The sequence below is a fragment of the Myotis nattereri genome, assembly GCF_964212035.1.
Source record: "Myotis nattereri genome assembly, chromosome: 3".
Lineage (NCBI taxonomy): Eukaryota > Metazoa > Chordata > Mammalia > Chiroptera > Vespertilionidae > Myotis > Myotis nattereri.
Window position 1 is genome coordinate 70995419 of NC_138077.1, and position 135437 is coordinate 71130855.

The 135437-nt window shown below is 40.2% G+C and overlaps 1 protein-coding gene across 1 annotated transcript; it reads left to right on the forward strand.

The window, feature by feature from the left end:
- Window positions 1-2024: 2024 nt before the first annotated feature.
- IFT57 (intraflagellar transport 57) lies at window positions 2025-71202 on the forward strand. Its single transcript, XM_081085226.1, has 11 exons — window positions 2025-2343; window positions 4994-5156; window positions 6013-6131; window positions 12816-12906; window positions 21173-21241; window positions 39431-39553; window positions 62986-63057; window positions 66185-66316; window positions 67880-67942; window positions 69617-69683; window positions 70765-71202. Exons 1-11 carry the CDS (start codon window positions 2132-2134, stop codon window positions 70941-70943), a joined length of 1290 nt encoding a protein of 429 aa, XP_080941352.1. The 5' UTR covers window positions 2025-2131; the 3' UTR covers window positions 70944-71202.
- Window positions 71203-135437: the final 64235 nt, after the last annotated feature.

Sequence of the window (135437 nt, forward strand, 5' to 3'; positions counted from 1 at the left end):
ATTCCTCTCAGCCAAAAGACAATGCTTGACTATTTCATCCTGAGTGCTTTATATAATTTCTGAAATGTCAGAACGTCTTATGTAGGCAGCATCTCCCTGTGTGTAACCAATTAACCTGTCAAGTCCAACACCTTTTCGAGAGTCATTTTAAAGCATGATTTAGAACTTAAAATCTTTTTCAATCCTAAAACGTACATCATCTTGTACCCTGAAAGTTATACAGGCATGCCACAATGTGGTGGTTGGAGTGGGGATGTATGTGGAAGAAACACCGTTCTAAGGAGGCAAAGAAAAAGACCAATTCGGCAAGGGAGTGCAGTCAAATCCAATTTTCCCACTCATCTTTATTAAAAGCAGCTGGTTAATGACTTGTAGTAAGCAAATAAACAATGTCATTTATTTAAAAAGTAATTCTCAATGGCCTTCCCCTTTGGGTTGTTTTCTACACAAAGTAGTTATTTTATGTATTTCCTTTCATAAATAGAAAGGTATTTGTCTTTCTGATTTTTCACTTTTCTGATACCTTTATTAGTATCAGAAACAAGGTAGGTCTAGGGCAGTGGTTCTCAACCTTGGCTGCACATTAGAATCACCTGGGAATCTTTTTAAAATCCTGATTTCTGGGCCTCATCCTCCGGAAGTTCTGTTTCTTTGGTATGGGGTGGGGCCACAACATTAGTAACAAAGAAACAGAACTTCCGGAGGATGAGGCCCAGAAATCAGGATTTTAAAAAGATTCCCAGGTGATTCTAATGTGCAGCCAAGGTTGAGAACCACTGGTCTAGAGTCTGATACTAAAATGAAAAGTGCTCATCTGCCCATTTTTTCTAACAGAACCCAAGAGATATTACAGATACATTTCAAACTTCGGCTACGTCCAAAACTGTGACTCTTCTATATTCCCTAGTAGCAGATATAGGAGATCAGAGATCCTTCAAAAACCACATTATAAACACAAACACATGCTCAACTTCTTGCCGTAAGTTTTCTTCTCTCAGGAAACCTCCAAGCATCTACTACTTACCTCGTTTTTTATGTAGCTGTTGGGAAAACTTCTTGAGACACAGGATTTCTTGGAGAACTGTAAAGGTGTGGTGAGATTTGTTCCCTATCTTGTATTTTCTAGGTCACTAGCTGCCAAGTACAGTAATAATACTGTCTTTAGCCACATTTAGAGCTATAGCGCAGGGAGATACATTCCTTTCAAGATTATCCCCTCTATTTTAACCAGGAACGCCAAAACGTTATACTGCCTTGTAATGGGCTTGAAACCGGTTAGGAGCAGAAGGATGTGAGTTTAGAATTCTTGTTTCTGAGGTAGAACAAATCCTTCCGAATGGCTCCTTTTTTGCTCATCCTGTGCCATTCTTTCCCCCCACCGCCTCCCAACCAACAACCCCTTTCCTAGCCCTGGAGTAATACTAGTCGGGGGGATGGTAATACGTCTCGTCCTGTAATACACTGTGAAACCAAACACAGCATTCCCTAATGAAAGACTAAGCTTAAGGGGAAAAAAGAAAGACCCTCCTTTGGAAAGTTGCTGTGTGGTAAAGGGGAGCATCAGGGTATCGACTATCTTTACAATTGAAAACTTTCAACGTTGAGAAGAAACATAAAAAAGAGAACAGTGGGCTAGCACAGCCTGCAATACTGCTCGTCTTCCTGGTTCTTTAATCTTTTAAGCTGCTACCAGTGGACTCAGCCGCCCGCTCAGCTGCCCTTGGTAACCACCAGGTCCAACCAGCCCCAAGCCGACCGAGGGCCGGCGGGAAAGCCCAGCAGAAACACCAGACGACCCTCCTCCGCTTTCCAGCAGCAGCACGAGGAGGCGAGGCACAACATGGGTCGCTGGACGCCACGCCCCCACGAGGGGCGGGGCTGCCTCCGAGCCACTTCCTCCGCCGAGGCCGGGGAAGGGGCGGGCCTTGCGTGACGTAATCCAGAAAGGACGCTCTGGTTGGAGAACATTTAGAAGCGATCTGGGCGGGAAGGAGGCGGAGTCTACTTTCCCGGGGGACGGGTTGCTTGGCGGTCGCCTAGTAACCGGTCGCGGCAGTCCTGGCGGCGGCGGCGCAGGCCGCGGAAATCTGTGTGCTGGAGCCCACGCTGGGCTCTTTCTGTCTGTGGTGCGATGGCGGCCGCCGCGGCAGTGGTCACGCCGTCGGGTTTAGAGGATGCGGTGTCTCGGTCCCATGGCGAAGGGGCTGGGGAGGCGGTCGTGGAGCGGGGGCCCGGCGCGGCCTACCACATGTTCGTGGTGATGGAAGACCTGGTGGAGAAGCTGAAGTTGCTCCGCTATGAGGAGGAACTCCTCCGGAAGAATAACCTGAAGCCCCCTTCCAGGTGGGTGCCCTCGTCCCTGGCACCTGGGTGCCTCCTGGGAAGGTGCCTCCCTCCTCCGGCCTTTTGGGGAGCGCCTAGCGCGGGTTAGCAAGCACTTGCCTCCATCTTCCTATCCTGGAAGGGGCACTTCACCCCAAACTTGGCGACGCAGGGCCGCCGTGGAACTCACGGAGTTTTGACTTGCTTTTTAGTAGAAAGAATAAAGTTTCGAAACAGGAGAAAGGATTGGGAGACAGCTTGCCTGGTCTTTAAAGCACAAACGCACCTCCACAAAGTAACAAACTTTTTTTTTTTTCTGGTTATAAAAGTAATAAAATGCATTGTAGAGAACTCAGGAAAACACAAGTAAATTTGTAGAAAAATACCAAGATCACCCGTAATCTCATTCCCAAAGATGAAGGCCGTTATCGGCTTAGATCTATCTCTCGTTTTTGTTTTCCTCTGGAAGAACCTGCCCCTGCAGCCGGTAACCATGGGTACCCAGGACCTTGCTGAGCGCTTTATATGCAGTTTAGTGAACTTGTTGACTAGTTGTTGTGGTCGAAAGGACCGCTGCCTTCGCAATAACAGTACTCCCAGAAACTGAGAACTGGAAAGACAAATGAAATGGCAACGGCTGGAATTGTCTCTTTGTCGTAGAACCTAAAGTTCTGTCGTTCTGGTGGGGCAAAGTTCATCAGATGCTGAAGCCAGGGCCCTTGGTTGCTGAGGATAATGGGCAGCTAGCACTTTGTCCTCCCATCGATGTAGCTTAGCGATTGACGGATAAATAAGTTTTATAGCTTTTCCCTCACATTAACACATGCTTACATTTGTTTATTGTATAATAGACAATGTAGGTTAAAAATCTGCAGTACTTTCTCTTAAGGGCCATAGGTAGGGCTCACGGAGTTTTGACTTGCTTTTTAGTAGAAAGAATAAAGTTTCGAAACAGGAGAAAGGATTGGAAGACAGCTTGCCTGGTCTTTAAAGCACAAACGCACCTCCACAAAGTTTTGATCTCATTACCTGCTCTCTTGCAATAACTTGAATGATAAGATGAGCAGGCTTTAGGTCAACTGTCCATATTGCCAAGTCTGTCCATAATAGAAGAACAGTTAGAGGGAGAGGTAGTGTTGTTTGATCCATGGTGGAAATTGTAGAATTGGGAGTTATTACGTAAATGAATTGATCAGGATAATATAAACAATCAACATTTTATGCTAAAAAATGCATATTTTCTCTAGTATATTTTTTAAACTAAAAGAAGATGGCCTTAAGGTTCTTATTGATAAAACCTCTGCTATTTCCTCAGGAGTGCCCTGTGGAACTTTGAATCATGGATTTGCATGGAGATATCTTGGTTTAATGATTCTCAACATGTGGTCTTCAGGGCAGCAGCAGCATCATCTGGGAATTTATTAGAAATGCAATCCCACAGGCCCCTTTTGGGGTCTCCTATATCAAAATTCTGGGGGTGGCACCTACAAGTCTGTGTTTTGACAAGTCTTCCAAGTGATTCTGAGCGTGCTGAAGTTTAAGAACCACTGCCATAGGTCAACAGAATGTGTCAGAATCCATTCCTCTTTTCTGGAATTATCAGGCAATAAGAAAAAGATGAGTTGTTACCAGTAGGTGCTTCAAAAGGATTGTAAACGTATACCTGCCAGGACTTCATGGGGTTACCTGCACAGATTTTATGACCTTTATTTCTTCACGACTTTCTGCTATCTTCGAGAACATTTATACTTATCCTGCAGGAAAAAAATTGGGAAACATGAAGTAGACTTCTGATTCTTATGAAAGATAGCTATAAATACAATTAGAAACATAATAGTAACAGTTGCACATAAAAAAGCAAAATAAGGTCTTTAATTGAACTGAATTGAATATTTTTGCTAGCAAATTTTATTTCTAAGATGTTTAGATATAAATCATATTGATCCTCATAGTACTGTTTTTAGTTGGCTAGATGATGTGGCAAAAGTCAACAAATGTTTCTTAGATTGGGGATGTGATATTCAGTGGTTCTTAATCCTGGCTATATCTAAATCTATCTAAGGTTTTGAAGTATACCAATATTGGGGCTTCACTCCCAGAAGTCCTGATTTAATTCATGAGAAAAGAACTGTTTGGTCAGGTAGCAACAGTTTCAGGAGTTTCTTGGATGACTCAAATATGCAGCCAAGATGAGAACAACTGTTGAATGGAGCTGATAGAGTAGAAACAGTAAGTAAAGTTACCAGTGACATTGTAAAAAATGTAAAAATGCATAGTGAATAATCATTAAGGTCTTGTTTTAAAATTCTGAGATTCTCTTAATTTCAAATTACCATTTTCAGTAAGTACTCTCATTACTTATTCCTGACATAAATTATTTTGGCAAACGTTCCATATGCTATGTTTTATAACATGCCCTGCATTTTCTGGTGTACGGTTTTTGATCCAGTATTTTTTTGGACAGTAGTTATTGTCCTAATCCTGTTGATTAAAAACTTTAATGTGAGTACTGTGGATTCCTAGAAACTTCAGAGTGTCTTTTGATTTTAAAGCCATTTGAAAAAAAAAAAAAAAAGTCTTTTGGCAATTTTGTACTCCACTATTTAGATGTGTGTGTATAGATAGATTTTGCAACATTTCATATTCCACCCTCCCCTCTTGTTTTGAACAGACATTATTTTGCACTGCCTACCAACCCTGGTGAACAGTTCTACATGTTTTGTACTCTTGCTGCTTGGTTGATTAACAAAGCAGGACGCCACTTTGAACAGCCTCAGGAATATGATGACCCTAATGCAACAATATCTAACATATTATCTGAGCTTCGATCATTTGTAAGTGTAAACAACTCTCTTCTTTCTGAATGTTCTCAAGTTATGAATTTTAATATTGATAATTCAACAACATAAATGCTAGCCTTTTAGATGAACTCTCTGTGAAAAACTGTCTGTCTATACACACACATTTATATGCATACATAAATCCATACATATAACATTACATCTGGATTTATTTTCAGGTAAAACCTAAGAATAGTTGATATTATAACAATGCCACTTCTAAAAATGCTTAGCATATACCCTTTATAGCCCAAAGTAATAATATTTTTCTTAATCTTGATATGTCTCAGAGATAAATTTGTGGATACTTAATTCTCCTTAAAAATGATCTTAAAAACCACAACTAGGAAGCTGAAACACTATGTTGAAAGAGAACTTTGATTTAATAGACCATGATATCAGTTGTACTTTCCATTTCTGACTTTTCTTGGGTACTCTTCACTTCTAATTTTTTCTGGGAATAGGCAATAAGAATTTGTGTCAAACATATTATGTGTTTTTTTCAAGTGAATCACTCTGTCCTGCATATGGTTGTTTGATGATATGATACCAAGCTAGTAGTTGTACTGGTTTTCACCCTAACAATATCAATGGTTTGTTTTGCCATGATGAGGTCTTATTGCCTTTTAACTTGATACTTTGACAATAAAAAGTCTTCATTTTTCTTTAGTGTTTTATGCACGAATGGCTATAGAGATGGATTTTTAAGAAACAATGTAATTACAGTTATTTTTAATCATATGTGTAAAATAGAGAAATGATTAATTTATTCAGTAGTACTTTGCTTAAAATATTTTGACATTTGGGATATAAATAACAAGTAATATCCTGTTTATCTTTTGTATTTCAGGGGAGATCTGCAGATTTTCCTCCTTCAAAATTAAAGTCAGGTTATGGAGAGCATGTATGCTATGTTCTTGACTGTTTAGCTGAAGAAGCATTAAAATACATTGGTTTCACCTGGAAAAGGTAAATATTAACCAACCTGGCAATCATAGTTTTATGTGTATAGCTTTTTCCAATAAGGGTACATAGTTATTTAATAGAACAGGTAAGAAGTATTTCCTTTAAACAATTCTAAACTGAAAATGCCACGGGTGATTAGAAAAATCAGTATAGACAAAAATTGGAATATCTGGTGTCTTCAAAGCCAATTCTGATATTATTGCATCCCTCCCCTGTTCAAATATACAGTATAATTATTAAAGGTTTAACTGTTAACTGTTTATCTTTGTCAATTTAGGGTTTTTTTTTAATCCTCACCCAAGGATATGTTTTTTTATTGATTTGAGAGAGAGAGAGAGGGAGGGAGGGAGAGAGAAAAAAACATCCCTGTGAGAGGGAAACATCCCGTACTAGCCCTGACTGGGGATTGAACCCCCAACCTAGGTATGTGCTTTGGCCAGGAATCAACCTGCAACCTTCTGGTGTATGGGATGGCACTCTAACCAGCTGAACCACCCAGCTAGGACAGTTTAGGAAATTTTTTAGAAGTCATTTGCATATATTTATTTCTATAACCAAACATGGTATATGTTTACAGATAACTGATAGCTGCAGATTTAAGAAAAAAAAACGGAAATCAATATAGTACTTTAAATGGGATTTTTTTTACCTTAGCTTAAAGTGACTAGGCAAGAATAATACTAAAGAAGCCAACTGATACTCTTCTTAGACGTTGTTCATTGCTTCTTTTTCTGACCTGAGAGTGTTTTGTTTATATATCTATCATTGTAGTTATCAGATAGTATTCATGTGTACTCTATGGCTGGTAGCATAGTGCTTGGTATATTATAAATGCTCAATAAATGGATGAAAAAATAAAATATTCTGAAACTCAATTTATATGGTTATAACTAGTATATATAAATTTATTCTGATGAAGATTGAGATTATTCATAGGTAGAAATTGTGGAAGGCATTCAGGTAAAACATGAGCAAACAGTGATTTTGATTAGAATTAACTTCTGCAGAAAGGTGTATATTTTGTTTCCTGTTAACAGTTTAATGTGTATTCAATTACATTCTTTCAGGTAGATAATCTATTCTCATTAATAGATACTTTTAAAAACTTACTCGAATTGGTTTATCATCTGGTTGAAGTATATGAAATTACTGATATTCATTTATTTTTTAACTAAAAATGGCTGTTTCAATTCTCAGCCCAAACATTACCACATAGTACAACATAAAGAATGACTACATGATCCACATTACTTTTTTTGTATTCTCACGCAAGGATATGTTTTCATTGATTTTTAGAGAGAGAGGAAGGGAGGGGGAGAGAGAGAGAGAAACATTGATATGAAAGAGAAACGTCAATTGGTTACCTCTCTTATGTGCCCCAATTGGGGATTGGACCTACAACCTAGGTATATGCCCTGACTGGAAATCAAACCTGCAACCTTTTGGTATACAGGATGATGCTCCAACCAACTGAGCACCTAGCCAGGGCACATTACTTCTTTATTAGAATCCAAGAAGTTGTAAGTTGTCTTGCTGCATTTAACATTTAAAAAAATTATTAAATCTATTGCCCAGTGTATTCTAAATTGAACAGAAGCTATTGATTTCTCATCCACAGTTTAATTTTGTACTTCCTTTGCTTTTGGACATATCTTATTCATGGCCATGTATTGTGATTTGGAATATATATATATATATATATATATATTTATCTATATATATATATATATTTATGTATATTTATATATATTTACATATATTTATGTAAATATATATATATAAATATATATATTTATGGAAATATTGAAAATAGGAAGTAGAGAATATATCAGCTATGTAATATGTAAATTATGTAGAAGTTACATATTTACAGATGATTATTTTATGTATCTAAATATACCAGAATAAATCCTACAAGAATATTGCTTATGAGATTTCTATAAAAAAATAGGAAATTAATTGTTTTAGAAGATTGATTTGGTTTTCAGTAGTTTACTTTCTTAATATTAAATGTTGATTTTTATATTTTGTTAACCTGTTCAGATATGAACTTATTTTAAAATAAGTTTCCAGTATTTTTAATATGGGAATACATATTGTTAATCTTGATGGAGAAATAATTGTCCAATACTTAATGTTAGGACTACTGATTTGATTTTGGAAATAAGAATAAAGCTGGAGCCCTAGCTGGTTTGTCTCAGTGGATAGAGTGTTGGTCTACGGACTGAAGTGTCCCAGGTTCAATTCCAGTCAAGGGCACATCCCAGGTTGTGGGCTCACTCCCCAGTTGGGGGTGAGTGGGAAGCAGCCGATCAACGATTCTCCCGCATCATTGATGTGTCTCTCTCTCCCTCTCCCTCTATATTTAAAAAATAAAAGAATACAGGTGGAGCTCTTCTTATTCTACAGAAATAAATTTCAGATCGATCAAAGATGTAAATATGAAAAATGAAACTATAAATGGTACTACTAAAAGACCAAAGGGTTGTGGCATGTGTTGTGTGATTTTAAAGCTAGAATCCATGCACAAAAAGGTTGTAAAGTCAATGTAATAAGAATTGTAACAGTTGTAAATAGCCATGATTATCCTATACTAGAGGCCCAGTGCACAAAATTTGTGCACTAGGGGAATCCCCTCAGCCCAGCCTGCACCCTCTCCAATTTGGGACCCCTTGGGGGATATCCGACTGCCGGTTTAGGGATCGGGCCTAAACCGGCAATCGGACATCCTTCTCACAATCCTGGACCACTGGCTCCTAATTGCTCACCTGCCTGCTGGCCTGGTCGCCCCTAATTGCCCCCCACTGCCAGCCAGGTTGCCCCCAACTGCCCCCCTGCCACCCTAGTCGCCCCTCACTGGCCCCCTGCCAGCCTAAACATCCCCAACTGCCCCTCCTGCCAGCCTGGTCACCCCCAACTGTACCCCCTCCCCTGCAGGCCTGGTCACCCCTAACTGCCCCTCTCACAGGCCTGGTTGCCTCTTACTGCCCCCCTGCTTGCCTGGTTACCCCCACATCCCCCCCTCTGCCAGCTTGGTTGCCCCCAACTGCCCCTTTCCTGCTGACCTGGTCACCCCCAACTGCTCCCCCTGCCAGCCTGGTCGCCACACATAGCCTGCTGTTCAGTTGTTTGGTCGTCCCTCCCTAATACCCCTGCCAGCCTGGTCGCCCCATGCAGCCTGCTGTTCAGTTGTTTGGTCGTCCCTCCCTAACACCCCTGCCAGCCTGGTCGCCACACACAGCCTGCTGTTCAGTTGTTTGGTCGTCCCTCCCTAACACCCCTGCCAGCCTGGTCGCCCCATGCAGCCTGCTTGTTTAGTCCTCTGGTCGTCCCTCCCTAATCCCCCTGCCGGCCTGGTGCTAGGCAGCCATCTTTTGAGGATGTGAGGGTTAATTTGCATATTACCTCTTTATTATACCTACTAGAGGACCGGAGCACAAAAATCTGTGCACTCGGTGGGGAGAGGGGGTCCCTGAGCCCGGCCTGTGCCCTCTCTCAGTCTGGGACCCCTCGGGAGATAACGACCTGCTGGCTTAGGCCTGCTCCCAGGTGGCAGAGGGCAGGCCCAATCCTTAGGTGCAGCCCCTGGTCGGGTTCAGAGCAAGGCCGATTGGGGAGTTGGGGCGCCTTCCCCTGTCATGCACAGAGCAGGACAGATTGGGAGGTGGCGATGCCACCCTCAGTCACGCTCAGGGTAGGGCCGATTGGGGGGTTGGGGCACCGCCCCCTGTCACACTCAAGGCAGGGTCGATGGGGAGGTTGCGACGCCACCCCCTGTCACGCACAGAGCTGGGCCCATCAGGGGGGTTGGGGCTCCGTACCCTGTCACGCACAGAGCAGGGTCAATCAGGGGGTTGGGGAGCTCTCCCCTGTCACTCACAGAGTAGGGCCGATAGGGGAGTTGGGGCACCGCACCCTGTCGCACTCAGGGCAGGGCGGATCAAGGGGTTGGGGCGCTGCCCTCTATCACCCACAGAGCAGAGCTGATCAGGTGGTTGGGGCACCACCACTCACACTCAGGGCAGGGCTGATGGGGAGGTTATGGCTCTACCCCGTCACACACAGAGCAGGGCCTGTAAGGGGGGGGGGAGGGCGCCGCACCCTGTCACACACAGAGCAGAGCCGATCAGGGGTTTGAGGCGCCGCACCCTGTCACACACAGAGCCGCAGGGCGATCAGGGGGCTGGGGAGCTCCCCTCTATCAGGCACAGAGCAGGGCTGATCAGGGGGTTGGGGCGCCTTCCCCTGTCACGAACTGAGCAGGGTAGATAGGGAGGTTGTGGCCCCGCCCCCTGTCACACACAGAGCCGCAGGGCAATTAGGGGGTTTGGGCGCCTTCCCCTGTCACGAACAGAGCAGGGTGGATAGGGAGGTTGTGGTCCCGCCTCCTGTCACACACAGAGCCACAGGGCGATCAGGGGGTTTGGGCGCTGCTCCCTGTCACGCTGATCCCGGTGCTGGGAGGCATATTACCCTTTTACTATATAGGATAGAGGCCTGGTGCATGGGTGGAGCCGGCTGGTTTGCCCTGAAGGGTGCCCTGGATCAGGGTGGGGGTCCCCACTGGGGTGCCTGGCCAGCCTGGGTGAGGGGATGATGGCTGTTTGCAGCTGGTCACACACCCTTCAGGGTGGGGGTCCCCACTGGGGTGCCTGGCCAGTCTGGGTGAGGGGCTGAGGGCTGTTTTCAGGCCGACTAAAGCTCCCACCTGCTCCTTTTTTTCTTTTTCTTTTTTATTGTGGGCCAGCTTTAGCTCTGGCTCCAGCTCTGAGGCCTGTGCTGCTGAAAGAAGGTATCTAGTTTGTTTGGGTTCTATAATCGAAACAATGTATAACTCCCTCTCTGAGATCCCGGCTCGCTGAAAGCAGGTTTCTAGGGTTTTGTTTAGCTTCTATATTTGTTACAATGTTTCTTAAACTGCAGGCTCAGAGGCTGGCAAGGCAGGCGGGGAACCTTGGAGTCCTCTGTCACTGAAGCAAGAAAGCCTCATGTTAGTTTCAAGCTGCCTGGCTGCCGGCTACCATCTTGGCTGGCAGTTAATTTGCATATTGCCCTGATTAGCCAATGGGAAGGGTAGCGGTCGTACGCTAATTACCATGTTTCTCTTTTATTAGATAGGATACTAATAAAAGGGTAATATGCTAATTAGACCAAAATTCTTCTAGATGTCCTTCCGGACAAAGCCACAATGGCAGGGGCCAAGGCAGAGGCAGTTAGGGGCAATTAGGCAGACAAGCAAGTGGTTAGGAGCCAGCGGCCAGCGGATTTCAAGAGAAATGTCCCAGATTGGAGAGGGTGCAGACCAGGCTGAGGCATCCCCCCCACTTTCTACCTCCCCCCTGTCCCACACGAATTTCATGCACTGGGCCTCTAGTAGGATAATAAAAGGGTAATATGCAAATTGACCCTAACGGAGGAACAAGTGGAAATGGCCAGTCCTTGTGATGTACACTGACCACCAGGGGGCAGATGCTCAACACAGGAGCTGCCACTTAGTGGTAAATGGCTCCCAAAGGGGGAGCTCTGCTCAGCCACAAGCTGGGCTGATGGCTGCGAGCTCAGTGGCGGTGGTAGGAGCCTCGCCCACCTCGTCCACAGTGCTAAGGATGTCTGTGGCTTAGGCCCGCTCCTCTCAGGTCTAAGCTGCAGTTGGATATCCCCTGAGGGCTCCCAAGCTGCCAGAGGGATGTCTGACTGTCAGCTTAGGCTCGATCCCCCAGGGAGTGGGCCTAAGCAGGAAGGTGGACAACCCCCCAAGGGGTCCCGGCCTGCTAGAGGGCGCAGGCTGGGCTGAGGGACTCCTTCCCACCCCGCCCCCCCTCCGAGTGCACGAGTTTTTGTGAACAGGGCCTCTAGTATATAATAAACTAGGAAAATATTTTTAATACAGTTTAGGCTATGCATTAATTTTCTTCATATATAAAAGGTCAAAGGACATAAATAGGCCTTTCCCTGAAAAAGAAAAACAGATAATCAATTAAAACATTAAAAGGTATTCAACCACTTCAATGTAAAAAAATACAATTCAAATAAGAATGAGATATTTTCACTTAAATGATTGGCAGATATTAAAGTTTGTTTACCACATTGGTGAACATATGGAAATGGAGTCACTGTTGTTGGAAATGCAATATTATAGCAATAGATTTTGGCAATATTTATCAAAACAATAAAATGTACAAAGTTGTTGATCCAGCCATTCTACGTGTACAATTTATTCTAATGATGTAGACAATGAAGAATATACAATGATGACCTTAGTAATATTGTCTAGTTAGAAAACTGGAAACAACCCTAATGTTCAGCCATAGGTTGTTAGTTAAGTTAATATTATGGTACTGCTGTTAAGTGGAATACATGCAGATAATAGAGATAGGGGGAGATGTATGTATAGGTACTTAAATGTGGTATATTAGTAAATGAAGAAAGTACATTGGGTAACAATATGCATGGTATTAGCCTATTTGTGTAACTTTATTCTTTAAATTTGGAGATAAGTATTTTGCATCTTTGCATAGAAAGTTTCAGGAAGAATACATGAATCATTTAACAGTGATTTTGTAAGTGGGTGGAAATGGACAAAATCTGTTGTAGAGGAGATCCTTAATATTCACATTGTATATACCTTTTTGTCCTGCTAGAATGTTTGTTTTCAATTCTCAACTCATATTAGCTTTATTATTTTAGACCAACATATCCAGTGGAAGAATTAGAAGAAGAAACTGTTCCAGAAGATGATGCAGAATTAACATTAAATAAAATGGATGAAGAATTTGTGGTATGAGTGTTACTGAACTTATTGTTCATTTTCACCTTTGAATTCTTTTTTCTTCTTTTAATTCTCCCAGGCTTCCATTTTCTGACTTATATTTTATTTCATTTTTCGAGAGACAAGAAGCTTATACAGTACCATGTTCAGTTGTCTAGACCTTTGGTTAAATTAATGCTCATGTTCTCTACTGACTGAGATCTGGATTTTAACAGATTAAATTATAGACAGGAAATAAATAGTAGACCCCTAGTAAACACAAGTATTCATGATCTTAAATAGGTCATAAATTATAAACAATTTAAAACAGAACAATAGAATTTAAGATTAATACATTCTTCATAAGAACACCATTCATTTCTCAGAACCTTCATTATGCTTCTAAAATAAGGATAAATACTAATATTAGAACTTTAAAATTTTAAATGCAGGAAATTTAAAAAATACTCATAAATACCAACATTATTTAAATTGTTGGCAGCATGTGGGCTTTTTCCCAGTCAATATTCTATCCATAGTGTGAAACTAAATGATCAAGTCTTTACAACAGACTAGACTAATAAAATGATAGAAGCAAAGGGCTCTTAAAATCAGAGTTGGATTAACCCTGGTTTTTAGGAAGTATAGATAAGATAAAAAATTAAAATGCCAGTGTATTTTATTCTCATAAACCAGTTGAATTTTCCAGGTGATTGTACAAATCTATATATATGTAAAAGCCTACGTGACTGAACGACTGATCGACTGGTCGCTATGAAGCGCACTGAACACCAGGGGTCAGATGCTCAACACAGGAGCTGCTCCCTGGTGGTCGGTGCACTCCTACAGCCAACCTCCTGTGGCTGGCCAACCTCCCGTGGTCCCCCTCCCCCTGCTAGCCAGCGTGATGACCCCGATGGGGGCCACTGGCCAACCTACTGCAGCCCCTCCTCCTGGCCAGCCTCCTGTGACCCCAATCAGCCCCAATCGCCGGCAAGGCCGAGGGACCCCACCTGTGCACATATTCATGCACCAGACCTCTAGTTAATATATAAGAAGTATATTTTATATTTAAAGTTAAAGTAATTTATTTAACTAGTTTATGATACAAAGATATTAGTCACTGCATTGTTTTATCAAGTGCCAGAAATAAATATTAAAGATGTTAGGTTATATCTAAATAGTAGAATATAATGTCTCCATGAAAAAATTTTTAAATATATATTTTTATGGATTTCAGAGAGGAAGGGAGAGGGAGAGAGAGAAAAAAATGTCAATAATGAGAGAGAATCATTGGTCAGCTGCCTCCTGCATGCCCCACTGGAAATCAAACAATGACCTCCTAGTTCATAGGTTGAAGCTCAACCACTGAGCACACTGGTCAGGCTAAAATTTTAACACTTATGAAGAAGTGTAACTTCCAGTTATAAAATAAGTTATAAGGATGTATTATACAGCATAGGGCAGTGATGGCGCACCTATGACACGCGTCAGAGATGACACGCAAACTCATTTTTTTTGGTTGATTTTTCTTTGTTAAATGGCATTTAAATATCTAAAATAAATATCAAAAATATAAGTCTTTGTTTTATTATGGTTGCAAGTATCAAAAAATGTCTATATGTGACACAGCACCAGAGTTAAGTTAGGGATTTTCAAAATGCTGACACGCCGAGCTCAAAAGGTTTGCCGTCACTGGCATAGGGAATCCTATATAATGAAAGGGTAATATGCAAATTGACCCTAACAGCGGAACGACTGGGAACGACTAGTCTCTATGATGCGCACTGACCACCAGGGGGCAGATACTCAATGCAGGAGCTGTCCCCTGGTGGTCAGTGTGATTCCACAGGGGTAGCACCGAAGCTGGCTCATTCCTGGCCAGAGCAGCAGCGGTGGTGGGATTGTCTTCAGCCTCCATGGCAGTGCTAAGGATGTCTGACTAATGGCTAAAATTTTAGCCATTGGACATCCCCTGAGGGCTCCTGGGCTGCCAGAGGGATGTCTGACTGCCGGCTTAGGCATCCCCCGGGGAGTGGGCCTAAGCTGGTAGGTCACATCTCCCAAGGGTCCCCGGACTGAGACTGAGTGCAGGCTGGGCTGAGAGACCCCTCCCCCGCTGAGTGCATGAATTTTTGTGCACCAGTCTCTAGTATAGTTAATAATATCATAACTATGTATAGTGACAGATGATTCCTAGACTTACTATGGTGATCGCTTCCTAAGGTATATAAATGTTGAATCACTATGTTGTATACCTAAAACTAGTATACAGAGTCCTCAGGTTACATTGGACTTGATGTACATAGTTTCGTGGTTACATCACCATCTCCCATTTATTTATTTATTTACCACAAGTAAAAGTGAGGAATTGTTATCTTTCCTTTAAAATTTTTTTTACTGTTTCACTTCATTACTGCTGTGTATGTGCTCCATGTGAGTGATGTAGGTGCTTATGTAGGTGGGTTCCGACTTATGGTGAAAATCACGTTACGGTAGGAATAGATGTCTGCGGTAACCCGAGGGCCTACTGTATTATTGTATCTATCCTATCTAATAAAAGAGAAACATAGTAATTAGCGTACGACTGCTACCCTTCCCATTGGCTAATCAGGGCAATATGCAAATTAACTGCCAGCCAAGATGGTGGCCGGCAGCCAGGCAGCTTGAAACTAACTTGAGGCTTGCTTGCTTCAGTGTCGAGGACTCCAATGTTCCCCGCCTGCCGTTGCAGGCCTCTGAGCTGCAACTCTAAGCAACTATGTAACAAATATAGAAGCTAAACAAAACCCCAGAAACCTGCTTTAGTCCACCGGGCTTCAGCCAGCCGGATCGCAACATTGTAAGCAAAGGCCAGAAACCTACTTTCAGCAGTGGAGGCCTAAGAGCTGGAGCCAAGCCTCAAAGCTAAAGCTGGCCCAGAATAAAAAAGAAAAAAAGGAGCGGTTGGGAGCTTCAGTCACCCCCAGCCTGAAAACAGCCCTCAGCCCCTCACCCAGACTGGCCAGGCACCCCAGTGGGGACCCCCACCCTGATCCAGGACACCCTTCAGGGCAAACCAGCCGGCCCCCACCCGTGCACCAGGCCTCTATGCTATATAGTAAAAGGGTAATATGCCTCCCAGCACTGGGATCAGCGGAGCCGCGAGGCCTCCCGGCACCCAGATCAGTGTGACGGGGGCAGCGCCCAAACTCCCTGATCACCCTGCGGCTCTGTGTGTGACAGGGGACGGGGCCACAACCTCCCTATCCACCCTGCTCTGTTCGTGACAGGGGAAGGCGCCCCAACCCCCTGATCAGCCCTGCTCTGATAGGGGGGAGCTTCCCAACCCCCTGATCGCCCTGCGGCTCTGTGTGTGACAGGGTGCGGTGCCCCAACCTCCTGATCGGCCCTGCTCTGTATGTGACAGGGTACAGAGCCCCAATCCCCCTGATTGGCCCTGCTCTGTGCATGACAGGGGGTGGCGTCGCAACCTCCCCATCGACCCTGCCTTGAGTGTGACAGGGGGCGGTGCCCCAACCCCCCAATCGGCCCTACCCTGAGCGTGACTAAGGGTGGCATCGCAACCTCCCGATCGCTCTGCTCTGTGCATGACAGGGGGCGGCACCCCAACTCCCCAATCGGCCTTGCTCTGAGCCTGACCAGGGGCTGCACCTAGGGATTGGGCCTGCCCTCTGCCACCTGGGAGCAGACCTAAGCCAGCAGGTCGTTATCTCCCGAGGGGTCCCAGACTGCGAGAGGGCACTGGCCGGGCTGAGGGACCCCCCTCCCCCATGAGTGCACAAATTTTTGTGCACTGGGCCTCTAGTATATATATAAAAGCCCAGCGACAGGCACGGTGGAATGACCAGAATGGCCCTTGGCTATGAAGTGTACTGTGGCAGCCAACCAGCCTGATCCAGGCCCAATCAGCCCTACCCGTGGCTGGCCATGCCCCTTATCAGCCCCCAACACCAACCGCCTGAGGCCCCTCCCCCCGGCCAGCCCTGCCCCTGATCGGCCCTCAACACCTCGATCGGGGGCGGGGCTGGCTGGCCAACCACCAGCCGCCCCTTCCCCCCGCCAGCCTGGCCTGATGGGCCCCCATTGGGGTGGGCCAGCTGGATTTCACCCGTGCATGAATTCATGCACTGGGCCTCTAGTGTCAACTAAAAAACCACTAGGTACATATTGTCAAATTGCTGGGTTTATAAGTCCTGTGAAATTAAATATTTCTTCACTGTGTGGCTATTTCACAAGCTGAATATACATTTTTTAAATAAATAAACACTATTGAGTTGAAAAAAATTGTTTACAAAGAAATGTTACTTATATGGGGATGATATTATAATATATATAAACTCAGCTATGAAAAATGTGCAAATAAAGACAAATAATATCAATATGTTAACATTACTTATTTATGAGTAGCAGGATTATGAGTAATAATTTTATTTTCTCTGTTTTGTATTTTCAGAATATTTAACATGTTTTATAGAAGGAAAAAGACCATTGTAAAACTAACCAATTTAAAATATTATTTTTTCACAAGAATTCTTATATTTTAAAAGTTAAGGTAAAAATGTATTCATTCCTTCTACATGTATTTATTGAGCATCTTTTATGGGCGGGCACTGGGCAAGACTCTAGTGGTACTGCATGTAGAAAAGCTCTGAGGCAGGAAGGAATTTATCCTGATCAAGGAACTAAGAGAAAACTTGTGGCTAGATCTCCTGAATGAGGGGTGGGGGAAGGGTGGCTTAAGATGAACTGGGGAGCTAGGCCAAGTCCTTATCATCTGAGGCATTTTTATGAGTTTAGACTTTATTCTTTCTGTAATAGATCTTTTCATTCAGATTTAGAAAAATTTAAGACTTCACATAGTCCCAGTTGTTCACTTCATTTATTTTACTCATTATATTTCTCATCTTGTTTTCTTTTCTTTTAAATCTTTATTGTTGAAAGTATTACATATGTCCTCCTTTTTCCCCATTGAGCTCTTCTAGCTTATCCTGACCCCCCATCATCTTGTCTTCTTAATAACTCTTTATTAGTTATTAGCTTATTGACAGATACCTGGTCCTAGTGCATCAACATTTAGCTTTAAAGATGTATAACTTGAAACTGCTATAAATGTTCAGAAAAAGTATAAAAACATACTCATCAGCCCTGGCCAGGTGGCTTAGTTGGTTGGACCATCATCCATATACCAAGAGGTCGCAGGTTTGATTCCCGGTCAAGGCACATATTTTGGTTTCTGTTTGATCCCTGGTTGGGATGCATGTAGGAGGAAACTGATCAATGTTGATGTTTCTCTCTCACATTGGTGTTTCTCTCTTTCGCTCTCCCCCTTCCTCTCTCAAAAATCAATAATAATGATAAAAATATATCCTCGAGGGAGGGTTAAAACAAACTAACAAAATGTACTCATCTGAAAAATAACCCCATGAGGGCAGAAATAATTTTGTGCTTTTTTTCTTTTCTTTTTCATTTTTGCATCTCTAATTTATTGTGCAGTACCTGGTGCATGGTAGGTGTTCGTTAAATATTGGACCACAAAATCATCTGTCAACACATTGCTGTGTAACTTTCAAAAATGATAGGTTTTTTCTGAGAACCTGTCAAAGTTCAAAGCAGCATTATTAGGCCTGTAAATTAGAGAAGCAAACTAGAAAGCAGCCCAGCTGTGAGGTAAAGACCTTCTACAGTCATCAGACCATACTCAAGGCTTTCCTCAAAGGGTTGCCTCTGAAGCTATTAGTTCTCTTAGTCATATCTCTTGAAGTTATTTTTCTTTCCTTCCTTACTGTCATATTATTTTAAGGGGTCGTCTTACCTCTCCCAATCCTCTGGCTAGCAGGGGTGGGCAAACTTTTTGACTTGAGGGCCACAATGGGTTCTCAAACTGGACCGGAGGGCCGGAACAAAAGCATGGATGGAGTGTTTGTGTGAACTAATATAAATTCAAAGTAAACATCATTACATAAAAGGGTACGGTCTTTTTTTTTTATTTTAGTTTTATTCATTTCAAATGGGCCGGATCCGGCCTGTGGGCCGTAGTTTGCCCACGGCTGGTAAGGAGAACTGCATCATCACTAAAAAGCCTGTGGGCCCTGGCTGATGTGGTTCATTTGTCCCGTGCACCCAAGGGTCTCGGGTTTGATTCCCGGACAGGACAGGGCACATACCCAGGATGTGGATTCAATCCCAGGTCGGGGTGTGTATGGGAGGCAACCAATCAATGTTTCTCTTTCTCCCTTCCTCTCTCTCTACAATTAATGAAAAATATATTCTCAGGTGAGAATTTAAAAAAAAAAAAAAAGGCCTTTGGGTGGTTAGATATTACTTCATTTTGCCTCCAGAGTTCTTGGGGTGGCTCAAGGATAGATGGTAAAGATCATTTCTGACAAGAATAAAGTTCTGCTATAATCATCTAGAAACTAGAAACCTTTAGTTCTAGCTTTCCAAATCATGATAGGGCACATTGATAACTGTTAAAAAGTAAAGTAAGTATTGGTCACAGTAGAATATTCTTACCTGCTATGTATAATCATATCCTTAGTAACTGGCAGTAAGAGAATTAAGAGGGTTCATATTGGTCAAAGAAATGATAGGAAATGGTGAGTGCCTTCTAAATTACTGAGATTAGAATCCTCATTTTATTTTAAAGCTATGTTTTCTGTTTATATTCGAATTCCTTTTGAATGCTCCCTTAATAATGTTTAGTAATGTGAGTCTTTCCCTAGTACCTACTATTAAAGCTTTTTACCTATTAGTGCTCAATCCGGTAAAATTCAACAAGTATTTATTGATTGCCTATGTAAACTGTACTGATTAGGTTAATGCAAAAACATAAACTTGGTCTCTTCTTCCATGGGCGCTGAGTCATTGGCATTTCAATCATTTACTCTCCTTGTTAAAAAGACCATCAGTGCAAACACAGAATAGACTGAGCTACTTTTCAAAAGTGTGCATCTGCATATATGCTTAGGATTTAAGATGTAAACAGATCAGTTTTATCTACACCTCCATGCCCCACTACCCCCCTCCCTAAAAAAGTAAATGTCACTTGAGTGTATGGAAACTTTATATTGTTTTATATTTTACTAAAAGCTTTCCAGTTCCCCAAAGATTAGCATAGTTCTCACATCTAACTTTAGTGGCCCTGCCCCCAGAGATTCTGAGCAGATCAAGGATGGAGCCTTAGAATTTGCATTCGTACAAGCTCCCATGTCATGCTGACGCTGCTGGTCTCAGAACTACCTTTAGAGAACAACTGTCTTACGTACTTTTCAATTCTTGCAGATAAGGATTATCTTTGAAATCTTCCATGCTGCTTTTGTATAGCTGCATGTGAAAGTGCCCACTGAACAACACCTTTTTTTTTTTTTTTTTTCTTTATAAGACTTGAGGACCAAGCTTCATTGGCTTTATTACCATATCCTTAAGCTTGGATATTCTTGTTAAATTTGTTTCACCTAGTATGTCACTTGTCACTACAAAGACATTTGAAGAGAAAAGGGAGTTAATGTTTTGTCCTTATACATGTTTATAGAACCTGCTCAGATTCTGTATTTACTTTATATTTGGGAAAGGATTACCTCTCAAATGGCCACTTCTGACCTCACCTTTCATAGCAATTGGCCCAGGGATCAGGACCAGCTTGGAATCTACCTGAACTATCCTTTTAGGTCAGAGTGGAGAACCTTTTTTCTACCAAGGGCCATTTGGATATTTATAGCATTCAAGGGCCATACAAAATTATCAACTTAAAAATTAGCCTGCTGCCCTGACCGGTTTGGCTCAGTGGATAGAGCGTCGGCCTGCGGACTGAAGGGTCCCAGGTTCGATTCCAGTCAAGGGCATGGACCTTGGTTGTGGGCACGTCCCCAGTAGGGAGTGTGCAGGAGGCAGCTGGTCGATGTTTCTCCCTAATCGATGTTTCTAACTCTCTATCCCTCTCCCTTCCTCTCTGTAAGAAATCAATAAAATATATTTAAAAAGAAATTTATCTTTATTGTTGAAATTATTACAAATGTTTCCCTCCCTCCCCCCTCCCTCCATTAACCCCTCTCTTCCACACTGCAATCCCTCCCCAGGCCTTTACTACACTATTTTCTGCCCATTTTAAATGGCTCCATCAAAACCTCAAAAAACAGATGAGCTGATAATAACTTTACACACATTACTAGGCTTTTAAATACCTTTTCCTGCATTAGTCTATATATAGGGTTTAATATGTATGTGGAAGTTGGAAATATATTTTTAAATTGTAACTTTATAATTATTAACTTTTAAAACTCTTTGTTTTCCTAAGGAAGAAGAGACAGATAATGAAGAAAACTTTATTGACCTCAATGTTTTAAAAGCTCAGACCTATCGCTTGGTAAGTTGCATGGTCTATACACAGGACGAACAAGCAATATGTACACTTTTTCTGCTGGGAATTGAAACAAGTAGAAACCATTGTTGGCCATTGTTTAATGCAGGAGTCTGAAACCTTTTTTCTGCTAAGGGCCATTTGGATATTTATAACATCATTTGAGGGCCACATAAAATTATCAACTTAAAAATTAGCCTGCTATATTTGAGCAAACATTTAATTAGCTCACCATTCATGACTTGGCAGGGCCAGACCAAATGATTTCTCAGGCCTTATATAACCCTCGAGCCGGCCTTCCTCACCCCTTCCTTAGTGTGTCATTTGAAAAGTAGATCTGAAAATTGTTATTCTCTATATAAGATGCAATAGCAAATACAGTGGGGCCTTGACTTACGAGTGTCCCGACTAATGAGTTTTTTGAGATACCAGCTGTCTTTCCGCCGATTTTTTGCATTGAGTTGACAGAGTAATTTGAGTTAACGAGCTCCTTAATGAGCTCCTTAACGAGCTCGGTCTCAGAACGAATTAAACTCGTAAGTCAAGGCCCCACTGTATAAAAATCCAGTGGTGCAAGTAGGGCCAGAAGCCTGCTGTCTATACTATGGAAAAGCAACACAGCGCTTCTCTGTACACTGAAAATAATTTATTTGCCTTCTGTCATTTTTTTATTATGGAAACATATATTATTTGATTTCAAGTTATTTTTCTTAATAATGGACCAGTGTTGAAGTGTTGAGTGGGCTTGATAATAGGAAAATGACAATTAAATGGTAATTCTTTAAAATGAAATGAATTATATTAAGATTGGTATATAGATACATAGACATTGCTATAAGTCAGTTTTTGCTCTATTTCAATTAGGAAGTAAATCCAATCTATAAAAGAGAACCTATGAATGAGATATTTCACAAGTTAATATGGGATTTTTGTATTTTCCTATATGTATATTATATTTAAACTAGTGCCCCGGTGCATGGATTTGTGCACATTGAAAGGATATTACTAGTAATTAGAAGGTGGCTGGCGGGGCAGGACTGGGTGAGACAGGCCAGACACGCCCTGGAGCCAACCTCCTGCCGTTCTTCCCAGGCCAGCTGCACCTGGCTACACCTGGGGCAGCACCATGGCTGGAATGGCGTCTGTGGAGTGAGCGGGGTTCTTTAGCCTGGCCTGTGGGGATTGGGCCTAAACCAGCTCTCTGACCTCCCCCAAGGGGTCCCAGATTGTGAGAGGGTGGTTGTCGGGTGATGCACCTCCCGGAATCGAGCTCCCTCCTCTCTGGTTCCAGGGTGCATCACCCAAGAACTACAGCTGCCACGTCACGGCAGCTCAGCAGCTCCTGCATTGAGCGTCTGCCCCCTGGTGGTCATTGTGTGTCATAGCTACTGGCCGGACAGTCGCATAGCCATATATATATATATATATATATATATATATATATATATATATATGGTGAAACCTATTGCATGTTCAAAAAATACATACAAAAAATAATATTCTTGTTTGTCCTTTATGTAATTTTAAATCTGAACTTTACAAACAAGGTTAGATCTAGTTTGGAGTTCTCATTGTGATGACTTCCTTGGCCACCTCACCCCAGGATGATGGCTTCCATTTATCATTTACTGCCTTAGTATTGTTAGTCAGCATCAATTATGATTAATGATGTGTGTGTGTGTTCTGCCAACTTGAGATGTAACACAGCATAAGAATATAACTAACTTGCCTGAGCCGGTGAGTTGACTCTAATATTTTTAATACTTACTAGGTGTCTGACCTTGCGCAGGTTTCCAAACTGCCTGTGCCTGTCTTTCTCATCTATAAAGTGAGGACTGAAATATTACCTTTTTTATAGGGGTTTTAAAGATTAAAAGAGATACTTCGTGTAAAGTATTTATTACGATGTCTGGCACATAGATAGTGCTGAATAAGTGTTGGCAAAAACCAAAACATCTTACCTTCCCCCTCTCTGAAAACAGGGATAGCTATCATTTTTATATTCTCTATAGTGTAACACAGAAGATACTGAATAAATAATTCCTAAATTAATATATTTTTATTACTCAATTCAAAATTATCTCAAAGTAATGTTAACATTGAAATCTAAACAAAAAAACTCCAGTTGTACCAATACATTTGCAGATCACTTTTATAGTTTTCAAATTACTTCAAAACATACTTTTACTGACCTTGTGAGGTAATTGGATGTTGTTATCTCCATTTTACAGATACAAAAACTGAAATTTATAATCTTAAGACAATTCATCTTTTAAAAAGCTAATAAATTACAAAAGCTAAGTTTGAACTCATTTTCTTCAGACTCTCAAGTCTATTGTTTCTTTTCCCCTTTGTCTCATAGTAAGACTTCAACAGGGTAGGTATGTTTTGATTTCTGCCTTAAGCAAGGACACAGTGGTGCTTGGTGTTCCTGTGCGTGTTGAAGATAACGGTGACAAAGTTTTCTTAAAATATGAGGAAGAAAACAAAAGTAGAGATGCAAACACAGTTATTCTCAAAAAGGAGCTGTCATTTGTATTATTCATTTACTAGAGGCCCGATGCATGAAGATTCATGCAAGAATAGGCTTTCTTTTCCCTGGCTGCCAGCACCAGCTTCCCTCTGGCACCCGGGACTCGGGCCTTTGCTCTGATGGCCTCCTTCTGCCTTTGCTCTGGGCCAGAGCTCCCTTCCACCTTCGCTCCAGCCCTGCCGCCCTCTGTAGCTCCCTTCACCCACCCCTCCCTCCTTCGTAGCAAGTGCAAGCTGCCCAGAGGCCTGGAGCAGCCAGGGCAGGGTGGAAGCCTGCGTCATTACCGTGGCAATGATGCAAGCATCCCGACTGGTCGCTGCCATCTTTATCGCGTCAATTTGCATATTCCCTCCTTACTGGCTGTGGGTGCCGCCATCTTTGTCTGAAGTGACGGTCAATTTATACATTCTATCTTTATTAGATAGGATATTGATGATGTAATTGGAGGTCTGTAAAGGCTATCCTGGGATTCCCTGTGGACCAAGTGGTTTTCACTATTGGGAGCACAGTAATTTAATTTGCCTCTACCACTACTCAAAGTCACTAGTGGTCCTGATTTCGAATTTTCACCTGAATTAAGCTATATAAGGAAGGGTTTTCCCCCTACCCATATCTTTACAAATTATCAAAGCATTAGGTCCTTTGGATAAAGATTATGTAATAAACATGTATTATTGTGTGTGTTTTTTTTTTTTGTTTTAGAGAGAGAGAGAGAAACATTAGTTGGCTGCCTCCTGCCTGCCCTCTATTATGGATAGAGCCTGCAACCCGGGCATGTTCTCTGACCTGGAATCGAACTAGTGACTCTTGGTTCATGGTTCGACACTCAACCACTGTGCAACACCTGCCAGACTAATGTATACCCTTTTGAATTAAGACTATGTATGGTTGCATTTTCACAAGAGGAAGAAGTTTGACCAGGTGTTTGTGAATGGTCAGCCATGAAGTACTAATGAGGCAGAAAACCCTTCATATTTTAAAAAATCTGGCAAGCTTATGATGTTGCCCATAAAGCCATCTGCCTGAGACAGCTGTGTCTGACCATAGCTTATGATATCTCAGGCTGCTCTTTCTCTGAGACAGATCTGCTGGATAGGTTAGTAACATAGAACTAAGATTTTATGTTTCATGCAGCAGGTGGACTTACAATGCAGAAATGTTATTTTAGTAAAGCTGAGTGTGATGAATTCTTCACTAGAACAGGAATGATGTATACTCTCTAGGAAATTGATGTACTAAGTGTATATGTGACTGTGCCAACCCAGCGATGTGTGGATTACCGCAATCCTCTCCACCTGTGGCTATGAAACAATAGATGCTTCTGCAGTCATTCTCTATCCCCTCACCCTGCTTTATTTTTCTTCCCAGACCCTGGCATTGTATTATTTTCTGATTTGTTTATTGTCTTTTTGAACCACTAGAATGCAAACTCCTCCAGAGTAGCAGCCTTTTTCACCTGTGCCTGGTGTGTAGAACGTGCTCAGTATTGAAAAATGTTGAATGAATACATATATGCACAAATGCTATTTTATATTTAGAATTTTACAGGCAAGGTATATTTTGATCTTTTTGGAGAAAAAAAAAAAACTTCTCCACACTAATTGTTTCTCCTATGCACCATGTAGGATAATGCAGGGAAAATCTATATTCCTTTCTTTCATTAAAATCTAGAACCTGAAAAGTATGTTCTTAAGTATCATGATAATTCCAGAAAATAGATATACACAAGCATTTTTCTGAGATTTGTGGTAAATGGAGCAAGAGAGAATGTAATGAAAAAGATGTATGTTGCACATTGTGGCCTCTGGAATTGGACACTGAGACTGTTTGGGTGCATGACGTTTACTGTACAAGCGGGAAGAAAGCAGGATTGGGCCAAGGGAGAAGTGTAATTGATTTAGGCCTGACATAGCCTTGACCAATGTGGTGAGGAGCACTGGAGAAAGTGTTGCCTGCTTGGCTCAATGGCTAGAGGCAGACTGCCAGGGGAGGACATAGCTCCAGGTAAGGTGGCTCTCTGCAGGTAAAGCAGAGCCTGAGGAGCTGACAGCGGGAAGCTCTTTGCTGGCCACCTTCCCTGCAGCGGAACAGCAAGTTCTTCCTTGAAAGGTGACCTGGTGGTCCATCTTCCTGACTTCGGAAACATATGTGAAGCCTGTAACTGCTAATGTGAGGAATTTGTAAAGAGACAGTGTGTGGCCATTGACTAAACTTTGAAATGTCTTCCTAATTGGATCTGGACACAGCAGTAGTGTTTCATGAACATTGAAAACTGTTCTAAGAAAATAGTTATTCCTATGGAAGTGAATGCTTACAGTTATTAAATTGGTTTGCTTTGAAAGCAAGTGGTTTTCAAAACATTTATTTATTTTAAAAGTTAAAAAAAAAATACAGGGTGAGGCAAAAGTAATTAATTCTACAGTTGTCCTTATGGAAAATCTACACTAATAAAAGAGAAAAATGGTAATTGGCGTATGGCGATACCCTTTTCATTGGCTAATCAGGGCTATATGCAGATTAACTGCCAACTAAGATTGGCAGTTAACTGCCAACTAAGATTGCATATGTAGGCACAATGCAGGGAGGCGAAAGGGAAAGCAGGAAGAAGCCCCCTGCCACTGACAGTGATCGGAAACCCAGGGGGGTGCTAAGTGCTGTGGGGAAGGGCAAAGGCGGCCCTGGGGCCACCTTTGCGCTGCCCCCCAGTCATGATCGGAGAATCAAGTGCCTTTGCCGCCCTGGCCAGTGATAGCAGGAAGTAGGGGTGGAGCCAGCGATGGGAGCTGGGCACGGTCGAAGCTGGCAGTCCCAGGAGCTAGGGGTCCCTTGCCTGGGCCTAAAGTGAAGCCCACGATCGCGGGGCCGCTGCCACTGCGGGTCCCCGCTGCCTGGGCCGGACGCCTAGGCCAGAGGCGTTAGGCCTGGGCAGGGGCGGAGCCTGCAACCGCGGGGAACTGGGGGTCCCCTGCCCAGGCCTGACACCTCTGCCGGAGGCCTCAGGCCTGGTCAAGGGTCCGATCCAATGACTGGTGATCGGAGGGTGATGAGGGTCAACTCCTCTGGCCGAGGCATCAGGCCTAGGTGGGGGGCGGAGCCGGGGATTGGGGGGATATGATGGTCCCCTTGCCCAGGCCTGAAGCCTGGGTCAGAGGCGTCAGGGTTGGGCGGGGGGTGGAGCAAGCGATCAGAGGGAGATGGGGGTCCCCTGCCCAGGCATGATTCCTGGGCCAGAGGCCTCAGGCCTGGGCAGGGGCCAGAGCCAGTGATCCGGGGGAGATGGGGGTCCCCTGTCCAAGCCTGACACCTCTGATGGAGGCGTCAGGCCTGGGCAAGTGGCCGATCAGGCGATCGGAGGGTCATGGGGGTCTACGCCTCTGGCCGAGGCATCAGGCCTGGGCAAGGGGCAGAGCCAGCAATCGGAGGCGTCTGGGGGTCCCCTGCCCAGGCCTGACGCCTCTGTCAGAGGCGTCAGGCCTGGACAAGGGGCCAATCCTGCGATTGGAGGGTGATGGGGGTCAACGCCTGAGGGCTCCCAGTATATGAGAGGGGGCAGGCTGGGCTGAGGGACACTCCCCCCCCACACACACACACACCCAGTGCACGAATTTCGTGCACCGGGCCCCTAGTAGTATAATAATCAATAAATGATACAAGAATAAGCTGTGTTTTGTGTTCTCACAATTGTAAACCTACTTTTGCCCCACCCTATGAATTTAAAACCATTGTTATTGTGTGGTTTCCCCCTCTAATTCTCTTATCCCAATTACGGTTTTCCCAAATGTAATTATCAAGAAGATAACTCCTACAATTAGTGAGGGATGGTTTTATCTTCCAAAATTTCATTTGCAGGTTAGTTATTTGAATTTTGATATAGCTTTTCTTAGAAAAGTGGTTCTCAACCTTCTGGCCCTTTAAAAACAGTTCCTCATGTTGTGACCCAACCATAAAATTATTTTCGTTGCTACTTTATAACTGTCATGTTACTACTGTTATGAATCGTAATGTGAATATCTGATATGCAGGATGGTCTTAGGCGACCCCTGTGAAAGAGTCATTTGACCGCCAAAGGGGTCACACCCCACACGTGGAGAACCACTGTCTTAGAAGGAAAAAATATTATGGATGGATATTGCGCTTTAAGGCTAGCCCAGAAAGTTTTATATTCACTCTTTCCCTCTGATTGCTGCATGTTTTTGAAATCTGCATTTAGCCAAAGCCTCCCTCAGTGATCATGGGGAGAACACTGGCTTGGTATTGAAGCTCTGACAGTTGGGCAGGGCTTGTGATGATTAGGGGTGCGGTAGAATGTTCAGAGACATGAAGGGTGGGGGCAGGGAAGGGAGGCTCTGGTGATAGGGGGTGTACTGATCATTTCTCTTTCTAACTTGAGTATGTCTACTGGAAACGGCCTGCATGTTTGGCAACGATGATGTAATTATGAGTGGTCTTTGTAGCTCCCCTCCATTCTAAAGCTCAATAGAATCACAGCAACAGTGTTCTGGCAGCTTCACACAGATGTGTCATTCTCCTCCCCCAGTGAAGGATGGGAGGAAAGCTGTGCGCTCTCTGAATTCTATTTTTAAATGCCCATCACTTCATTTCAAAACATTTTTTTTAAACATGCCATAGATACCATTCTTCCTTGAGATGCTAAATTTGAGGTTTTAGAAACCAACTTCTGAGTTAGACAGCATAAAACCAACTATCTGCAAAGGTTTAAGCACAATTGGTTTTTAATTACTTAGCAAAAAATGCATTGTACCAAGAATGAGAGAATTTTTAGCTTAAAAAGCAAAGCTGTAAGGAAGTAAAAATCTGGGCTTAGAATAAAAAGTGTCATCGTAGCAAGTCTGCAACATTGTAATAAAAAAGGGGAAGAAGATGGATCTACTTTGCTTAATATCTTAAATACTTTAAATTTTCTTCATTTTACATATTACAATTCTTGACAAAATGTCCTTTCTGAGTAATATAGGGGAAAAATACTGTTCCACAACATAACTTGCTCCATAAGTTAGCTGGTTCGGGTTCCTGCTTAAGGAAAATGTTGTTGTTTTTTTCTTCTTTCCTAAAGCAGCTGAATGTTAGTCCTACTGTGAGAAATCTATTATTTCCCAGGGGAAACAATGAAAACATGATATGTTTAAGTGTGATGGAACACAATATGCCTGAGTAGGTGCTTTTATTTCTCTAGTAACTAACCTGCACCCCATCAGTTGTACATCTGGAGGTGAATAGGAAATGTAGGTTAGAGGGAAAAACCTGTACTCACTGCTCAGAGGAGGCTCAAACAGCAGCTCTTACTGGGTGTAAAAGAGCGTTTTGCTTGATCTTTAGTGTCATTTTTAAACCTACACTTGAAATAAGAAAGATCCTTATTTTCATCCTGATTTTTATTGCGAGTCTATCAAGAAGTAGGGCAAGGACTTTTCAAGGTTCCTTCCAAATAAGTGTCCATAACTTCAAGGTTTGTAGATTCTATGGCTGAAATAGTAGTCACAGATGAAATCCTGACTGCATAACTCTAGTCACATGACTAGAGTAAATTAACCTCTCTATGATTCTGTTTTCTATCTGTAAAATGGGGACACGGTTCTTCCCAGAGTTGTTTAGAGATTACCATAATAACTTGTGGACAGCACCTACTATGGGGCTGGCATAGATTTTATCCTTGATGCATTTCTTATTTTGTGTAACTTTTCACCATTCCTGGAGATTGGAATTACTGACGTTCTTATTGCTATAGAAGAATTAAAAAAGCCCCAGTCTCTTAATACTAATCAGTTTCTAAATTGCCATCAGTATTTTTGTGTTAGAAACTTACATAAGATGTGAGTTACCAAGAAGTTTGATTTTGATTTAAATTAGGAAGCTCTGGTGATGTCATGATTTTATTTTCATAATCTGTGACATGAATTATTATTGAAGGCCTACTAGACTAAATCTGCTATCACATAAGGTCTCCCCTACAGAAATAAATAAGGGGAATTTGAAGAAAAGTGATATAATGATTTTCCCCAGCAGTTATTTGAGAGTTGTCACTTTATGAATAGATAGGTTATATTTCCAAAATGAACACTAATTGCAGATATTTATTATGTAACTCAACATTTTATATGGGCACCCAGAATATGGTTGTTTTTTTTCCAGTCCTTTATAAACCTATAATCTTTAAACCCACACACACCCATCACCACTCACCCCTACCAGTGTTAGTGCTTTGAATGTGTGACTCATGATTCATTTTCATCCAGGAGTTGTAGCCACTAAGACCTATGGATGCTGCCTTTGAAATTTCTCTCATATCCATTCCTTCAGCTGTCTTTCAAAGTCAGGTCCTCTTACTCTCTGAATTGTGTAATAGTAATGTCTCAAATGGTCTTTAGTCTTTATCCTTTAATCCTACCTTCCCACCCCACCCCCTTTATTGAAAATATATTTAACCATACTCCTCTGTCTTACCAAAACATGGCTTTTATCAGGGCATTCTGACTTCAGTAACTTCTGATAGTTTTCAATGCCTGCAGGTTCATTTATCTACACTAATAAAAGAGAAACATGCAAATTGGTGTCACTCTGCTACGCCCACCAGCCAATCAGAGTGACTATGCAAATGAATCCAACAAAGATGGCGGTTAATTTGCATACTCAGGCAGGGAGGGAAGACTGAAGGCTCCGGCTGGAGTGAAGACTGAAGACTGAAGACTGAAGAGGCTTGGCTTCTCTGCTGTGGCCGGACCATAGACCTGGGTCCTGGGTGCCAGAGGAAAACTAGTGCCGGCAGCCAGGGGAAGGAAGGCCTATTGCACAAATCTTCGTGCAATGGGCTTCTAGTATAGATTATAAAACAATAAATTTGGGGTGTGGCTTTCAAGAGCCTTTGCAATTGAATAACTGTCCACATAGCCAATCTTATTTTTTTCCATTGAAATAATTGTATTCCAGGTAAACAGATCCTCTCATAGGTTTCCAAACACCTCATGAACACATCTCTTCCCATTCATCCCATCTTATCCTTCCTTTTTTTATCTCTTATATAAAACTAGTAGCCCGGTGCACGAAATCTGTGCACGAAGGGGGGGTTCCCTCCGCCCAGCCTGCACCCTCTCCAATCGGGGACCCCTTGGGGGATGTCCGACGGCCGGTTTAACATCCGGCGTCGGTCATCCCTCTTGCAATCTGGGACCACTGGTTCCTAACTGCTCACCTGCCTACCTGCCTGATCGCCCCTAACTGCCCTCCACTGCCAGCCTGATCCTGCTCTCCCCTGCTGGCCTGATCTTGCCCCCAACTTCCCTCCCCTGCTGGCCAGGTCTAGCCCCCAACTGCCCTCCTCTGCCGGCCAAATTGGTTCTGATTGGTTGGTTTCTATGCCAGTCAGTATCAAAAGCTCCGCTTCCTAGGCAGCCATTCGCTCCTCACAGTTGACCCAGATTTGGTTCTGATTGGTCAGTTTCTATGCCAGTCAGCATCAAAAGCTCCACCTCCTTGGCAGCCATTGGCTCCTCACAGTTGACCCAGATATGGTTCTGATTGGTCAGTTTCTATGCCAGTCAGTGTCTCTGGGCCTATTAACAGGGCCTGATCAGAAAGACGGGGCTGCTGGTGGCCTGGAGAGAAATGGAGGCATGGCTGCTGGCCCAGCCTGGAGAGAGAGAGGCAAATGCTGATCAACAGCTGCCACACAGGCTACGGATCAGACCCTGCTTCTCTCTTCAGGCCTCTCTCCAGGCCTGATTTGCAGCGCCCTCAGCAGTCAGTGCTGGTCACTGCGCCTGGTTGCCATGGCAACCCAGTGTTGACTGCGGGACTGACTTCCAGTTAGCCAAGCCTCTGGTTGTGACGGACCCAGGGTTTTTATATATTAGGATGCCTTGACATCATCTCTGTACCCAACTCATAAATGTTCAAGGTTTAGCTCAAATTCTTCCTCTTAAGTAACATCTTTCTTTATCACCCCAATCCCATTTAATTCTATGACCCATAAATCTTCATAAGACATCACTAGAATGTTTTTTATGAGAATTTTTGTCGTTTTATTTCCTGTCCTTAGAATAGAACAGTACTTGGGTTATAGCAGGCACTAAATAAAGATCTCTTGCATAAAAAAAGGCATTGCACCTACCTTCCTTATGAGTCTTCTTTGCCTCCCCTCTGGCTTAGAGGACAATGTTCACATTCCTGAGCCTTGCTTCTAAGGTTTTTCACAATGTATTCAACTTTCTTGCTCTGCAATATTTACCTTTCTAAGCCCCTAGTCTCTCTTCTCATTGTGATCTTCACAAGCCATGTTTATACCTATTTTGGCTTATGATGCTTTTCTTGACTATAAACACTTGGCTTGTCTCTTTTCTACCTATCGTTCCATACATCTTTGTGAAGTTACACGGAAACCTCATGTTGCCATTACAATACACTTCTGTCTCTTACTCAAATACTTATAGCATTTACCACCTGTGTCCTCTAATTTTTGGTTGATCAAACTTATAATTTTACCTGCTCTTATTGAAAAAAAAATGTACAAAAAAAATGTGAAAATTTCCACAAATCTCAGCATCCAGATGTGAGCATTATGTCCCTTTATGCATAATTGCTCTGAGATTATGTAAGATGCTACTATTTGGTGAATCTGATGAAGGATATATGGGAATGTTTTTGTTCTATTCGTGTAATTTTTTTTCTAAGTCTCAAAAAACATTATACACAGAAATAGATTAATGAAATAGTGCAGAGTCCATAAAATAATCCAATTGTGCAGTGATATTAATACATGGAACAATGCAAATCATTGTGGAAAACTAAACTATTGCATTAAATGGTTATAGGATAACAAGCTATCAATTTGAGAAAAAAGGTGAACTCTTCCCTCATATCTTACACACAAATAAACCCCCATAGATCAACAAATTAAAAAATGATGAACAAAAACAAAAACATGAGTGACAAGTGTTATATTCATGAGTTGAAATGGGCATGATGAAGCATGGCAAGAAAACCAAAAACCATGAAAGAAAACTACTGGTAAATCTGAATTACATAAAAATTAAAACCTTATATATAGAGGTGTGTGTTGGGGTGGGGAACACCATAAAGTAAATGATAAGAGATAAACCAGGGGAACATAGTTGTAACCTATATGGCAAAGGATTGATAGGCATATAGAAGATGTTTCAGCATCTGTGCTCTATGGTAACATAGCCTACTCCCTGACACTAATGATGTGACATTGGGAAAATTCCCTAACTGCTCTTTACCTCACTTTACTCATTTGCAAAAATGGGTATAAGACTCCTCTGATTCATGGTGTTATTATTGGCCACCTTACCCATATGTGAAAGTAAGTACCATGCTTGGCATATAAATAATAAGAATAACTGCTTTAATATATTGGGGGTATGCTATGTATTAGGTACTATGCAAGCCTTTTACATGCATCATCTACCTTAACACATCAACCCTTCCAGTGAGGAGGTTACTAGTATCATCCCCATTTTACAGACAAGAACCCTGAGATTTAGAAAGGTTAAATAACTTGACTAATAGCTAATAAGTGATGGAGGTGGGATTTGAGCAGAGATGGAACCCATCCTCCTACCATTTACACCATCCTGTGGTGATTCTCAATTCAACTTAATTTCCTCTTCCTTGCGTCTTGGGACTACATATGTAATCTTGACAGTTAGTTGGACTTTTATGTCCCTTTCAGAAGGTATATTACTTGAGCCCAAAGGCATTTGGGCATTGGTATATCCATGAAGTTGCCATTTCAAAGAAAACAAATTTTATAGAAATTAAGGCCATAAATAATTAAACTTATTTTGCATAATCTACAAAACCAAGATAATGTCTATAGTAGTTTCTCCATACATACTTCTTAAGATACTTTATTTTGGTTTTGTTTTGAGAAAAGTAAAAATTCAGAGATGATTTCACCTTACCACTGAGTGTACATTAAAGTAGCTAAAGTAGTAGCAAAGGTTGGTGTTTGATAAATTAAAGAGAAATGATATTGGAAGTTAAATTCTCATTCAAAAATAATTTCAGATTTCTTAATGGAAAATTAAATTGATTTTGTGTGAATTTGGGGAGTTTTATTTTTATTTATAGGAGCATAATTTATTCAAATATTAGTTCACTTTATAAGTCAAGTTTTTTTATAGCCTTAAAATTGAACTTAAAAGACCTTTATGAACTTCATATATTCACAGACAGAAGCTATCATCTATTTCTTTTGATAGGTCATAGCCAGGGTTTAATTTAGTTATTCAGAACAAATGTGAAAATACTTTTTGCATGGTATTAAACATTTTTCTTCATAGTAATGTTATTAAATCATATAAAACCTAATTTGGAAAGATAATAGTGAATCACACTCATGAGTTCTGCTGCTTTAATCATGAAGAATAATTAACTTGGAGGGACGTGAAAGGAGTTCACCCTCTGCCTTAACTATGATTTGTTAAAATCATGGGATTTTGAGGGAACACTCTTATTGATTGAAAGAACTGTGGTTTATCCCTCTATCTGGCTTATCTAGATTTTCTCTTATTGATAGACTAGAGGCCCGATGCACAAAATTCGTTCAAGGGGCCCTTGTAGCCTCAGCTGGCCCTCACTTCGTCTGGAAGGTTGTCCAGATGGTCATTCTGCTGTTAGGTCTAATTAGCATATAAACTCTTTATTTTATAGTATGCTAAAGAAAGAGGGACACTAGATACCCTTAGGAGAAATCCTGTTTAATTTATGGTAATACCATATATATTATATTTACTTCTTAGCTTCTTGGCCACCTATCCTATCTTTAACAAAGCATGAAATTAGGAAGAATGCAAAAATAAAAATAAAAAAAGCCTCTGAGCAACCAAAATAAGTATATATAACCACTTCCATTTTTTAAAATTTCTGTGAAGAGTCCCAACTTGTCAAGCTCTCACTTTCTGCCCTCTCCCCCTGTATTCTTACTTTACCTAAATTCTAACAATCCTGGATATTAGGTTTCCAAACCCACAGCTGTTTAGGAGGAGGAAGAGCTACTCTAGGCAATCAAGGAAATATCCAAAGGTGATCCCTTGGCATCTTGATAACAAGAGAAGCTATTGGAATACTTTAAAAACAGACAAGAATGCAAAACGTTGTGGCTGTCTGTTATCATTTAGTCTGGAATCAATCATATCCAGTATCCAGTCTGACAGTGGTGCCTCATCCTCCTAAGAGATAGGAATGGGCTTGGTAATTGAAGACTCAAGCATCTCCACTTGCTCTTGCTTCACTACTAGTTTAGTGCTGTGATCTTCTGGCCCTCCCTTCATCTCCCATTTTCACCTGGAAGTCTGTGAATTCTATTTCTATCCTGGCCCTTGTGATCTAGATTCTACTGGCCAGGCTCCCACCTGAACTTGTGATTTCTCTGTAACTTCCAACTTGGGATCTTCATTTCCAAGGAAATGTCTTCTCAAGAATGCATGAGTCTTGAGCTTCACTCTTGGGTTCACCCTTGCAGCCATATATATTCCCTTTACTAACACGGTGTTTCTCAGTCAGTGATCTAGGAAAGTGTTATAGGGTATTCATAATTAGACAAGTTTTGGAAATACTTTAATTTATGTATGCATACACACAGAGAGAACATAGTATTTCTTTAGATGCTTAATCATCCCATTAATATTACCTGGGAAAAGAGGAGATTACTTCCTGGAAAGGATTCTGAGCAGGCCACTAACACTGCATGCCTAATTTTTGAACATGCCCCACTATTGCAGTCCAGGGTTGTTATGGGATGGTTTACACTGTGTCTTTAATTCTTCCTTTGGTGGTATTAGAGTCAGTTCTCATCAGTTTCTTTTTCTTAGGACCAATTTTTACCCCCATTAACCAGTCTCAGACTCTTCCTAATAGGCTGTAAACTCTATGCAGGCATGGATTAAATCCTGTTATCTTTCCACACTGAGCACAGTGCCTGGATTCTCACCTTGCATGTTATGGGAGCTTAACAAATGGCTTATTGGTAAATTAATTAATTATAAATGAGACTTCTGGATAGCCTGTGTATTATTGAGCGTCTAATTGTTTCTTCAGCAGCATTAACTGGAAAACGCAATTTCCCCAGAGCTATTCTTTATCTTAGTTAATGTTGTTTCAGAGAGGAACTGTGTCATGATGATATAAAATTTTGATTAAATGGAAACAGCAGTTTGTTTCTCTTTTACTAATAGCTTCACATAAAATACCATTTGTTAAATGGGGAAACAATTGGAAAGGAAAGGTTTTCCCAAAGTATGTATTATAACCAAGGCATGCTATATAGCTTTAAAATGATTTATACTTTGTGTGTAGGACTTGCTCAGTTAATGTATCCACTTATCAGGCACTAGGAAATTTTGAGTGAGGAATGAGGTTATGAAATAGATGTGTAACATGGAAGTAGAAAGAGGCTATATAGTTTGAATCAGTTAATGCTGCTCTATCAAGCTTAATGTTCTCTTTTTGACTTTTCTTCACTTAGTAACTGGGCTATTTCCCTCAGTGTGTTAACTGTGGCCTAGGAGTGAAGAAAACTCCTACATCAAAACATTTTAGAACATTGGGAATAGGAGGTAGCAAATCATTGCTTATGGGACCAGATAATAAGCTAAAAAGGGTAAATGTGACTTACTAAAAGGCCCCATATAGAAACAAAGAACTTATACACAGGGATATCTTAACGGAGTGTTTGATCTCCATGTATCCTACTCTTAGATTATGAGTCAGATTCATACAGGGTCACTGCTAACCCGTTTGCATTTGTGAAAATTAGGGAAATGTGCCCTTCCTTGAGTAAAATTTTTGAGTATGTTATGCCAACTTGAACAATTCTATGTTTAGGCCTGAAGAAAGTGAGAATATGGGTTGGTACCCTCTCTGGCCTAGTTTGGGGATTCTGGACTTCACCTTCCTGTAAGGAATGAAAGAAGGAGAGGTGGGAATGAGGGCATGGGGTTGGAAGTATTGGCTCAGGGATTTAATCAGTAATAACCAACTTCAATTTACCCAAAGAGTGGCTCCATACATCAAACCTATTTTTTCTTTTCTGTTTTTTTAAGACCTGCATTCAATTTTTAGAGAAGAAGGAAGAGGGAGAGAGAGAAACATCAATGTGAGAGCAGAACATACTGTAGATTGGCTGCCCCCTGTACACCCCTTACTGGGGATCAAGCCTAAAACCTGGGCATGTACCCAGTCTGGGAATTGAACCAACATCCTTTCAGTGCATGGGACGATGCCCAACCAACTGAGCCACACCAGCCAGGGCAGATAAAACTTATTTTTAAATCAGTGTCTAGAATATCTACATTCTGTTAAGAATCATACAAACCTGCTGCTCAGAGGATATGCCCCTTTGGCTTAGCCTGGCTCTGTTGGATTGAGATATGGGGGTCCATAATCCTGGCAGGAGCAAACCTATATATATACCACACACCTGCACCAAATGTCAGACTTATATACCACTAGCAGTGCATACATCCTCCCACCCCTATCCCCATAAATCTACCCTGTCTGCTATAGAAAATGAGCCAGTGAAAATTCGGCTTCCTAGAGCCGGGAACAAGTAGTGGGATGTGCCATTAAGTTGCAATTATCTGGCTCCTCAAAATATATGCATGCTCAAGGGTGTCAATGTGGAGTTAACATGACTAAGACCTTTTGCCATGGCTTTACGTTTCAACTGGGAGACACAGCATCTCTTCTTCTGCCATCACTATATTCTCATATAACTTCACACATGTCTACTTAGTGAATACTGCCACCCCTTCCCAGCTGTGGTGCTCTTATGCTACCCTGGATTCAATTTATATAGAGACACACATAGCATTCTAATAAGTACTCAAAATAATACAATGTTTCTGTATTTAAAGGAGCACTGAAATGTGCACAATAGAATATTGAACATTTTTTATTTAGAGTTTCCACATTCTACTTTTCTTAAATCTTTTATTTTTTATTCTTCTGGTTGTTTAAATAGAATAACAATGAATTCAGACAACATAGTGTAAAATGTAAAAGCATATATTAGTTATCCATCTTTTAATTGTGTGGTTAGAACTGTAAGCTCCCTGAATTTTTGAACTAAAAGTAATATATGTCCCTTTGAAGGCTCTGTGTCTATTTATAACCTGCTAATCTGAGCTAGGAGGTAGAAGAGAGAGGCTTTCTTGTCCGCAGTGCCCTGGACACTCAATTGGGAATGAGTTCAAAGCCCCTGAAGACCTCAGGCTCCCACTAAAATACAAATTCCAATATAAGTTTATTCTTGGACTTAGTTTTAGACTAGATTAGAAAGATTTGTCTAATGAGCTTTCATTTGAGAATTGTGTTAGTGACATAAATTAACATTGGGAATGTAATTTCACCATGAGGTTATTGATATAGTATATATAGTCTTTTATTTTTAAATTTTGTATTATGGTATATTTCAAACATATACCAAATTAGAGAGCATATGACAATGAACTCCTATGCAACATTACCCAGTTTCAATGGCTAACATTTTGTCAATTGTGCTTCCTCTAAAGCACCCCCTCCTTTATTTGCCCCATAATTTTAAAGTAAATTTCAGACATCTTGTCAAATCACCTGGAATATTTTAGCATTTATTTCTAGTTTATAAGGCCTTTTTAAAAACAACCACCATGACATTATCATATCTATAAAATTAATAGTTCCTTAATATTGTCTAATATTCTTCCACATTAAAATTTCCCTGATTGTCTCAACAACGTCTTTTTACAGATTGCTTGTTCAAATTAGAATCTATGTAAGTTTTATACACTGTATTTGGCTACTTACATCTCTTGGGTTTCTTTTCTTCTATATTAATAGGTTTTCATATTTTTCCTTACATTTTCTTGTAATTTATCAAGGGAGCTTAAATGGAAAACTTGCTACCAAAACTAATGCATTAGGCTTTATCTTTAAATCATTAATTTATATATTTTTTACTTTTTCAGATTTCTACACACTAGGTGCTGAAATTTGAAGGGCTGAGAAAATGGGGAAGGGGGGAGAATGATTTTCTTTTTTATTCAAAAACAGGCATGAATTTATTTTCTTACTCAGCAGCAGAAACCAAGTGCAGAAATATGGCCCCACCCTATTTGAGTCAAATAGGTCTGTATTAAATCACATTTGTAAGCTGCATTATAGTTTGACCTAACCAGAATATTACTTTAATTCTGAATCTAAAGTCTATAAATGATAAGCCCTTTGCCTGTGGGATCTTATCTTTTTTGTCTTTCAGATTTGGTGTTGTATTGTCAGTAAGACAATGTTTTCTTACCAAAAGTGTTTGTATCTCCTCTACTGTTACCAATTAACATACTTGCACGGCTTGTCCATTTGAAATTATTTCCCATTGAGTTCACTCTGATATCTCAAAAACATTGTCCTTTGTAAAAATAATTGAATCATATATTTGCATCTTTTAAAAAATATTTATTTTGCTATTCTACCAAGTTGGTGCATTATTTTCTTTCAACATAGATTAGGACAGAAAAGAATTTCTTCTGTCACTGTAATTTTAACACTACCCATGCTTGATATAAATTGTGTAGTTCTGCTAAAATGCCTCAAAATTTTACCACTTCTTTTTATAAACTCTCAATCTTGTGATATCTTTCTTTTCTTAGGATTTGAACGAGTCTGCCAAACAAGAAGATATTTTAGAATCTACAACAGATGCTGCAGAATGGAGTCTAGAAGTGGAACGTGTACTACCACAACTGAAAGTCACGATTAGGACCGACAATAAGGTATAGAAGAGAGAACACATTTTGTTCAAATAGAATTTTATAAGGCAATTTCAGGGTCAAGTGTACTCCCATACTAACAGAGATTTAAGAAGGGTGTTAGGGTTCAGTTTCCAGTGTTTTGTCTTATTAAAGATTTAATAAATTGTCATTGAATGAATAAAAAATAGTGTAATAGGTCTTTAAAATGATTTGGAAAACATCATGTTTCCCTGGGATTAAAAGTTATTTTCTCAATATATTTTGATATATGTTTTTTTGCAATCCAATTTTATTTACGTGAATAGTGAATGAAATTGAGATTTCATGACTATATACCAACTGAATAGAGTTAGAAGATCATTAAGAACTCTGTTGAAAGACAAAACAGAAGACATCCTAGAAGCAGCCTTACATTTTCTATTAATTATATGTGATTACAAGTTAAATATTGAAATAATCGAAAAATCATATGCAATACTAGTAAGATATGGGTATTAAGCCAGATGAACTGGCCCATTTAAAGAAGTTTCTGCTTCCTTTTTTACCTACAATTTATAAGTAACAACTTCAGAACAAGCTAATAGCTGACTAGACAATACTATTCTCAGTTGTACTGTAGTACAGTAATCTTTACAAAAGGAGCTAGAGAGACATCTAGGTAATGAAATGAAAGAATTTTCATCCTTGGAGGCTGGAGACGAGTCCCAGCATTATGCAGTAAGATTCTAGGGAAGCGTGTCACTCTGAAAATGAGGTCCTGTGTCTGCCCCCAAAGTAGAAACCTACAAAGATTGCAGTTTTCAGGGTGCCCTGGAAGTTAATTCATTCTTAGACTGACTGGTTTGGGCTTGTGGAACTGTATCCTAGAGAAAGTAAAAAGTAGACTGGAATACTAGAGCAGTCTTAGAACAGGATAGGGATGGATGGCAGAGGGATAACTGGGCTGTGAACAGCTGTGGAACAAAAACTTTATCTAAAATAAGTGGGCAGCCGAAACCGGTTTGGCTCAGTGGATAGAGCGTCGGCCTGCGGACTGAAGGTTCCCAGGTTCGATTCCGGTCAAGGGCATGTACCTGGGTTGCGGGCACATCCCCAGTAGGAGATGTGCAGGAGGCAGCTGATCAATGTTTCTCTCTCATCGATGTTTCTGACTATCTCTTTCTCTTCTTCTCTGTAAAAAAATCAATAAAATATATTTAAAAAAAAATAGAAAAATAAAATAAAATAAGTGGGCAAGTCTCATAGCCTGTTTACCCTATATTTATTCAGTCATTATGGAGGACAGGTATTATTTGACTGCATTGGGGGTGAATTAATTTTTTATATATCTCTTACCTATAATACACATTAATAAGAATTTCTTCACTGATTAGATCTCTGCTGAAAGTTATAATTTGCAAAAATGTATTTTTTACCTAAAAAGCCCATTTCTGATTCTCTCTTTTTGTCATAACAAAGTCTCTTCATAAAATTAAAAACCACTGTTATTGTGGATCTAGTTAGAATGACATGTTAAAATAATTGTGTGGTTGGGAACTCTCAAGTACACCTTAATCCCACAAGGAACAAGTTTAATTTGTTTACTTTCAAGCTAAGTAAACTCTTGAAATCAAACATCTCATTTAGAGTGTAATAGGTTTTTTAAGTAAACACTGTTATTGATTTCTACATAATAGAAGTAACTGAATAAAGAAAGAGTGTAAGTGTAATTGCCAGCACGCACATTTTTACAAAACTAAGTGTAGGTCAGATTCTGTTACAAACCAATATATACTATGGTAATCAAAATCATGGATTATTAAAGAATCAATGTTCTGTTTTGGAGAAGAATTAACCAGTTGAAAGTTGGACTCTTAGTCTCATGCCACATGTTACCAGCCTTAATCTTATGAGGACATATGGTACCAAATTAATTACACAATCAGACTTTATAGGCAACATTCCAAAATGTCAGATAAAGTTTTGGGTATTTTTTAGAATATGTGAATATCATTTTGAATTTTTGTGGTAAAACATACTGATCTAAAGTCATATAGTATTGCTTTTTCAGAATTCTCCAGATCATTTGATCTATGTGTCTGGTATTTCACAAACTTATTTTTGCTAACTATTTCAGATGTAGCAAATGGCAACTATAGTTTTAGGGTCAATTTTTTATTCCGCTTCCTTAAGAAAAATAAAATTTTACATTGAATTGAGAAAATAAGGTACTACTGAATAGAGAAATGTTTTTTATTTCTCAGAAATAAAAATAATCTACTTACATATGAGGTTTCTCACGGAGTCATTACCCTCATTCTTCAGAGGTTGACCTCAGCATCATGGTATATCCCATTCTTCCTCAACTCTTCACTCTACCAAAACCAAACTCTCTCCTTTATTTTGGCCAAAACAATAACCTTTCACTCAAAACAGGCTGTTTTGGGACATACAGAGATTTCAATTTTGTGTTTGAGGGGAAAAAGAAATTATTTTCAGATCAATATGTTTTACTAATCACTGTTAGATTAATTTTGAAGGAGCATAGATATATCAGAGATAAGTAATAAAGGCCCTTCATTATTTAAATCCATTATAAATTTATTTTAAATGACCTCATGTTAGTAGTAAATAAATCCCATATTTATTTGGGACTAAATCAAATGTTTGTTTTGCTTTTTTTCTCTCTCAAGTTCAGTTTATTCCGTATATGTTTCCTAGCAGAGAACTGCAGAAAAGCAAATCTCCTTTTCTGTGGGGTTTTGTGTGTGTGTGTGTGTGTGTGTGGAGGGGGGGGGGTGTTTGTTTTGGTTTTTTGCATATTATACTATGTACAATTTGATGCGATCCTATGATATACCAATATTTTATTTTGTATATTCTCCATGAGGTTGCAGTAAGGTTTTTATTGTAGACCAGATTGTCCCTGTTTCTGGCACCACTTCTTACTGTTGCCAGATCTCAAAGAATATAAACAAATTTTAATATTAGCTTAAACAAATTGCAATTAGGAAAATAAGTATGCTGCCAAAAATACAAATAGTTCCCGAAATGGAGATAAAAGACTTTTGTCATATGCTAGCTTGAATGGACTATATTAGTAGTTCCCTCTTTAGAGTTGCTTATAGGGAATACTCCTGGTGATTACTTATAGAGTAATTATACACTCAGGGACCAACTCAGATCTGCCCCAACTAGAAATAATGTGGCTAAAGATACAGTAAGAAGTTTTTATGAGAGTCAATAAATTTAGCCAAATCCTAGTCACTCCATTCTAGTTAGTGCCTCAGTTATTGCCAAGTGAGTAAGGCTCAGGAATAAATGCCTTAGAAGGGCAGTCTGAGGACAACTAGAGTAGATGTTGGTACCACTTAATAAAATCATCTACCAGAATTGTTGCTACACTGTGATCCTGTATCTTGTACTTTTGTTCTTTCCTTCCTTATTTTTTTACTGTTTATTTCTCTTACCCTTTTCTACTGTGTTTTTTTTTTTTTTTTAATCTTCTGTATTGTTCTTTGCTAGACCGAATAGTGCTCACAAGTGTTACATAACTACTCTGGTGGAATTTGAAACTAAGAGCAAACATCTGTGATTATTATCAGACTAGATTTAAATCTGTAACTAGTCAAGAATTATTTTAATCTCTGAGTCTTTTTAAAATACATTTTTGTGCCTGGAGATCGTGGTTAGGTTCCTAGTCAGGGCACATGCCTGAGTTGCAAGCTCAATTTCCTATGGGGGTGTGCAGGAAGCAGCTGATCAATGATTCTATCTCATCATTGATGTTTCTACTGTTCTCTCCTTCCCCCTTCCCCTCTCTGAAATCAATAAAAACATATTAAAACTTTTTAAAATATACTTTTGTTTTTAATTATAAAAATAATATGAAAGCATTATTTCAAAGGAAGAGGGGCCAGTCAGCATACTGTGAATTAGAAGGTACAATTACACATTTAGTCCAACTATCAATTTCTAATTTATTCAGCCAAAGTTTTAGAAACTTAGCGGAAATGTGGTAGCCATAAAGACCCAGAAAAGATGTAGCCTATCTCACACACTTTCTCTTGGCACCCAGAATTTATATTTACATCACTTACTAGTTGCATGACCCAGGGCAAGCTATGATACCTCTCTGTTCTCCTTTCCCCATGTATAAAATGGGACTAATTATATTACTTACCTCACAGAGTTGTTGTAGATTACCAAGAACAATGTCTGACAAATAGTTAATACCTAATAAATGTTAATTATTGTTATGTTACAATATTGTTACGATAATATTGCTTTCTATCATTGCCCTCTTATATTCAGTGCCTATATCAGTATTCAGGAAGAATTCACAAAATTTCTTCCAGAAATTTTGTTTCCATCCCTTAAGGGAATATTTATAAATATCAGCCTTATATTCTTACATGTAGATATAATCAGATTCATATTATTATCGCTTTGGTCAATCTTCCTAGTTCTTTCTAGGTCTAAATGTACATATAATACGATGATAATAATAGTAATAACTAACATTTACTGAGTGGTCATTGTGTGTCAAGTGTTCTTCTTAGCACTTCATATACCTTAGCTCATTTAATCCTTTCCACTGCCCTTTGAGATGCAGATACCTTCTACTAAAGATAAAGAAGCTGAAACACAGGGAAGTAATTTGCTTTTGGTACTTGAACCTACAACCCAGGCTCTTCCCTATTTGGTTAGTAGCAATATAACATACTGGTTAAAAGCACAAATTCTGAGTCCAGCTTGCTTGAGTACAAATTCTGGCTCTAATTCTTATTAACTCTTGGATTCAACCACTCTGTGCTTCAGTTTCCTAATCTATAAAGTGGAATTCATTATAAAACCTACCTCAAAGAGTTATTAAAAGGATTAAAGGAATTAACATACCTAAAGGACTTAGAATGATGCCAGAAGACTTACTTAAAATATTTTAACCACTATTTCTCTGTGCTTTTATCTATATAGTTGAAATTATACCTCTTTTTGTGACATGATGTGACATCATGGGCATTTCCACACATCCTTAAAAATTATAAACCATAATTTTAGATGCTGTCTATAGTGCTGAAAGGTTACTATTAATCTCCAGCTGAGTACCAGGTGGCAGAGATGGCTTGGCCAACCTCAGCAGGTTGGCATCAGAACAGGAGGTCCAGGGTCTGGGTACAGGAATGACAGGGTAGAGTCATGGTTAGAATATGGGCAAGCATATTCTAACCATAAGATCTGAGAACACATACCAAAGGCAAGAAATGCAATCTGCTGATGTGTCTTTTTAGAGAAAAAAGTGGTTGTTGAAGATAGAAGTCCTTTTGAAAGGTAAAACATGGAGAGCAGGAAGCAGAAATGAAGATTAAAATAAAATTAGATTTAGAAATCTCATGTAATTACTCATCACTGCAAGAGTTTACAGTCAGATTTGCCTGTAGGTTGTAGCTGCTGTTACCTTTTCAACCATGTGAAATACTCTTCTCCAGGGTATTTTATGACAGTTATTGAAGGATAATATTTTCCTACATGATTGAAATATTCTTAACTCTATAATAATATTATTTTTTTAACTTTAAGTGAATCATTGACAGTTGCAAAGTTGAATTATAATACTAGTTGAAACTGAGCTGCCAAAGAATTCTACATGTCCTCTATTTCTGGGGCAATAGAAAATGTGGAGTATATATATATAATTTCACTTTTTGTATTTGATTAACTTTGAATCACTAAATATTAAATGCTGTTTCTTGAGGGAAATTATTCTGTCTCTTTGAGTTTTCTTTTTACTATGAGAAAAGCCTTTATATGACTTTGTGGAAATAGAGACCACCTAAATGAGAACAAGCAAAGGCTGTTTATTCAGAGCTTGCTATAGCAAGGGAGCCAGCCATCTTCACTTGGATTTGGCAGAGACTCAAAGGCAGACAGGAAAATTTAGGTTGGGGGAAGGGGGGTGAGGAGGAAGGAGAGGAAGCTTTTGATATGTTCAGATGGCTGGAAATTTGGAAGCAGGCTAATCTAGAGGCAAGACCTCCAATGTGATTGGTTAGGGGAGGATATGTGGCTTTGTCTGATTGGTTTTACACTGGACATGGGGGCAGGGGAAAGCTGGCAGCTATTAAGTCTTGACCATTTTGGGTTGATTGCTACAGACTTTGGCTTCCAGGATTAGTTGCTGCAGATTGTGGATCAGAATTCTGTTTTGAATAATGGTCTTGCTGTTGTGTGTTGTCCATTTGTATACAGTGAGGTGCCTCATAAAGATGTTTTAGTAAATGATGAACTTCATAGAAGATGGTGGCCCCATACAATTACAATGGAGCTAAAAATTTTCTATTGCCCAGTGACCTCGTAGCTGGCAATAGAGAGGGATGTTCATGATGCATTACTTGCTTATAAGCAAATATATGATGAAAAGAAAAAAACAAAGCAAACCACCATGGACATATTTCTGAAAAGAGTGACACCTTCTTAAGAAGAGCCTCAGGCATGTCCTTCAGGTTTTCCAGAAAAGCACTGTTATCATAAGAGATGATAGCTCCGTGTGTGTTACTGCCCCTGAAGACCTTACACTAGAATAAGATGGAAAGGCGGGAGACATTGATACTGATGATCCTGACCTTGTATGGAGGCCTAGGCTAATATGTGTGTTTTTGTGTTTTAGTTTTTAACAAAAAAAGTTTAAAATGTAAAAATAAAAAATAGAAAAAACTTATAGAATAAGAATTTTTATTTAAAAAAAATTTTGTATAGCTATACTGTGTGTTTCTGTTTTAAGCTGTATTATTTCAAGAGTTGGAAAGTTAAAATTTTTTAAAGTTTATAAAGTAAAAAGTTATAGTAAGCTAAGGTTAATTTATTATAAAGAAAAATACTATTTTCATCTTTATTGTTCAAAATATTACAGATGTCTCCTTTGTTTTTTTCCCCCCATTTCCCCCCTCCAGCCCACACCTGCCCCTCCCAGGCCTTCACCACATTATTGTCTGTGGTGTAGCTTAATTGTACAGTATTTATAAAATTTGCTGTAAAACAGTATGTTATGTTACATCAACACCAGCCTCATACATCTTGCTCTTGATTTAACCTCATGTTATTTTGTAAACTTAGTGTAACCTAAGCTTACAGTATTCATAAATTGTACAGTAGTGTACAGTAATGTTCTAGGCCTTCTCACTCACCACTCACTCCAGTTCTGCAAGCTCCATTTGTAAGTACCCTGTAGAGATATATAATTTTTTATCTTTTTTATCATATTTTTACTGTACCTTTTCAATGTTTAGATACATAAATACCATTGTGTTACAGTTGCCTACAGTATTCAGTACAGTAAAATGCTGTGCAGGCTTATAGCCTAGGAACAATAGGACTCTACTAGACAGGCTTGTGTAAGTGCACTGTATGGTGTTCACACAATGATGAAATCCCCTAACAACACATTTCTCAGAATGTGTCTCTGGCATTAAGCACGTCAAGACTATATATTCAGTCTCTGAACTTCATGCATTGAACCAAGGGAAAGTGGCTTCTTAAAATAATAAACCTTATTAATCTTTATCAGGAGAATGAATTTTTTCAAGGCCAGGGTTTTTACCATTATATAAACCAAGTAAACATTAATATATAGTTATTTCTCTTCCCCAGAAATAAGAGCAGAAAGTGTGAAATCAGTTTTCAACTAAACCTTACATAGGTCTCTTTCTTCAATTATACAGTATTTAGTCCTAAAAGATTGTATAATGATTTAATATTAGGTATTTAATGTAATGAACAAATGTTCTATCATGCTTTAATGCCCTATGGATATTATAATTAAATTTTTGATTAATGACTTAGATTTTTTTCCAAATTATAATTAAATGTTTCCTGCTTTGTTGTTTTAAAAGACAGTTGGCTAGGTACCTCCTTCTTTTCACCAAAAAGTCTAGTCATTATGTAAATCTTTAGCTATATTATAGGGGATTTAAATTGAGATTTTTTTTTAAGGCTTTGGAGGTACCAAAGCATGTGTTTTAATTATTTCAAGCCTTTGATTCACCGAACAGCTTTTTTTTACATCCTTACCTGTTCTTCAATGTCTGACTTTTTCAGGGTGCAGTTGTAAAAAGAACCTTAAACTTTAAATTTCAACTCTAAGCAATTGGATTTTGTTTTAACATAAATAAACTGTACAGGTAGTGCCTTGGGTGATTCACAGCAAGAAACCTTTTGGGAAGAGTCATTGTGCTAAGGAAGAAATCATTGCAATAGTCTTGAGCCTTTGGGCTCTCTAGTCACTTGGAGAGCTAAAACCTAGGAGGGAGGAGCGAGGCCTTCTTTAATCAGCAAATGGAATTCCATTTGAGTGAACCTGGAGGGACCACGGAATTGCTGTATTAGATCTAAGTCTCTTCAAATTAGAAGCCAAATCCTGCAGAAATGTACAATGGTAGGCTTTCTCTTTTTACTATTGTAGACAAATCTATATCTGGAAGAAATAGAAGATATTTTTCTCACTCCAAAACACTGGAGAGTAACTTGCTTTGACCTTCTCCCATCACTACGTTTGGATGCAGTATAAGAAGAGTGATAATAAAATTTAGCTTTCTTAATATTTCTGACCTGTAGTGATTTATAAATTGTTACAGTTTGAGCATAAAGAGTATGTCTTAAGATTTGTGCTCTGGTTGTTGAGTAGGCTCTATTGATAGGATTCTTGTATCCATGAGCAAAAGATATAATATATTGTGTGGGCTAGGATACAGGAATACATTATATATATATATACATATATATACATATATATATATATATATATACATATACACACACACACACATATATATATATTCATATAACAGAATCTGATTACATATATATATATATATGTATATATATATATATATGTCATTGCAATCAGATTCTGTTATATGATAATGAAGAAACTATATTTATCATTCTTAGAGATTTTCTAATAGACCTCTCATTGAAAAATATGACATACTTTTTAAAGTAAGGCACCATATTTAAAAAAAACAACAGCAGCTTTTACAATTACCAGTAACAAATGTAAATACAGGTGGTAATATGTTGGTCTCCATGAGGCTCCATGCAAGAGTAATAGCTCCAATTACTGTCATAAATGTTTGTAATTATATCTATTGCTGCCTGGCAATAAATGCTTTTTAATATAGTAAGGCCATAAATGTACCTGCTGCTGTTGTTTAAACAAAATACAATTTTCAGCAAATTTATCCTTGAAACACCTGCTATAATCAAAAAGAGGTGAATGCTATCAAAATAAACTGCCTAAATTAACTAGACACACATACATTTTTAGAGCAGCCTGCATGATTACTCAACTGCTACATCGTCTCAGAGAATGAGGGGAAATAGTCACTGATAGACTTATGCAAGCAAGCTCCCTTTAAAGGAGACTATACAAAACAAAATACTGTTTTGGATTTTGTATTCTTTTTAAAATATTGTGTCATTTTGTGGACTTCAAGTTGTATTCACAAAGTCAGCTGTTGTTTTTCTTTTTCCTTTGTAGCATGTGGGTCAAGGACAGATTTCAGAGTTGTAGGGAAAAATACTGTGCTTAAAATTATACACATAAAAATACTGCAAATGGGTGCAGAAAAAACCAGCCATCCCTAAGTAATTGGAAAGGATTTTTAGCTGCTGCTGTCACAGTCTTGTTGAACATTCAGGATATTCTGTGTTTAAAGGTAGTTGATGATGCCTTCCTTGTTATCTACCCTTGTGTGATAAATGTTGCAACTGGATCAGGGAAAAGGTTTCATTTATCACAGTGGAAATAGAACAAGTGTTTGTGCTTCAGAGATTACTATTAGCTCTAACTAAAAGAACATCAGAGGTAGCAGATTTTAAGAAAATAACCAGTAAAGACTGCATGCTATATAAATACTGCAGAGGGGAGTTACTAATGCCTCATAGTAGATATACCCCAAATAGACATTTGTGATTAAGAGCAGTGAATTAATACATATTGATTATAATTAAAATTTCTGCACTGCCTAAATATTTCATTATTGCAAAGTATAATTTAATGTTTCCTTTAAATTACTTAATATAAAATATGAATTGAAGCAGAAACCATTTATCATTGGACTGCCTTATAAAATGCACTTTTTAATTGGCTTGATTCATTTTCTTAATCAACAATATAGAGTAGTTCTATCACTGTGTCTTATTACAAATTTCTTATAGGGTTTCCCAAAATAATTATACACACTTTGAATAATTATTAATTCCAGTGGGTTAAATCTGAAAAGAGAAACATCAACTGAACTATCAAAAATGTATGTCTATACATATATATTTGGACACCTTATATTTGGACAAATTTTGCTCCCATAGTTTTTATCCCATTATATTTGTTAACTTATGCCAAGGTAAAACTTATGTTTCTTGGTTCTTCATATACGCAGATAACTTTTATGTTTTAAATCTTTTGTTTGTTTTTTGAGTATCAGTGTGAGATCAAAGTTTTGATTAGTAGATTCTTGAAATTGAGAGGAACTGTCAAGGTTGTTCCTTCTGTAACTGGACAAACAAGGGGTCCAGGCTACCTGTCACTACTTGAGGCATTTAATCAGAGACAGGATTGAATCATATATGAGCAGGCAGTATGGGAGAGCAACAAATCATCCACAAAAATCTGCTCTGACCCCCCCTTATCAGTTGGCTAGTAATATACAAACGAGGGAGAAGGTAGCTATATGCATCTGGGAGCTGCAAGTGTAACATGGAAAGGGAGGGTAGAGTCTGCAGTCTGGCCTTCAGGAGCTCAAAGTCCGATAACAAAGTGGCTAATTTATGATGTTACAGAGAGCTCAGCCCATTCCTGGGATTGGAGAATGGTCAGCATTTTTGAAAAAAACTCCCAGAGGGGGTCAGGGTCTTGGCACAGCAACCAAATCAAAGCGTGTCCTATCCTTGGGCTATTCTCAAAATGTATTTCTTTTCTGAGTAATGGACCCATCAAGGCATCTTATCTTTTTACAGCCTTGTTTCATCCTCCAGTTTCCCAGGGTCTGTAAGAAAACTTCTAATTTATAGTTAGCAAGGTGAATAATTATTAGGCAACTGTGGCTGTATTCTCATTACATGCCCTGCCCTTCCCCACTATCATTTCCAACTGTCCGTCATGGTTACTCACCATCCTGTGAAATAGTTACATTCTGACTTGTGCCTGCATTCTCAGAAGGAAGGCCCCATTCACTCCCTGTCTGCCTGGCCAGACCTCTTCTCTGGCATGTGACTCCTAAAGTCTAGAAAGCCTCACTCAGAAGATTTGTGGTCATATAAAATAGGTGTGTATGGAATAAGCATGAATAATAAGTCTGAGTCTACATATGAAAACGCTTTAGTAACAGGTGGTAAATTAGAAATGTATTTAACTAGCAGGGTACTTTACTTAGAGATTATGGATCTCCAGTTTTAGGTCAATTATAGGCAGGTGTGAGAATACCAGTGATTGTTATGATAGCCTGTGCTTGTAACTTTGTGCACACTGTCTTATTTTCCTCTACAACCAGAGGAATATCTGGAAAGCAGGAACTTTCCTGAGGAAACATGTATTTGCAGCAATCATAATTCCTACCCCCCTCCCCCTCAACAAATACACACATACAACATACACCACACAAACACACTCAACTCTTAAGTCCTATGTTTAGCTCTTTGAACATTTATAAAGAAAAATCACGCTTTCACATCACAAGTGTATGCCACAGAAGTATTTAAGCTTCTGGCAATGAAAGAAAAATGTCTCATTTAAAAATTCAGAAAGCTACAATCTGTAATTATCCCACAACCTGATGGGCATTTTTCATTAAGAAAGTAATTCAATCTCATGAAAAAGTTATTTAATTTAATGGACAATCTCTTTTTCTCTTTCTCTCTCACACACATACATACAAATGTAGAAATGTGAGCAGTGATGAAGCTGAAAATTAATAGAACAAGAAGAGATTGCAAAACTGTACAAAGTGGCAAAAAGGGAATACAGGTAATGTTCTGTTACTAGGAAAGGGAGTGTTCTCCATGGAGGAGGGAAATATATATGCTACTTATATATTTGCAGAAAGCAGGACCTGTCTCAGAAATATTTGCTATGGTGAACTTAGATATGCACTACTTCCTTTATTAAGCTATCTTCTCTGCCTCTTTCACTTAACCTGATTTCCCGCCATCAGATTTCCGAAGAATTTTATCACTGACTGTGTCTGGGGTGTTACACATGTCACAGGAGCAACAATATTCCACATGGAATCTTGAGAGTGATCACTTCTGGACTGCAGCATGCACCTGGCCTTACCTCCCTATTACTGCAGCTACAGTCATAATTTTAATCACTGGTTGAAACATGTGAACTGTCCAGATACCCTTATAAGCAAGTACTTGCTGCCCAGCCATAGAGAGTATAGTTAATAGACAATCTCCAGCTGTCTGTGCCTACAGTGGCAGAGAGTTGCCTAACCCAAGGTCATGCCCTTTCAGAGTAGCCTGCATCTGGACTTACGTGAACTAAAGTTTGGGACTTACTATAAATAATAGTGCTTTGAAAATTCTTGGACATATCTCTTGGTAAACATGTACACTACATTTCTACTAAAATTTCTACCAGAAGTTGAATTGCTAAGTCATAGTGTATGTGTATATTCAGCTTCAGCAGACTCTGCCAAATAGTTTTTGCAAGTGGATATACAAATTTATTCTCCCAGCAGTGTATGAAAGTTCCATTTGTTCCACATCTTTATCAACATTCAGCATTGTCTTGGTCTTTTTTATTTTGTCATCACAGTAGATATGTTGGATGTCTCCTTGTCATTTTAATTTACATTTCCTGATGACCGTATCCCATATGCTTATTTTGCATTTGGATATCCTCTGTGATCTTTTGTTATTGGATTGTCTGTTTTTTCTTTTGACTTATAGAAGTTCTTTTTATATCCAGGGCATGAGTCCTTTGTCTGATATATGTATTGCAAATATCTACTCTTTAGCTTCCCTTTTCACTCTTATTGCTATATTATGATAAACAGTGGCTAAACTTTAATACTATACTCAAATGGGGGGAGAGGGGATTATAGCTTATATTTATGATTTATTTAAGAATCTTTACCCCAGTGCTATGAAGATATCCTCCTATGTTTTCTTCTTTTTTAAAAAATGTATTTTTGTTGATTTCAGAGAGGAAGGGAGACGGGGAGAGAGACAGAAATATCAATGATGAGAGAGAACCATTGATCGGCTGCTTCCTACACACCCCACATTGGGGAAGAAGCTCACAAACTGTGACCTCCTGGTTTATAGGTTGACGCTCAACTACTGAGCCACGCTGGCTGGCCCTGTGTTTTCTTCTTGAATCTTTACTGTTTTACCTTTTGCATTGATTTCTGCTTCTAGCACTGATTCTTGTATATGGTGTGAGGTAGAACTTAAGATTTATTTGATTTTCATATGTATGTGCAATTTACCCAGTTTACAGAAAAGTGAACAGTGTACTACTTTGTCATAAAAAGAAGCATGTATATGGGGATCTATATCTGGACACTGTTTTATTACTTTGGTCTATTTGTTGTTTATTATTTTGTTCTACTTCAGGGGTCCTCAAACTTTTTAAACAGGGGCCCAGTTCACTGTCCCTCAGACCGTTGGAGGGCCGGACTATAGTTTAAAAAAAAAAACTATGAACAAATTCCTATGCACACTGCATATATCTTATTTTGAAGTAAAAAAACAAAACAAAATGGGAACAAATACAATATTTGTATTTGCATGTGGCCCGCGGGCCGTAGTTTGAGGACCCCTGGTACTTGATGCTATTAAATATGGTATCTTTTTAGATTTTATTTTTGTTTATTTGTGGCTGGTATATAAAAATGCAATTATGTGTGCATGTGTGTGTGTGTATAGTATACATACACATCTCCAGCTAAATTCACTTATTCATTCTATAATAGGCTTATAGATTCTTTTGCATTTTCTGTATGTATAATTATATCATCTGCAGATAAATCATGTCAGTTTTATTTATTTCTTCACAAGCTTTTCTCTCTTTCTTATTTATTTTATCTTACCTAATAGATTAGCTAAGAATTCTATCTTGGTAATAAGTGGTATTATCAGGGGGGAAGACTTTCAGTATTACAATTTTATCATTATAATGATGTTAGCTTTATGACTTTTATAAATATCGTTTAATAGACTATAGAACTTCTGTTTTGTTTCTAATTTGCTAAGAGTTATTATGAATGGATATTAAGTTTTTAAATGACTTTTTCTTAACCTATTGAGATGATCATATGATTTATCTCCTTTTTTCTCTCTCTTGTTATGGTGGATTATATTGATTGATTTTTGAGTAACTAATCTTGCATTTTGAATAAATGCACCTTAATCATGATATAGTATCCTTTTGATATATTACTGGATTTGATTTGCTGGTATTTTGTAGAGGATTTTTATACTTATCTTTATAAAAAATATTGATCTGTAATTTTTCTTGTGTGTTTTTTTAAGGTATCTTTGTCAGGTTTCAGTGTAATGCTATGCAAGCCCCATAAAACAAGTTGGCAATTGCTTCCCCTCTCCCCTTTTTTCTGTTTTCTGATAGAGTTTGTATAGGTTGTTATTTCTTTCTTAAATATTTGGGAAAATGCACTGATGAAGTCATCTGAGTCTAGATATTTCTTTGTGAGAAAATTTTTAATTACATGTTTATCCTAAAAATGCTTTAAATTCATTGTTTCATTATACGATTTATACTTAAATATATTTTTGTAAAAATTCAAATGCTACAGGTAAAACTAATGTCTCCTTTAACCATCACCCCTTCCAAATTTTAGTTATACTTTACTACATCCATCAGGGAAATTATACGTTATGATATAGCAGACTTGGGCTCTACCACACATTTGCCTATGTGAGCCTGGGTAGTCTACTGACAAGTAGCTATGCATCAATTTCCTCATTTAGTAGAGTTTTTAAGTGAATTATATGTGATGGTGTATGGATAGTGCTTCTTAGCATAGTGCCTAACACTAAGCATTCCTTGAATATTAACATTGAAGTTATTATTATTAGACTTTAAAAGATCTTAGAGTAGATGTGTCTATTGGGGGACTACTTTGTACCTAAGCCGGTGGAACCAGACAACCAAGGGTTCTGGGCTGCCTGTCACTACTTGAACCAATTAAGCAGAGACAGGGTTGAATCATACATGAGTGTTTATCCCAATAATGTGGCAGAATGGGGAGAGCAGTTGGTCACCCACAAAAATCTGCACTCACCCCCCTCACCAGTTGGAGAAGATAGCTACATGTAGCTGGGAGCTGCAAGTGTAACATGGGAAGGGGAAGGTAGAATCTGCAGTCTGGCCTTCAGGAGCTCAAAGTCCGATAACAAGGTGGCTAATCTTCTATGATGGTACAACCTGCTGAGCCCATTCCTGGGACTGGAGCATGATCAGTGTTCTTGAGAAAAACTCCTGGAGGGGGTCAGGGTCTTGGCACAGCAACCAAATCAAAGCGTGTCCTGTCGTTGGTCTGTTCGCAAAATGTATTTCTTTTCTGAGTAATGAACCCATCAAGGCATCTTATCTTTTTACAGCCTTGTTTCATCCTCCAGTTTCCCAGGATCTGTAAGAAAATTTCTTATCTATAGTTAGTAAGGTGAGTAATTATTAGGCAACTGTGGCTCTATTCTCATTACATGCCCTGCCCTTCCCCACTATTACTAGGAGCTAAAAAAGGTTTCTGGTAGTCAAAATAGGTATTACAAAAAACAGTGTGGTAAAGCTCATGCATTTCATTTATAGGAGAGCATTCCCCCTGTAAATCCTTCTCTGGAGCTTACATGTACTTTTTTTAGAGATTACTCTAACAACGTAGCTACTGGGATTCTTCGTCCACAGAAGACTAGAAGCAACAAATCTCTATAGCATCTAGGCTTTAGCAAAACAGCCAACCTAAGAAACATTTATTTAATGTGCAAACTTGAATTGGGAGTTGTCAGAGTTTCTTGTGTCTCTCACTGAAATTGGGTGACAAAGTAAGGAAAGAAAAGTGGCAGTTGTGTAATGGAAAATCTGTAAGTGAGAGAAAGGATGTTTGGTTTCCTATTTATTTTGTGATTGACACTGTAAAAATCACACAATCTCAGTTTGCTCCCCAATCTGTGAAATGGAGGTGCAGGGTTTTCTCCCCAGAGTGATCTTGCGAATCCCTAGAGAAAGTGAATTCAGAGTTGAAACAAGGGCCTTATGACAAAAATGGGGTTAAGTATTTTAAATGGAGGAAGCCCATAAAAGCCTTTGTATATATTTTATATTCACTAAAATAAAACTGTAGGAACATTGAATTAAGATTTTATTAGTAATTATTCATAACAAAATAGAGAAAGAAACAGTAAGAATAGAGGAGAAAGGTAGAGTAGATGGCGAAGTAACATTTCTGTGATGTAAGCAATCAGAGCCATGGGCCTTGCTCTTGGGAGCTGGAGCAGAAGGGGCCAGTAGCCGGGAACTGCTAGAGTCAGTGTGTTCTGGCGTGGACTGCTCCTAGGCCAGGAAGAAGCATCCCAGTGCACACAAAGGTGCCTGTTTTCTACCAAGAGTCCTTTCACACTCTGCCTCTCCACCCATGAAGAGGCTCAAACTGGGTGAAAAATATTGACAGCTTGACATTTTAAAAGTTGTAAATTAGTGAAACTTATACAGAGAATAAGTTCCACTTGCCATCCCTAGCTCATGTTTCAGTCTCTCCCTGCAGATTCAGAGGAGCTTTGAGTCTTGAGTTGGTGCTTTAAACAAAGAAGCAAAATGTCTGCATATGCAAAGGAAATCACTCAGGTGTTATTCTGTTAAAGTAAAACCCAGAGACCATATAGTCCTGCCAGTCACCTTAACAGCTGCAAGTAGATTTCATACATATTGATTTTATGGTATGCTGTGAATCACCATCTGCAGATATATCATCACATTTCTCCTGTTTCTGAAAAAGAGATTTATAATTTGGTGCTAAAGAATTTGGAGTGGGGAGGAGCTTATGGTTATGTTGTCTTTGCTACCTACCTCCCAAGTGACAGAGAGAATTATACATGAGATTTTGCATGAAAGGATTTTGAAAAATAGAAAGTCTGAAGAAAGGATATTCTGTGTTATTATTAGTCTTCTCATTTCCATAGAGAGGTGAAAAACTCAATTTCAATAGAAAGGAGAAATGATGCTTAATAAACACACTTAGAGCACTTTGGAATAGGTGACCAGTAAGCTCCAGTGACCAGTGGGGTCTCACTTGATATATAACAAAAAACAATTTTTGGTTTACCTTAGATACTGTTTGATAATTCATTTTCATACAAAGAACAACAGCATGTAATATGTGGAAAATGCACTGGTTTGGGAGTGCTTTCCATTTCCCAGACATGAAACTTTGGAAAGGTCATTAACCTGATTCTTGGTTTTCCTATTGTAAAATTTGTATGCATGTTCAGTTTTTTTGTATCACAAACAACCTCAAAATTGTAGTGGTTTATTTATTTTTATTTTTTTAAATATATTTTTATTGATTTCAGAGCAGAAGAGAGAAGGATAGAGTGAGAGAGAAACATCAATGATGAGAGAGAATCATTGATCGGATGCATGCCCCACACTGGGGCTCGAGCCCACAACCTGGAAATATGCCCTAGCCGGAAATCAAACTGTGATCTCCTAGTTCATAGGTCAGTGCTCAACCACTGACCCATGCTGGCTGGGCCATTATTTTTACTTAAGATACATGTCTGCTGATGTGTGGCTCAGCTGCAGCTCTATTCCAGCTGTGTCCCATATTTCTTATTCCTAGACCCAGACTGAAAGGATAACCCTTATATGGGACATGCCTGGTATCATGGCTGAAAGAAAGGGCAGGAGAGCTGGTGGATGCTTCTTATAGCTTCTGCGTAGTCCTGGCATAGGCCATGTCCTATGCCACCATCATTCCATGACCAAAGAGAATCACATAGCTAAGGACAGCATTAGTGGAGCAGGGAACTACACTCCCACCACCAGCCAGCAGATCACATAATCCTCTTAGAGAGAAGGATAGAGGTGAAAAAGAAGCATGGTATTGATAGGACAGATACACAGACCAATGGAACAGGAGTGAGAGCCCAGAAATAAACCCACATATAATAAGGCAAATAATTTTCAACAAGAGCCAAAAACATACAATGGAGAAAAGAAAGCCTCTTTAATAAATGGTGCTGGGAAAATTGGAAAGCCATATGCAAAAGAATGAAACTAGATTGCTATTTGTCACCATACACAAAAATTAACGCAAAATGGATCAAAGGCCTAAAGGTAACACCTGAAACAATAAAATACATAGAAGAAATGGTTACCAAATTTGGACCTTAGTCTTAGAGAGAATTTTATGAATTTGATCTCAAAGGCAAAGAGAGTAAAAGCAAAAATTACTGAATTGGACTATATCAAACTAAAAGCTTCTGCACTGCAAAAGAGACTATCATCAAAACAAAAAGACAACCAACAGAATGGGAGAAGACATTTGCAAACAACACCTTTGATATGTCCAAAATATATAAAGAGCTCATACAATTCAACAACAAAAACAAACAATCTAATTAAAATGGACAGAGGACCTGAACAGATATATACAATGGATTAATACTGCCATTTACAACAACATGGATGGAACTTGAAAATATCATGAAATAAGTCAGACAGAAAAAGTCCAGAACCATATGATTTTACTCATGTGGTATATAAAACTGAAAGTAACAAACAATACAAACAAACACAAACTCATAAATACAGCATTATGGTGGTGACCAGTGGGAAAGGGGAGTGGGGAATGGCGGAAAAGATTAAAGAGAGTCAAATATATGGTGACAGGAGACTTGACTTTGGGTGGTAAACACACACTGCAATATACAGATGATCTATCATAGAATTGTACATTTGAAACCTATATAATTTTATTAACCATTGTCATCCCAATAAATTTAAAATAAATTTTAGAAAGAAAAGCAAAAAAAGAAGAAGGGATGCATATGCCTACTTAGTGATCCAAACCTTTGTGTTTATCAAAGAAAGAAAGATATATGAAAGTGTGTTGTAACTTAATGGATTTTCTACTAATGTAAGATTATCATTGTTGAACAGTTTCTTTTTACTATTACTTATTTGGGGGATCAATTCCTTACATATCATTAAAACCCATCACTTCTTCATTCTTATCACAAACCCTTATAAAGTTTTTAACCATTTCAGTTGTAGTTTTTTTAAAGCTTATATTTTGCCTTTTTATATTCATGTTTTTAAAATGTTACAAATATAGCCCTATCTGGTTTGGCTCTGTGGATAGAGTATCGGCTTGCAGACTGAAGGGTCCCAGATTCGATTTTGGTCAAGGGCACATAGGGCTCCATCCCCAGTAGGGGGTGTGCAGGAGGCAGCCGATCAATGATTCTCTCTCATCATTGATGTTTCTATCTCTCTCTCCCTCTCCTTTCCTCTCTGAAATCAATAAAAATATATTTTAAAAATAAAATGTTACAAGTATAATTATTTATATTTTCCACTATAACTATATTAAGCCTCTTTCAAGAACTTCTTGGGTATCCAGAAGGTTACTGATTTTTTTTCCCTTCTGATTAAAGTGATAAAGTTCTCTTGTAGGAAATTTGGAAATTTTTGGAAAAATAAAGAAGAAATTTAAAACAACAATATTCAACTATCTATCTTAATACACACATACATATAGACATATAATATACACAAATACTAATTTTTACCAAATTGGCCACCTAATAAATATACTCTTTTGGGAATGTTTTTCCACTTTATGATATGCTGGTAGCATGTGTTTTTGTATATTATTAAATACTAGAGGCCTGGTGCACAAATTTGTGCATGGGTGGGGTCCCTTGGGATGGCTTATGGAGATCAGGTCCCAGCTCGCACCCCCAGCCTCGCAGCCCCACCACTCCCCACCTGGCACCTCACCTTGGCCTGGTGCTGTCCCTTCATCTGCTCCACCATATCACCTGCGGGGCAATCAGCAGGGTGATTGGGCCCCTGCTTGCACCTGCCTTGACCTGGCACTGCCCGTTCACTTGTTCCACCATCCTGCTATAGTCCCGCTCTCATCAGGGCCCATCAGGGCCGGCAGTGCCCCACTGCCAGTGCCACGTCGCCAATGCCCACATGTTCCACACCACCCCCTGGTGGTCAGTGCACATCATAGTGAGCAGTTGAACTCCAGGTCTAACTCCGGGTCAAACGACCGCCCAAGGGGAAAATTTGCATATTAGGCTTTTATTATATATAGTATTTTTTTAAAACATGAATTTTGCATTTTAATATGCAATACATACATAATTATGAAGTCCAACATAAAGCAAGCATTCACACATGCACTACACTACCCAACCTGAGAATTAGGCAATTACAACACCCTGGAAGTCACCTGTGTGCTTCTCTGCTGCTGCTCCTTCCCACCCATGGGGACCCCTGGCCTCAGAGTTGTGTATTGTCAATAGCTTTTTATTGTGTGTGTGTGTGTGTTCACATATATATAAACAGTATATTGCTATAGCTTGGTTTAGAGCTTTATACAAATGGTATTATACTGCATTTATACTTAGCAGTGAAATGAGTATTACAAAATAGTTTAAACTGTCCTCTACTGTTAGGTATTTAGAGATTCTTCTGCTTTTGTATCTTTACAAAGAAGTTATTCCTGTGTGTATATACCCAATTATTTTCTTGGGAATAATTTCCAGAAATGAAATTGCTGGGTTAAAGTGTCAACACTTTTAAGGATTTTTTTATAACTATACATTAGAAAATGTGTCCATGTTGAAGATTTTAATAAAACAAACATTCAGACTTACCTGGCAGATAATTATACCAGTACATCCTATACAGCTTTCCATTTTAAATGGCAACAAGAAACCCAAATGTCTCAGTGGCTTGTCAAGTTAAAAAGTCCAAAACAAACTTCCTTAGCATGTCTGACTCCCTGAAATATATTCTGTTCTGTCACAGTGCAATGTTACTATCCTCTTAGTTCCTAAGGCTAGAAACCTTAAAGACACATTCTCTCTACTTTCCACCTCCATTTCAGCCTCCCCACATTCCCCTCAGTCCTCAAGTCCTGCTAATTCTGTCTCTACACTGTTCCTCGAATCCATTCCTTCCCTTCCATTCTTACAAACATTGCTCTGATTCAAACTCTGCTAATCTATCATGTGGACTATTATGCAGCCTCTTAACTGGTCTCCAACCTGTCTTTAGTCTCATGCCTCTCTAATATGTCCTTCATGCTGTTACTTTCTCAAAACACAGACTTGTCTTTAAAACTGATACCCAAAATCTCTGATAGCTCTCCATTATCCACATGATAAAATCCATACTCCTTAGTTAAAGCCATTGATCTAATTTAACCTCTCCCCAGCTTATGTCCTTGAGATTCACCCTCCCCACCCAACCCCATCCAAAAACTGTGTTTTATATTCTAGCCAGCCTGGCCTACTTGCTCCCTGTATATTTTCCTATTTTCTCCTTGTACTTGTTTCTCCCTCAGCCTACAATATGCCTCCCCTTCTATCCTCCCTGTTGAAATGCTACTCATGCTTCAAGGTTCCACTGAAATGCCAGCTTCTCCATGGAGTTTAACGTCAATGTAAGTTATCATAGTTATACATAGATGAGTCAGGCATGCTTGTGTCTCTTGAAGTACTTTGAATGTCAAATTGTGAAGACAATATTTTATTTGCTGGATAGAAAATGCTGGGTAGAAAAAGCAGAACACCAACTATTTTAAATACATCACTTACAATAAAAAATAAAACAAAATGTGTGTGTGTGTGTGTGTGTGTGTGTGTGTGTGAGTGTGAGTGTGTGTGCATGTTTATATGTATATATGGACAGATACAGAGACTGATAGGAATACTTGAGTTACAATTCTTTTTGGAATCAGGCAGGATGAGTACTTTTAAAAAATTAATTACAGAATTATACTCATCAGGTTTATTTTATCTGTGAAGATGCTTGCTTGGACTTTAACAGATGTCCACTTTGAGATTTAACACCCATTTGGTCCAGCTGCAGGAGGCCAGCCTTTTGAGCCTCTTCCCTGTTCCAGTGTTGACTGCTGAGTTGGAGGGGCCTGTTCCTTGCCAGATCTATCTAGTCAAAGTGACAGGCGGTGGACAGTCCCTGAACCGTAAAAGGAAAACACTGCACTAGATGACTGTTAAATGGATGAGTAGATGATCTGTAAGGTCCTTTCCAGCTTTCATATTATGAGATACCTTTTGATCATGAGACAGAAAAATGCTTAAGGACAAAGGAAAGTACTGATTTGTTCTCTGTTCTAGCACCTTCACTGATGTCAAGTAGCCAGTTGTTCTTTTTATTAACTCTGAACTGCCAATATGTACTGTGTGGGGATTTAGTACATTTGGCTTCGGACCCAGGTGTATCACTATCTGTGTGGCCTGGGCATGCCACTTTCTGCCATCGGGCCTCTATTTGCTTATCAGAGAAATGATAAAGGTGAGAGTAGGTGCTCTGTGTGGTTCTTTGCAGCTTTCCTATAATTTTATAACTGGTATGTGTAATGTGCCCAAGGATTTTTTTACCCTATAATCACTTTCCCATATTTCAAAGTTAAGAAATCAGAATGGGACTAGTCACAAAATACTTTTCTCTTCACAAAATACTGTAGATAGCAAAGTGGAGTGGGTGTAGGTGATAGAGGAGTATCTTGGTTCCATCACTTTACCTTAGTATAATATTTGTTCTCTTATAGTGGGTATTTCTCAAGTCTTAAAATTACTACCTGTGGTAAGGTAAACCAAAAATTTTAAAGATACCTTGTAGGAAATTAAGATTTTGGAGTATGTTTCAAATATGCACACTAATTCAATCAATCTATTAGTAGTACAAAATATCTCAAAATATATGAACTCTAAATCATTATAGACTTTCTTTCTTAAGACAGACTCCAAAGTCTTACTGAAAAAGAGGGTCCCATTTTATTTCCAAGGGACAAGCTAATATTAGATATATGAGTCTTGATTCCAGCATTGCTTCTAGCAAACATAATTGTTACTGCTTAAACAAGTATTTCTTTTCTAGTAATTAGATTTCTTTTTCATTTTGATGGATAGTCATAAATATTAACCACCAACAGTGCAGGAATAATTTACATTCAAATTGTCAGACATCACTCTGTGAACACATAAAATAATTTATACTTATTTAGAACCTTTTATTCTACAGTGCTCTATATGTATTTCTTTATAATCTGATTGCAATCTATATATAGGACTCCCACCTGAAATAAGGCAGCAACCAAAGTATTTAAAATAAAGTATACAACTTCAAAAAAAGTAGACAAAAGAAAGAAATGTTTTTCATTTGTTCCTATATGCTCTTATGCCTATAGGATTGGAGAATCCATGTTGACCAAATGCACCAGCACAAAAGTGGAATTGAATCTGCTCTAAAGGAAACCAAGGTATGTGAATATACGTTGACTCTTCTGTGGAACACCTATTAAGGAAGAACATGAAAGAAAAAAGACACAAATTTTGCCCTTTAGGAGCTTACTGATTTGAATGTATCATATTAATTTCCACATCCCTAAACACTTAAACCAACTCAAGAAAGGTAACTTTATATAAAAGTGGTATATATATTACATTACATATATTAGATATATAGTTAATATATATATATATATATATATATATATATATATATATATATAATAACAAAAGCATAATATGCTAATTATACTGGACATCCTTCTGGACATCCTTCCTTCCTGGACATTCTTCCTTCCAGACAAAGCCGTGGCGAGCGGGGGCCGAGGCAGAGGCAGCAGAGGTCCCTGGCCACGGTGGCAGGCAGCAAACAGGGGCGAGGCAGAAGCGGCCACCGCAGTGGCAGGGGCCAAGGCCCTTGCACAAATTTTGTGCATTGGACCTCCAATATATATATATATTTCATATATATATATATATATATATATATATATATATATATTAAAAGACAAACATGCAAATTGACCATAACTTCACTATGCCTTAAGCCATGCCCACCAGCCTATCAGAGCGACTATATGCAAATTAACCCAACCAAGATGGCACCAGCAGCCACGGAGCTGGAGTGAGCAGGAGGCTTGGTTGCTCCAGTGATGGAGGAAGCCAAGCTTCCCGGCCAGCTCTGAGCTCCACTGAAGGCAACAAAGTTTCAATTATAGAAGATAAATAAACCCCAGATACCTGCTTTCAGCCGGCCGTGGCCACAGAGCTGGAGCGAGCAGGAAGCCAAGCTTCCCGCCTGCCATGGGGCTCTGAGCTCCACTGAAGGCAACAAAGTTTCAATTATAGAAGGTAAATAAATCCCAGAATAAAAAAAAAGAAAAAAAGGAGAGGCTGGGAGCTTCTGTCGCTGGAGGGTTTGGCCAGCCTGAAAACTGCCCTCAGCCCCTCACCCAGACTGGCCAGGCACCCCAGTGGGACCCCCACCCTGATCCAGGACACCCTTCAGGGCAAATCAGCCGGCCCCCTCTCGTGCACCAGGCCTCTATCCTATATAATAAAAGGGTAATATGCAAATTGACCCTAACAGCAGAAGGACTGGGAATGACTGGTCACTATGACACACACTGACCACCAGGGGCAAGACGCTCAATGCAGGAGCTGCCCTCTGGTGGTCAGTGCGCTCCCACATGGGGGAGCTCTGCTCTGTCACAGCCAGGCTGATGGCTGCCAGTACAGCGGTGGTGGTGGGAGCCTATCTCGCCTCCTCAGCAGCACTAAGGATGTCAGACTACAGCTTAGGCCTGCTCACCGCTGGCAAGTGGACATCCCCCGGGGGCTGCCAGGCTGCCAGAGGGATGTCTGATTGCCAGCTTAGGCCCAATCCCCTGGGGAGCGGGCCTAAGCCAGCAGGTGGTCATCCTCTGAGGGGTCCCAGACTGTGAGAGGGCACAGGCCGGGCTGAGGGACCCCCCCCCCCCCAGTGCACAAATTTTTGTGCACCGGGCCTCTAGTATATATATAAAGCCTAATATAATAAATGCCTAATATGCTAAGTGTCCAGTCATCGGTTGGCCAATCAACCAGTCAAAGCATAATATGCCAATGATATGCTAAGGCCACTCAAACGCTCGCTATGATGTGCGCTGAAGGGACAGACAGTTGACCAGTAGGCTAGTTGCTATGACATGTATTGACATGTATCGGTCCGGGGACAGATACTCTGACCGATAGGTTAGCTTGCTGCTGAGGTCCAGCCAATTGGGACTGAGTGAGATCGGCCGGACGTGCCCTGGAGCCCTCCCACGGCCCCTCCCCAGCTGGCCAATCTCCCGCGTCCCTCCCCAGCCCCGATCGTGGGTAGGTGGGAGGTAATCAACCAGACCATCCTATATAATAAAAGGCTAATATGCAAATTGACCAAACAGCAGAATGACTGGTCGCTATGACATGCACTGACTACCAGGGGGCAGACGCTCAATGCAGGAGCTGTCCCCTGGTGGTCAGTGTGCTCCCACAGGGAGAACTCTGCTTAGCCAGAAGCCCTGAGCCAGGCTCACTGCTGGCAAGTGCAGTGGTGGTGGCAGGAGCCTCTCCCGTGGAGAGTGGGCCTAAGCCATCAGTCAGTCATCCACTAAGGGCTCTCAGACTGCGAGAGGGCACAGGCCGGGCTGAGAGACACCCCCCCACCACCGAGTGCATGAATTTTGTGCCCTGGGCCTCTAGTCCTATATAATAAAAGGCTAATATGCAAATCGACCGAATCGCGGAATGACTGGTTGCTATGACACACACTGACCACCAGGGGGCAGATGCTCAATGCAGGAACTGTCCCCTGGTGGTCAGTGTGCTCCCACAGGGGGAGCATCGTTCAACCAGAAGCCCGGCTCACGGCTGGCGAGCACAGCCACTGTGGCGGGAGCCTCTTCCACCTCTGCGGCAGCGCTAAAGAAGTACGACTGACTGGACGGCTTAGGTCATCAGCCGTCAGTCGTACATCCCCCAAGGGCTCCTGGACTGTGAGAGGGCACAGGCCAGGCTGAGGGACCCCCACCGAGTGCATGAATTTCATTCACTGGGCCTCTAGTATATAGAGAAACATTTCATCATTCTTTCCTCTCTGAATTCCAAGGAATAACAGAGTGCCAGGCCAACCAGGCTTAGAATCCACAGCTTCCTCAGGCTTACTGCCCTGCCAGAAATAGGACTTTTAGAGTATACCACAAAGAAGCAAAATTTGAATGAGAATTTGTGGGTCTCAGACTAGAGCTATGTTTAATGATCTACTTCCAACTGGACTATTGCAGCCTTGTTTGAATTGTGCTAGAAGAAAGTCATGTTATTCCCCTTACATCTATTCTAGATATGCATAGAAATGAATGAATTGACTAACACTGCCAGGTGCCAGACAGTATGGAGTTTCCTGAAAATTGACTATATTTCTTACTACAGACTTCTTTTGCTCTTAAAAATTTCAAACTGTCTTCTTTAGTGGTTGAGGATTTGTGGGATGGATTGAGGAAGATTTAATCCATTTTAAACTTTTTTTTGAAAAATATGAGAATTTTTTTATCTACTAAAGTCACATGGAATTTCTAGGGATTTTTGGACAAACTCCATAATGAAATTGGAAGGACTCTGGAGAAGATCGGCAGCCGAGAAAAGTACATCAATAGTCAGCTTGAGCACTTGGTTCAAGAATATCGTGCAGCTCAAGCTCAGCTGAGTGAGGTAACTTAAGAATGATATCCAGGAATTTATTCCAATTAATGACCCTAATCCTTAAGCTTGACACAGCACTTTTCGTTGGAAAATTGTGAAATGTATTTCACAAACATCAATGCAGTATGTCCATACTTAACATTGTTGACAGCTTCTTGGAAACTGCAATTTTAAGCAAAATGATGTGTAAACAAAACCAATTTTCACAATAGGCTAATTAATGTACGGAACTATGCCGTAGAACTTAACTCTTGTTTCTATCAATTAGCTTAGGGTAAAATTGGTTAAGACCATAGTGTTCAAGAACCTATCAATGGACAACATTAAGTGAGGACTTACTGTATACTGATTCTCTGCCCACTTTAGGAAGCCCAATGATAAAACTTGTCATTTCCATATTACATGTGATAGAAATGATCTCCTAGAAGTCTTTAAATGAATTTCTTCATTTGATTTAAATAAATGAAGGCATATATTTTGGGCAATATGACTTAGAACAGGAACAGAGGGGTCAGGACACCTAGTTTTGTTTCTATCTGCTGTTAATTTACCATATGAGTGGGAGGATAAAGAATACTACGCATTTACATATGTCAGAGGGAAAAGACATTCTTGCCATAATGACTTACAACCATGTAATAAGCAATATGAAAGTGAGACACGTTCAAAGACAAGCAGTTTAATTAATGAAATGAGCAAATTTTTTAATCCTTTCAAAGTTTTAGAATTTCAACCAAAAAATGAAGCCTTCAGCCTTTGAAAACAGCAGTTATTGTCCCAGAAGTGGGGATCTAAAGGCTTTCCTTTGAGATTTATGCCCCCTCCTTCCTGATGTTGAAGAATAGTAAGAACTGACTTGCAAATGTCAGTTGAAGGCATTTTTTTTTCTTTCAGCAGACAAGGTTAAGGGATAAAAATATGGAAATAAACTTGACATACTTCTGTACTTTCAGAATTTCTCAAAGACCAAGCAGAAAGTAATCTTTACCTTTTTATTGTTATTTGTTTAATTATTTCTTCACATACACATCTATTCATGGATATTTTTACTTTTAAAATGCTGTAAAAATCTGACTAAAGCCACCATGTATCTCTCAAACTTTGCTATTAAATAATTGATTGTTAAATTAGCTCCCAAAAACATATTGCATACTGTCATACTGTTTGTTAATCCTTATTAATTGCTGATCCTGATGCTCTATTATGATTGATTTTTTTAAAACTGGTTTTCTCTGCATAGGACACAAATTAGATCGACCAAGGGCCTCTCTCCTAAACTGTAAACTAATGGCCGAGGACAGTTTTTATTGTGAACCATGCCCGTGTCAGTTACACAGACAGTATGTGAAGGTTAAAGTAGTTCATCATTTTATAGTGCTTTATTTAAATACATGGTGCCTATTAAGGACATAAAATAACTACAGTTAAATGTCACTTCCACAAATGTGTTCATAAATGAGTGGAGGGGTTGTCACAAAATGGTATGCAGAAATAGCAAACACACAGAGGTCATATTTAAGTACTCTGTTTCTGTGGTGAATTTGTCATTAAACAAAATGTTTTCTCTCTCAGGCAAGGGAGCGATACCAGCAAGGAAATGGTGGAGTGACTGAGAGGACCAGACTGCTGTCTGAGGTACATGCTGTGTGCTCTTGCAGACTCCTCCTCTATCACCAGAGCCCTGATGCTTTAATACTGCTACACTTTGCGTTGTTTCAATAATTGTTTCTGTGGCTTTGAATTTTTTCTTTAGGAGAAAATTTCTAGTTTTTTAAATCAATGAATCAATTATGTATGTATATTCTACTTGTTTCCATAAACTGCCTGAAGTTCTATTAAATTGAACATAAAACCTGCTGATAATATTAGCAAATTTATAACCTTCCTTAACTTTCTTAAACATAATGATTATAATTGATATATAGAAGAGTAGGTAGAGCATTGGCTTAAATATCTATAACAGCTTTCAATATTAGTCTTCTAGATCCAAGATTTGTTTTTAGTGATTATTGATAATGTGTATGTGATACTGAGTATTTCTCTCTCTACAAATTGGGAGTGATGTGGAACCCTTGCCTTCTGAGAACTCCTGGAAAAAAATATATATATAGTGTATTTATTTTCATCATCTTGAAAGAGAAGTAAAACCTAATATCTGTTCCCATTTTTTCACTGAAGAGCTGAAAGAGAAAAAAAATACCTTTAATAAGGTCAGTAGCCAATGTGGGACAAAATCCAGGATTATCTTTTATTACAATCCAGTATAATTGTCACAAACTTTTCTATATAATACAGTTAAGCTTCTTTTATAGACATTATTTGAGGAGTAAATGGTTATTTTAAAATATAAAAAATATAACTTTGAAAATATTTATACTTTAATCCTGTGGAGCTTCTAGGCAAATTAAATATTATATAGAAATGAAGTGCTCACTGAGGTTGAGTAAATTAACACTTGAAGGGAGTCCAGGGAGTCATTCAATTCTTTCAGAGTGGATAGTTATCCTCAGTTGTAACATATCAGGTACTGGAAAAAATTAATTTGCTTTACTTGGATGAATACCTTCTTCCCAAGGAAGTTTTTACTCACTGGTATGATAAAAAATAAAGCCCACTAAGTCACAATAATTATGCTTAGTTCTAGATTATATAAAAATTTTTCATTTTTTTCAAGATGATATTTCTTACCTATATCGATGCTATTTTGGATGTCTTTTAATAATAGTTGTATAATTTTGAGTATTATATGGAGTACAGATAAGAACCAATATGATAGCAGAGTATGCCTCTTGGAGTTCATGGTTTGGATAGAGCAGATAGAATATTTTTATACATAGCCATATGGTATACACATTATTTTTAGTGTGCTATAGAGATAAAGGTGGCATATTCTCTTATAAAACTGTAATGTTAAGAAAGATATCTTGTAGATCTTTAGAGATTCAAAATCTTTTTAGAATGTTTATACTATTTTAATTAATAACTGATTATTAGAGACTGGCAGAGTAGATGCTATGAGATTACTATAAGGTTTGAGACAAAAGTTTAGTTTTTATTATTCTGTCATGTTACCACCTGAGAAAGTTAATGAGGAAGTAATTTCGTGAACTTAACGTTAGGAGCACTCTCAGCAGATAAAAAGCTTTGTATGGCTGCATACTTTTTCTTACTCAAATTATGTCCAGAATACTCCTAATATCTCTATAGTCTTTATGTGTATATTATTTCTAAGTTTTTTAATGCAGCATTTAAAATTTTTGAAAGTTTATTAAAATTCATTGCTCATGAAAAATTTTTTTTCAATGAAAGGTTACTGAAGAACTAGAAAAGGTAAAGCAAGAAATGGAAGAAAAAGGTAGCAGTATGACTGATGGTGGTAAGTACACACTCATTTTAAGAAGAACATGAGCAAGAGAAAACGGTCGTAATAAGTAGGGAGTCTGCTTTTTAAAATGAATGTGTTAGGGAGAGAGACATGGTGCCAAAATGATAGTCAGTATACTGTTTTTCCTTATAAATCAGCTGAGAAGAGCCATTTTAACTGTATGTAGGGTTTTTTTTCTATTCAAATGAAGTAGGAAATATTTATGCACTTTGTTGTGTCAATTTAAAAAAATATTCTGGTCTGTTTTCATCAAATGAGCTTCATTATCCCATTTCATGTACAAAAGAGCACTAAGTGTGTGCCCCAATGACACACGGGCAGTGATCTGATGGCCTCTGGTTTTTTTTTCCTCTTCCCCAGTAGACCTGACTGGGCAGAGGTCAAATAGAGAAAAATTAATAATCCTTCAGTAATCATCCTCCATCATGAGCTAGTTATTTTGACCTGGCCCAGTAGTGATTGCCTAAGGCCCTTCTAGACTCTAGAAAGATTTTCTAATGGTACTAGATGCCCAATGCACGAAATTCATGCAAGGGGCTCAGCCCTCGCAGCTGCGGCTGCCTTGGCCCTCGCGGCCCCAGCTTCGTCCAGAAGGTCGTCTGGACAGTCGTTTTGCTGTTTGGTCTAATTAGCATATTAGCTCTTTATTACATAGGATATACTGAGCCATTTTCAAAAGGGGATATGTAGGGGTTTTTCAGTATGGTTGAATGAACCCATTATATCTCAAAGATAATTTTCTTTTCTTTTTCTTCTGCTGTATCCCTTTCCCTTCAGACATATGTACCAATCCATAAAAAAATTGAAGACATCCCTAAACCACCTGTTTAGCAACTCTTTCCATAGAAAAGACAGGAAGTTCAGCTTCAGTACTTCAAATCCTGTATCATTTCCCATCTTGTAGATCTCAGGTGGTTAAAATGCCACAGCAAAATGGTGTGAATGTCAGTAAGTTGTTGGCTGTTCTTAACCCTATTTTTGGCTTAAGACCAAGTGGGGGAAGTGTTACAACTCTGTAATATGATGCTACTCCAAATAAATATTTTTATTCCATGTTATTTTCATTCTGCAGCTCCTTTGGTAAAGATTAAACAGAGCTTAACAAAGCTGAAGCAGGAAACTGTTCAGATGGACATTAGAATCGGTGTTGTGGAACACACATTACTCCAATCACAGCTGAAGGAGAAATCGAACATGACTAGGGACATGCATGCAACAATCATCCCAGAATCTGCAATGGGTTCTTATTAAAACATATCAGTGTGGTTTTCTGTGTGTGCTTCTGATTAGTTGGTTTTTTATATCAAATCATATTACATTCGCATGTTTCAAAACACAATTATAACTCTTAAAGCATGTTCAATGAGTATTTTTATATACACACACATATTGTATCATGGTGATTATGGATGGTTAAAGCCTTTAAAATGAATATGGCATTTAATAAAGTAATGAAAAATTATCACTTTCAAAGCAGATTTCATTCATCATTAAACAAGTTCAAGTCCCCACTCGGTGGTTCGTTTTTCTTGTTGTTCCTGTGTAAGCCGGTATATGTGACCCGTGTTTCTGTAGCTCTCTTGCTGCTCTCACCACATGGACCTTCGACACAGCCTGACCACCTCTGTAGCGATCACAGTGCGTGTGCACCTAGAGGCAGCTAACAATGGCTGAGGACTCTTTCCAACACCCAGTAATCCAGTTTACTCGGTTTGCTCTAAGGGCCCCCTCTCTGCCCCATAGAACACTGAATACCTCTAATGTAGAACTTACTGTACTACATTAGGTTTTGTAGTTACTTGAAATTATGTAAGAAAAAAAGCATGAGAAAAACTTCAATGTCCTTGTTAACTTTTGAATTTATTACTTATCATGGGTGTTTTGTGACTAAAGGATTTATATTTTCTATGATTTAAGGCTACCTAATCAGTAAACATTTCAGTCATGTTGACTCTTTCTGATAGTGATAAGAAGGTATGTACATCTCACTTTGTTCTGTGGTGTTGGAATAATTTTGTAGTTGAAAGAGAGACAGCAAGTCACATGCAGATCAGCATCCTAGTCCTGGTGATGGTTACACACCCTACAAAACAGCTCTGTAGACCAGGACTTCTAAATGGCAAAATAAGCAACATTAGAGTGAGCAGATTTACAACAAAGGGAAACTGGTAGAGGAGCACAACCAGGAGATAGCCCACATGTATTTATTTAGAAAGCTCTGGTGGTAAGTTTTGATAGGGATACTATGTATAGAACAACAAAAATAATAAAATCCTGTTCTCATCCCTTATCCTAATGTTTTCTACCTCAAAATGTTTTTTCTTAGCTTTTACTTTCTAGACATATACTTGAACACTCTTTTTCTTTCCTTCAAACTCTAGTTTAAATTTGATAAAACCTATGTATAAGTTCTGTTAGTCAAGAGGGTGGTAATCAATACAATGAAAAATAATCTGGTTTATTTAATGTATAAAGAAGAGGGGGAGTCCATCACGTGATAATAGGCAGTTTGAAAAAGTCCAAACTTTTCCCCTTTCTTTGTGGTTTTTGGGAGGGGCATAGTAAAACGGAACTTAACTGTGGTCCCACAAGCTAACATTGATTCCCCTAGAGTTTATTTGCGTAAGTATTGTCATAGCTAAGCAGTATTTCGGTGAATTCAGTCAATGTAGAAGACCCTTCTAGATACATCAGAGCTCTCCATAAAATGTATGTTTGCTCAGAAGCAAATTGCGTTCTTCATTTCATGCAAACACACAGTAATCTAAGCACTCTTCCAGTGAGCAGTGTGAGCAGCCCATTTTTACTTCCTTTTCTGAAATAATACAGTTTACTCGGTTTGCTCTGAGAGCCCCCTTTCTGCCCCTGTAGAACACTGAATACCTCTAATGTAGAACTTACTGTACTGCATTAAGTTTATTTTTTTCTTCTGTCCTCTCTTGTAGATTGATCTGCTTGAGTATAGGGAGAAAGTCTTTTTCACGCCCATATTTGTAGCCAAGTGCCTAGCAGATAGTGTGAGTTAGTAAGTTCCAGAGCATCTCAGAGCTCCTATTCTGCAGCCTGGCAAGTTTAATGACTATGAGCTTGAAATAGTTTCAAGATAGTAATTATAAATGATAGGTTTTTCCCTGTGGTGGTGGATTGGAATTGGAAACATTATTATGAACTCATGTTTTTTTCATAGATATAGGTTAATAGAAATAACTAGAAATTCATGTACACATATATACATATATTTACTTTTGTCCTCTGAAGGCCTAGAAACAGTGACAGCCCAGTAACAATGAGAATACCTAGCATTCAGATCTTGTTTTCCAAATTTTCTACTTAAAAAAAGGAGGGTGCTTCTTAGAAAAATTACTGATTCCTAGCCTGGGGCAGAGAAAGGACAAAATGAGCCTCAAATATCTTGCTCTGTTAAAAAGTAAGGTAATGCTCAAAGAATGATGGGAAAATGGCTAAAAAAAAATTAAGATTGAGGTATATTCCACCATCTAATCTGGGATAATTAAGCATGAAAGTAAAGGATTACAGTAATGAATTCCAACCCATAGAATAAAACAAGAAACCATGAGTCTATACAGATAGAAATAAATGAATCAATGGGAGAAGAGAAGAATCTTACAATAGAAAGACAGCTAATGTAAGAGGAATACTATATTTAGAAATAATCATCTGGCAACTACCATAGTGGTAATTGTTTTGGGCATGAGTCATCAATGGATACTAAAACTAGTAGGTAAAAGTTTAATGGAAAGCTGAATATCTACATTGTCTCAGAGTAAATTGTACACTTTAAAGTAGAAAAATGCTGGCAGGCACCACTTTAACTTAGTGATCAAAAGTTAGCATCACTAGTAGTGAACAAATAGGCATCATGTGTCTCGTGAAAAGGGTACACACTTGTGTAATTACTGCTGAAAGTGCATAACCTGAACCTCATCATGGGGAAGCATCGGATGAATCCAGTGGAGGGACACTGTAGAAAATGGTCTGTGTTCTTAGAAAACGATAATAAGGTCATGAAAAACACAAAAAGACAGAAACTCTCTCAAATTAGAGGAGACTAAAGAGACATTATTAGATGTCCTGTGCCAGGAAAAATATATTTTTTGCTGTTATGAAGGACATTCTTGGGACAGTAGGTAAAATTTGAATAAGATCTATAGATTAATAGTAGATAGGTTTAATAGTGTGAAATCAGTGTTAATTTTTTATACTTGTACTGTGGTCATGTAAGAATGTATTTGGAAACAAAGAATTGTGTCAGCAGTATACTCCCAAATGGTTCAGGGAAAAATGTGTGTGTGTGTGTGTGTGTGTGTGTGTGTGTGTTTAACACATGTATATAGAGAAAAGGAGAATGATAAAGAAAATGTGGTGCATTGTTAATATTTTGGGAATCTGGAGGAAGAATAGAAATCCATTGCACATGTAAATAATTTTTTAAAATATGTTTTTGTTGATTTCAGAGAGAGGAAGGGATAGGGCAAGAGAGAAACACCAATGATGAGAGAGAATAATTGATCAGCTGCCTCCTGCATGCCCCCTACCAAGGAGCTACCCCGAAACCTGGACATGTGCCCTGCCTGAGAATTGAACTGTGACCTCCTGGTTCATGGGTTGATGCTCAACCATTGAGCAACACTGGCCAGGCTCCATTGCACATTTTAAAATAATTTTTTTGTAAGTCTGAAATTATTTTAAAATGTAAATCTTAAAAAATAATGGCTCTTAGAAAGTATACACTCTATATAGAAGTTAGTCTCCCTCCGATACAAATAATCAACTTGTTGAAGTAATATGACTTTTAGAATAAAATTATATAGCCCATTGAATACATCTTAAACGTACAATTTTATAATCATTGATTCATTGATTATAAAACCAAGTAGAAACAATTTTTTGACAATTCTAAGGAAGTTTTTTCCTACTGCCCTTAAATTTACCTATGTCAGCATTTACCGTGACTTTTACACAGAAGCAAAAGTTTCCGTAAGCAGCAAATTTGGTAAATGCTGTACAAGTTTCATTTTCTTCATGTCTTCCTGCCTACATTGTGAATCTGCAAGCAGCAAATGTAGTTCCATTATTTTTTTTACAAATAGGTAACCATGGACTCTTAACAATGGAGAATGCAGATTTAGATAAATAAGCGTGTAAAATCAGTATACAAATCTGAGATTACTTTCCAACCTTTTATTAGAACCAGCGGACCTACTTAGGAAGATAAGACTCATGCCACACTGATTCATAACCTCTCTTGCTTAACAAGCAGGCGGCGATCCTTGAATGGTTGGGAAACTTTGTACAGAACCTAGGATTTCATGGCCAAATGTTTTTCTTCTTAAAACACTTCTATGCCAGCTCAAAAAATTGTATTTTCTCTAAGACAGTCTTTATTACAACAATGCAGTTAAATGTAGTTAGAATACACTGCCCTATTTTGAGGTCAGCTAGCATTGTCATAGCTATATATTTTTGAAAAGTTAATGTGACCAACAGCCAAGTCAGTAAGCCTAAATTTTTTATATTTAAAAAGGAGGAATGGCATTTTAAAGGGTAAAAGAAAACTTGGATTCAATAGATTATTGTTTTTTTACAAGGTTTTTTTTTTGGTTTTTTGTTTTGTTTTTTTTTTTTTTTACGGGAGAGAGGAGAGCAAGAACCATGCTCATCTTAATGTCTCCTAAATTACATATCTCACGCATCTGTGATTCGCTGACTCACCATCAATGCCTTATTTCCGGGTCCCTTTAGTCCCCTCTATGTCTTGTTCTTATACCACTAAGTAGTACTACAAGGACACCTCCAGTTGACAATCAGATCATACCTTACAGCCCACCACCTGCTGCTTCCCATCCCCCACTTGAGAAGCTGCCCAACAGTCTTAAAGCTCCATACATGTGGCCCTTTCTCTATGGGTCAGTGTAGTTAACAACTAGTTAATGGAAAGCATTCTCTAGGCTAGCAACTTCTGAAGTTCCTAACTCTGGTTGGGCATCACAATCCAATAGGAAAAAAATTTTTAACAACACCCAATTTCCCAGCACTCTACCCCCTCAGTTCTTATTAAAGAGGTTATGAGTGGGACTAGGGTGTGGTGTCAGAAATTTTAAAAAGCTCCTCTGGTGATTGCTCCAGCTAATCTAAGAATTCCTTTGAGGACCTACCCCTCTAGAAATTTTCTCTGGCTATAAGTACACAGACATAGCATCTTAGATCTGAAAAGTTCTTTAAAGAAGATCTAAACTAGTGTTAAAGTGTGGCCTACAGACTGTCTTAACAGCCCCACCTGGGTGATTTTTAATAAATACCCCAGATTATTTAATACATGCTAGAGTTTGAGACATGCTAATATTAAAAACTGACACACACACACACCCCAAATCAATAGAAAGTGCCCCAAAAGGTTAGTTGGCCTGCTTACATACAAACCAAAGTTATAAACCACACGGTTCTCTGTGCAGTTTATAGCAGTTCTGTGGGATTTCATGTCCACAATACCTGTCACCCATTCTGTCCCATCTGCATCCCAAAGCAGTATGACAAAGGCATGTTTCCAGTCAGGTCCAACGTTAATTTCCCCCCCCCAACCCCCTCCTCCCGCGTATAAAGGCTTTGGCATAGAATAGTGCATGGGGAGTCCAGACACCTTGATTCCTCCCAAATATGCTAGGAACTTTCTGCATGACTTTTAGGAGAGCACTTATCCTCAGTGTCAAGATTTTTCTCCTGTAAAGTTAGGAAAAGACGAATATTTTGAATGCTTCCAGTCCCAAAATTGTGTGACTTAAATCTTTAGCAGGCTCTCCTCCACTGTTTGTAATAACTTGCAATGGAGTACCAGTTCCTAATTGCTGATTGTCAGAGATTCAGAAACTTTGAGAGCAGTTAAACTGTTGGTAGCTTAAAACCAGCCCATAATGAAAATATTTACACCATGAAAATAGGAAACCACTAAAAATTAGGGTTTAAAAAAGGCAAAAGCAAAACAGAGGGCTGATTTACCTGCATAATCCTATGTAATAAAACCCTAATATGCAAATCGACTGAACAGAGGAAAGACCCGTGGCTGACACGCACTTACCACCAGGGGGCAGATGCTCAACACAGGAGCTGCCCCTTGGTGGTCAGTGCTCCGCTCAGCCAGAAGCCAGGCTCAAAGCTGGAGAGTGCAGCAGCGGTGGCAGGAGCCTCTCCCGCCTCCACTGCAGGCCGATGGGCGGCAGTAAGGAGCAAGGGATCCCGGACTGCGCAGGCCCAGCTGAGGGACTCCCCGGGACTGAGGGGCTCCCCGAATGCACGAATTGCGTGCATCAGGCCTCTAGTATGTATTATAATGTAACAGAGACCAGAACCAAATGTATTAAATATATAACGGAATGTTCCACCATAGTTTAAGGTAAATTATTATGGTACTAACTGAATTACATCAGATTTCCAAATTGTTCTCAAAATCGTTAAGTCTCCATTAAGCTACTCAATGTGTCACATGTGCGTCCCCTGAACCATTTTATTGATGTTACTTGACTGCCTTCCTAACTAAACCCAGTTCCTTTGAGTGCTTCTCAAATCAATAGGCTAAAGCAGCCCGGGCATCTTCCTACACGATAGACTCAAAGGTCATGCTTGTACGACTGAAAGAATGTGGAATGCACAGCTAGTTCAATTACTTGACTATAAAAAAACAACTAATTCAGTTCACTGCATCATTGATCCATTTAATTGTATAGCAGCTTCCTATTGATAATAGGAAATGTCCCTGAGCCAGCCATGCTGAAACAGAAACTGGCCAGTTTTCCACAGCCATAAATTTCAATAAGGATTCTACATAATACACAGGGACTAAAATCACAGCCAGAGTTTATTCGATTTTTTAAAAATTTCACTGACCTAATTCCCCTGCATATGACCCAATTTCTCTTATGCTTCCTGGACTTTGTCTGTCATTAAATGTTAGCCTATACTTATGTTCATGCCTGGATGTTTTATTTCACGTAGAGATTGTGATAAATTTTAAACCATCTATTCATTTGGTTTTTGGAAACCACTCAGCAACCCATGAGCTTTACAAAAGGTGCTGCTGACCTAGAAGTGGTACCTTCAGTAATTTTTCTGACCTCTGGGTTTAGGCAGGTGCTATAAATTAGTACATCTTTGTAGGACAAATACAAAAATTTGATTGATAACTACTATATTTTGAGCATAGTATTAATTACTGAGGGAAACAAATATAAATAAGATATAATAACCCCTCCCTCCAGCAGGTCACAGTCTAATGGGAAAGACATGTGATTTAAATAAAAGGTTATAATGGTAAGCTTCATAATAGAGAACAAGCAGTGTTTTTGAAGCTTGGTGAAGGAATAATTCTGATTTGGATAAAACAGAAGAATTTATACATGAATAAGATTCCAGTAGCAAAATAAATAAATAAATAAACAAACAAACAAACAAACAAATAAGTAAATAGGAAAGGCCATTCCAGACAGAGGAAAAGGAAACAGGACACAAACCCAGTCATGGGGAAGGGTATGCAGGCGTCCTGTGGTCAAGAGAAAGTGTTATGGAGTGTAGCTGTTTTTATGGCAATATTTATATTTATTTTTGCAATGCCTTGGATAAACCAAACAATGTTGGGTAAAGTGTTATTTCCACAAAAGCATCCTCTTTCAAAACAAAAGTATTTCTGTTTCCCATAAGAGTTTAAATTACATCCTAAAACAGAGCTAATCACTGAGACAACATGAAACAATATCAGCAGACTTATAGAGCAAGACCAGACAATGAACTATATCATTAAACTAAGCAATTACACAGAACTAGAAACTGACTCATTAGTAAAATATATAAATCTACAACTATTAAATTTGGTCCATGGAGACACTAGAGCAGTATTTACAGGAAGTATCAGGTTATTTCCTACTTTAGGTGAATACTGCTGTTGTAAAATGCTGGGTATCACAAGGAACAGCATTTTATTTACAGTCTCCTGTATTAAAAGTTATGTTTCCAGCAAACCTGGTGATTGCTATCAATACAGCTAAAAATTTGACACTAAAAACAAACATATTTTCTGTACTTTGGGACTCCTAATCTCTATAAATTGAAAATTTCTGTTAAAATGAATACAAAAAATATCCCTCATAATTTCATTCTTAGACATACTGTAAAATTCAATAATTTAATTAAAAAACAATAAGAGAATTACAATAAGTAAATTATAATAAGTTTTGCAAAAAGGCACACATTGTTAATGATATAAGTTTGGTAGCAGGATCCCATATCTTGAAAGTTACTGTCAGGTGGCTGGGGGTGGGGGGGGGAGAACAACAACACATAAAAAACAGATTTTTCAGTCTAATCTTGGAAAGAGGAAGCGAGGCTCAGATATGGACTTTCCTCTCTCCGTGGTAAACTAAAGACTGTCAGCTCTCCGCTATGCTTCCATCTGGCCATGCTGCACCATTACTGTCCAGAAAGCGGGCGGGTTCTCTTCCTGCCTGGTGCCCTCAAGGCTATAGAGAAGCTGATACCGCTCGATGTCAGCAAACACTCCTGGCCTCATCCAGTTAATCGTCTTGCTTCCTGGTAAACATCTATGGAGTTTTCTTTTACTAATTGGTGCATAAGTGTTGTCAGAGCAAAGAAAGTTCCTGCTGTCATTCCTCCATGGTCATCGTGAATGATCGTGGGCCTGTCCCTGCTGCAGCTTCTTCTTTGATAACACTCAGAAGTTCAAAAGTTTTACCTAATGAGGCTATCTGGGTTTGGACCTTTGGGACACTGAAAATGCCTCACTTCAAGTACATAACTGTCCACAATATAGCAGGCATTGATGTGGTCATCCCCAGCCATGAATGAAATGCCCACCCTTGACCTTTCCACAGGGATGATGGAAGAGGTTCTGTCACATTGCTTTACTAGTAAACCCGTAGAACAGTCACTCTGCTGTGTGTTTGATTGACCCAGGAGCTCAAATTGTTTCTCTAGCTTTGTTTAACCTGTGGGTCCAGGAATGAGGAAAGCATTAACATAGGCATGAATGTGACTCTCTGACACCTCAGTTTCTTTACTAAGTATGGCCTCAACCAGTGCATCATGAATGAAGACATGCTGTTTCTCAGTTTGCACCAAATAGTTTATTTGCAAGTAAATGTGTTTTTTTGTGTGTGTGCTTTTAAAAATATATTTTATTGATTTTTTACAGAGAGGAAGGGAGAGGGATAGAGAGCTAGAAACAATGATGAGAGAGAAACATCGATCAGCTGCCTCCTGCACATTCCCCACTGGGGATGTGCCCACAACCACAGTGCATGCCCTTGACCGGAATCGAACCTGGAACCCTTCAGTCCACAGGCCGACCCTCTATCCACTGAGCCAAACTGGTTAGGGCAGTAAATGTGCTTTAAAAAAGCAAATATGTTGACAGTGCCTTTGTGTTGAATTTGCTGCAACATACTGTCTAGCACTGTGTATCTGCCTGTTCTTCCCACTCCGGCACGGCAGTGGGCAACAGCGTGGAGCCTGGTGTGTGGCATGGGACGCCTTTCTCACGGGGTCAGCACTGGCCGAGAGTACCCTGGTACTCTCATGTAGGCCATGCGTGTAGGGGTACCGTGTAACCACGCACCAAATGGGTCTTCCTTTCTGGGAGCCTTTTTTTATCTTTGTGTTTCTTCGAGCAAAATTCCTCGCAGCATAACAGGCAAGCCTTTGAACACTCTACTGAGTGGCCAGGAAGCTCCCATGCTCTTCACTACCGTTGGCAGGCCAGTAATGCTCACATTCTCCTTCCTTTCTCCTTTCTCACAAGGTTTGTGATCATGGCAATGACTTCCACATTATGCTCCCATACTATTCTCCAGAAATCTTCGGCTGTGGATTCAGTGGACCTTGGCAGCAATATAAGCTTTAAGCCTGTTGAAACTATCAACATGATTGTCATTGCTGTAATCAGTCAGTTTGCTATCCTTTTCAGCAAGTTGTGTAAGCTTAACCTTACTATGATCATCTGGTAAAACTCTTTCAGTATCCCAAATTCTTCAGTAAATCCGCTACTTGCATGTAAGTTTGCAACATGCTTTGGAAAGTCCTTTATTGGAATTGCTCCAATATAATCTGAAATTGGAAAGGTAAGTGTTGGAGGTGTGGATATTACTCAAAGGGAAGTACTGTCCTCTAAGTAAAAGTATGCAGCCTGGGAGCATTTCCCTGAGCTCCCGTGGAGGGAGGGCAGAGAGAACTAGAGTCACGTGAGGAGAATCTGGGGTTGGTGGCTCTGAGGAGAAAGCTAAAGGGACAGCTGCCAGGATCCCTGTGCTGAGTCACTCTCTCATACTGCAGATGTCATCTTTCTCAGGTCAAAAATGGAGTATTTTGAATACAAGAATAGAGTCAAGCAGGAAGAGTGGTAATTCAAATATGTACAAAACAAAATATAACAATAGGCTGAAAGCAGTAGAACACAGTTAAGGAAACATGAATTCACTGAGAGGAAAGGGTATTTCAACCAGGTCTTTTAGAACTTTGCAAAATCGGAAAGAGGACAAACAACATTCTAAGAAGAAGGACTAACATGAGCAAAAGCATAAAGTCAATGGTAACGATCATTATCGCTGTGTGTGCCAGGCACTGTGCTAAGCATTCTATATTATCACACTTTATTTTGCAACGAGTGAGGGAGATATCATTTCCATTTTACAAATATGAAACTGAGATCCAGAAGCGCTAAGTAACATGCCCAAGACCATATAACAGTAGACTCAGGATTTAAACTCATTGTACCAAAAACCTTCAATCTGAGAAAAGTAAAGATATAAGATGTAGTAACACAACAGTAAATCAAGTTGTAATGTAATGAATATAATCATTTAAAAAATTGTAAAAGCCCTTTATTGAGCAGTTACTACTTTGCAAGAAAGTTAATATATCTATTAAATCATCACAACAGCTTGAAGAAAAATATTGACCAAGGTCACCAGTTATGGCAAAGTTAGAAATTCTTGTCACACAGAAAGGACAGAGGGAGCTGGGGAGGGGAGGAAGAGAGAACGATAGTAATGACTTTTCAGAGAGGTATCAGTGGAGAGAAAGCAAGGTAGTTATGGCATCTATAAATGACATCTACATGATTATAAGCCTGCTGCCATTCACCTTTCTTACTTAATTCACATAGAGAAGGAATGAGAGAAAGACCGTATTCGATTTAAACTGTTGAATTGGAAACATGTTCAAAACATCCATGTGGATACACTCAAATAGCCACAAATACTGGCAGTCAAAATTTGGTATGGGATATTTTTTAATAAAGATAGTGGAAGAACCTGACTAGAAACTAAAATAATATAAGAAAATGGACCAAGCTTCTATTTCCTTATCGGATGGGGCCAAAATGGCAAAGATACAGTCTGCCCAGGGATGTCATGATTTAGTCTAACTTGGAATCAGGGCATAGCAATTCTGGAGTTTCAGTCCAGGGGCCGCCAGCCAGAGATCAGAGCAGAGTTGATATGATACCAAGTGCTAGGCTAGGTAATGATGCCAAGTTGTGCAGAATGGCCGTAACATCTGGTCTTCCCAAGGCCTGGGGCTGGTAAGGAAATAAGACATAGGTAGAAATACTGAATGGGATCCCACCTGCAGTGACCATACCTTAGAGGGGATCCAAAATCCAGGGCACAAGAAAACCACATGGCCCTTAGAAACCATTCAGCGCCCCTCCCTCCTTTTGGTCAGATTTCTGATCTCTTGATATAGGCAAATGTTACTTAGTCCCAATTTCACTGGAATTCTGAAATGGACTGAAGTGACTTCGGCCCAACACATAGCCATTGATCATAAGCAGTGCAGCTCCACTCATTTATGTGTGCAGGTGGCAAGCTGGGAGCCAGCCAGGCTGACATGATTCTGGAATGTAGAACAGAACTGGACTAGAGATAGGAGCCATCTACCAGGAGGTCGTACCTCAAGCCTGCAGTTGGTAAGATCACTCAGAGACAGAGAATGGGAAAGGACCAAGGGTTGGAAATAGTTACCCTTAAGGACCAGGCAGAGAAAGGAAAGAAAGAAGGATTAATCAGATAAGTTAAAGGCAAGTGAGAAGAATAGTTTCCAATCTTCCTTTCTTTTAATTTTTTTCTCCATTTCCATGTGAAACTTTTATTTTGTACTTTGATCTGTAATTGGAAAAAACCTTCAAAAAGAAAAGTCACTGCACTGTAACAGGGTGGTAACGGTTCCTCCCTCTGAGGATGTTGTGAGTATTAAATGGGATAATGTACAATTGCATCTGCTGGGTACTCCACGTATGTTGATTCTCACCACCACGGGCTGCTGGCCACTCTTCCCCTCCCCTGGGGTTATAGGCCTTAGCCCCAAGTCCTTTGATTTCACCATCAAAACAGAAACTGCTGTGATTAAAGTAGGTATGACCAATTTTTACAGACAAGCTTCACAGTGAGAGAAAAAGAAAGAACCAAGCTTTTGTTTTTCACCGTGTATTGAAAAGGTGTTCTTTAGCTACCCCTTGTCATGAATGAGAAAATGGAAATAATCAACTGAACAAAAGTACCTACTCCAAAGTCATAGTTGTAGTCTGTGCCCTGGAAGACTGTCTCTTGTCAGTTGCTTAGCATTTGGAAAATTTCAAGGATTTGAAAGAAGCAAGACAATGAATCATGTGGTAGTGCTTATCCTTCCAATGCTGGAGCAAACCAGTTCCCCAGAATCACCTTATTGGTGGTCTATTACTTAGCTATTATATTTCAGCACTGCCATTATTCACGTGCAAAAATGACGAATGGTGTGCTATTACTTTTCCCTTATTAGAAAGAAATAGATGGGTACAACATGATCAAGTGAGATTTACTACAGCGAAGCAAGGTTGGTACAATATCCACAAATCAATAAACATGATACACTACATAAACAAAATGAAGGATAAAAACCATATTATCATATCAATAGATGTAGAAAACGCATTTGATACAACCAAGGACCCATTTGTGATAAAACTCTCAATACAGTGTGAATAGAGGAAACATACCTCAATATAATAAAGGCTATATATGACAAACCAAAGCCAATATCATACTCAATGAGCAAAAAACAAAAGCATTTCCCTTAAGATCGGGAACAAGACAGAGATGTCTGCTTTCATCACTCTTATTCAACATACTACAAGAAGTCCTAGCCACAGCAATAAGACAAGAAGAAGAATTAAATGTATCCAAATTGGAAAAGGAAGATGTAAAACTGTCATTTGCAGATTACAATCTATAATAATAAAAGCATAATATGCTAATTAAACTAGACAGCCAAACGACCTTTTGGACATCATTCTGGATGTCCTTCCAGGTGAAGCCATGGTGGCAGGGGCCAAGGCAGAGGCAGTCAGGGGCAATCAGGCAGACAGGTGAGCAATTAGGGGCAATCAGGTAGGCAGGCAGAGGGATTCAGGGCGATCAGGCAAGCCAGCGAGTGGTTAGAGGTGATCAGGTAGGCAGGCAGAGTGGTTAGGGGTGATCAGGCAGGCAGGAAGGCCAGAGGATAGGAGCCAATGGTCCTGGATTGTGAGAGGGATGTCCGACTGGCAGTTTAGGCCAAATCCCACAGGGATCCCTGCTGGATTGGGACTAAACTGGCATTTGGACATCCTCTGAGGGGTCCTGGATTGCAAAAGGGTGCATGCTGGGCTGAGGGACCCCACCTCCCTGTCCCCCATGCATGAATTTTGTGCACTGGGCCTCTAGTATTGTATATAAAGAACCATAATGATTCCATAAAACAAACAAACAAACAACAACAACAACAAAAATGACTAAAACAGATAAATGAGTTCAGTAAAGTAGCAGGATGCAAAATAAATATTCAGAAATCAGTTACATTTCTACACAGCAATAATGAACTATTGAAAAGGGAAACTAAAAAAAATCACATTCACAAGTGCTTCAAAAAAATTACATTCCTAGGAATACATTTAACCAAGCATATAAAAGACCTGTAACTCAGAAAATTATAAGACACTGAAGAATGACATTGAAGAAGATACAAGTGGAAACATATACCATGTTCATGGATAGGAAGAATTAATATCATTAAAATGTGCATACTACCAAAAACAATCCATAGATTCAACACAATTCCTATCAAGATACCAATCATTTTTCACAGAAATAGAACAAATATTCCAAAAATGTATTGACACCACAAAAGACCCAAATAGCAACAGTGCTCTTGAGAACGAAGAACAAAGTTGGAAGAATCATGCTACATATAAGACCATAGTAATCAAAACATCATGGTCCTGGCATAAAAGCAGACACATAGATCAATGAAATAGAATACAGAGATCAGAAATAAACCCACAACTTTATAGTCAATTAATATTTGACAAAGGAGATAAGAACATACAATGGGTTAAAGATAGTTTATTTAAAAGATGGTGTTGTGAATATTTGGCAGGTACATACAAAAAATGAAACTAGACCAACTTCTTATACCTTCTTTACACAAGATTATACTCAAAATGAATTAAAGACTTAAATGTTAGACTTAAAACCATAAAAATCCTGGAAGAAAACATAGGCAGTAAAATTTTGGACATTTCTTATAGCCATTTTTTTCTAATATACTTCCAAGGAAAACAAAAGAAAAATAAACAAATGGGACTGCGTCAAACTAAAAAGTTTTTCCACAGCGAAGGAAACAACCAACAGAATCAAAAGACAGCCCACTTAACGGGAGAACATATTTGCCAATGATACATCTGATAAAGGATTAATATCCAGTATTTATAAAAACCTTATATAACTCAACACCAAGAAAACATACAATCCAATTAAAAAATGGGCAAGGGACCTGAATAGACACTTTTCCAAAGAGGATATACAGATGGCCAATAGATATACTGTAAGATGTGAGCTCAGCATCACTAATCATCAGAGAAATGCAAATTAAAAACACAATGAGATATCACATCAAACTTGTCAGAATGGCTATCATCAATAAATCAAAAAACAAAAAGTATCGGCGAGGATGTGGAGAAAAGGGCACTCTTGCGCAGTGTTGATGGGAATGCAGATTGGTGCAGCCACTGTGGAAAACAGTATGGAGTTTCCTCAAAAAATTAAAAATGGAACTGCCTTATTACCCAGCGATTCCACTTTGGAAATATATCCAAAGAAACCCAAAACACTAATTCAAAAGAATATATGCACCCCTATGTTCATTGCAGCATTACTTATAATAGCCAAGATCTGGAAGCAGTCCAAGTGTCCATCAGTAGATGAGTGGAGAAAAAGGCAGTGATATATTTACACAATGGAATAGTAATTAGCCATAAAAAAGAAGGAAATATCACCCTTTGCAATAGCATGGATGGACCTTGAGAGCCTTATGCTAAGTGAAATTCTGTAAACCAGTCAAAGAAAAGTACCATATGATCTCACTCATATGTGGAATCTAATGAACAAAATGAACTAACAGGCAAACTAGAGAGAGACTCATAGATAGAGAGTAGGCTGACAGCTGTCAGGGAGAGGATTTGGGTGTGGGGAGAGATTGAGCAAAAAGAGAAAGAAAATCATGGACAGGGACAACAGTGTGGTGGTTGCTGGGAGGAGGCGGGGATGGAAGGAGGTGGAGGAGGCTATAGGGATGATAAATAGTGATGGATGAAGGCTTAACTTGGGGTGGTAAACACACAATACAGTGTACAGATGATATGTTGTAGAATTGTGCACTTGAAACCTGTATAAATTTGTTAACCAGTGTCACCCCAATAAATTCAATAAAAAGGAAAAAAGAGAGAGACCCCAAAGAGCTATCTTATCCTTTCCACCATGTGAGGATATAATAAGAAGCCTGCTTCTTGAAAGAGAGCCCTCATCTGACCATGAGAGTTGGCACTCTCATCTTGGAATTGTGGGTTCCAGAACTGTGAGAAATACAATTCTCTTGTTTATAAGCTAAAAAGAAAAGAAAAAAAAACAAGGGAAGGAAGGAAGGAAGGAAGGAAGGAAGGAAGGAAGGAAGGAAGGAAGGAAAGAAGGAAGGAAGGAAAGAAGGAAAGGAGAGAAGCCCATGTTTATGATTATGACTCATACAGTTTATCTTAGAAACTCACACAGGTTTCAAAGTCTAGTTCCATTGTCTATATCTTAACTCCTTTATTGGGGGAGGGGGGCATGATCTTTAACAAACAAAATGGGGAATCTAAAACAAGCAATTCCAAAGTAGTCTTCCTGAACTGCCCGTCCCTAGGAAATTGATAGATGTTTAGGTCATGGCCCAGAAGCCTCTGTGCCCACACTTTGGAGGTCGGGCTGAGCTCCAGAAGGAGGTGTTGTGATAGTGTTGCCACTGTACTATGTTATAATTTTCTCCTGCTCCTGCCTGGTGCCACCCTTTCCTCTCCACCTGAGGTCCAAAGACCCCCAGGGAGAGTTTGTCTCACATAATGATATGTGCATGTATGTGTGAGTGGGTGTATAGACGCACCCACACTCAAAAATGAGAGGATTTTACATAAAATGAAAATTTAGACCTCAACTAAGAATCAAGAGAATGCTACCACACAAAGCCTGCACTCCCATCCTGACAGTCAGATCCAGTGGCGTATGCTCTCCCTTGTGCTTCGGCCCCCACACTCCTGGTTGTATTCCTGAAATGAGTAGCGGTTCTGCGTGCTAACTATGATGACACTGGAGTATAAGAATACTAATCTTGGCCGCCTTACTCATTTGCATTACCTGCTTGGCCCAGTAGATATTTAAGAGGAGACTGATGAATTCTTGCTGCCTGCTAGACTCTAATCACCACCACAAGTACCAGCATCACCAGGCCCCATTTGGCTATCCACTTCCAGGGGGAAAGAAATCAACAGGTTTATTTCCTCTCCATGAGTGTCCAGAGTGTCTTGGAATAGAATCTGTTCCAGACTCCTAATGCCACCCAAAGGTTTCGGGGCAGTGCCCAGGGCTGGAACACAAGCTGGCAGGATGACGAGTTTGGCATTGGGCCCCTTTGTTACATCCTGGCTGTTCCAACTCCCGCCCCCCCCCCCCCCCCCCCGCACCAGGACAGTTCAATGTGAGTCCACTGAAAAGAAGATTTTTGTTGTTGTTGTTATTGAAATATTGAAGTCTATATCTTATATCCATATATGCGTATTATAATCTTTTATAATAATAAAAGCATACTATGCAAATAGACTGAATGACCAAACAGCGGAACAACCTTCCAGACAACCTTTCACATGAAGCCGGGGCTGTGAAGGCCAAGGTAGCCGCCAGGGCTGCTGTCTCGGCCTGAGGCAGCCAGGACAGCGAAGGCCTACTCTGGCATGAATTTCGTGCATAGGGCCTCTAGTATATCCATAAGCAGATTTGATGCATGTATAGGCCTATATAATTTTGAAATATCACAGTAGGAAATTTAGATCTGTTATTGATCTATAGTTCAGCTGAGGCGGGGAAGTCCTGGCCTCGGATGTGTGGAACTCATTTCCTAATATCTCCATTTTCTTTCCAATTTGAGAAAGTGCCCTGTATAGACATTAATGATTGTAATAATCTTTAATGAGCCTTATTCTACTGAACATGCTCATACATACATTCTCATTGCACTTCCCCATTCATCCACAGAGGTGATGGGGTAGAAATCATTACCCTGTACAGTGAAAGAGAAGCTGGGGCTCAGGGGATGCACGTGAGCTGCTGGAGGGCATCAGGTAGGTGAGGTCGAGTCAGAAAAGCCCACCTCCTGGCCGGCAGCCCAGGGCTTTTTCTGAGGCTGACACCTCCATTAGAATCCAGTAAACATTTAAAACATATCCGTGACTGGATAAACTATCCATGGTCCTAGGCATTTAGTGCATAGAAAGATAAAGCAGAATATTAAACAGACATGCGCTATACTGGAAGTTCCCAGGCATTGTATTGGAGTAAGAGGCTTACAGCAGTTGTCAAGTTACTCTATAATGAAAAAATGGTCATGGTTGGAATGTGCTCCTTTATCTCACTAATTCTATAACCCTTCCTCCCCTCCTTTTTTTTATCCAGGACCTCAGACCTGAAGAGCTCAAACTACAGTTTGAAGCTTATCTAATTAAAATGCACCACCACACCCTCAAAGGGTGTAGGGCATGTATCAGTATCTGCAGGTTTCAGATGGAAATATGGCAGTGAGAGGAAGCCTGGCCATGTATGTCTGGGTTAAGGATTCAGAGCCTGTTTCCTTTTAGCACCATCATCCATGTCTGATTCGGCTTTGCCCTCGCCTGTAAGAAACAACACTGAGATCAACCAAGTGGGATGCTGTCATTTCAGCCTGATGTCCCCCGTGTCACCGTCTGACCAAATTAATAAGATCAAAGCCCTAAGGCTATGATGAAAATGAAAAGCTATGATGATAGGCAAAGTAACCATTATGAATTGGCCTGAGCACTCAAATGTCCTTAGAAAAGTATGAAAAAACACAGATGTGAATATTAAACAGTAATGATTAAAACCAGCTTAGAGATCCAAGCAGTGGTTACACAAGAGCTGGAAATTTAGATTTGATTCCAATGTGATCTTTTGGCATGACCTTGGGCATTTATGTGTCAATTTTATGGCTTCCAACCCTGCTTAATGTTTCTCATTCTGCAAATCTCTCTGCATTTTTTTAAAGCAGGCCAAAAACACAAAGACACCTGTCATTAGTAACCCTAGTAACCACTAAAACAAACATGAGCCCTGGCCAAGTGGCTTGGTTTGGTTGGAGCATCGTCCCTTACACAAAAGAGTTGTGGGTTTGATTCCCAGTCAGGACACATACCTAGGTTGCAGGTTGAATCCCTGGTCTGGGCGAACACGGGAAACAACCAATCTCTCTCTCTCCCCCAAATAAATGAAAACATATCCTTTGCCCTAACTGGTTTGGCTCAGTGGATAGAGTGTCGGCCTGCAGACTAAAGGGTCCCAGGTTTGATTCTGGTCAAGGGCATGTACGTTGGTTGTGGGCACATCCCCACCCAGTAGGGGGTGTGCAGGAGGCAGCTGATCGATGTTTCTCTCTCATCGATGTTTCTAGCTCTCTATCCCTCTCCCTTTCTCTCTGTAAAAAAAATCAATGAAATATATTTAAAAAACAACAAAAACCAAAAAACATATCCTTTGGTGAGGATAAAAAAACAACAACAACAAAAAGAAAACCCCACAAGAAACGTCATCATGGACATAGACAATAGCCTGGATGGGGCAGGTGCTGAGTGGAGGGGTCAATGGGAAGTAAGGGGAGACATCTGTAATACCTTCAACAATAAAGATAAATTTAAAAAAAGAAATGTCATGCTTGGAAATCTAATCTAGAATTCTGTCATCATTATCTGAGACATGTGGGAAAAGACATGGGTTCTTAAAAACTGGTGTTGCACTTTTAAGAATTTACCCCATAGATACAAAAATCACACAAGGTTATTCACTGCAGTAATGTTTGTAATAGCAAACATTTGGGAACAAACTAAGTGGCCATTAATAAGAGATTGGTTGAATAAATTATCTCTTGTATGTAAATGTATGTACATCCATACAATGGAACAGAACTCAAATTGAAAAAAAAAAGGTGAAGGGCTTTAGGTATCAATAAAGAAAGTTTCAAGGGAATACTATGAAATACATAAAGTGAGATGCATTTAAACGAGTGTGTATGGAATGCTACTATTTGTTTTACAGTTGTGGGGGGTGAATATATTCAATCACTTAACATACAGGGTGTCCCAAAAACATGTATACACACTTTAACAGCTGATAGCTCAATTGATATTTTTCTTTTCAGCAAGACTAAGCTTTGAACAAAGGAAATTCATCCTAAAATTATATGGGAAGTTTGAAAACGCAGTTGAAGTACAAACACTGCTTTTGTAATTATTTAAAGTGTACATGCATTTTTGTCTCCCAAAAATGTATACGTCGTTTAACAGCTGATAACTCAATTTTCACTCCTTTTCAGGTTTAACTGATTTGAAATAATGGGTGAAGCCAGACTAAGCTTTGAACAAAACAAACAAACAAAAAATCTATCCCGTAGATTTTTTTATGTGGATACATAAAACATAAAGTTTACAGTTCAAAATCGGCAACAGTTGATGAACTAGGGCACATAAATATCAAACAAAATTGTTCTTGATGTTTGCGATTCCATTGCTTCAAATTATCAGCAGGGCCTGGACCTGAACAGTCATCAATTTGAAACAAGCATTGACAAAACAATGATTCATTTCTGTAGATTCTTTTAAATTTTGAAAACGATCTGTATGTTAATAAACACTGACTTAATAATCATTCAAAGTGTGTATATATACTTATTGAACACCTTCTATGCCCCAGGCACTTTTCTAGGCGCTGAGGATATGGTAGCTAACTAAACTCCCTGCCTTCAGGGAATGCATTCCTATTGCGTGAATGGACACTTTTAAAAATACTGGAAACAGATACATAGGAAATCCACAACAGCGATTACCTGTTTGGAGAGGTAAGGACTGGGCAGACATGGGACAGATGCAAGAGAGCAAGTTTTCACTGTGTGACCTTTCATATTTTCTAAATATTTAAATTAAATGAAATATAAGTTTAAAAAGAACAGGAAAATCTTAAATGCCTTTCCTTATTAATCTGATAGATTTTTGCTCACTAATTTATACAAACCTGTCTTCAACCTCTTTACCTACTTAGCCAAAGGATTATACTCCATAACATAACCTCTTCATATACTTACTTAACTTATGGAATTTAAATGAAATACCATCCTTTTTGTTTATCCTATAGGCATTTTACTCTTGGTTGCAAAACTCCACTTTCATCTAATATTCTGATATTAAATGAATATGTTTATGTTTATTGTCCTCAAACCATTCATTAATCTATAAGCATTAATGAAGTCTCCCCATTATCTTTGCCTTTTCTCACTGAAGTTCTCATTTTTGCTAATAAATTTCTTTTTTCATTCTGTTATTGGCATAAACCAGTTTCTTTGCTTGTAATTAAGGTAATTAGGACTCCAGTTCTTTCCCTACTAGAATCACCAGCCATCAGCCTCTCGATTTCCACGACTAGTTTTCACCTTCATTTTTATCCATGAACTCCTTCCCCTCAGGAAACATAAAAAATGATCATTTTAGAACACTTTCTTTTTCCAAAATTTCTGCCTAACAGTAAATTCATCTTTTCCTGTCCCTCTCCTCCCTCTAATTCCCAGTCTTCCACCTGTCCCTCATTTCCTGTATACCCTCACCATGGATGACGCTGTGATGTGCACTCCTTGTTGAGTTCCGTGTTCCATCCCAGCTCCTAGTCCTATCAATCAATGTGCTTTCTGTCCCTTTTCTCTCACCCATGCCTCTAACTGCTGAACTAAAAGATGTTTCTCCTCTTTGATCACCCTCAGCCCTTCTGCAGTGTTTGAAACAGTTTTAAAACATTCATATCTGTCACAGGTCATAGGCTCTTACATTAAAAGTGTCGTTGTCTGCTTGTTGACCTCCAGCATCCTTGGCCTCTTACAGAGACACCTCTGGAGGGTCCCATGGACCCCACTCTCTCCAGCTTGGGGATAGTACTGCATCCACTGCAACAGATGTTGTCATGCTCTGCCCATGTCCCCTGGGATCCCTTTCTAGGGTGACCAGCTGTTCAGTTTGTCCTAAGACTGAAGGGCTTCACAGGATGTAGAATTGTCCATTTTAAACATGAATAGTCCCTGGCAAATTGGAATTAATTAGTTATCCTATCTTTACTATTTCACCCGAACTGCTTCTCTGTGCACCCTCACTCCCAAATTTCAGCATTGTGTCTCCTGTTGGAGGGCTGTTGCTAACATCCCCTGCACCTGCTCACCCAGAGAGCCAGAGGCGACTGGAAGTTGATGTCTCCCTTGGAAGTCCTTAACCAATGACTGAGGATAAGGAAGTATAGGTTCCGCCATGTCTATGACCCTGATGGGGACAATGCTGAATTATGACTTGCACTGTATCCAGATCTCCTTTCAGGATTAGCTCACACTTACCCTCCATGGGACTTTGCTTGGTGCCACATCCTTACTTGGTTGTCTTGCCTTTGCTATCCCAGTTCCCCATGCCACTTGTTTTTCCTGGGAACATAACCTAATAAATCACGTTCTAACCTCCAAATCTGCTTATGGGGATCATAAATGTTCTAGTTATCCATTGCTGTGTAGAAAACAACCCCCAAACACAATAGTTAAAACAACCATTTTATTATTGCTCACAATTTGGTGGGTTGGCTGGGCTCAGTTGGGTGGGCGGTTCTTCTACTCCTTGTGATGACAACTAGGGCTGTGGTAACCTGGAGGCTTTGCTGGACTGTGAAGGCTGGACCTTCCTTAGCTTGCAGCTGCATCACTGAAGTCTCTGCCTGCCTCTGTCACCACAGGGCCTTCTGTGTGCTGCTGTTTTTTCACATGGTCTTCTCTAAGGACACCAGGCATTGGGTTTAGGCTCCGCTAATGTAGCATGACCTCAGTTTAACTTGTTACATCTGCAAAGACCCTGTTTCCAAATAAGGTCTCATTTGCAGGTTCCTGTTGGGCACAGGATCCCTCCATCAGAGTAGTAGGACTTCTTGCAGGCAGCTCAAAGTTCCCAGAAACACAAAAATAGAAGCTTCCAGGCCTTCTTAAGACTTACCAAGTACTCACAATAAGTCTAGCACTGTTTTAAATACTAAGGTTATAGAGAAGAACAAGACAGGTACTTGTGACATACAATTTCCACTATAGTAGAGAGAATATCATTGACCATTTCCCTTGCCTGGAACTCTGAGTTAACACATTGTGGTAGTGTGGGAAGAATATTGAACTCCATCTGACACCTGGACTCCAGCTGGGCTTTGGATTCCAGACAGAATAGACCATAATATAGCCTATCTCCTGGCTTAATTGCATAATGTCCCTGGGCCACCATTTCCTCATCTGCATAATAGATGTGAATCAGACGATCTCAGGGCCTTCTGACTGAGGTCTCCACCATTTACACAACTGCTTTCCTTTATTGGAACAACTTTCATCTCCTTCATAAGGTCTTTAGAAATAGTGAATGCTTTGGGGATAAGCAAAGAGGGGATGAGAACTTATAGAGGGGAAGAAAGAGACTGAGGTTCCTGGATAGTTGAAAACTGCCTCTCCTGCCCCACAAAATGTGTCCCATATCTGTGTACTCTTTCATTTAAATTGTGACACTTCACTAAATTATTAATACACATCTGCTCAAATTCTGTCTACCGTCTCAACTGACCCATTTGGCAAGTGGGATGTGGGCTAATGCCATGTGATTTTTCACCATTGCTATCTCCAGCATGCACCTGTTACAGAGAACTCCAGGTGGTAGGCAACAGATGTTCCTGAGATTCACAAAGAAAAACAGGTAACTACTCTTCTAGGCTTCTTAGCATAAAAAAACAATGATACCCATTATATACTCTAATGGAAGGGACCAGAAAGTCAGCCCATGTGGTGGCATTTGTGTATCTTGTTCAAAGCAAGTCAATAGAGCCGAGAATATAGGTGTGTGTGTGTGTGTGTGTGTGTGTGTGTGTGTGTGTGTGTAGAGTAAGTGTTAACATTGCTCTGAATAAATGGTGTTTCTATGCCAGTGTTTCTTTCAAAGTGTAATACAAAAACTACATGCTTCAAAATGACTTGGGCTGCATATTAAAATGCAGATTTCTGGGCCCATTTTAGAGATTCAGAGTTAACAGTCCTGGGACTTAATCATTTCACCCAAATGACCAAAAATAATGAATCCTACTAGCATCTTATCAAACAACTTCCAGCACCCCCTGTTCTTTCTTCTAGGAAGTTCAGACTCCAGATCAGATATTTGCAAATTTCCCTCCTGGCAGTGACCATAAATTAAACCAGCCATCCACATCACCACCACTACCTCCTTACCTCCATCTACTACTATGCCTGGCACCGACTCTTACTAAAGCTGCTGGGACACAAACCTAAGGGTAAAATAAAAAACAGAGTCTAATGGGTCACCCCAACCAAGAGCCAGCAATAGGCTCCAACTTGAAGGCAAGGTAGCTGGGAAGTCCAGAAGGTTGGAGATGCATGGAGTGTGGTGGGAAGTGGGACAGTCAGGCAAATACCCCAGAGCAGCATGTTCTGGCTGCCACGTACCACAATGGGGTCAAGTTTCAAGACTCAGGAATGGGTTTTAAGACCAGATTATATTCTTTTTGTTATATATTGAGATATTCAGAATGTGTTAAGAAGCTTATAATAGAAGAGGGAAGTTTTGAGTCAAAAAATGTAACTATCTTCAAATTTAATATATGACCTATCACTCAACAGACATTTAATTTCTACCATTTAATCTGTTACATATAAAATTAATTCTGTTGTGTTTTTAGAGTCATTCGTCTTAATCATTCAATGAATATTTATCAATGCCTGCAGGAGATACAACGTTCAGCAAAAACTGACTTGATCCCTGCCCTTATTGAGAATATTTTGTTCCACTGGGCAAAAGAGTCATTGAATAAGTAATCACATAAACAAAAGCATAATTACAAACTGAGCTAAGTGTTATGACAGTGAAGTTCACAGTGTCATAAGGTTAGTATATTACAGGAGAACCTGCCACAGTCTTGGGGTGAGGGGTAGGAAAGTGTCTCTGAAGATTTGACATGTGACCTGAGAACTAAAGAATGAATAAACGTTATCTAGACTTGGGCAGGGGGACAGGGGGGTGGTCAGGGAAGAGAGAGAATTTCAGACTGAGGGAATAGCATGTGTAAAGGCTCTGCATTAGGCTGAAGTTGCCCAAATGAAAGAAGGCAAGTGTCCTGAGTACAGAGAGCCAGGAGACAGGATCCATATTGGGCTGGAGCTTCAGGCAGAGGCCAACCTTTGCAGGCCCTTGCTGGCCATGCTAAGTAGATAACTCTTTATCTGACAATGAGAACCATGAAAGGTCTTAGGCAGGGGATGATACGGTCAGATTTACATTTTGAAAAGACCACTTCGACAGCATTGTTGAGAGCAGATGAAAAGGGCCCAGGCTAGATGTGAGGGGTCTAAGGCACTAGATCAGATGAATTACAGCAGGGGCTTAGGTGAAGGTGGAGCTGTGGAGGTGGAGGTAAGAGGATTGCTTTGAAACATTTCAGAGGCCTCGGTGGCAGTATTTAACAATGGATTATATCCAGGATTGAAGGAGAGGGATGAGTCAAGGGTGATGCCCAGGTGTTTGGGTTGTATTGCTAAACAGAAGATTGTGGGGGAAATGATGGGGGAACACTTCAGAGGACTGGGTTTGGAGGGGGCAATAATTAAATTAATCTTTGGATATGTTTAGATGGAAATTGTGTAATTTTTTTGAGGCATTCAAATAAAGGCCTTGAGTAGGCAACTGAAGTTTGGGAGTCATCAATGTTTTGATGGCAATTGAACTCACAAGTGTGAATGTGATCACCTAGAGATTTCATGTAAACCAATGGCTATATACAGCAGTGGTTGAAAACAGGGGTCCTGGAGTAAAACTACCTAGATTTCGGCCCCACTTTGTTACTTCCTAGCTGTACAATCATGAGGAAATTACTCAAATACTCTAAACAAAGTTCTACTATCTATACAATAGAGGCAACAATATTCCCCACCTTATAATGCTGCTGGGAATAGGAAATGGCATGATGCATTAGGACCCAGGGCTAAGCCTTGATGAAATCCAACACTTAAGGACTGGATAAAGAAGGATGAAGGAACAAGCAAGCTATGGTCTGAAACTGTTCTGTCCAAATCCACCCACCAGAGAAACTAGGTCAGCATTTGTATCTGGAGCCTGCTAAGGTGGGTTATCCCTTTTAAGGCAGCTGTACAGCAATCCCAGAGTCTTGAAAGGAGCCCAAAGTCAAAAGCTGGTTCAAGGAAAAAAGGGAGATAGAGAGTAGGGGACAATAAAGCAGAGTCAGGAACAAGCTGGAAATAGGCTAGAAACAGGGGAGAAACCAGGGAACTAGGGTCTGGGACATAGTTGTTAACCACAGGTTGCCCAGAGCATCCTAATAAAGGTAGGGAACCAGGATGCAAGAAGCCACAGAATTTCATAATATTCTTGAATGATGCCTGCTGCCCAGAATCAACTACCCTAGAAATATTTAAAATTGTTATATATATAAAAACAATGAAAGAACAGAATTTGATAGTCCTTGCAGCTAAAGAGTTTAACAGTATCTTATGTTATATACGTTTAGTCACGACACAGAATAAATTTTCATACTTACACATTATGTTAATATATTACTTTTAAATATATATCTTCTCTAGTATTCTTAGTGTATTGTTTGCAGATATAACATATCAGACAGGAAACATTTACTTTATCCAAAACACTGTTGAGAGCAAAATGTTCTAAAATGTTCACTGATATGATGGTAATGATGATGGTAATCGTGGTGCCATCAATATCATTATCAATGTTTCCAATTAGGATCTTATCAAATGTGATATGCATCTTATGAAAAAAGCATAGGCATCATATGTGTGAAGAGAGAGAGAGCAGCATGCAAAGGCAAGAAAACTTAATTAAAAGCAAATTTGGACTGAGACCAAATAAATAGCAATAGAATTTGCATTATTAAAGTATTGATATTGGCTCATAGTCCTAGAGCCCTGTTCTCATTATTACGATGGCTTCTATTTCTCCCATTAGATTGATGAATTGCTGAAGGAAGCAAAAAGTGAATTTGTCTCAGTAAGTGAAAATCATTCCATTGAGCATGAATTTCTTTGGGTCCAGCCCCAGTACTAAAATAGTCACAGGTTGAATATTAAATGGTCTTTAGCCCAGACTATTCTCAGTCAAAGGCAAACATACACTGCTTGTTCAAAGAAAGGAACATTACTACCTGAAATTTAACAAGGATCTTGGGAAATATTTAAATAGACTAAATCTACCTTTAATTTTTTTTCCCCTGAGTAGAAATGTTGTTCTGAAAGGTCTTCAGGCTGACATGCTCTGTTTACTTATTGATTGCATGTTCCAACAGTGCCAACTGCATTCTAGCCCCTGGGATCATTTTTGAACCTCGCTTTTTAGTTTCCGTGTGTTTTTTTAATTAGGGCATTGTAATGAGCTAAAGGCAGGCAGAAAGTGAAAAGTACCTGTCTCTCCACACACACCCACAGGCACACTTCAACAATCAGCTCTCATTCCAGGCCTCCACCCCCAGTCTTCCTTTTGTTGCCCTTGCTTTCTTATTGGAATTTGGGGGCAGGATAAAAATCACTCATCCAATCACCACTTTCCAATTCCACACAGTTAAGAACTTGGCAAAAGGAGCAAGCGGAGAGAGGATCAAAGCACAGCATCGGCTTTACCATCAGTCAAGCTGGATTGGATAACACTGTGCGATCCAAGCACAGTATCAGCTTGATGTCATGGGCCAGAGAGCACAGGGCACTTTGTTTAATTGTGTGGGAGAAGCTGATCTACTAGGTCTGTGCTCCATGTCTGCATCTGGACACCCACTGAACCCTGACAGATTACCCAGCTCCAAGTGCAGAAGCAAGAACAAGAGACCTAGCTGGGCCCACCAGTGACAAGTAACCACTTGGAGAGTTGAGATGGGCATATGCAGCTCCTAGGTGCGCTGCGTCTATGAACAAAAGAGCAATGGCGTATCAATACTTAACTTTGCCCAGTAAAGGACTGTGGCCAAGTAGTGGCATGCTTTCCCCAGTCTCACCAGTCAGGAAAATCATCTTCCTCTCAAGTTTAAGTGAGAAAGGTCAAAGCTACCGCACTTTTCCCAAGGGGGCCGCTGACCATTCTAGATGCATATGGGGAAACTATTACACTTCATTATTTCTCCATTGGAAATAATACACTATATTTTTCCTTTTTTATCAAGTACTGATTATAGATGAACTAGAAATCCAAGAATGGAAATGACTTTATTGGGGTAAAGTTTATTCATGTTTACCATTTTGGTGATTATTAACCTTCTTTTTCAACAAAGAAGTGGATATAGTTTATTGCAAAAGTGTTTTGTCCCATAGACAATAGTGCTGTGATAGAATAGTTAGTCCATGAGTTTGAATAAATGAATAAATCACACACCTGTTAAATTGTGTGCTGCTCATAATGAAGGGCTGGTGATATGTGTGTGTGTGTGTGTGTGTGTGTGTGTGTGTGTGTATGTGTTTAAAGCAAAATCTGGCTTCTCTCCATTTGCTTCTCTTAACCAATTTCTAATGTAATGTCTTTGTATCACCTCTTTTAATGAAGCTCAGAGTACTTCATGGTGCTTGTACATATGAATTCTAACTCTATTTATTCTCCTTATCAATTCTCAGAATTGCAAATAAACACTGTGATTTGACATATGAGCAAATTAAAATATACCAATATCCTGTACCAGTTTATATTATAAATCAAATATGGGAAAATAGGAACAACAGAGTCTGAACTGGTGCCATGGGCCTGCCACTCACCTGGGTAGGTACCCTGTGGAAGGGCATAGGGGTACAGGATCCTGGAGGAAGCCACCAAAGCCTGGAAGCCTCAGGTGCTCTCCATGCTAGGAATACGGCCACTGTGTCCACCAGCCCAGGCCAAAGGGAGAGAGAAAAGCATGAAGCTGCTGGGTTTAAAAACTTGTCCATGGAGAGCTTCCGAGTCTTTAGTTGTATCTGGTAGCTTTGCAACTCCTCTTCTAGAGCAGGGAAATGAACTCCATTATGAATGAGGATATGACATCTTTATCTAAGCTAAACCATAATTACAACATTGATTTTTATCCTACTTTGTACCTATTATCTCCCAAGATAGGCAAGGAGAAAAGTATAAGCTTTGGAGCCAGACCATTTAGCTTTAAATTCATGATCCACATTCTATTTGTTATTGGCCAACCTATTTAACTTATCTAAATTTGTTTACTCAGCCAAAAAATGGAAATATAATTATCATAGCGTAGAGCTGTTGAGGGAATTAAATGAGATTGTGTGTGTGTGTGTGTGTGTGTGTGTAAAAACATGTAACACATTCAAATTGAAATAGATTTGTAGAAGTTACATACTTTTACTGGATTTGATCTTTTTTACAAGCTAACTTATTTATTGGTCCTCCTGGTCCATATATATTTGGTTGTAACAACATCAAAAGAGGTTCTTTAACTTGAAATGTCATAAAGACAAAGGAAGAGAGAGAGAGAGAGAGAGAGAGAGAGAGAGAGAGAGAGAGAGAGAATTGAAAATGATGGAAGGCCATATTACTAAGAACTACATACAGTTGATTCAGCCACAGTTGCATTGATAAACTGTATGTTATCAGTGCAGTTCTGGTGTAACTTACATTCTGCCTCACTAAGAACTTAGGACAAGACCCACAGGTAAGATGACTAGAGCAGCCTCCGGTCTGGGATAAACTTTCTTTCCTCCTTGTGTGAACTCAGCTGAGCTGTGCCTGCACGCGCCTAGGAGCTGTGTTCTTCTAGTCAGCCCCTGTTCTCAGTGTTTTCTCATTCACTTGCTCCAAGTTCACTTTCCTCTGAGTAGAGCTCTTATCACCGTGTTGCTAAGGAGGGTCTTTTACTCTAGTAACTGAGTCGAAATGCTAACCACTATTTATTTGGAAGACCACTGAAATACTTATTTTTTTTTTGTTTCCCTGGAGCTTTCTCTTTTTTATCTGAGCATTCTATGTTCTACTGTAGAGCTGAGGAGATTTTACTTTAGTTATTCTTTTCATTCTCTGCTCTTGGTGAAAGAAGTAATTTCCTTATTGGTTTTAACTGGAACAATGGATTCCCTCACTGAATGAAACATGAATACCATGGCGCTTTCTGTATAATTTCTGTAAAGGTTGTGGCTGTACTATGTCATCGTCATACTCAAGTATTTGTATCCATGTGGAGCAGGTTTCTAAAGCATTTAAAGTGATATTTCAATCTGTATCTGTTAACTTCAAGTGGTATTTTCAAATTTATAAGGGCTTTCTAGCTTTATAAAATAACTAAATAGGAGGCATTAATGAAAGCCATCTGATCTCCAAAATACTGCTTTCTTCTCCCTCAGCCCATCACTTTTCTATAGCTCCTGAAATGATCAGAATTGGTCATTCATTCTTAGATCCACAAGTATTTATTGAGGTCCTGCAAATATTCAATCACAGAGCTGGGTGGGGGGAACTAGCATAATGGTGTACATATATATATATATATATATATATATATATATATATATATATATTTAGTGGCCAGATTATTATGACCACCCCATCAGTACTTTGTTGGGCCACCTTTTGCCTTCAATACGGTGGTGATTCTTCTTGGCATTGACTCCACGAGATGTTGAAAGGTGATGCGAGGAATCTGACACCAGGCCTGATGAATAGCACTGTCCAGTTCTGTAAGATTTGATGGTTGTGGAACCAGCTGCCTGATGGCTCTTTTAACTTTGTCCCACAAATGCACAATTGGATTGAGATCTGGTGATTGTGGGGGCCACCTAAGCAAGGTAAAGTCTCCCTCATGTTCTTGAAACCACTCCTGCACAATACGAGCACCGTGGCATGGCGCGTTGTCTTGTTGGAAGAAGCCATCTCCATTGGGATACGCCATCAACATGATAGGATGAACTTGAGCAGCAATGATACTTAGGTATGTTGTGCTATTCAGACATTTGTAATGGTCTGGCCCTCTAGCAACTTCAGCGTGAAATTATAGCTAATTTGCCTACAAACGTCTGGTGGTCATAATAATCTGGCCGCCCAGTGTATATGCTTTCACATGCAGAGCTCACAGTTCAACTAGAAGGAAGTAGAGGTTTGCAACCTTGGGAGCTTCCTGGGAGAAATTTGAAATTGGCCCCATGCATGGAGGGCAAGTAGAGACCAAAGAAAGAGGCAGACCACTTCAGATTGTTGTGTGGCAGTTTTAAGAAGCAAGGGAACTTACATATGAGACTTGTCCTGGGTGGCTATAAGACAAGTAGATTGTAACCACCTACCAGAATCTTACAATTTTATATAGAGATCCTAAAGGGATTCAGTCACATATTCCAGTATTTCATCCACATGGTCCCAACACATTCCTCTCTCAGGGCTGTGTCCTTTATGAAGCTCCTGGTGCAGGAAAAATGGACAGAATGTACATCCCAAAAATGAGGGGCGAGGAGTGAGTGTGATTGTCCAGGTCCAGCTAGCGGTCAATCAAGGGTCACATCCTGTCGTTGGCCTCCTCCAACAAGGTACAGTGAAACAGGTGATCACAATAATGGATGCCGCATGCCATAACAGGAAAACTTGCCTGGGAGTCTTAACTTCGAACTTCTAACTTGTGGGGGCAGAGTGAGGCTGGAGGAAGTGGGAATTTAACAACCCCCATGGTGTCATTCTTTTGAACTAAGGCATTTATTTTCCCCTGCTAAAATGCAAACCACTTATTTAGAAGAATAACACTTTTAGATCATAAGAACTGTGGTATTAGCACTGATCAATGCCCCCACCCCCAAAACTGGGGCCATAGGGAACTAAATATTAGAATTGCCAAGTTTTAGATGGTGGCAAAAGGAAAATGAAGCCCTGGCACTGTTTAAAGAGCAGAGAGACACTTCTTTGGGCGATTTTGTACCTGCAGAGATTTGGGGTGCCCGGGGGTGAGATTAGGGTTTAGACTCAAGACATTGAAACAAAATGCAGCAGCTACATCAATAATTTACCCCTACATTACAGTTTTGCCCAAAGCCTACGCTACTCTTGAGCTAGTCCTTACAAGTCCCACTCACCAAAGAAAATGCCTCAGCTTGGCTTCTAGATAGTGAAAGGGAAGTGTGAGGGGAAAATTATCTTTATAAAATCTGACATGTCTAAGGTTGTTGTGCGCCAACATAAGTTTGGCTGGAAAAATCTATATTGTCTTCTTTACAGGTCATACCTATGACCCTCCTTCTATGTGAATTATTTATGACTGTGTGCTTCTACACCCAACATAAATATTGGCCGTTTATTATTTCATCACATTACATAAACATGTGCTGGCACCTGCACTTCCTCATTCTTATAGCATTTCAGAAGTGCCAGTAAATGGGTTTCCTGTTTATAATCTAGAAAAACTCAACTGAACATAACATGGCCGCAACATGATTTATATAGGCGTTCCAGATGTAATAAAAATCTCTAACTCTAATCTCAATCTGTGTTCTTTTTTAAACATTTGTCAAGTGATTTACTTCCTTCTATTAAGCAAATAATAAGAACTGTTTCATTGTGAAAATGAAGAGAATTTACGAGTCATCAGCAACCGAGAATCTTGTTTAGATGCCCCTCCCTGCTGTGAACTCTGAGAACCAGGATCCCTACCTCTCATCCTCCTCCTGGCTGTGGTGTGTGTGTATGCCTGTATGTGTGCGTGCACGCAGGCACGCGTGCATGTGTGCGCATGTGTCTGGAACAAGGAGGAAGTAAGCTTAGAATTCCCACCCTTCTGTGGAACAAAGATCTGTCCCTGGTGTTGCAACACAGAAGTGTGGAAATGGGGCACGTTTCACGGAAATGATGACAAATTTGAATACCATTTTACAGTTTCACTTTCACTTTATCCCAACAACGCAGAAGAAGGTGGGTAAGTTACAGTCACTCTTCTGCTTACTGACTTTCAACCTGTGGGTGTTCATAGAGGAAAACAGGCTCCCCCATGAGAATAGTCTACATGGTCCAGCAGATGATGATAGAACATATGCTGCTGCCCTTTGTACTTTAAAACTGTGCTGTTTATCGTCAGTGTATGTTGCTTTGTACTTATTTTAAGATGTTTTTCAAGCATTATTAACCACACTGGGTCCAATAAATCCCAAAGCACGGAGAGTGTTAAAAGTCCTTGTCAACATATGCAATTACCATGGAAACAGAAAATATTTTCAAAATGTTAAAGTTGTGATAAAAAGAGGACGTTTCATGGAATATAGAGTTAATTTTTCAGGAGTAGAAATAATTTTGAAAAACAAAAAGCAAATCATATAACATACAAAGTGTTGTGCCTGCACCAACAACAAAAAGGAAGAGACACACACCAGAACAAGTTTTAAGTGTGCAGCTGGACACTTGGTAGGTAGGAGCCTCATGTTAATTCTAGGCATTAGAAATGTTTAACAATTAGCAGAGGGGCCCTGCTTCTGAAACTTCAGTCCAGGGGTGGGCGACCTTTTTGTGAGTGCGTGCCAAAACCAGCAAAATCTCTGACTCAAAATTCTTCTGAGTGCCAACCCTAATTTTTTGAGAACATGTTACGCCTACTTGATATCTCTTAAGGTGTACGTATGTGAAGAACCTTGAAGAAATAATAAAATTCATCCGAGTGACAAAAACACAGTATATGATAAAAAATACATTTATTTTTTAATGTATACATGTACACTGATAGTCTGACAGAAAACTTTATGACTCCGTTTGATATTATCAGTGGGACTTTTGCTGCTGCATCACTGATGACAGAGATTTTACATCAGGTTTATATTTCGTGACCTTCAGAGATATGCACGAGCTACTACTTTCATCCGCCAGGCTACTCCAATTATGAGACTTAACAAAATTCATCACTGAGAACAAAGATTCACAAGCATATGTGGATGAAACCAAAACACTGGTCGGATCTAGGAAGGCAGGGAGAGTTAGGCTGAGGCATAGAAATTGCTCTTCCCCTCTCTCGTCAATCCATGTCTATGGTCTTTAAGATAACTTGTTATGTAAAATTATTTATTTATCTAAGATGCACCTACACTGAATTTATCTGAAAAATAAAAAAGTTGATATTAAGAAAAAAATTGTAAATGGAAGATTATAAGAGAGGGTTTTGCGTGCCAGCAAAAGTTACTGGCGTGCCATGTTTGGCACGTGTGCCAGGGGTTGCCCACCCCTGCTCTATCCTCTTGACAAAGAGAAAGCTTCTTCCAATCTGGCTTTCATCCACACAGAGGTGGGGTGCTGAAAATGGAGACAATTTGCTAAAGGACAGCCCAGGACATCCCCAAGAAAGGCAGTTATCTGCCTCCTCAGACTTCCAGTAGACACAAACAAGGGTGATCTGGGGACAAGAGGTTACTCACTTGTTCAAAAAATATATATATATAGTCAATGCCTCCTAGGTGCCCAACACTGTTCTCTCAGCTAGGCATGCCTGGTGTCGGACATGTATGAGCAAGAACACCAGTCTTGGTAAAAAGTTTGAGAAGCTGATTCATGCTCCTATTCCTGGAAAAGCATTTGGGACTGCAAGCTTAGTCATTTTGGATTTTTCGACAAATAGATTCACTCACAACTTGATTGTAAGTAGAGTTTCTTTATTACTATTGTTAGTCTACTGATGAGGAAAGTAAGCTTTGGAGAGGTTAAGAGGTATGGCCCAAGTAGTCAGAGGCGGAATAAAAATTTAAATTCAGCTGTTGACTTCAAATCAGTGCTCTCTTCTACTACATCACAATTCTTTAAAATGTGGTCTAACTTATCCAAAAATTGACCAAAAACATATCCCCCACATTTTCTCCTTTCAGTTCTTGGAAGCAAATGACATTCGTTGCCTTAGATTTTCTTTTTTACACAGGATGAGGGTTATTTTCTAGTGGCCTACACAGTGTTTTACTAAGTATTACTAAACACGGTATCATCATCTAAAATTAACACTTAATTAGAGTTTACCAAGGATCTAATTCTATATTCTGCTAAGCAGATGGAAAAACACCAAAAGATGATCAACTTTGGCATGTGACCTACTTAAAGACATGGAGACAGTTTGGAGCTTGTGTAAATTTTAGTAAATAGGCTGTACAATTTGATCGTTATCATGAGTGGGCTGAAGATTTCAACTTATGTCACTCTTATCTTTAATTATAATTCATTTTTAATTTAATTTTTTCATTCTCACTTTAGTTTGTGGTGAGTTGTTGGGTTAATCCTATAGTAAATAGTAATATACCAGGTATCAACAGTATTTTGGCTCAAAATTATCTGATGACTATATTTTAAGACATAGGTCCTTTGAAGCTTAAAATAAGCATTTATTTTGCCAAAACACATAGATGTAGAATCCACCTTCACTCAGCAAAGGTACTTATATAGAGACACTTATTTTTTTTTAAAAAAAATTGATTTTAGAGAGGGAGAAAAGAAGAGAGAGAGACAGAGAGAGAGAGAGAGAGAGAGAGAGAGAGAGAAACATCAATGTGAGAGAAAAACATAAATTGGTTGCCTCCATACCCACCCCAACAGGAAATCGAACCTGCCACCTTTAGGTGCATCGGACAATGCTCCAACCAACTGAGCCATCCTGGCCAAGGCGAGACACTTATTATTATTATTTTTTAATCAAGTAACTTTTTAATTGAAAAGTACGAATGAGAAGGGTGAACGGAGTGTTTTCCACCTATGCGCAAAAACATCTGAGAGTCGCTTTAACCTCTAGAATATGATCACTACCACCCTTGACGTGTGAGTGCCGCCCACGACGGGTTAGCTAAGACCTGCTCCGAGTCCTTTCTCCCTTGCTGCCTCCCACTGTAGAGGCTGGAAGCAAAATACCTGCTTTCCCCGTTTTTCTTGGCGCTAGAGACAAATGTGATCCTGTGGGGACTGTGAGAAGTAAAGGGAAGTCTTCTGGGGAGATGACTTGAAGAGCTTGTTCTTTTCTGATAAATAGGGGTACTCCCACTTCCAAATGCTTCTGACATTGAAGGCAGTGCCTGGAACAACAGCCATTCTATAACGGGGAGGAAAGCAGCACAGGATCACGGGATGCATTGCTAAAACCCTGAACCTCTGCTGACAGTTGCCTGTCCAAAAACTTCTTATTACGGGAGAAAAAAATAAACCCCTATTTGATGAGGTCACTGAGGGTTGAGTTTTTTGTTAGGATCCAAAAGCATTTTCACTTGGGGTGGTGAACACACAATACGATATACAAATGATGTATTATAGAACTGTACACCTGAAACCTATATAATTTTATTAACCAATGTCACCCCAATAAATGCAATAAAATTACCAAAAATAAATAAATGAAAGAAATTTTTTAAAAAAGCATTTTCACCCTGGCCAGTATGGCTCAGTTGGTTGGGTGTTGTCCCGTGCACTGAAAGGTTGCCAGTTGGATTCCCAGTCAGGGCACATGCCCGCGTTATGGGCTCAAGCCCCAGTAGGCGGTGTGCAGGAGGCAGCCTATCAATATTTAACTCTCACATCAATGTTTCTCTCTCTCTCTCTCTCTCCCTCTCCTTTCCTCTCTCTCTAAAAATCAATAAAAGAGAATATTAAAAAAATAAAGAAATAAGAAAGCATTTTCACTAATACTGATGTATGGGAAAGTAAGGATTTAGGCACTGACTTCTATGTGTAGTTCTTATTTATAACATTGTGCGGGGTGGGGAGTATTCCAGGTTTAAACAGACTTATAAATTTTTTAAAAAGTGAAACATAACTCCCTACGTGCTAAACAAGTTCAAGTGTTCATTTTTGTTCGATCTCTCTCAACTCCATGCTTTTGCTAGCACTACACGCACATTTGTGCACACACACCTGCTCAGAGAACTATATTTGCCCCTATTACCTAGTGCTGGCATGATAAATGGGTTTCATCTCAGGCGCCAACATTGACAGATTGGCAGTGGCTGTCGGACCGCCATGCTGAGAATAATTCTGAGGCAGGCAACACAACTGGTGAGGAAGAGGGTTGCGATCAGTCGGCCACGTTCGCCCTGAATGTGAAAAACGGTAGTGGCAGCACCTGTGTTTTGTGACCTTCTCCAGTGTATCAGACTTTAATTACTCAACTGCCTGCCATCCCTTCTCTGCTCTCAACCATGTTGGTAGGAATTACGTATCTTCAGATCGGGATATTAACTCTTTGTACTGGCTACAGGAGACTAACTAGAAAGTCGGGGTATGCTGAATAAAACAACATCCAGCTAGGGTACTTAGGTTGGAATTGTAGAGAAAAGAGTATGTCTGAGAAAGATTTAATCTATGCTGTGCTAGCCATGGGGTGCACCACTTGCCTCTCCCTTCAGGAAAGCGTTCGCCATTCAGCTGCAAGAAGAGCCGTTAGCTGACAGCGTCCAACTGCTGTGCCTGCAGAACTCAACTCAACTCTCAAGCCCAAGCCAGGTGCTTGGTAGACAGCCCCAGACACTGGCTGAGCACGGTGGGGAGTCACAGCCTGGCCCCTTCCATCCAGTGCAGGGCTCCGCTATAGGCGATCTTCGCCCTGGGACTCCCATTGCTGCATTGGTTACAACCTCATCAGATCTGCATCGTGGTCCCAGGCACTCCCAGCTGGATTCTGCTTTTCCACCTGTCCTTTCACAAATGCCAGATCAGCATTCCTGCCCCAACCTGCTCCCTCTCCCTTAATGTTTCACAGGTGGTACTTCTTCTCTTCACATACTCCTCACTCCATCCGAGTGTCCGCTTCCTGTGGGACCCAAACTGCTACCCATCATGATACGGTACAAGGATAGAATAAAAATGTTACTTTTATTTCCCTTTCTCTTCTCTCCCTTTTTCTTTCCCTCCCTTTTATCAACAGAATGTGTAAGTAATGGATTCATCACTGTATATGTTTAACCTTATGTTCTGGCTAAGATTTTGTTGCAGTTTCTTGGTGACCAGACAAGGACAAAGAGACTTTTAACCCAGCCTGAGCTTACAGCCCGGCCACCAGAAATGTGGAGGCTGATCGATTTGGACTCAGAAACACTAGAAAGACACACCAGGTCACCTCTTGACAGGTTTCAGAACACTGACCCTCCATTCCCAGCACCAGTAATGAAGACACTCATCAAGACCCAAGACCCCCACAGGGACTCAAATTCCAGGAAGGACTACAGATCAGCTGAATCCCCCTCTTGTACTCCCTACCCACATTCCTTTTCCCTGATTCTCCTAAATAAGCTGTGTCCTAACAAGCTTAAGAGGAAGGTGGATGTTAGGGTTTTGACCAGGCGTGGGCAAACTTTTTGACTCGAGGGCCACAATGGGTTCTTAAACTGGACCGGAGGGCCGGAACAAAAGCATGGATGGAGTGTTTGTGTGAACTGAAATAAATTCAAAGTAAACATCATTACATAAAAGGGTACGGTCTTTTTTATTTTTTTTTTAGTTTTATTCATTTCAAACGGGCCAGATCTGGCCCGCGGGCCGTAGTTTGCCCACGGCTGGTTTTGACCATCACCTTCCCAGATTTCCAGCATCTGATGTTAAACCCACACTTATAATCCAATCTCTGCTTCTGCTTTTAGGCTGGGTAGCGCCAGCACCGGACTCGTTGAGCTCCGGTTTCAGATATGGCTACCTATATTCACAAAGCATTCACCGTATATATACAGCATTTCAAAAGAGGCAAAGTGCCATATTGGCTTGGGCATCAGAGAGCGTGGATTACAATCCCAGGCACTTATCATCGAGTGCCATTGAACTAGTGCCCTCATGTTGAAAGAAGGTGCTAATGGTGATACTTGATGGGACAGTGTGTGGATTAAATGAGATAACAGCCACGAAATTGATTTCAAAACTATTAAGCACTGTGTAAGTTTTAAGTGTCACTATTATTATTCCCAGTAACATTAAATACCAAGTACCCGCTGATCAATTAACTTCCTTTTATAAATCTCTATCACCCCCTTACCAGGACACGGGTGCTGACCTAGGAAAGGAGGTGGGCAAAGTCCCTGCTCTAGTGAAGCTTACAGCTTCTAAATTAACTACGTGAATGAGCGTCACCTTTAAAACATTCAGTTAGCAGCACTTCGCTCACAGGGGAGGCCATTTCTCTGGCTCCTTCAACTCTAATAGCAGTTTGGTCTTGTCCCAGGGTTTGCCTTTTGTTGATCTTTCCTGCGGAACTGCCTTTCTTTTCGTTTCACCATCATGATGCTGTGAATCCGGCAGGGGACTAACAGACTAGAGTGATAGCTTCTCCCTCCACCCACGGCTCAGCTGGCCCAGCCACTTGCCTTATACACTTGCTATTTTTCTCTTTGCCTTTCTCTCCTTTTTGAACCTACCCCCTCTTCCTAAACATTTCCTATCTCTCGACCTCTCTGCTCCGTTTCTCTTTCTGTCACTTTTGCGTGTCCCCTTTCGCTGTCACCCTCAGTGGGGGAGACTCTCTCTGATTCTTCCCCTAGCCTTGCTGTCTGGCAGAAAAGAACACACTTCCTGGCAGAGATAACAGGAAGACACACCTCTCAGGAAACAAGACCGTTGCTTCTCACACTTGCTGGGGCCTTGTGGCCATAGGCATCAGCATGTGTCTCTCAGAGGTTTCTTCACTTTAAATTGACTCAGGCCTCCACCAGGCAGAGAGGGATGAGCTATCATTACCGCTGTGGTCAGGGCCAGCTGGTCAGCATGCTCCGAGAGGCTGGCCGGAATTGGCTCTGTGGAGTGCCCAATGGCATAAAAGCAGAACCCTCTGGTGCAGTTCAAAAGAGAAATATTTCACCATATTCTACACCCATATTTTTAATGGCTTTTCTTATTTATTACCCTAATGTATAGAAGACTATCGAGGGATCTACTGTTAGAAATAAATATGTGTATGTATAACTATATATACATACACAAATATATATATGTACCTGCACACACATATTTGTATGTCTGAAACAAAGTTTGCAAAATACATGTGGAGCTCAATTTTTTAATGTTTCTTTTTAATCTTATCTATAATAACTTTTCTTAACTGCTGGTCATGACCTAGGGTTTGTTATCCTAGGTCATGACCAGCATTACCCTTGTGTATGTATGTGCCATTTCTATTTAATGCAGTGAATCTTATGGATCCTCTCTTGGCGTGATGTTTTTAAATGAATAAAAGAAAATTAAAAAAATTCACAGGATTACACTTCTATGTTTTTAAATGCATAAAACAAAATTCAGAGGATTATATTGAAATACAGCCCTACCCCTGGGCCTCTGAGGGGAGAGGAGGCGTGTACATGGACCCCAGGTTAAGAACCCTGCATGACCACATTGATTTCACAGCCAACTGCTGAGCCACAACCTGCAGTGTGGAAAATGTGAACATAGACAAAGCCTCAGCACATTTTGTAGTAATTAAATATTTCAGATGCTTATTATCCTGTCATGGTTTATTGCTCTCTTTCCCTTCCCTTTCTCCATGCTTTCCCTTCCGGTCACCCCCACCCAGCCACCCAACCCTCCTACCTCATCCTCCCATACACATGCAGATCATAGGTCAGATATTTGAAATGAAAGGGGGCACCAGACCATTGGGCCCAGCCTTTCCTATCCCCCCAGTGCCCTGACTACTGCTGCCTCCTAGCCCCCCTGGCTTCTGCCTCAGAATGATCTCAATGGCTCATTATCTCCGTGGGCCAGTGTTCACAGTTGTGGCTTTCTTGGTTTGCTTCCTGGCATTGTCATCCAATCGCCCTAGAGTAATGGTGGAGGCTGGTGGTGAAACAGCCCAGAGCCCTCAACCTTTATTTTCCTGCTTCAGTGAAACTTCCCTGAAAAATGTCTCCTTTTGATAGGCAGAGGCTCGCATCTCAGCACAAGCCAGTTGCTCTGTGTCACTCCCAGCTGCAGCTGAAGCCCTAACTTGGCTCAGGGTGACCGCGCCGAACACACTGTGTCCCCAACACAGAGCAGCAGCGCAGGGCAGGGGCTCTGGGAAAAGCCTGTAGTGACGGCCACACTGAATTATGCAGGTGCTTTTTCCACTGGCTTGCTACTGCGGTTTTTCATAGAAACATGCACACGCCCATGAACAAAAACAAAATAGGAAACGAAGGAGGAAGAAGAGCCTGCATTCACTTCTTTGTTCTGACAAATTTCTGACATGAGAACAAGTCTGAATGATTCTAATGAACATTTTCACTAAACCCAACACTCATAATTTCAAAAATCAATTTTCTGGGTTTTACCCCAATGTCTAGTAACCAAAAGACTAGTGACCATCATTTTTTTTTACCATGCTCTACAATTAGAAATGCAAACATATAGAATAGGGCATCACAAGTATTCAATCTTCATGCAAAGAGGAGGACCCTGGGGCCCTGAGAGGGGATGGGACTTGCCCAAGGCCACCCGACAGGAAGGAGCAGATTGGGGCCCAAGTTCAGATGCTTCCAAGGTGCATCCTGCTAAGAAGATTTCCACTATAAAGCCCACACCGTGAAAATTACATTATTTTATTCATGCTTTACCACCCTTCCCCCAAACAAGCATTTAGAAGTTGAAAGTTCACAAAGGCATCATAAAATTACCTAGAAGAATTAAAAAGGATTTAATGATAGTATTTCACAATCTCTTTTTTTTCATGAAGATAACTTTTATTCCTCAGCTAAAATTAATTTTTCTCCCACCAGCCCCTATGTTCTTTGAATTATGTCTGGGCCTTTTTAAAATAATTTGAAATATTTCTTTCTTTTTGTACATTAATTACCTTACAGTGCTCCCTTTTTTAGCAAATAAAAGTTCAAAACTTTTTTTAATCTTCATTTTAAAAACCTTAGTTCTGCCCTGGCTGGTTTTACTCAGTGGTGAGAGCATCAGCCCACAGACTGAAGGGTCCAGGGTTCAATTCCAGTTAAGGGTCTGTACCTCGGTTGCAGGCTCCATCCCTGGGCGTATGAGGGAGGCAACCAATTGATGTTTCTCTCTCTGTGTGTCTCTTTCCCTCCTTTCCACTCTGTAAATCCATGGGGAAAAAAATCCTCCAGTGAGGGTTAAAACACACATACACAAAAAAATCCCCCACAAACAAACCCTTAGTTCTTCTCCCTTATCATAATTCACTTTTATCCTGTTTAATAATTTTACCATTAATTATTTTCTCCACTTCCAAATGGCTTGCTATTGTGTATGTCATAGTTTTCTTCTGGATGAAAAACTCTTCTTTCACACAATAGTGCCATTGCTTTTATTATTCTTCCTGTCACTGAGGGGGGAAAGATCAAGAACTAGACAATAAGACTTTTATTTGCAGTCACTGCAGAGCAGTCCTGAAGATCACCACAAGCCTCTGCCATTGTGTGTGTTCATCTTGAACATGTCATCTGAGATGCAGAGGCTGGCAGCTATCTTCAAGAGCACAATGTCTAATCCCTGCATTTCACAGAAGAACCTGAAGCAGCCTCGGCCACAGGGCTAGCAAGTGGCAGATCCAGAACCCAGCCACAGGCCTCTGGCTCCCAGCGCACTTGCTGTCTTTTCCACTGCCTGGTATGTGCCGGGAACTCCTTCTGAATTCCGTGAGGATTGCAGTCCATCTGTGTTAATCACAGCAGTATGGAGGAAGGGGAATGTAGTGACTCCTTGCTCAACAACATGAATTTGCATAATAATTTGCCTCGTCCAACCAGTGTGGCTTAGTGGTTGACCATCTACCAATGAACCAAAAGGTCACTGGTTCGATTCTAGACAGGGCACATGACCTGGTTGCAGGCTCGATCCCCAGTAGGGGGTGGGCAGGAGGCGGCTGATTGATGTTTCCATCTCTCAATCCCATTTCCTTCCTCTTTCTCTAAAATAAATAACATATTTTAAAATAATAATAATTTCATAACCTTGTTGATTAGTTTCAAGTTGTTCCAATGCCAACTTTCAGTCTATTTTCAGAAGTTCTTTCACGTATCAGAAAGAATTCAGAAGCTGTCTGTACATAACCTTGCATTGGACACAAGATGGGCTTTAACTTCAAACCTGGACAAGTTATTACGCACCCTCTCCTCAGTTTCCCCCATGTAAAATAAGGATACTGATAGTACCTGCTCACGCTGCCATTGTTGAGGATTAAGTGAGGTGATGTATGGAGAGGGTTTGACAGTTGTAATAACTCAATAAATATTAAAGACTAGAGGCCCAGTGCATGAAATTTGTGCACAGATATGGTCCCTAGGTTTGGTCAGTGATCAAAGTGCAAGCGTCTGGCATGGAAGGGCAGTTCCCAGCTGACCTCTGGGCCCCGGGTAGCACCTGGGCCCTCAGGCCCCCATATGCCTCTCTCTGCCTGAGTCATGGCACCCAAGTCCCCACAGGGAGACGCAGTGAGCCTGGTTGGACGCCTCGGGCTGGGGTGCAGCATGGGCCTCTGGGCCACCCAGAGGCTCCACACAGAAGCGGGGCAGGCAGCACACTCTCTCCCAGCTGGCCTTGAAGACCAGCTCCTGTGGGAACCCACAGGGAGCCCGACCAGCCCTTGGGTCCTGGTGGCCGCAGCCCGGCTCACCCAGAAGAGGCCATGCAGGTGCAAGGCAGGCTCCTCGTGGGAACCCAGAACCTGAGCTCAGGGGCTACCTCGGTGCATAAGCCCTGGCGTCCTGGAGGAGGGTAGCAGGGGGAGTGAGAGCGAGCTCAGCGGACACCCTCATTCTCACTGCACCTCCGTTCCCATCACCCCTGCCCCCAGGTAGCCGACGAGAGGTCGCAGCATGTCACCAACACCTTCCATGTTCCACACAGCCCCCTGGTGGTCAGCGCATGTCATAGTGAGCAGTCAAACTCCCAGTCGAGGGAACAATTTGCATATTAGGCTTTTATTATATAGGATTGCTTTTCTAGCTACCAATAAGGAAATACTGCTTGGCAGCTTGGCATTATTTTAACAAAATAAGACCCAAAGCATGGAGGCATGGAACAGACTGGCATACCTTGGTGTGGGGTTGGGGGGATGAGTAAAGATAAACCAAAGAACTTATATACTTATAGGTATAGCCCATGGACATGGGCAATAGGGTAGTGAAGACCTGGGGGCTGAGAGGAGGGGGAAAGGGGGGGTATGGGAGATATCTCTAATACTATCAACAATAAAAATATTTTTTTAAAAATCTATAAAGAAATGTAAGGGGAATTAGTGCAACTGCAGCCATTGCCATTCAGTGCAGCAGAAATCATCCGCTGTGATTTGGGAAAAAGAGCACCAGACCCAGCTCTGCCACTAACGAGTTCTGCAGCCAGCGAGAAGCAGGAGCAACTCTCTGGGTCCCAATTTTTAATCAGCAAATCTAATTCTAGCCCCTAAATGGGAGAGAGTGACCTTTGAGGAGCACAACTTAAGGGACCCCAAACCCGTCCAAGAAACCCCACCTCAAGCCAGGAGAAGGTGAACATCTGCCAAGAGTTACTGTCGTCTCTGGAGCGGGGAAGCTGGTGCCTTGGTCCACCTCCACAAGAGAAACAATTGCTGGCCATCACTCTGAAACACCCTGTCCCCCCGGCAACCCAGGAATAATTCCATCCTTGCCTTCAGAGGAGCCACCTGCCTTCGCTCCAGCCAGAGAAGAGAGCAAATGAACAATGAATGTCATAGCAATTAGTTTTGGCAATTAGGCAGGCAATTAGGTCTGCAGCATGTGGAATGGGAGAAGAAAGTAAATCAGTGCTGAGAGGTGACAGGCAACTATGATTAGGACATCAGGTTCCAGTGACACGCGGGTGGCAAGGCCGGCATCAGGGTCCCAGCCTCCCCTTTCCCGTCACTGCCCCGACCGAGGCGGCCTTTGGGGGAAGGGGCTTTCAGCCCACTGTGCGAGGTTCTTTCTCAGGGTCACCTCCCACCTCCAGGGTGCACTCCAGGCTTCATTCTCACCAGGAATTCTGCTTACAATGTTAAACAAATGGACCAGAAGTTTCCTGGTTGAGCGTCTGCCAGTGAAGCATTTTCTCTTAGCTGAGAGCATGTTCGGGTTATTTTTGTTTATTTGTGTTTTTGTTTGTTTTATAACTTTGGTAGTTATTCCCTAGGAACAAATTAGCTCCACGTTTGGCTTGGTCTAGACTAGAGGGAGATATTATAAAACTGCATTATATGGTGAAGGAGAAGACTGAGGTTTAAATCACAGACCTGGGCTTGGATTCCAGGGCTGCTCCTTGCCAGGCTCTGTGGGTTCCCTCAGCGCCCAGAAGGGCATCATCCAGGGCTGCCAGGGAGCAGCTCTTCTCCAGGACAGGGTAATTTCACATTTGGGGGGAACACATTTATATTAAAATTGCTTGTTTTATGTGAAATTTAAATTTAACTGGGCATTTATTTGCTATATCCGGTGACGCTAGATAATAATAATAATAGCACCTGGTACCTGAGAGATTTTACTGTGAGATTAAATTAAACACTGGATTAAAATCCCTCAGCGTCCCCAGAAAAAAAGTGGAGGCACAGCTCAGGTTCTTTTTCACTTGCCTCTGCAGCTATCCTATGAAAGGTTAGGCTTGTACTGAGCCATTAGCACAAAACGAGCCAACAGTGGCAGGTTTTTACTCCACCCAAGGAAAGTCCTTTCTGCTGGGTGGCCTCCGGCAACAGCTGGAGCCCAGGCCCAGATGCCTTGAAGAGGAGAGCCAAGCAGAGAGGAGTGGCTGGCCATGACCCTAAGGTGGGTCCCTGGCAACCCTGAGCTTCGGAACCAGTATTTCCAGCTGCTTTTCTCATGATTAAGAACTGAGAGTGGCTTATTAGGAGACAGAGGTGAAACAAGGAGTGAATAAAGCTCCAGAAGAACAGCAGTTTGTGTAACACACAATGGTTCCTGGAAAAATCAGGGCTGGGATCCAGTGATAGGTTTCACCCTTCACATTACTCAGTTGGTGTTCAGACTTTGTGAGGTATGAAGCGTACACAATTAGGGGAGTCTTTTTTAAGAAAAAAAAAAATGCAGATTTACAAATATAAAACTAGGCATGACTGTGGATATTTACTTAGAATGAGAAAATAGATCATGGCAAGTTAGAGGAGTGCTGGAGAATTAGTCCCTTTCTTCTGAGATTGCTTCAAGTGATTTACTAGAAATGCTGACATAGAAATGTTTCAGATTATAGCTGGGCTCCTCTCTCCACCTGGAATGAGCTACAACTCTGAGCTATCAGGCATGCACAGGGCTGGTGCAAGGGAGGGCCCTGCAGCTCACCCATTAGTACTTCCATGGGTATCTTCTCCTGATCCTCATTACATACTTTACAACTATGCGTATTACACAACAATATTGTAAGAGTGTTCATGGAAAACTGAAAAAAAATGGGAAGGATTCTCATAATCCCACCATTTTAACCAATCTTCTGTTTCCATTTTCCATATTCCATTTCTGATCTGTTCTCACATATTTTTATACTAAAACCATGGTGTAGATATAACTTGATATTTCTTTTCACTTAACATGCCATTACTTCCCTAGTGTGCTTTGTTGTCTTAACACGATATATTAAGACTACAGAGTAATCCACTATCGTAGCATTGTTAAAATTTGTATTATACAAATGAGAATTTTGAAGGATTTTAGCCTGACTATGGAAAATTCTAACTTCCATTTTTTTTTAAAGCAACAAAGACCTTAGCATTGCAATTCACATAAATAATCTGTCAATTTAAATTACAAAATCAATCAAGTCAATCATTAGGTATGGGTAGCTAAAGAAACTGTCAGCAGGTTGGATTGCCACTTTTCAACTTATTTCTTCAGTGAAGCAATAGAAATTTCAGGGTGAATGACCCTTCTCATGAGGTCACTCACTAGACTAAATAGAGATTGCCACATGACTGGGTGCTACCGTGGACATTCTTTTTCCCTAAAGAGTATTTCCTGATAGAAAATATTTCTACTGGATTCACACTGTGCCCATTCTATAGCAATATTTGAATTATGCCAATTAGAATACAAATTATTCCACAAAACACTGTGAGGACCCCCTCAAATTTCAGCACAAAACATTTCAGTAGTGCTCAGAAGTTTCGCCTTCCTGGGTGGAAACTGGGAGTCGATTATAATATGATTCAAAGCTTCATGGAACAGTTGCTGTGGGTGGACTGCTGTCACTCACATCCCCCTTTGCTCCCATGGCTACACCTCCTTACCTTTTACTTTCTCAACCTCTCCGTGGGGCGCAACAGCCAAACCACCCTGCAGAGGGTTGACTTTTTAAAACTCCAGTGTAAAAAACTCAGGTGGTAAAGACGTGGCAAAAGAATCAAAAGTTCCTATTCTGAACTCTTAGAGTGTCATATCAGGTGTCAAGTTCAGGTCTGAAACATCTTTTCTGGGTTTGGAACTGTCTGCACAGCCCATTCAGTTCATAAGTAAAGGTGATTACAGCTCATCACAATCACTTAGAGCATTATACCAAAATGGGCATAGGCTTCCCAAATGATAGCTAAGTCATTTTTAGGTGAACCTTCACATTAATCGACATGACTCACTTTATTTTGAGGTTCTTACTATATCAACGGTTGTCGCAAGGGCCCCCAGGAGATTTTATATCTGCATTCCTCGTGTTCCCATAGTAAAGGCAGGATGGGCATCGGAGGGCATCTGAGTGAGGCCAGGTCTCTCTTTTAGCTGAAGGATTTTATGATGTGAAAATGTCGAGGCTTAGACCCTCCCCACACCTCAACCTGTAACATCCCCCCCTCCCCCAGACTTTATGGTTTTGGTGCCTTGTCATGAGAAATAAGAGTGGGTGGTAACTGCAAAGAACTGATTTCGTAGAGTCTCCTAAGGTATTAATCTTCCTTCTGCATCAGTGGCTCACCTAATGTCACAGGGATAGTGATGATCAAAGGCTTTCTGTCTGGCAAAGACAAAAATGTGTCCTTTTTTTTTTAAAAATTTTATAAAAGCCAACATCTATGTGAACCAAAAACAGGGAATGACATTCTGACCAGCCAATTTTCTCACTGAAGCTTTTGTAAAATGAAATTTTCTTTGCTTCCTATTTTTATGCTGTCTTCTAGTGTTGCTGGCACGGGTAACAATCACACTTGGCGCTTCTGCCGTGCTTTTCATCCAAAGATTTCAAAGTGCTCCGCAACAGGATTCCATCCTCACGGCAGGGCAGCGGGGAAGGTCAGCTCCATTATGCCTAGTGAGCAGATGGGATGCCACGAGGTGACGTGACTTATATGCATGCCCTGCAAAGCTGCAGAACCAGGGTGTTGCCCAAGCTCCCTAGTTCCTAATGCAGTCTGCTGCTCACTTGTCCGGGCTGATGTGGCCTCTTCTTTGAAGGGCTGAGCCTTAGGCTCAGCAGGACACACTGTGCATAGCTTGTTAAGTGTTTTACTGGAAAGCCACCGTGCCAGGGTGACTGACTTCAAGGAGAAACTGCAAACCCAAAACAAAACAGGTTTGATTTTTTTTTGAGAATTGCTTTTCAGTCTCTGAGAACTTGGACAAATAAGCCTCAAAAGTTAGTGTGAATCTTCTAAGTGAAAAACGACTACCAGATTTCAATACTTGAGAATATCAAAGTGTTGGCAAGGAAGGCTAGCAACAAAACTCTTATGCTCTTCAATTGGGGATGTAATTAGTACAACCACTCAGGAAAACAATTTAGCAATAGCTTGCAAAATTGAACATGCACAAGTAGTTCAACCCAGTAATTCTATTCCCATAATCTACACTAATAAAAGAGAAACATGGTAATTGGCGTACGACCGCTACCCTTCCCATTGGCTAATCAGCGAGATATGCAAATTAACTGTCAGCCAAAATGGCGGCCGGCAGCCAGGCAGCTTGAAACTAACATGAGGCTTGCTTGCCTCAGTGACGGAGGAAACCAACGTTCCCCGCCTGCGGTTGCAGGCCTCTGAGCGTGCAGTTTAAGAAACATTGTAACAAATACCGCCGGACTTCAGCCAGCAGATTCGCAACATTATAAGCAAAGGCCAGAAACCTACTTTCAGCCGCGGAGGCCTAAGAGCTGGAGCCAAGCCTCAAGGTAAAGCTGGCCCAGAATAAAAAAAAAAGAAAAAAGAAAAAAAGGAGCGGTTGGGAACTTCAGTCACCCCCAGACTGAAAACAGCCCTCAGCCCCTCACCCAGACTGGCCAGGCACCCCAGTGGGGACCCCCACCCTGATCCAGGACACCTTCAGGGCAAACCAGCCGGCCCCACCCATGCACCAGGCCTCTACCCTATATAGTAAAAGGGTAATATGCCTCCCGGCACCGGGATCAGCATGACAGGGGGCAGCGCCCAAACCCCCTCATCGTCCTGCGGCTCTGTATGTGACAGGGGGCGGGGCCCCAACCCCCTGAGCAGCCCTGCTCTGTGCCTCATAGGGGGGAGCTCCCCAACCCGCCCCCTCCCCCATGGGCCCTGCTCTGTATGTGATGGGGTAGAGCCATAACCACCCCATCGGCCCTGCCCTGAGTGTGAGAGTGGTGGCGCCACAACCCCCTGATGGGCCCTGCTCTGTGCGTGACAGGGTACGGAGCCCCAACCCCCCTGGTGGGCCCTGCTCTGTGTGTGACGGGGGCAGTGCCCCAACCCCCTGATTGGCCCTGCTCTGTGCGTGACAGGGGGTGGCGCCGCAACCTCCCCATTGACCCTGCCTTGAGTGTGACAGGGGACGGTGCCCCAACCCCCCAATTGGCCCTACCCTGAGCGTGACTGAGGGTGGCATCACAACCTCCCAATCTGCCCTGCTCTGTGCATGACGGGACGGCACCCCAACTCCCCAATCGGCCCTGCTCTGAGCCCGACCAGGGGCTGCACCTAGGGATTGGGCCTGCCCTCTGCCATCCAGGAGCAGGCCTAAGCCAGCAGGTCGTTATCTCCCAAGGGGTCCCAGACTGCGAGAGAGCACAGTCCGGGCTGAGGGACCCCCCCTCCCCCCCGAGTGCATACATTTTTGTGCACCGGGCCTCTAGTACATAATATTTATGTATGTAAATATTTACATCTATATATATAAAACCCTAATATGCAAATAGGCCGAACAGTGGAACAACCGAACAACCATCACTATGATGTGCGCTGACCACCAGTGGGTGCACGTGGAACATGGTGGGTGTTGACAGCAGGCGGCAGAGCATGGAACATGGCGGGCATTGGCCACAGTGGGATGGTGGGGCAGGTGAGTGGGAGTGCCAGACCAAGGCGGGGCGCTGGTCACTGTCATGCGGGCGAGCCTCTGGTGGTTACTGAAAATTCTTTGCTCCTGTGTGTTATAACCCCACCTGGTGCTAGCACCTGCTGCTGGTGCCAGCCCCGCTCACACCAGCTGCTGGTGCCAGAGCCTCCACTCACACCCGCTACCAGTGCTGAACACTGGCCCTGACCGTTCGACACCGTCAGCAGGTTCGAGCAGTGCCTTCTGGCCCCCATCACCCCTCAGGGCTTCTCTACCTCCCTCTGCTCCTGAGGGGTGATCGGGGCTGGCAGCCGCTTCTCGTACCTGCTGCCGGCAATGGTCCCACTCACACCCACAGCCAGTGCCAGCCCCACTCCCACCCTCTGCTGGAGCCGGCCTCAATTGCTCCACACCATCAGCAGGTGTGAGTAGAGCCGGCACCGTCAGCACGTGGGAATAGTGGTGGCGGGAGCGAAGCTGCCAGCAGAAAGGGGACCGGGAGCTGTAGCAGGAGGAGCCGGGCAGGGGCATGGAGGCATGCCTCACAGCCCACAGTTCCTTTTAAGGTTCACGAATTCATGCACTAGGCCCCTAGTATATATATAAAGCCCTAAGTGACCAGTCAACCCTTTGACTAGTCACTATGATGTGCGCTGACCACTGGGGGCAGACGCTCAATACAGGAGATGCCCCCTGGTGGTCAGTGGGCTCCCACAGTGAGAGTGCTGCTCAGTAAGCTTACCGAGCTGCGGCAGCAGTCCCAGTGGGGCAGGAGGAGCGGGAGTGGTACTGTACTGTCCTGGGCTTGGGCTCCTCCCTGGCTGCCTACTGCTTTGCACACTACTACATCCCTCAGGAAACCCACAGTCTGACATCCCCTGAGGGTCCCGGATTGTGAGAGGGCACAGGCCAGGCTAAGGGACCCCACTGGTGCATGAATTCATGCACCAGGCCTCTGGTATATATTCATTAAATGAAATATTATCTGGGGTGAAAATGAATGAGTTATATCTTCACATAAAATATGGCTAGATCTTATATATTGTACTAAATGAAAAAAAAAGCAAGGCTGAGAAGATGAGATAAAAGATGAATCTATTTTTGTAAAGCTCAAAAATATAAAAAAATGAAACATATGCTCAGAGGCACAAACATATACATGATAACACTGTTTTTTAAAAAAGCAAGGGAATGATAATGGCAAAAGCAGGACTGTAGCTATATCTTGAGAAGGCAGGGATCTGAGGCTAGGGATGCATCAGTCAGGGTTCTGCAGAGAAACAAAACCAATGGCATATGTGTAGGAAGAGATTTATTGTAAGGAACTGGCTCATGCGATTATGGAGGCTGAGAAGTCCTGTGACCTGCCATCTGCAAGCTGCAGACCCAGAAGAGCCAGTGGTGTAATTCAGTCCTAAAACCAGGGAGCCGATGGCATAAACCCCAGTCCCAGGGCAGGAGAAGACCAATGTCCCAGCTCAAGTAGGCAGGCAGGAAGTAAAAGGGATGAATTTTTCCTCCTTCTGCCTTTGTATTGTATTCAGCCCTTCAGCACATTGAATGATGCTCATCCACAGTGAGGAGGGCGGTATACTTTAATGAGTCCACCCATTCAAATGCTGATCTCATCCAGAAACACCTTCACAGACATGCTCAGAGATATCGTTTACTCTGGGCCCCAGGGTGGCATACAAAATTAGCCATCGCAGAGAGGGACACAGAGGACTTGGTATGCTTTAGTTCTTGGGTTGGTGGGGATTTTGTTTCATCTTTTTTTTTTTTTTTTACATAGATGCTATACATACTTTTCAAATAGTACAGAATAATTTTAAGTCTGACAAGCTATGATTAAAAAAAGACTTTTAAAGGTAAGTATAGACCGCCCCCAGGAGTTGTGTGTGTGTGTGTAAGTGTGTGTGTGTGTGTGTGTGTGTGTGCTCAGAGTATAACATACTGAATAAAGATTAGAAATATCTAAGATTTTTAAGAGTCAGTATTTTTAAAACATGTATCCAACAATAGATCACAAAAAGCATTTGAAGATAAGAAAACTTATTTTTTTTTCTTTTTTTTTTAAATTTATTGCTTAAAGTATTACAAAGGGTATTACATATGTGTCCATTTTATCCCCCCGCCCTAGACAGTCCCCTAGCCTCCCCTATCCCCCAATGTCTTTTGTCCACTGGTTATGCTTATATGCATGCATACAAGTCCTTTAGTTGATCTCTTACCCCGCTACCTCCTGCCCCCCAACCCTCCCCGGCCTTCCCGCTGCAGTTTGACAATCTGTTTGAGGCAGCTCTGCCTCTGTATCTATTATTGTTCAAAAGTTTATAATGGTCTCTATTATCCATGAATGAGTGAGATCATGTGGTATTTTTCCTTCATTGACTGGCTTATTTCACTTAGCATAATGCTCTCCAGTTCCATCCATGACGTTGCAAATGGTAAGAGTTCCTTCCTTTTTAGAGCAGCATAGTATTCCATCGTGTAGATGTACCACAGTAAGAAAACTTATTTTGAAACAAAGTTTGACATAAAAAATTATTATAGTTTGTAAAGAGTGCATATAAATTGAGAAGATATTAAAATGAAATATGAAATCTGGGAAAATGTATGAACACAATTTACAGGAGAGTTCAAATGAGAAAGATAGGAAAGAGGTTTAAACTTCATAAGTAAACAAAGAACTTCAGATTATTTAGGATTTTTTTTAAAAACTACACTTTTTTTTTAAACCTATACCATTGGTGAAGATTGAAAAAATACTTGGCGCCAACAGGAGTTCAGTGGGGCATTCATAAACACTGCTGATGCACAACTTATTCCAGAAGTGTTTTGGAGATAAGTTATAGTAGCTCTAACTAAGCCCATAACTTTTCACCCAATAAAGTCCTGGAAAGCTTTCCAAAAGAAATAATTAGAAACCAAAGATGTTCACAGCAACATCATCCTTAACAGTGAAAATCAGCCTAAATGCAGAACAACATGGGAATGGTTAAGTAAAGTATCCTCCATGAAAATTATGCAACCATTAGCAATGCTGTTTTCAAAAAGAATTTATTGAAATGGGAGAAGGCTCATGCTACGTGAAAATCAGGATACACAGAATTGTCTGTACAGCACAATTTTAGTTGTAAACTACATGTACACACATGCACACAGAAATGCTCAGAAGGCTTGAAGGCATCAGAAGGCTTAATTAGAGATCTCTGCATTATGAATTCATGTGCGGTTTTTTGTTTCTCCTTTATTTCCTTCCATTGTTTCTACTTTGGGGTAATGGTAAGATAGAAATATTTTTTGAGATAATAGACAGTATCTACAATAGAGGGGCAGGTGCTTCCTGTCACAGAACCATGCTGGGCTACACAATGTCATTATAGAGTGATCAACTCTCCCCGTTTTCCTGGAACTCTCCCAGTTTCAGCAACGGGAGTGTCACAGTCTGGAACCCTCTCAACCCCAGGAAAACCATGACAGTTGTCATCCTACCATTTGGCCTGAATACCTCATAGGAATGGAACGATTTCCCAACTGTAAATTGCACCAATAGTCTCGAAGGTCCCTTCAGTCTCCCTGTAGAAGTGGCTATTTTGACCGTGCAGATTTCTGAAGATGCTTAAATAAGTCAGATCTTGAAGAGCTTGTTGAAAGGGGAGCAGGTTGCATAAATGCTAAATAGTCCGGTTAAGTTACATTGTACAATCTCTGCATGTGCACTCAAATAGGTCAGGAACAAGGACCAGCTCTTTTCTTAGGGAAGAGAAGCCCTTTTATCTCTCCTTTTGTTGTAAGAGAGTGTGTGTGTGTGTGTGTGTGTGTGTGTGTGTGTGTGTGTGTTTCGTGCTTATTCTTTCCTTTCACAAAAGTGGGAGTGGCAAGTGTCTTGTGTCACCAGAGGAAAACTGCACCTGGGAATCAGCTTAGAGGGTGAAGTGAACTCCCTGGTGAAGGCTAAAGCCCTAGGGAAGAACGGGGATTCAAGTTACAATTGCTCTTACCTGTCTTTCTTACACAATCACAACAATTCCCCTCCCATGCTCAATCTCCAGGAAGTTTGTCTACATCTTTGCGTAGGGAAGCATCTTGAAGATATGATAGATATGCTAGCACTAGGATGCTATGTGTGCTAAGAGGAATCTCTGTGTCACAGAGAAGGGCCACGGGTGGCGGATCAGGGGTGCATGCCCCTGCAATCAATTGGAGAGGGTGTGAGGCAACCTCTCAGGACTCCTCCAGTAATCCTAGGGGCTGGGATCTGAAATCTATCACTGGCTTGCAGAGGTATTTAAGCACGTCCTTTCCTGGAGTCAGGGAACTAATCTGATAGCAGATGGAGCTAATCTCATAACAGATACATCTGGGTCTGGAGAAATCCCCGAAGGCCCTGTTGAAAATTCCTTAGATTTCACAGCATTCTAGGATGACCTCACCCAGCCTTCTGTCCTTCTCTCCTCTATTTAGTATCTGATTCCTTAACATTTGTAGTGAACACTGCAATGTTCTGCCCCAAACCCCTTTAGTAACAAATTTCAAAAGTTTGGTATTTTTTAGTTCTCTTTAATTTTATTTTTTATGTTTTGAATATGTAAAACTTTGCGATCAAAAGCCAAAACCAAAAATACTAAACAAACCAACCAACCAAGACATACACTCAGAAAATTCAGATGCCTGAAATGCAGAAAACAGGGAGAGGAATTGTTCTAGGACCAAAAGAGACTAAAGAAACATGGAGGCCAATTGGTTGGGGGCAGGGGAGAGGGAGAGGAAGGTGGCAGGTGGAGAGAGGGTCTATGTAGCTACAGCAAGATACAAAAACAAATATGGCAAAATGCTAACAATTGCTGAATGGGTAAAGAACACTGATTTATTCTTTGACTCTTTCTATGGATTTTGCATGTTTTCAAAAATATAAATACCAGGGAAAAGTAAGCATTTTCTCTGGTTGAAGTGTCTAGCACGTGGGTTCTTATTTATCTGCAAACATGTTAAAGCAGGAAAGACAACAATGTGGCCTGACGAGAAGCAGATAAGTCAAACTTAAATTACAACCTAATTTTTTATAAATCAAGCAGGAGTTGGTAGAGGGAAGTCTCTGGGTTTTAATATAAAACATCCTTTAATTCTCAATGGAATTCTAGACAGGAATTAAACACAGTCTGGGAGCACTTAGACAGGAAAGTGATGACCACCAAGAGACCACAGATGCTCATGAAGAAGAGGCCATGCAAACTACACCTTTCCCAGTAGGGAACATTAAAGATATAGCATAATTTACTTACAACAAAGTATTTTAAAAAATGATCACATTGACTATGTGATTAAAATGGAGAAATATAAGCTAGGTTACTGGCTGAGCTTTCCTTCCCATTCTTCATTTCTTTATCTTTCAGTCATTCATTCAGTATTATGTGTCCAGCACTGTGCTAGACAATCATCATGTTAGAATTAATGAACACATGACTATCAACTTAGACTTAAAGGACATTTCTAAAGATGTTTCTAAAGTGTGACCAAGGACCAAAGCATCGGAATCACATGTGCTTGTTAGAAATACACATCCCTGGAGTCCCATCCCACACTTACTGAATCAAAACTTTTTGAAATGAGAGCTAGAAATCTGCATGTTTAACAAATGTCCCAGATAATTCTATTTTACATTAAAGTTTGAGAACCATGTTGAAGTTTTCTGTTCTCTATCCTGAAATCATAAACATAAGAATCAGTGAATTCAGTCAAACCCAATATAAATTCCATCTATCAAATTTGTAGATGACTGAAAGTTGGAGGAAAAGCTGATAAATCATATTAAATAATCAAACTTGAAAAAGACCTTGACGAAGGAGAAGGATAGAAGGAAATTAATAATATACAACATAATAGGGTTAAATGTTAAGTTCTGCATCTAAGTTCAAAGAATCAACTACTTAAATACAAGGTAGGAGAGCTCTGGACTGACAGCAGTTCACTCAAAAAAGATTTAAAGTTCATTGAGAGTCAAAAATGTGGTATTATTTTTTAAAAACCAATACAAATTTTATGAAGAATTAATAGAAACTGAAATTAAGGACAGAAGGGGCAAGGTTACACCCATCATATTTTGCATTGGCAGAGCAAATCTATTTTGAAATATTTAAGTCACATTTTTTTTTTGAAAGTATAGCTTTTTATTATAACATTTCATAATCTAAAAACTTCCTTTTTAATTATTGGAAGAGAATATTCCAACTTCCAGACAACTGACAGACCGTATAAAAACAACTGGACAATGGTGCCTAAGAAATCTGAATTTTGTAGTTAAGAATCTGTAACCTAGTTTGGGGGTGAAGGGGAGGAAGAATGAAAGAATAGTTCAAATACAGATTTCTTTTTCATTATAAAACAAATTAGGTCCATTTTTCAGTTTAACCTTGAACATGTTTTCCCAGACATGTTGGTTTTTCTTCCAAAGAGAAACTCTAAGATTGGCTTCCCAAGTGGACAAAGAAATTTTTTTAAAAATAAGACCCACGTGAGACATGGCACACGGCTCAGGCCATGGCATGTAAGTGGGAGACCCTTCGGAGTGAGCCAGCTTCCAAGTTCCATAGCAAAGATGTACATGCTGTGGGCTTAAGACACTTTACTCCCTGGTCACCTTCCCTTGGACACACTCTAGTTTGACAATGTCTTTTTTAAAAAATGTGACACATAACTTAAACACATAAGTCACATTTTTTTAAAAAGACATTGTCAAACTAGAGTGTGTCCAAGGGAAGGTGACCAGGGAGTAAAGTGTTTTAAGTCCACATCATGTGAAGAATTAATTCAGGAATAGCATTATGTGTTACGTAGAAAAGCGAAGGTTCACATGGGATTGAAAAGCTATCGAGCTGGTTCCATAGGAAATACCTGAGAACATAGGGGCAAAGTTATAGGAAAGTTATTTTTGGTTTAATGTAAGAAAGAATTATCTAAGAATTAGTGGGTTCTATATATGGTACAGGCTGTTCCCTTTAGAGATAGTTTCTGAAGTAGGTTAAAACATCCATCAGAGATATTGAGGAGCCCTAGCTGGTTTGGATCGGTGGATAGAACGTCAGCCTGCAGACTGAAAGATCCCAGGTTCAATTCTGGTCAAGGGCATATGCCAGGGTTGTGGGCTTGGTCCCCATTAGGGGGCGTGCAGGAGGCAGCCAATCAATGATTCTCATCATTGATGTTTCTATCTCTCTCTCCCTCTCCCTTCCTCTCTGAAATCAATAAAAATATATTTTAAAAAAAGAGATATTGAGAAGAGGATTTAAATTAAGCAATAAATCAATCAAGGGAGGCCACGGGACCCATACTGATAGTGGGCTAAGAGCTAAGGAGTGTGTTTAACTCGACCCTCTGTAACTAAAACACACAACTTTTTTTTAAAGGAAAAGAAAAACAAATAAGAGAGGAAACCTGCATTACATAGGTGGTCCCTTCAAAAAAAGATTCATTCTTTAGATATAATTTCTATATAAATTTACCTAGAATTTCAGTTTTAATAAAATTCTCAGGTTTATCTGGTTGTATCTGTTGTATATCCTTCCAAAGGAATTTGTTCCTGGCATCTTTTATAGGAGAAGACAAAAGTCAACTGCCCATGGCACACTTTTTCTGCAGAGGATGCCCGACCATGATGAATCCTTAAACTGACACAATTTTAACCCTTAAATTTTAATCCACTGACACCACAACAGCCAACCTCACCAGACATGGGAACTGAACTGGAAGGCAAACAAGACATGGACTGACAGGTGCTCTATGAGGCAGCTTGGCACAAATCTATGTCAAAATAGGGATACAGGTGACTAATGAAGGAATTATATTCCCTCCTTTGGAAAATTTTGCACTTAATACACATATTGGCTTGGGCTTTTGAAAGATGGAGCAGAAGCAAAAGAAAGAAAGTAGGTTGTAGAGGCTATGAAAGACCACTGGGTGTCCTGAAACTATTAGTATGCAAACGCTATAACAAAGTAGAAAACAGCAGATATTGAGCAATGGTAGGGTGGCTGGCAGGTGGGAGTAAACATGTTGAAGCACATGCACCCTTGCCAGAGTTACCTTAAGGGCAGAGGATGAAACAGCTGCTGCTGAGGTGATGGCAAGATCATTCCTTTGCCAGAGCCATCTTGAGCACTTTAGCTAACTGTTCTCTGAACAATACTCCAATCTCTAACAATAACTGTTGTGGGCTCTTGCTATTTATTGTCTTGGTTTCTACGTGAGTCCTATATAGTACTTCTCTGACTTTTCCTCTTAACCAAAGAAAAGAAATGGATGTGTGCCACTAGCAGTCTGGGATTGGCCCAGCAGCTTACCACAAGTTCAGCATTTCTTTGCAGTCTCGTGTTATTTTTATCTTTAAAATTGCATGAGAAATTTTGCATTTTCCTCGTTAAGAGATCTGTACTAATTTTTTTTTTGTATAAAAATGAATGTTTAATCCTTTGATTAAAATGAACAACTTAGGGAGATAACCACTTTTTTTTTTTCCAGTTGCTTCCTATAACTCCCGACTGATGTGATTCTCCGAGGTATGGCCTACATTTGAGAAACATGGTCTTACAATAAACTTACACTACTTGAGTTTAGCCGAGTGACTGTTTCCTGAAGATTCCAACAAGCACAGTGGTTTTAGGGAGATATAAATGTGTGCCTGTGCTCATGTGTGTGTGCGTATTCCAGAACCTCTTCTGAAACACGAAAGCCAGAATAGACAGCATTCTAGATGTTTTAAATACTTGGTAAACCATAATAAAATTAAACACATGCTAATGAAAAATGGAATTTAGTGTTCAAACTCAAAGGTGCTTGTAACATTCTAATATCTTTCTGTACATTAAAAGTAAGTATATGTTGTTTGTTTTCCTTAAGTCTATTAATTTCCCCCACTTTGCTGTGATCCATCTTCTTTCACTGAAACATCAATAGAGAAATGGTAGGAAAAAAGTGAAAGACACAGATATGCGCAATAAGGAAAACAGGGTGAGAATAAGAACTAAAAATTGTTCAGGTTGCATGTAATTGTTCTCATTATGTTTTATTTAAAAATTATGTTAAGAACTAACTTTTTATATGCTGAGATGTCATGGTAGTTATTAAATGTTATTATTTATTAAAATCCTAATAAGAATTAGATTTTTAAATTAAGTATTGACTCCCAATAAACTAAACTTAAATAATTTAGCCTAATATTAATGGTGAAGGGTTATAGAAGAGGAATCCATTGTGAAACTTTTATAAACTTTTAACAAAAAAATTTTATCTATAAATAACGTGTTCTAAAAACTAAGGATTTTCCAATCCTTTTCTTCTTTTGCTCATTGCTAGAATGTATTTTCTTTAGAGACTGACTTATATTTTCCAGGCACTATTACATCCAGTGAAATTTACTGAGAACCCATGAATGACTGTACACACCAGTTCAAATTTTTTCTGCACAGTGATCTATTCCTGACGTAGTGAGGGAAGATCACTAAGATATGGCCCTGCCCTTCAGGGTCCCACAGCCTGGAGCAGGGGTGGGGAGGGGCATGCAAATACAATCACAGTGCAGCATGAAGCATGCAAAACTGGAAATGTGCAAGGCCATCAAGTCAGGAGATCCCTGGTAGGATTTTGATGGAATACGACGTAGGACTTTGACAGTTGAATATCAAAGAGGAGAATTCCAGGCAGAAGTATTAAGTGTTCCGTATGTGCAGAGTGTGAAGCAGCATAGGCGGTTTAGAGGGACAGCTGTTATTTCAGTATGACTGGGAGAGGTTAGAGGAAATGAATTGTGGCATGAGGGAGAAAAGAAATGAGGTCCAGGCTAGATTTATCATTTCATCAGTGTGACTGTAGGCAAATTACCTGAGCTCTATATGCTTTAGTTTCCTCATTTAAAAATTTTATTCTTAGAGTTATTGTGAAGATTGAATGAGATAAAGCAGCGTAGTAATATTATGGACAAGGAAGACTAGCTGTTCATGCTATTCATGGAGTTTGACACAATTAAACACAGGAATGGGACTCCAGGCCCATGACCTCAGAGGACCACTTTGAATTCACTGCCATGCCAACAGCTGTAAACTGGGGGCAGAGCAAAGACAGAACTCTCTCTCTCTCTCTCTCTCTCTCTCTCTCTCTCTCTCTCTCTCAGAGATACCATGGGAGAAACTAATAGACTTAATGTAAGTTTATTATAAGACCATGTTTCTCATATGTAGGCCATACCTCAGAGAATGACAGAGAGAGAGAGAGAGAGAGAGAGAGAGAGAGAGAGAGAGAGACCATCGCAAGCAGGAAATTCATTCCAACTGTGTCTTTGACACCCAGATGATTATAATACTTAATCCCCTTTCTATAATAACATAAGTATGTGAGTACATCACCCAGCCTGGATAACCATGGAGCTTGTAAGGATTGCACATGTTCCTCCTCCATACCCTGGGAAATCCACTGGAGAATGGCAAGGGAAAACACTTGTATTGAATGAGTCCTGCTACAGTGAAATACAATACACATTTTTTAAAACCACTTTATTGAGGTAAGATTAGTATACAAAGTTTTACATAGTTAATGTATATGACTTAATGAGTTTAGAGATAAGTATACATTTATGAAACCATATTCACTGCCATAAACATAGCTATCTCCTCTGAAAGTTTCCTTCCGCCCTCTTGTTTTTTACTGCTTTTGTAATAAGAGCTGTTAACATCAGATCTGCCCTCTTAGCAAATTCTTAAGTATACAATACAGTATTGTTAACTATAAGCACTTTGTTTTTCAGCATATCTCTAGGACTTACTCATTTTGTATAACCAAAACTTTGCACCCTTTGACTAATACCTCTCCCCCAATCCCAGCAACCACCATTCTACTCTCTGCCTCTATGAAATTGACTCATTCAGATTTCTCATATGAGTGGTATCATGTATCATTTGTCCTTCTGTGTCTGGCTTATTTTATTCAGCATAATGTCCCTCAGGTTCACCCATGTTGTTGAAAAATCGCAGAATTTCCTTCTTTTTTAAGGCTGAAAAATATTCATTGTATGTATATACCACATTTTCTTTATCCACTCATCTGTCTGTGGACATATGAGTTGCTTCCATATATTGGCTATTGGGAATAATGCTGAAATGAACATGGGAGTGCAGGTATCTCTTTGAGAATATACCCAGAAGTGAAACTGCTAAATCATATGGTATTTTATTTTTAATTTTTTGAGGAACCTCCAAGCTGTTTCCCATAATGGCTGCACACATTTACATTCCCACTAACAGTGTACAAGGATTCCCTTTTCTCCACAACACAGCACACTTTCAATAAAAGCTGACACATCGAAGTCCAATTGGATGTCTCTCTGTGTATTGATAGAAGAGGGTCCTTGAGTTCATTTACCTAAAAGCCAATTTTCCAGCTTGCATCTCCTTCTCTGCTCCCTATGCTGGCCAATGGCATCACTATTCACCAGCACTCTTACCAGAAACTTGCAAGTCATCCCTGATCCTCCCTTGCCTTCACCACTCACACTCAATCAATTACAAAGTCCCAGGAAATCTATCTCCAAAACACTAAGCCTGTCTTCTTCCCTTCACTCTATTGTGGCGTCCTCAGTTTCTCTTCATTATTTCTATGTTTAAGCAACATAATTGGAAAAATCTTCTCACGGAACTCCCAGTTCCCTGTGCCCGGCAGAGTTGTCCCACACAGTGCCAGAGACCTAACATCTCACACTCTAGTTTAAATCCTTTCAAAGCTCTCAGTTCTCTACATAATGAAGTTCAAACAGGGTGAACTAGTCCGGCCTGCTCTGACCCTGTCCCCTTCTCCAGCCTCATCTCTCAACACACAGCACTTTGCAAGTTGTGCTCAGATTATAGCAATTGACTGGTTGTTTTCCAGAAAAACTCTTCAGGTTTCTGTACCTTCCCCCATGCAATTTCCTATGTCTAGAACTTTGTTATTCAAAGTGTGCTCCATGAACCAGAAACATCAGAATCACCTGTCAGTTCATTAGAATTGTAGGCTTTCAGGTCTCACCCCAGGCCTAATAAATCAAAATCCACATTTGAACAAAGTCCCCAGGTGATTCCTGCACACATTAAAATTTTAGAATACAGTAAAGTCCTCACTTAATGTCTTTGATAGGTTCTGAGACTTTAAGCAAAATAATGTATAACAGAACCAATGTTACGATAGGCTAATTGATATAAGAGCCAAGTCTGTACTGCATCTCATTGATGTTATCATGAAATCCTGTTACTTGAAGACCTACAGTGCTCTTTCCACCTACTTTGCCCATCTCACTGGGTCCAGCCTTAGAGACTCAATGCCCCCTTTGTATATATTAAAAAATGTAACCTGCCCTTTACTATGTTGAAATAAATGTCAAGGATAACATATCTACACTCATAACTTTAAAAATCCAATATAATATCTTAACTGTAGTAATAATAAAGGCAAGTAATATGAATAAAATGTGCACTGTATTTCTGTATGAAAATGCTGAGAGGCAACTGCTCTCAAAGACATCACAAAGTAATGAAATGTTTACCTAGAATCACTGGGCAATGACAGATATAAATGAAGATCGATTCAGGGGCATTGTGTTGGTGACACAAATACCTTAAGCAATGACACAACCAGTGATAACACTTTTCAAGATGGTGAATGACTCTCGGGAAAGTTCCAGAGAGAGCAAAACACAGCCTTCCTTTGGCTCATAGGGAGTCGGATTCCTGCAAAATGCAGGTTTTAGTAACACTGGGCAGACATGCTTTGTGCTTATATGTGACAGCAGTTGGGTTGGGGCTGAGATCATTCTAATACCCAGATTTTCACCTACACACATGTCCAGAGGGACACCCAGGTGTCAGGTTGGATGCAGGAGGCTCTTTGGTGTTTAGGCTAAGCCATGCATAGCAGGACATCTAGCACCTCGGGCCTCCATCTAGTAAATGCCATGGCTGTCCTCCCATCCACCACCAGGAATGCGCCCTAGGATTTCCAAACTCCCAGACGGGGCAATGCCTCTCCTGCTGACCTGCCTGACCCACTTAAGTCTTCCTTCATGCCGCAATTTACCCAGCTCCCCTCTCCATCCCCAGTGCTTCCCTGGACTTTCCTTCCATGGTGCCCTCTTACTTCCCCTGAACCTAGTTCTGGCCCTGTCCCTTATACTGTAGGAGGGCAGGTTTGTAGGGAAGGACTGTCTCTTAATTACCTTCCTACCTTGCAGGGTATCGCACAGTCTGAAGCTGAGTACATCTTCAACAAAGGTGCAAAAATGACTTAAAATAAAAATAATAAAAAAATTAAAAAAATCTGAGAGCTTGTAGATTAGTAACATTGTCATCCATAATAACTGAATGTTTTCCAATATGTCTACATTACCCTGAAAATAACATAATAAATTTGGAAATATCTTTTTCTTTGTAACAACAGCAAGCATTTCTGCACAGCCCTTATTCTTTCATTTGGTGCATTCAATGCCAATTGTTTCTTGCACCGGGCAGCACGTCTCTTTGAAGAATTAACATGCGTCAAGACAAAGAGCAAAGTGCATCACTTGTGTATTTAAATCTGATGTTAAGTCTCCCTCATGGCACTAAGGGAAGTAGTAATTAATTCTGACCAGGGGATTTGGAATCACATCTTCTACATACAATAGAGCAAAGGATCACACATTGACTCTCATAGTGAGGCAATATGAAGAAATATGTGATTTTTTCATTGAGGGCGCTTAAAAAATCTCTCTCTAAAGGAAAAATAAAAAACACTCAGAAGGTTTTTGGTATGGATGGGTAAACCATTTCCCCTTTGCTACATGACCAGGGGTCCTTCTAAAGGCCTTAGATCAACTGTTAAAACTGGCCTTCTCAATTGGATGGCATGATCATAGTTCTCTTATCAAACAGGCAACTGGAAATTAAGGTCATTGGTTTTTCCCCCACTGATATGTTGAGTTTGGTACTTGAGCTCTGAGAAAATTTACTACTAAAAAATATACTTCTTTAGTACAAATAGCAAATAGAATAGGTCTTAAATATATTTGTACTTTGGTGGGGGCGGGGGGAGGTAGAGGTAGTGGGGATGGCAATAAAAAATTAAAACAAAAAATTGTTTTGACAGTTCTAACATTTAAGAATTATCTATATATAAAAAAGCCTAAGTGACTGAAAGACAAAATGACCAAATGACCGGTCGACCAGTCACTATGGAGTGCATTGACCATCAGGGGAAAGATGCTTAACACAGGAAACTCCTGGCATGTCTGAGGCACACAACAAATACTTGTTGAATGAAGTAATGCCTCTCTACATCCATGAAATGTTCTGTATTTCCATTTGTTCTGAACTTCAAAATTTTATTAAACTTACTAAGCTTTAAAGAAGTAAAAAATATTCCAGAAAGGGACTATGGACAGGTTTCCTTCCATCCAAGAGTGAATGTGGTCTTTGAGGCATTGAGAACTCTCAGTCCAGGAAAGCTGTGACCTCCCAAACCTGGCACAAAGGTGGCCCCTTTTGTTTTTCTCCTCCTCTTCACTGGCTTCAGGAGCTGGTGTCAGCTGGGTGTAGATGATGCCCGCTTCACACTTGAATGAAATACTCCCTGCCCTTGGTGCTGGGAGCTCCACTCTGCTGCCTCCATCTGCTGCTTCTGATAAATGCTCACATTTTAAATATATTCCTATCAGCTCACTCCCAAAGTGGCTTGCCAGCTCTCCACACAGCAAACAGCCCCACTGGCACAGAGCCCCTTCTTGGGTGGAAAGAATTTGGGCAGAGAGAAGACATATCTCCCAGCGAGGAGAGATGAGAGAGGAGAGGGAGGAAATAGCCCAGAGAAGCTGATGCCAAACACCCG

Coding starts and splice junctions, on each gene's coding strand:
- IFT57 (XM_081085226.1), top strand. CDS start 2,132: ATGGCGGCCGCCGCGGCAGTGGTCACGCCGTCGGGTTTAGAGGATGCG. Junction 12,907..21,172: donor AAATGGATGAAGAATTTGTG/GTATGAGTGTTA, acceptor TGTTTTCCTAAG/GAAGAAGAGACAGATAATGA. Junction 21,242..39,430: donor AAGCTCAGACCTATCGCTTG/GTAAGTTGCATG, acceptor TTCTTTTCTTAG/GATTTGAACGAGTCTGCCAA.